This window comes from Syngnathoides biaculeatus, chromosome 9 (assembly GCF_019802595.1).
Source record: "Syngnathoides biaculeatus isolate LvHL_M chromosome 9, ASM1980259v1, whole genome shotgun sequence".
Taxonomy (NCBI): Eukaryota; Metazoa; Chordata; class Actinopteri; order Syngnathiformes; family Syngnathidae; genus Syngnathoides; species Syngnathoides biaculeatus.
This window is the reverse complement of record NC_084648.1, coordinates 24,198,080-24,318,792: the sequence shown is the minus strand read 5'-3', so window position 1 is coordinate 24,318,792 and position 120,713 is coordinate 24,198,080. Positions and strand designations below refer to the sequence as shown.

General features: G+C 41.7%; 1 protein-coding gene across 1 annotated transcript; it reads right to left on the bottom strand.

Annotated features, from left to right (window-relative positions):
• Window positions 1-4,514: 4,514 nt before the first annotated feature.
• Window positions 4,515-76,271, bottom strand: gpm6ab (glycoprotein M6Ab). Its single transcript, XM_061830827.1, has 7 exons — window positions 76,176-76,271; window positions 32,642-32,834; window positions 31,503-31,659; window positions 21,953-22,106; window positions 12,382-12,458; window positions 12,232-12,297; window positions 4,515-10,247 (listed from the first exon to the last, which is right to left on the bottom strand). Exons 1-7 carry the CDS (start codon window positions 76,210-76,212, stop codon window positions 10,095-10,097), a joined length of 837 nt encoding a protein of 278 aa, XP_061686811.1. The 5' UTR covers window positions 76,213-76,271; the 3' UTR covers window positions 4,515-10,094.
• Window positions 76,272-120,713: the final 44,442 nt, after the last annotated feature.

The window sequence follows — 120,713 nt, the reverse complement described above, 5'->3', positions numbered from 1 at the left end:
CATGCACCTACGATGAAAATTTCAGACCCCTCCAAGATTTCTAAGTGGGAGAACTTGCAATATAGCAGGGTGTTGAAAGCAGGGTGTTGAAATACTTATTTTCTTCACTTTATAATTTCAATTTGTATTGGATTTTTTTGAGGAGAATATCTGTGAAGAAACGGCTATGAAACTTTGTGTGTGTGTGTATATATATATATATATCCATTATCCATTATCCAGGCAGGCGTGTTGTACTTTGGTCACTATATTGTCATGTGTTTCCACCAATGAGTGGCATCTTCTGAGGAGACGTCCCCATGACCCACCATCGAGCTGGAACAAGCCAACAACGAGGGAAGGGCTGGAGTTAAACTATCAACAACCAGTAACACATATTGTGTTTCCTCCAATTGTAATAAATCTCATCATTGTACAAGGATTTTTGTCGTCTTGATTTCCCTGGCAAGACAACTTGGCACCCCAGATGGACCTCATCCTGGTTCCTAGGAGAAAACGGACGAGAATTGTACTGAGCAACTTTCTTCACACACACGAATATTTGAGAGGGAAGGATTCTGTCCACATTTCTAGAGGAGCTACTTCAAGGTCCCAAGGAACTCAAACCTTCATTTGAAACAGTAAATTTGATTTCAAAATTCATAATAAATAATGACGGGAATATTTCATAGAATTGGAGAAATTTATGACTTCTAACGTGATATGTGTAGCCTGCGGGACACTATGTGCGTTTTCATCGCAATTGCTTTACGTCATTGTTAGTAATTTGCAAGTCCTCAACACTTTCCATGATTAATATCACTCTTAATGTCACTGAGCCGCCAATGACACACCCACTATGGAGGTGCCGCGCTGCTCCTCCTGCCATTCTTACAGCAGTCTGCCGCAGCTCCCACAAATACCAAATTGGTCTCCAGTTTTGCATTTCCAAAAACACACTGACCAAATTTCTCATTCCATATTCGCCAATCCCTCTCCATACTGGTGAAGTCCAGGGAGACAGGTACTCCTCCTCTGAATGGTTTGTCACGGTTGGACATTAGGGCACCTCATGGTCAGCCACAGTGGCCTACACTGGCACCGATTGCTCACACTGTTGTTCCACCTCCGACTCCGGTACCTTGCTCAATGCTCTCAATGTCAAAAGCAAAATTCCCACAAAGATTGGGGATGGTCCTGACATTAGATCTGAGAAACCATTACCTCCATAGAGGGGCACCCCAAGGGTCAGGTTGCAAAGCACTTTCCTTTGGCCATATGTTCCGGGGTATCCATGCATACGTCTTACCATTCCCTCAGGGAGTCGGGGCACCTTCACCAAACACCATTTGCTCAGGGAGTCGGGACACCTTGACCAAATAACAATTACCGACCACCCCCATCCATTTCTTTGGTTTCTCCCAAAGTGGTAAACGTTACCCGCTCTGGTTCCCCACCCCACGGAGATTTTAACACTCTCCAATTCCTCATTCCACTGTCACATCAACATGCAGACTGGATGCCCGAATTACACACTGGCAATAAGGTTGGAAATTCCTGGCAGAACTTTGTTCCCGACATGGTGTCTAAGGCCGGTTTAAATGGTTCCTGTTATGCTTCCACCCTATTTCCCTGCTCGCCGTCTGATGCATTGCCGGTTAATCCTCGGCTATTGGACAATTCCTCTGTCCTGTGCATGCTGCACGCACTGACTTGGGCACATTTTGATAAAACAACCAGAAATGTCTGGCTTGTGGTCAACTCTCTTCCCGAACCCTGCACAAACCTGTCACCAGCGTCCACTTTTCCTCTCCAGTCCCCAATCTCATTTTCTTTTTCCGTCCTAATATACAAGACCGACGTTTTTGGGCCATTGTTCTTCTTTGTATTCACACCATCTTGGCCAGTCATTTCAATTCCACGGTGGTGGTGAATTCTATCCAGTATTTCCCAAACCTTGCCTCCCTTTCCATGATGTGGCCTTCTGCCATGGAAGCAGGTTCCCTGCGAAAATATGTCTGGATTTGTGGTAACGACATATTTCAGGTCCTGCCCCCACTTTGGTCTGGCACATGTGCTTTGGTAGATTTTACCCTGGCTAAACACAGTACCTTTGTGTTCTTTTCATTGCAAAAGCATTTCACATCCTTGATGGCTCCATCACCACGTTTTATTTTATGATTTAATTTAATACCTTTCGATGATGGTGAGATGTGTTCTTGGCCTGGGTCTTGTAATAGTAGCTCAAATCTATTTGTAAGTCTGATGTCATTGTTTTGCATTGACTCATGTTGTTTTTTTTCTGGCTCTTCGTTGTAATGACCGCTCACTCGTGGGTTGAGGAAACGTAGGTGGATTCCTTGGTGATCTGCTGGTGTTTTGTACTCTCTTTTAGATGTCCCACATATTTCAGTTGTGCTACCAGTAAATTCCAGGGAGAATTGCTGGAGGATCTGTTATTGTTTCCACAGTCCACATCTCTCCTCATTGTAGAGCTAATTGGCTGTCTCTTGGCACACTTCTGCTCAACATTATGAGACATCGGTACAGTGGTTTAATCCCCCGACTGACAATTAACATCCACATACACGTCAAAATGGTGGATTTTCGTTTCCAGGTATGACATTCTTTGCAGTATTCCTTGATAGTCATCCGTGGAAAAGAAAGGCATCTTGACGGCTGGTCTTGTTGCTAACACCAGGCTTGTGCTTAAATAGCAGGCCACGCTAAGGTAATTATGAAAGGGTATCCGAAAATATAGGCATATGGCAACAACTGACTATCCAAAAGTGCAGAGCCACAGATTGAAAAGTATCCAGGAGTCCCTATTGCTATTTTTTATTAGAAAAACAACCTTATCAGCAAGAAAAAAAAAATATATATAAACAGAGGCAAAGCAAACGGAGCAAGGGAGACTGCACGAGAGCAAGAAGGAAAGAGAGTTTGACAACAGTGGAGTCAATATTTGCCGCCTTTCAGGCAAGACTCAAATTTCAGCAATAAACCAAGTAGTTTTCTTTATTAAAAATTGAAAGCAAAGTCGCCTCAAACCCTTTGAGAAATTTGAAGGAAAATGAGTGACACCCACTGGCATATGGGAGTGGCTGCATCTGCATAATCACCTTACCCCAAATTAAAAGTTTTGTTTGATATTTTGCACAAATGCTGTTAGCTAATTTTACCACGCCAAAGACGCTGCTGATTTTTATCGGCCAAATTTAAATGTCTACAAGTTAAATATCTTTGTCTACCAAATGTGCTTGTCGTTACGTCAGAACAAACTAAAATGTTACACAAATGGACAGTGAATATTATTAGCCACCAAATAATGTTGAAAAACTGTTGGTTGGATAAACCATGATGTGTATGACAATGCATTTGCTGCGAATTAAGGGTATTTAATTGCACTGTTTTAAACCACCAATAATTCTAAAATGAAATCCAATTCTAGAGACATGGTAAATTTTTCCGCTTCTTGGTCTAAAGACAGCCTTTTTTCTTTTTCAAAAGGCTAGACCCTTTTATTCTTGTGGCTATTTCATCTCATTTCATTCTTTATACCGAATGCTACCTCTTATACGTACAATGTTCTCCCTAGATTCATAGCCCAGTGTCTAAAACCCAATCATATGACTCATTGTGTGTGATATATCGTGTGAAATGGAACAATAGAGGATAAACTAAACTTAAAAGGATAACCTTTGTTTTGTTAAAGGTAGCCCCTCACTGACATGAACACACACGCACAGACACATACAGATGCTCGCACGCACACAAACGTCCTATTTTATGACACAATGATATGCTGCTAATTCCAGAGAAGTTTAGGGTTCAAAATTAACAACCGGCCTCACCCTGCATTAAAACTATCATCCTAGAAAATTATCCCAATTTTTAATAAATATACCTATCATTTGATCCTGTTTTTTCCTCCTGTAACTGTATTGTAATACTGTTACCTTTTTTTCTATTCTGATGACCCAATCCCGTTACATGCATTCCGCTATGTATTCCCAAAGCATGGTTATATTTTATTTGATAAACTATAAAGGATGTGTTAATGCATAATGAGAAAGACTATAGTTAACATATATACACACAGCTCACCTTCATGTGAACATTCAGGTTTCTTTTTACACTAGCAGTGTTATATTGAAAACCCAGTGTGTGAACCCGTTTCCCATATTCCATGACCATATGAGTGAGTATTACTTTAAAGGAATGTTTCCATCTAAATGTTGAATAGGATATTATTTGACTTCTGTAATCATACAGGTGTTAGGCTTTGGAGGCTGTACCACTCCATATATATTGAACCAAAGAGTCATATTTACTGAGAGAGCTGCATCATTTGTTTGATGAGGAATTTGAACCCATTTATCAAAGCTCTGGTACTTCTGGTGATGGTTTAATTGAGCACTGGAGTGATAATATTGTACATTCTTGTTTTTTTCAGTATCCACATCATGTTGTTTTGAGAAATTAAGGCACAAATTCAATGGTTTCTTTCACAAGTACACAAGTGTAATATTTTATTTTATTTATATATGCAAGCAAGTTTATATCTTTACAAATAAAAAAGCCAGTGTCTGCCCAAGCAGGTGGCACAGATATGTAAAAAAAATTGGGTGTGAATCAAAGAAAGCCTGCTACTAAGCAATGAAAGTGGTGTACAAAATGTTTACTATGGAAACAAATAAAATAAAATTCCCTACGTCCAAAATGTCCAACGTAGATGTTTGTGTATATACTTGACAATCATGATCAATCAATCACTTGAGTTGCACACTCATATCAGTTTTTAACTTTGGAGTGCAGCTCATAACGGTCAAAATCTAAATTAATTCTAGAACAGAGCCAATTTTCGATGTTCATCCTGTAATTCAGAGTTGACGATTTGAGCTGCAGAACTCACACTGTAGCATTCCAGGTAGATAGTCAAAATAAAAATAAAACTTCACAGAATGACAGGGATCACGTTCTATGCTTTTGAAGATTTGTTTCATGCTGAAATCACAGACAACAAAAGCCAGGGAGAGAAGAGTAGTCAAATTAAGCACTGGACTGTGGATAGACAAGAAGGACGAGGAATTAACATGTGTCAATACAAACATTTTCACAAGGAGATTCAAACAAATGGAGCACAAGCAGCTCACATCCTCTTCCACTTTCCAACTCCAGTTGTGCCATTCTTGAGTCACACTGAAGATTTCCAGTTTAGGAAAAAATGTCATAGTTTTTTTTTAACCACGGAAGAACCAGTCATCACTGCCAAAAGCAATTTTCTCCCCTTTTTGACTATGACTGATTTAATGACAGCATGGTTTCATGAACCGAGATGAAGAAACTCGTCAAGATTTCAAGTTTGCCAAAAGTTAAGAGTTCATCAAAAACTTCATGTGCTAGAAAGAGGCAAAGGATGTGGGCTGCAGTGGGTTGGTGGATAATGGGCGTCCAGAGCAACAAATTGTATCATGACTGCAAATCTCTTGAAAAACAAATAAAAATATTAATCATACCACTTCAGACTTGCAGTTCTATCATACACTCGTTAGTCAAAACTTAAGGTTAAGGACTGATATTTAATTAATTTTGTTAAACTGGTACCATGTATTGCTCTGGTGGTAAACAACTAAATATGATAGCTAGCTTAGCAACACCATTAGCAACTAGGACTTCAATAATGAAAGCTAAAAAGAACAGAACAGAATATCATTAGTGGAAAATATTTTTGTACTGCTTAAGCATTAAAATTATGACCATTGAATGCATAACCATGCCACAAACAACAACTAGATTCACAGTCTTTTTTTAATTAACCTAGAATAGGTTTTTCTTAATTTTTCTGAATTATTCCATTTTCATCATCGTTACTTTTTCAGGTTATACTAATGCTGCAAGACTATACAAAGATCCCACAAAAGGAACTTCAATGCACATACATCAAGAATAAGAGCTCACCATGGTCAATAACTGCACAAAACACTTTTTTTTGTTTCTGAGGTTAAAAACAGTGACAAGACTTCCATTGTCAGGCAATGAAATTTTATGAAATGAATACTGTTAATGTAAAACCGGACCCTAAAAAATACTGACCATATTCAGCCAAGACACTGCAAAACATTGTAACTGTCTGGTGAACGCTCCCTATGGTGTCTCATGCAGGCAGCATTAACACATTGTCACGAACTTTCACTGCTTCGAAGTTAATTTAGTTTAGGTTTGACTACATTCAATCATATCACATTGGTTTTCTACAAGATGGTGTTTTTATGCTTATAAAGATTATTGGGAAAACAAATTACATCTGATTTTTGCTTTATTTTCAAACATAACACAAGTACAATGTTGAAAACATTACACCCAATTCACTACAATTTGTGGAAAATGGTAATGTTATTTTACCATATCACAATGTGTCAAAATAGGAACGGCATTTGTCTTACCCAGCTCAAGAGTTTAAAAATACTTGCACGCATGTGTGTGTGTTCGTGTATGTGTCTGTGCTGTAAATACAGTTCTAATGGTGAAAACCTGAACAAGGAGACTAACCTTCACCTTTCGGTAAATTGCTACCTATCAGAAATCATTTTCTAATCATACGTACTCTTTTTATGTATATATTATACAGAATACATGTAAATGGGGTGCATATTACTGCTTAGACAAGCAAAAGACATTAATTCAACTATATAAGTGCAATCCATTGACCATATTTAGACACCTTTTTGTAATTATAGGATTTGACAAAAATAGGATTAAAAGTTCCTAATAAAACAAAGAGATGCTAAAGTGAACAATAAAAGAGCACAGTTATGAATCAGAGTGATGCCAATGATGGGGTTGTGTGTATGTCTGTGTTTGTTGTGTGAGTGTATTTCTTGCTGGTTTTCACATCATCAATCCATTTATCCACAAGTGTTAAACTCATGGCCAGCGAAGGCAAATGATGTGCGTTGACTTCCTGTTTCTTTCCAAAATATCAAAATTGTAAATTGTCTTCTCTTGTAATATTGTTTAGATATTGGAAGTATTTTTTCAATCAATCACCCTTTTAAAAGAAATTTGCATGAGTTGAAAACATGCAGGCTTCTGATTTCAAAACTAGTTGTCCATCAATTTGTTGTGTGAAGACAAATATAGGAGGCAATGATTTATTTATATGGGTACACAGTCATAATGGCCCACAGAAGGAAGTCATGACTACAATGTGACCCATGACAAAAAAGAGTTTGACACCCTTGCAATCAATCAATCAATCAATCAATCAATCAATCAATCAATCAATCAATCAATCAATCAATCAATCAATCAATCAATCAATCAATCAATCAATCAATCAATCAATCAATCAATCAATCAATCAATCAATCAATCAATCAATCAATCAATCTGTCATCTTTATCTCTGTGATATCAATAGCTATTAATCTTTCATCCACCTCTACTGGCAGGTAAAAACTCTCATTCCCTTAGAGCATATTAGTAGCACACAAACATTTTACTAAACAGTTTGAACCACTTAATAGAAACAATACATGCCTTGTGATAGCAGTCAAATGAACCTGCAATATTGATCTTCTTCCATAAAAAGGTTCTGTGGCATACAATATAAAGGTACTGACATCATACGAAATGATTACTTTTTGAGCTAACAGCATTTTCCCTCTTGTGACTATTCTGTCCACCTCATGTCAAGTAAAGGCGCTCAAAATACTCTGTATGAGACTTGTGTCTCTAAAATTCTTTAACTACAAAAACATCCAGTTACAACTGAAAGCTACCTCAGCCCAAATAAACAAACTGAATTAAATAAACAAACAAACATGCTCAACCTGATCTAGAAGCCACTACTACTCAACCCGATACCAGCTGTCTCTTCATGATACCCAGAATGAGTTGTCTGTTCTAGTGAGAATCTGGATTTTCAAGACAAAAGAGCAATTTTGGTATAATTAGAGCCTGGTATAGAAATGAAAACCATAGAATCAAACTCTCACGATGACTGATATTAGCATTTTTTTTTTTTTTGTGTGTGTGTGCGTGTAGTTGTATGTGTAGAATCACATGAAATTGTGAATGTGATATCAACCCACACAAATACATTTGCCTTTTGCAGGTACCACAATATTAAAATGACATATGAATAATTCTGGTTAAAAAAAAGTGGTAAAAATTCCAAAAAGTCAGAAAAATGTCTTAACAATATGACAGTCACATGGCATTTTAAAAGACTTTGATCTGCTAAATTGTGCTGTTTCTGGAGGACAAATCACATGTTTACACAGACAGTTGTCTCAAATGACTAGCCGACTTCTTTACAAATTGTGAATTTAACAACTCAAACATTATGCACAGAGTATAAATAACAAAAATTGGACTTATCTCCCATCAATTATCTGGCATATATTGTCACCTTATGCCCAAAATATGTTTGGATTCATAAAATGAATTAACTGTAAAACATTCTTCAGCATGTTTAGATCAAATAAAAACAGAAGAAACCACAACCTATTATGCAAATTACCATTTTTGTTGTATACTTGTTTTTACTGAATCGGAAGCGTGAATATGCTATTGTATAAGAAACAGCGCATAAAATTGGGCACCAGATAAGTTAGGAAAAGATTTGGACAGGGATGAGAAGTGAGTCAAGTTACCCACTTATACTCATTTAAGTACAAACTTCCTCAGAACCATATTTACTTGCAATACCAGTCACCATAATGTGACTAAATGACATAGCACAGCATGACACCACTATACAACGTTGCCTGCACAACACTGACCATTCAGCCACATCTATATGTGTGAGTTTGTGTGTGTGTTTGTGTGATCGTATCTTGTGAATACCCACTCTCCATGAATAGATGATCTGAAAGACAATTAAATCTTTCTCCAGCTGATTGTTGCTTTAGTGTGTCATGCGTGCAGTGGATATTTGTGAAGTTGGTTTATTTGTACCGTAGTTAGTTTATGTAGAGTGCTTAACATTTTTATTGGACCACCACCTCATTGTAAGGACTCTGCTACATTAAAAAAAACATTAACAGTTAATACATGAGTCTGCTAAAGGCCTTAAACATTTTTGTTAAAGCTAAAGTACAATTATTATTGTGAACTGAATTTTCAAATTTAGCTTTAGAAGAAAAATCAATAACATCGTAAAGCACATTATAATTTGCTGATTAAGATGCCAACTGAATGTTATTAGTTAGAAGTATAGATATTTGAGAATAATTGTGTCCGTGGTTGTGTTAAAGTTATGGTTGATGAATTTCCGAGTTCTCAGAGAAACCCATTGGGCCGTTTCGAATTTGGGCATGAAAAGATTCATTCCGTTTGAAATTAGTCATTTATGTAAAAATACTAAATTGCAGAAAGCGCACTGCAATTAAAATTGTCTACATTTAAGCAGTTCATGATGCTGGAAGGAATTTTCTCACCATGATAACAGTTGGTCTTCTAAAAATGTTAAGCACTGCACATTCATACAGGATTACCAAAAAATATCAGTCAACTAACATGACCTACCAAGGAAAGGTCTTCATTCCTTGGGATTTGTTTTCTTTTTGGGCATATGATCTTTTGCCTTGAATTTTATATGTGTTTTTTCTTTCTGTGAATTATTTGGTTCTTTCTTTATTCTATTCCAAACTGGTTAGGTTATGCACTGTCACAATTTTTCTGTCCTTAAACAGCATTTGTATTTGTATTTACTAAATGTGACTGGATTGTTGAGGGTTTCCCATCTGAAGGTCTAATTTGATCACAAACTACTGCTGGTGAATTTAATGATAATCTCTAATCTCCCATGAGATGAGATGGAATTTTAGCCAAACCCAAGGTTAACTTTCACTTAATGTGGTCGATGTTTAGCGTATAAGCACACTGTAGATCATTAAGGCAAGATCAAGAAGATCAAAGGAAAGATATCAGTTTTGTTTTTTTCTTCACGATCTTTGTTGCCAACCATAGATCTGTATACGTGTTGTTAACTGGTGTGTAATATATAATATGTGATCATATCCTTCCATCCATGACTGTTTGCTGGAAGTTTGTGTGTGGGGGGAAAATCGTTTGACGTAAGTGAGTGCATTGTTTCCCATCTCATGTTTATGTGTAGGCATTGAGACGCTCTTTGGAACGTGTAGAGTGGATGTCATGCAGTTCCTGCTCCTCCTTCGACTTGATATCTTCATATTTCTGCATCCTATTGGCATCCTTCAGGTATCCCCAGTTCGCAGCCAGTGCCATCAGAAAATGGACCTAAAAGGGACCAGAAGAAAGAAGGAAGAATGCACATGCACTTTTTGTATTAATGCTGAGAGTACAGTGAAACCTCTTGTTTTCATATATTACATATATTTCTATGTTTTTTTTCCCCAGTTTTAATACATCTGGTGGGTTTTTAAATGCAATACATCTGCTTGTTATTATAGTGAACAAGTACAATCATCAGGTTAAATATCAGAAGACATTAGCAATATAATAAAATAATATTATATCTGAAACCACCCGGGAAAAATATTACCATGTCAGAATTTGGTACAGTTGACCAAAACAACGGAAAGAAAATGATTCACGAGCTGAAACAATCAACGAGCTGTGTTGACTGAAAACCATTAGACTTTTTCAAAGTTACTTTGATGTTTGTGCTAACTGATTTATAGCAAATAATGCTCAATCAGTTTGGCAGATTTCCAAAGTAGCTACATTAAGTTTTTGAAAAATGGATGCTTCCAATTTAGCAAAGTTTAGCCACATCTCAAATCATCCTTTCATAATGAAGATTGTTGGTTTGTGGTCTTTGAATAGGATGGCAGGATTCCTCCCACTTGTATTTTTATCCTTCGCCAGTTTATTTTTATCTGGTTATTGCCTATGGCACAAAACTGTGTTCTTAGTCACTAGTTTCAGACAATGCACTTGTGAGTTTTCTGTTATATCAATTAGATTAAGGTTGAAATAATATGCCTGCTAAAAGGCTAATGAAAAAATATCTCTGTTATTCAATGTTATGGATCAAAACTTGGCATGTGTGGTGTTAAAAGTTAATTGGCAGAATCTTCAATTAACCTACCAGTGTGCCCTGTGTTAGGGTTAGGGTTAGGAAGCTGCAGTAATTTATCCATCCATTTTCACTACCACTTGTCCTCACTCGGGTCATGGGCAGGGTAAAGCCTATGCCAGCTATCTTCAGGCAAGAGGCAGGGTACATCCTGAACTGGTCGCCAGTCAATCACAGGACACATATAAACAAACAACCATTTGTACTCGCAGTCACAGCTATGGGCAATTTAGAGTTCCCAATCAACCCACCTTCCATGTTTTTCGGCTGTGGGAGGAAAACGGATTACCTGGGGAAAACACCGGCATTGGGAGAACAACAATTACAACCTGGATCCACTGTGAGGCAGATGTTCTAGCCAGTTTTCCTACTGTGCCATTCCAGTGTGATTTGAACTCTCAAACTTTCTGAATGTTCCACAGATATAATAACCTATACACCAACAGGGGGCCTTTTTGAAATACTAGCAAATCTGTCTTATCTGAATCAAATAAGCAGAATCTTGAATTTCACAAGGCGGAAGAAAAAATACAGCATCTCCCAAATTGCATAGAAATGTATTTTATTCATCCATATTAGGTGACCTACAGTCCATATATGAGATGTAGCAGGAATTGTTAAACACTGAAAACTGGTGGTCTGAAATCAATGTGTGAGTGTGTGGAGGTTTCTCTGGTAGGAATGCCAACCTCCTATGAATCTAAGCAGAAATACACAGGTGTAGAAATAGAAGGAGTGTGGAGAAGTTTAGCTTTTTAGATGATGCCTGACAAAATATTAATTGAGAGGACTGATAGGATTAACAGCAATAAATTGAGTAGTTTGCCATCTGAATGTACATTATGAGAACAGTGGCATAAAGATGGATCTCTGAAAGGACAGAATCACACCATGAATCCTGATATTTGCAAACCTTGGTGACTCACTCACACTACAGAGTTCTTGCCAAGACCCCCTACATTCCTTCCACTTATGGTGGCTTCAAATGGAAGCTTGATTTAGTCATTTGAATAATTGCCCATATAATCTCCTCCAAGAAAAGAGTGAAACAAAATAGATAGGATAAATATTAATAAAGTGACTGTACTGCTGCACTAAAGTGACTCGCTTGGATTGGAGGTGACCTGGAGCATATCCCAGTTGACTTTAGTTGAGAGGTAGTGAACATGTCTTTGTGCTCACCATTGCAATCACAGCAGCACCTGCTCCAGCCAATGCACACACAAACAGATGGAAGGTCAAGTCCAGCTGCAAAGTCACAATGAAACTCAATATTAATGAATATTCTTCTCATGCATGTCATATTTTTTATTAAACCTTGCAGCAGCTTACTTCGTTAGATTCACACATCTTGAAAAACTTCTCAGATCCTGTGCAAACCTTCTTTTCCTCTGATATGGTCACAGCCCCTTGAAAAACAGAAAAATTAAATTGTGCTTTATGTGCATATCATTTATAGTTGAAGCCAGAAGTTTCCATACACTGTGAAAAAAAGACATTTAGGTTTTTTTTGTCTGAAGTGAAATCTAATGACCCTAACCCTAACCTCTCCTGTTTCAGGTCAGTCTGGACATCCAAAATTATTTCATTTTGTTAAAGGTCAAGTGTCATGAAATGGATGATTTTTAGTACAAAATTAATGAAAAAAAAACCGGCAGCCGGTATGGACCCATCCGTTTTTTCACCACAAAACATGATTTTGACGTATACGGCTTTTTGTAACTCCCAACATGAAAATCCTCTGAGGGATTTGTTTTCGAGAAGAAGCACGAAGTGACGTACAGGGCAGGAGCGCCCTCCAGCGGACTCGTTTGTTTCTATTAGTTTTACCTGCAGGAAGGTAGCTCGTTGTTCCTTCGTGTTAGCCAAAATGCCAGCTTGTTGCATTGCTGGATATTGCACGAACACTCAGGAGGATGGATTTTCCCTTCATAAATTTCCAAGAGACCCGGTTCATCGTGAAAAATGGATTGCACAGGTGCAAAGGACGAGAGCTTCGTGGGTCCCAAACAACAGGGTGGCGCGTATACAGCTACTAAAAAAAAATAACAGTTACCCACTTAATCCGTCTCTCATAACGTAATAAAAGGTCCGCGTATGTATGACAGGGGTGCTAAGTCTGTCAATGTGCGCGTCGGACGGCTGCCGCTCGGGCTCGCGGACGGGAAAGGCTGCCGCGTCAGGCCCGCAAACGGCAGCGGCAAAGAACAATGCTGCTGGCAGTGGCGCACTCAGCCGCGTGTGACAACAACGCCGTTAAGCGGCCCGGTTCGGTGGTGTTGTTCATCATGGATGGCAGCGGCTATGAACAACGCCGCGGACGGCGGCGGCTATGAACAACGTTGCCGGGGTGGCTCACTCCGTTATGAGGTGTTCTCTTCTTCGAAAAGAAATTCCATGTCAGAAGGGGCGTGTTCGTCTCACATAGAGGGTCCACCGCGTGTTTTCAATGGCGAATGTCCCAGTGTGACGTCACAGACAGGAGATGCAGCCAATATGGTGACCACTTGAATGTTGAATGACACTTCCGCAACTTTGCACATGGATGACGCACTCTCCGCCCATATTTATTTTTTCATACAGACAAAATGAATAATGTATTTTTCATTACAATATCTATTTTAGAATGTTTATAGGCATGTCACTTCAGCTTTAAAAGCCTTCAGATACAAAAATAAAAACATTAGAAAATAAAACGTACAATTTAAACAGCATTGACTGCAAGAAATATCACTGAAAGAGGAAGTACTCTAAAACACATGAGAAAAAAGAAGAGATTTAACTTGAATCAGGACATTCACACTTGAGGCTGCCATCACCTCAGTTGGCAACTTATTGCATTTTTTTGCAGCAAGACATCTGAATGCTGCTTCACCATGTTTGCTTTGGACTGTGCACTCCATTATTAGACCTGAGCACTCAATCTCAGAGCCCTACTGGGTTTGTATTTCATTATCATTTCTTTCATGTATTCAGGACCTAAACCATTTAGTGATTTATAGACCAGTAGCAGAACTTTGAAATGTATTCTAAAACTGAGTGGAAGCCAGTGTAAAGACTGTACAATGGAGTTATATGCTCTGACCACTTTGTTCTGGTCACAATCTGCACTGCAACATTCTGAATTAGCAACAGCTTTTTAATGTTTTATTTGGAGAACCCAGTCAGAAGACCATTACAATAGTTAAGTCTACTCGAGTTAAAAACATTAATGACCTTCTCCATGTCTGCTTGACACATGCAAGCCCTCACTCTAGATATGTTCTTCAGATGGTAAAAGTTTTAGTAATTGGTTTGATATGAGTTCAGGTTGGAGTCTATCACAACATCAAGGTTTCGGACTTGGTCTTTGCTTTTTAAAGATAGTGAGTCCAAGTCTTTACAAACAGCAAAACCAATTTTGCTCATCCAGTTATTTATCTGCTTTAGACTGTAGCACAACACCTCAATTGAACTGGAGTCATCTGTACACAGTGCTACATATACAGTACCTGTGTGTAATCCACATAGTTATGATCGTCAAAACTAAGGTTCTGAAAAATTTAACCGAACGATACCATATACAGGCTGAAAAGGAGGGAACCAAGAACTGACTCTTGAGGGACCCCATATGTCATTGCCATTTGTTGAGATTGAATACTTCTAATGGTAACAATGAAGCTCGTCTCCTCCAAGTAAGACCTGAAACATTTAAGGAATGTTCTATAAAGTCCAGCCACGTTTCCCACCTGTTTAGCACTATATTGTGATCTACATTATCAAAAGCCACACTGAGATCCAACAAGATCAAAATTGACAACTTTCCGGAATCAGTATTCAATCTTATATCATTTAGTACTTTGAAAAGAGCAGATTCTGAACTGTGATTAGTTCGGAAACCTGATTGAAATTTGTCAATTTAAAGTCAATTTAAATTAATAAATCCAATAAATTGCTGAGTTGATTAAAAAATATTAATTAATTATCAAATGTAATTATTATTTTCTTTGAAGTCAAAAGTTTACATACATTTCCTTAGTATCGAGTAGCATTTCCTTTGAACTACATGACTTGGGTCAAACGTTTTTGGGTAACCTTCCACAAGCTTCTGACAGTACTCTGCTGGAAACCTGGCCCATTCTCTCTGACAGAACTGGTGTAACTGAGTCAGGTTTGTCAATTGACTCGCTTGCACATGCCATTTCAGATCTGCCCTCAAATTTTCAATGGGGTATGCAGGTCTTATAAGGAATGCACGTCTTATAAGGAATAGTTCCTATAAACAGAAATCTCTTTTACTTTCTTCTTTTTGCTATGTTGTTCCTTGTTCTTTGTTCCTATTGTCGTACCAGGAAAGCACTGACTGCTGGATAAAAAAATCCTTGTGTGTTCTTACACACCTGGCCAATAAAGCTGATTCTGATTTAGATCAGGGCTTTGTGATGGCCACTCCAAGACATTGACTTTGTTTTCCTCAAGCCACTTTTGAACCATTTTGGCTGTATGCGTAAGGTCATTGTCCATTTGGAAGACCCGTTTGTCCCAAAGTTTTACCTTTGAATGTCTTGTGTGGGAACACCTCAAGAGTGTCACAGGTCCCCAGCTGAACCTACTACAGTTTGCCGATCGAGCTCAGAGGTCTGCGGATGATGCCGTCAACATGGGTCTGCACTTCATCCTTAAACATCTCGACAGCGAGGTAACCTATGTGAGGATCGTGTTTGTGGACTTCAGCTCTGCGTTTAACACCATCAACCCTGAACTTCTCTCCTCCAAGCTTCTCCAACTCGATGTCTTACCTGCCATCTGTCAGTGGATCCACAACTTCATGTTGTCCCTCAAGGCACCCAGTTGTCAAACTCCAGAAATTTGCAGGTGACACCACAGTCATCGGCCTCATCAAAGATGGCGACGATTCTGTGTATCAACAGGAAGTGGCTTGACTGGAGCTTTAGTGTAGCCAATGAAGTGTGTCTTCTGCTCATATCTAGTCATGACTGTATGACTCGTGTTTGAACCATGCCAACCAATCAGTTAACCTTAAGTGAATCTTGCTGAAATGTTTACTAGAGACCAGGACATAGGAATGTGCTAGTTATTAACAGATAGAATTGGTTCAGTCATTATGATGCAGATATTTTGTGATGCTCTTTATTTTACGATGCGATTCTCTTGTGATGCGCTTTAATTTCATTTCATACTTTTGTGATGCGGACCCTTCTGATAGTATAAGAATGCTGCAAGTCCTCTGTATCTTTGCACTTGTGATCTGCTACAGCCATTGTCTGTAACTCATTTGTGCCCGGAATATTCTGTAAGTAAATGCTTCGAAGAAACTGTTCATCGTCTCCAACCTGGATTTGGATAACCAACATTCTCACTACCCGAAATTAAATGAACACGCAGAGGAAAAAGCGTCCTCCAACAATTGGTGACCCCAACGTGATTTCGGAATGAGGTGTTGGTTGACAGACAGAAAATTGGCCGGCCAACAATTGACAAGGTGAGAGGACATTTATCCTCCAAAAGGGATGTGTTTGTTAACTGGTGTTGAGGTCCGTGTCAGGTGTCAATTATACTTTCTGGCTGGTTGAACAGTGGGGAAATTGTGGACACCCTTGCGTCCCACCAAAATGGTTGAAAAACCCTGGAGTGCGTGGGCGTACCACTCTAAAAAGGGTTTAGAAGTGCCCTGTGTTCGGAGGTTGTGCCGACACAAAAAGGTTGTAAATCCCATGACTGGCAGACAGACCAGTAGGTTGAAGCCAGTCCAAAACTTTCTGAACCAAGAGGTTGTCTCGTTCTTTTTGGAGAATCCTAGAGACTAGAATTCCTCATTCGAAATCAAAGGACAAAGTGTACACTATAAAAATAAATTAAGAAGAATAACCCAGATGAACAGTGAAATACGCAATTGCAATTTTATATTAGGAGATGCTGTTTAGTTCTTTCAAGAATCCTAGAAACTAGAATTCCTCAAATAAAATAAGATTTTAAGAGTACATTTAAAAAAAAAAGTTTGAGTGCTTTTGTTAAATTAAGGTTTGAGTACTTTAGTTTGAGTGGTATTGAGGACTTTTGAGAAAATAAAAGGTTTTAGCACTTTTGATAAAAGATGATCTAAATCAAAATGCAGGGAGAGCTTGATAGGGAAAGTGAATGGTTCGATTTACAGCAAATACCAAACCATTCTGAACAAGTGGTACTAAGTGAACAAGTGAGGAATGCATGGGATGTGTATTTGTGTTTTGTCATTAATTTGTGTAATATGAATTTAATGAGTATTTGTTTTCTTTTGTATATAGTTTTTATGGCTTATTTGGCATATGCGGCATATTTTGGCATCAAGCCATCGAAGCATGCCTGAAAAACAACGAGAGAATGAGAAAATAATTGAAAGGATGGATGAGGAAATACTGTGAGAATGGAAGGCTTCCTCTAATGGTTTCAACTGCATGTTTGGTGACATTAATGAGAGAAACGGAAAAAGCTTGAGCTAAAAAAGCGGCGGCTCTAAAACTGGAAGTAGAAAAACTAACAGGTCGTCTCCAAAAGGTAGAAAGGTTCGAGAGAGAATGCTAAGAAAGTTGTGTAAATGAAAGCGAGAGCAAGGATGATGCCGATGGGATGTGCATTAAAGTTGTCCCGTTTGGCTCTCAAGGAAGAGAGTGTTGGTCTGGTACAAACTGTTCATCGTCTCCAGCCTGTATTTGGATAACAAACTTTCTCACTACCCGAAATTAAACTGACACGTGGAGGAAAAATAGTCCTCCAACACCAACACACCCTGGCATTGAATACTCTAACAACTGTAGATAGGATTGTGGACTTTTGGAGGCATCCTTCACCACAGCTGCCACTCACGCTGTCCAACTGTCTTGAGTCAACCGTCGAGACCTTCAAGTTCTTAGGAATGACCTGAAATGGGAGACGAACATCAACTCCATCCTCAATAAAGCCCATGTACTTCTTGGGGCTTCTGAGGAAGCACAGCCTGTCACTAAAAGTGCTGAGACAGCTCTACACAGTGGTCATCGAATCAGTACTGTGTACCTCCCTCACAATCAGGTTTGCGGCTGCTACAAAAAACGATGAACTTCGACTGCAATGGACAATCAAAACCTCTGAATAGCTTGTTGGCAACACCCTGCCAACCCTTGAAGACTTACGCGCCACTCGAATTAGGACCAGAACAGGTAGCATTCTTTCAAGCTCTCCACAGCCTGGCCACCAGCTCTTCTCGGTCTTTCCGCCAGGGAGGAGGTGCTGATCAATGCAAAACAAAACTAGCAGGCATTCAAACAGTTTTTTCCCTCTTGCAATTACGTGATTAAAATTTTGAACGGCGAACCTACTATTTTCTGCCTTGCACTGTTGTTGGGACACACCCTCACACCCTTCTTGTCCGATCAGTATTAGTATTAGTAATATATATTGTAGACTATCGCATGATAAGTCACTTTAAACTGCACCCTTTGCACACTTGTCGTTGCACTGGTCTATAACGGTGAACCACAAACGGGTAAGGGCACACTTTATAAGCTTAACATAACCCCCATATGATCTTGAGATTATAAAGTTGAGGGGGGGTTGACGCACTCTAACTGTTCTAAATGCTGGAAGACTCCATCTTTGCTTAACTGTAATTCTTGTAAAAAAAAAAAAAGTTCCCTATTAATTGTATGTATTGTGTTCTTTGTTCTTATTAGTATGTTTTTCTACTCTGTACTCAACATGAATATCATACCAGGGCAGCAATGACTGCCGGAGACAAATTCCTTGTTACATACTGGGCCATTAAAGCTGATTCAGATTGTGATTCTTGCAAACTGTAATCTGTTTTTTTAAGGTTTCTTTAGGAGAAATGGCTTCATTGTTGGTGAGTGGCCTTTCAGCCCATTTTGATGCAGGACTGGTTTCACTGTGGATAATGACACTAGCTTCATTCAGTATCTTTACAAGGTGTTGAGCCTTTGTTCTGTGATTGATTTGCACATTTTGGACGAAAACACATTTATCTCTGGGACACAGAGCCTGTCTCCTTGGTGAGCAGTGTGATGAATGCACAATCTCATGATGGTTATATTTGTTTATAACAGATGAACATGGCACCTTCAAGCATCTAGAGATTCACGATCCACTGTACTTTCTGATTTCTTTTGATTTTCCCATGATTTCAAATAAGGAAGCAGTGTTTTAGGTCTGGCCTTAAATAAATCCCCCAAGTGCACTGTCAATTAACTCACATGTTGTAAGTTAACCTATCAGGATTTTCCAAAGCCATGACCACATCCTCTGGGCTTTCCCATGTTCTTTGAAGACAGAGTACTTTTTGTGTCTGTAAACTTTTGACCTTGAAGAAAGTAAAATGAAAATATCTCAGAAATTGTCTCATTATTGTGGAATTTAACAAAATGTAATAATTTTAGTGATCTTCACTAACCTGAAACAGGAGAGATTTAGTCTGATTCAACTTCAGACAGTGGGATGAAAAAAATGAAATGTTTATTTTTGCACAGTATATGTAAACGTCTGGCTTCAACTATATGGATACATAGAATGGAGCCTCCAACATCAATCACAGTCTGTTCTGTGCCACTGGTTGACTTCCATTCATCAGTCCATTCTATGTACTGCTTATCTGTACCTGGGTTTGTGGGTGTGTTGAAGTCTATCCCAGCTATATTTTTGGCTAGAGGTGGGATAACTGAACTTGCATAACACAACGTGGGATGTTGACAAATGTATCTCTTAGCTGTTCTAAATAAAGAAGACTTTACATCTTGCACATCTGTGACTCTCATCAGGAATAGTTCCTACAAACAGAAATGTGTCTTGTTCTTTGTTCTTGTTACTTTGTTGTTCTTTTTTCTGAATGTTGTACCAGGGGAGCACTGACTGCCGGAGAAAAATTCTTTGTGTTTTTACAAACTTGGTCAATAAAGCTGATTCCGATTCTGGTCACCAGTCAATCATGGAGGGCAGACAGACAAATAACCAGTCACTCTCATATTCATATCTATGTCTTCAATTAACCTACCGTGTATGTGTTTGAGAATCTGGGAGGAAATTTGAGTAACCAGACCGACACAGGCAAAGGGATAAGATAAACATTTTGCATAGAGAGTTCAAGTTTGAACCCCAGGACTTCAGAACTGTGAGGCGGATGGGATAAACCAGTTGTACACTGTGCAGCCCTGGTAAACTTCCATCTTTTTTCTAATTCCAAAACAATTTTAAACCATTCCCATGATAAAACCCTTATTAGTTATTTTAGGTAATATTTTATTACTCTGAACTGGAGGCTATTCCAGCTATCTTTGAGTGAGACGGGGGGGGGGGGGGGGTACAATGTGAACAGGTCAGCAGCCAAGCACAGGCCAATAACAAACATTGTAATAGGACATTATAAAAAATCTGCCAAGCTACCTACATCTTTGATGATGAGCGAAGAAGGTTATAAGGTTAGGTTTCGTGTTTACAATGTACAGTGAAGTAAATGAGTATTTGAACACATTCCAATATTGCAAGATCTCCCAGTTAGAAATCATGGAAGGGGTTTGAAATTTTCATCGTACAGTAGCCTTTGTTTGCAATTATAGAGGTCAAACGTTTCTTGTAGTTGTTCACCAGGTTTCCACACCCTGCAGGAGGGATTTTGGCCCACTCCTCCACACAGATCTTCTCAAGATCAAACAGGGTTCTAGGCTGTCGCTGAGAAACACACCTGAGTTTCAGCTCCCTCCAAAGATTTTTGATTGGGTTTAGTTCTGGAGAATAGCTAGGCCATGCCAGAACCTTGATATGGTTCTTACGGAGCCACTCCTTGTTTTTCATGGCTGTGTGCTTCTGGTCATTATCATGTTGAAAGACACAGCCACGACCCATCTTCAATGCTCTGACTGAGGGAAAGAGGTTGTTCCCCAAAATCTCACAATACATGGCCGCGGTCATCCTCTCCTTAATACATTACAGTCGTCCTGTCCCATGTTCAGAAAAACACCCCCAAAGCATGATGTTACCACCCCCATGCTTCACAGTAGGGATGGTGCTCTTGGGATGGAACTCATCATTTGTATTCTCCAAACATGGTTAGTGGAATTATGACCAAAAATGTTCATTTTGGTTTCATCTCACCACAAAACTTCCTCTCATGACTCCTCTGTACCATCCAAATGGTCATTGGCAAACTTAAGACATGTGCTGGTTTAAGCAGGAGAACCTTCCGTGCCATGCATGATTTCAAACCATGACGTCTTAGTGTATTGCCAACAGTCACCTTGGAAACGGTGGCCCCAGCTCTTTTCAGGTCATTGACCAAGTCCTGTCGTGTAGTCCTGGGCTGATTCCTCACCTTTCTCAGGTTCAGTGAGACCCCACGAGGTGATATCTTGCATGGGGCTCCCCTCCCATTGAGAGTGACCGTTATGTTTAGCTTCTCGTTTGGCTTACCGAAGACATGAACAGTGAGCAGGAAAACATTCGACAACAATATTACACAGCAGTGAAGATGCCCAGGTAATTCCTAGAAAAATAGCAAAGATCCCTGCAACAACATTGTTCCTCATAAAATACATGGTCAGGTTTTCATGAAATTCAAATTCCCACTTACAATACCAACTGATGCAATGTGTCTGTAACCCTAACCCCAACCACAAAAAAGAACTTGGTTAAATTCCAATTGGTTTAACCATTATGGGTTTTGACTTGAAGGTTATGATTGTATATAACGAGAATTTATGAATCGTATATAACTAGAACTTATGGATGGTCAAATTCGATTACTGTAAGGAATGCATGTTTCCTAGCAACCATCGGTGCCACATGTGAGCCTTCTCAGGATTAATTATCTGAGCCAGAACGAACCTTTGAGATATAAAGTATGCATTTTTCATTGACCCAACCACTTTCAAGTGTTACATACCAAATTGGCGCAGGTCCAGGCAGAGGTTGGCTCCCTCAACCAGGCTGGTGTTCTTGCACATGGACCAAACATTGAAGAACATGAAGACTGGCAGGCTGGTGAATGCTGTGACACCCAGCCACACCAGGAAAAACAAGTAGGCCAGGAACATCAGCTGAACAGAAAGAGGGCAATCAGTAACACAAAACTAAAATAATAAATTGTCTTTTCTTGCCTATAGGAGAAGATGATCAATATGAAAAGTCTTAAGTCAACACTATTGTTTAGGTTTGTTTTGTTTTAAAGGGTATTTATTTATTTATCCATTCATTTATTTATCTATCCAACTGCTCATCCATTTTCCTAGCTGCTTATCCTCACAAGGGTCGCAGGGAGTGCTGGAGCCTATCCCAGATGTCAATGGGCAGGAGCCAGAGTACACCCTGAACTGGTTGCCAGCCAATCGCAGGCAACATATGGACAACAGTCGCACTCACAATCACACCTAGGGGCAATTTAGAGTGTCCAATGAATGTTGCACATTTTGGGATGAGAGTGCCCGGAGAAAACCCACACAGGCACGGAAGAGCATGCAAATTTCACACAGGGAGGGCCGGGATTAAACCTGGGTCCTTTACACCTCCGTCACTGTGCCGCATGAGCTGTAGCCTATCGCAGCAAATATCATTAAGGTCCTATGGAGATTGAGTAAATTTGCCATTTGAATCCTGTAAGGTTGTATTTAATATTTTTTCTTTCCTGCATTAAATTTGATTTGCAAGCCATTTTATGCAGCCCTATGGAGGCACAAGCCAGTGAAATCTGTAGGCCGGTCCCAAGCCCGTATAAATAGGATAGAAGAAAGACACACACGAAGCTCTTCTTCAACAGCTCTCAGTCTCTCTCTGTTTTTAGTTTTTATAGCAGTTAGGCTTGAAAAGCTCAGGTCACACAGATATGTTGTGGAAAATGGGAGCAATGTCAGAACAGCTTTGTTGGCCAGAATGGGGAACTCCTTGGCAGCAGTCAACCAAAAACTGTCCAAAGGAAGATCAGCGAATCTTAGTTCCAAGGCTCTCCTCCTCCGCATTGAGGGGAGCCAGATGAGGTGGCTGGGGCATTTGATGCCTCCTGGGTGCCTCCCTGGTGAGGTGTTCCTGTTTCACCTGAAGTATACCACGGGGACATTCCAGGACAAATTGGAAAGACTATGTCTCTCGGCTGGCTTGTGAAAGCCTCAGGATCCCCCTGGAAGAGCTGGATGAATTGGCTGGGTAGAGGGAATTATGGGCACCCCTGCTAAAGGTACTGCTCCCTCAACCCGACCTCAGACAAGCGGTAGAAGATGGATGGATGAATGGATGGATGGATAGATGACAGTTGGTTTCTAAGTAGGTCGATCGGCTGTTTTGGATGTTCATCTTTGAGTTGTTTGATTTACATTCTCTAAATTGTTTTCTTGTTTTTTCTTGTAGGAAACGTCAGAAATCATTTTGACTGCAATTACAGCTTTCCGTTTCACAGGTTCTTTTTTTTTTTTCATCATTTTTTGTCATATCTGTTGAAACAAATCACTCTGACCAGACAGTTGTAAGTAAAATGATCTGTGAAAAAAAATGTATAAATTCATTAAAAATGAGTAAACATGCCCAAGAAATAATAATAATAATCGGTGTGCACTTGCGGACACACTTTCACAGCATCTGGCTGACCTGTTATCTTGGGTTTCAGGAGCTTTGCTGAAACCATAGAGGAATATCCACCTCTGGGAAGTAAAATCATGTCCATCCATTCTTGGCCAACAATTGGGCATAATTCTGGCAAACAGAAGCATAGCTAAATAATCTGTGCAGCTATTGAGGCTTCAGAAGTGACACAGAGGTTTTTCACCTCTTTTGTTGTCTTTTAATTGGTTTCATGTTCTAAAAAATAAAACTTTGAACTGCTAACATGTACTTATAGTCACACCACATTACCACTAAGTCATGCTCCCAAAGTCATCGCCAGGTTGCTTGTAGTGAAAATACTATCATTGTATTACAAACCCAATTCTAATGAGGTTTGGACGTGGTGTTAAACATGAAGAAAAACACAATACACTGATTGGCAAATCATGTTCTTCCATTATATAATTTAATACAGAAAGAAGGCAGTATAGTTAATGATCTAATTGGCCAATTTTATTGTTTTTAGAAAAAAAATAATTAAGTTAGAATTTTATGGCTGCAACATGTTCCAAAAAACCTGAAACAGGGGTACCTTTACCACTGTGTTGCATCCTTTTTTTTTTTTTTTTTTTTAACAACATTCAATTAGCGTTTGGGATCTGAGGACACTAATTGTTGAAGCTTTTTTAGGTGGAATTCGGTGGTATATGTATGTAGTATATGTTTCCCCAAAACCTGTACGCACCTTTCAGCATTAATGGTGCCTTCAAAAATGTAAAAATTACCCATGCCTTTGGCACTAACACAGCACCATACCACCACATTTGTTGGCTTTTGAACTTTGCATTCATAACAGATGGTTCTTTTTATCTTTGGCATGACATCCACAATTTCTCAAAACAATTTGAAATATGGACTCGTCAAACCACGGGACACTTCTCCTCCTTGCATCCTTGCGGCAAACTGTATTCACTGACAATGGTTTTCTGAAGTGTTCCTGAGCCCATGTGGAGATATCCTTTAAACACAGATGTCGGGTTTTGATGCAGTGCTTGAGGGATCAAAGGCCAGTGGCAATCACTGTTGGTTTTCGGCCTTGTCGGTTACATGCATTGATTTCTCATAATTCTCTGAACCTTTGGCATTATAAGAAAAAGATTATGAAATTCCTAAATTCCTTGTAATTCTATGTTGAGGAACATTGAAAATTGAACTCTTCAACTGTTTTATCACAAATTTATTTAAAAGAGGTTAACCTCGCCCCATCTTTGCTTGTGAATGACCGAACAATTCAGGGAAGCTCCTTTTACACCCAATGATGTCACTCACTGGTTCCCAATCAGTCTATTGACCTGTGGGTTGTTCCAAAAAGGTGTTTGATGAGCACTCTTCAACTTTCTCCATCTTTTTTTCCTAGATTTCCCAGCTTTATTGGAACGTGTTGCAGCCATAAATTCTGACTTAATGATTATTTGCAAAAAACAATGAAGTTTATCATTTTTAACATTAATAATCTTGTCTTTGTAGTGTATATGATAAAATATGGGTTGAACATGATTTGTAAATCAGTGTATTCTGTTTTTATTTAACACAGAGTCCCAAGTCAATCTCAGGAACTCATTGAATTCCAGTGAGGAATTTTGAAAGGATGGCACCTGTGGAACAACTCCAGTCATGAAATATCCTTGCTCCTAAATATTCCACAGTCGACCGTTGTTGCATTAAAGTTATGTGCAATCAATTGGGAACTATAGCAACCCAGCCATGTAGCTGAGGGCCACTTAAAGTGATATTGTGGGGTCAGGCGATGCTGAAGTTCATAGTGTGGTCACCATCTTTCTGCTGAGTCAATTGCTACAGACGTTCAAACTTTCCTGTGGCCTTCAGATTAGTCCAAGAACAGAACCATGCACAGAGAGCGCCATGAAATGGGTGTCCATGGCCAAGCAACTGCATCCAAGCCATACTAACATCACTAAATGCAGTGGAGACACATTCTTGAAAGTGACAAATCAACCTTTTCCATTTGGCAATGTGATGGATGAGTCAGGGTTGGGCCATTACCAGGAGACCAGTACTAGTGTGACTGCATTGTGCTTAGTTTGAGGTTTGGTGGAGTGGGTATTATGGTGTCGGGTTGTTTTAAAGGAGCTGGGCTTGGCTTCTTAGTTCCAGTGAAAGAAACTGAATGCTTTACTGTGCTGAGAGATCTTGGATAATTCCATGCTCCCAACTTTATGGGGGGAGTTTGGAGCTGGCCCCTTCCTCTTCCAATATGACTGCACCAATGCAAAAAGTAAGGTTTCATATAAACATGGATGACAAAGTCTGGTGTAAAAAAAACTCGACTGGCCTGCTTAGAGTCCTGACCTCAACCACATACAACGCCTTTAGGATGAATTACAGGGGCAATTGAGAGTCAGGCCTTCTCGTACAACATCATCTCACAAATGTGCTTCTGCAAGAATGGTCAAAAATTACCATCAACAGATTAACAAAACCTTCCCAGAATAGTTGAAACTGTAGATGGACCAGCATCATATTGAACCCCATGGACGAGGGATGGGATGTCACTTACGTTCATACTGTTAGTGAGTCAAGGTAGGTGAGCAAGTACTTTTGGCAATATAAATGGTAAATGGTCTGCACTTATATAGTGTTTTATATACACTATTGCAGTTCACAAAGAACCTTACAAAGTCTCACATTCTCCCATTCACACACCAATGGTGGTCTGCTGCCATTCAAGGTGCCGCCAAGTCCACTGAGAGCAAAGTTGGGTTCAGTAGCTTCCCCAAGGACACTTCAATGTGGAAAATCAGAGCTGAGATTCAACCCATTCGGTCACTGGACAACCTGCTCGATCTACCGAGTCAAAGCCACTCTTTATGTTCTCAATTATTCTATGAAACAGCTATGCAGTAATTCTGAAGTGACATTAAACAGCGCTTTTACAAAAAAGAGTTTGCATCCAATAGTGCTGCAATTATTAATCAAGTATCCCACTTAAAATTCTGTCAAATAATAAGCTTATGGATGAAATATATTTTAGTTTGTTAAAGCGCAAGAGCATTTCATTTAATAATGAAGAACCAATTGGTTTCCTCCTGTAGATACAGTGAAGAAAATAAATATTTCAACACCCTACTATATTGCAAGTTCTCCCACTTAGAAATCATGGAGGGGTCTGAAATTTTCATCATAGGTGTACAGTATGTCCACTGTGAGAGAGATAATCTAAAAATAAAAATTCAGCAATCACAATGTATGATTTTTAAACAATTTATTTGTGTGATACAGCAGAAAATAAGAATTTGAACCTCCGAGAAAACCACGATTAATATTTGGTAGAGTAGCCTTTGTTTGCAATTACAGAGGTCAAACGTTTCTATAGGTGTTCACCAGGTTTGCACACACTGCAGGAGGATTTTGGCCCACTCCTCCACACAGATTTTCTCTAGATCAGACAAGTTTCTAGGCTGGCGCTGAGAAACACGGAGTTTCAGCTCCCTCCAAAGATTTGCTTTTGGGTTTAGGTCTGGAGACTGGGTAGGCCACACCATAACCTTTATATGCTTCTTACGGAGCCACTCCTTAGTTTTCATGGCTCTGTGCTTTGTGTCATGTCATGTTGAAAGACCCAGGCACGACCCATCACCCATGCTCGGACTGAGGGAAAGAGGTTGTTCCCCAAAATCTCACAATACATGGCCGCGGTCATCCTCTCCTTAACACAGTACAGTCGTCCTGTCCCATGTGCAGAAAAACACCCCCAAAGCATGATGTTACCACCCCCATGCTTCACAGTAGGGATGGTGTTCTTGGGATGGAACTCATCATTCGTCTTCCTCCAAACACAGTTAGTGGAATTATGACCGAAAAGTTCAATTTTGGTCTCATTAGACCACAAAACTTTCTCCCATGACTCATCTGCATCATCCAAATGGATGTATCTTATTTGGTCATTGGCAAACTTAAGACGGGCCGTGACATGTGCTGGTTTAAGCAGGGGTACCTTCCGTGCTATGCATGATTTCAAACCATGACGTCTTAGTGTTTACCAACAGTTACCTTGGAAACAGTGGTCCCAGCTCTTTTCCGGTCATTGACCAAGTCCTGTCGTCTAGTCCTGGGCTGACCCAAACCCTAACCTTTTAAAGGATCATTGAGACCCCACGAAGTGATATCTTGCATGGGGCTCCACTCCAATTGAGATTGACCGTCATGTTTAGCTTCTTCCATTTTCCAATGTTTGCTCCAACAGTGGACCTTTTTTTACCAAGCTGCTTGGCAATTTACCCCTAGCCCTTTCCAGCCACGTTTGTCTCTGGTGTCTTTGGACAGCTTTTTGGTCTTGGCCATGTTACAAGTTTGAGACTTACTGATTGTATGGGATGGACAGGTGTCTTTATGTAGCGAACGATATCACACAGGTGTATCTAATGGCCCCATCACACCATGACGTTCTGGCCAGCGTCCTATAGCGTTTGAGGAAACGTTGGTAGTCGCCCATGGTCGCCGGGATAGCCCCAGAGTAGTGTTGTTTCCACGCCAGTGAACGTCAATGATCGCTGGGAATCGGCAGAGAACGCCGGTCCGGAAAAAAAGTTTCGAACATGCACAAAAGTTCTCACCGAGACCAGCGTTCATCAACGTTTAATTTTAAACGCTGCAGAACGTTCAAGAACATCCGTGGAACGTTTTACTAAGGTTCGCCGAGCGTTGCACGTGTTTGCCTATCGTTAGTCAGTCGTAACTATAGCTTTACTTGGTTGTTACTTAATCGTTTGCTTTGCAGTGAATGACTCACTGGCAACCTGTCAACGCCCATTGACCAATCCCCTAGCGCACACAGCGTGTAACCAAAGTGAAACAAACGTCGTTTGGTGTCCATTGAGCGTCATTCGAGCGTTTCCCAAACTTCCATGCATATGGGTATATAAATCGATGCTTTGTAAAAGCAAGGTCCATTTAATATTAAGCTACAGTAGAGAGCACCTACTATGGAAGATCCAGAAAGCAGCAGTTCATTTTCGTGGAAAAACTCCACCAGACTATCCTCAACAGCCCGGTCCAGGATCCTGCAATCCTTTCTCTGCTTCTTTTGTCTCTTTGTCGGACCGTCCTCATTGGGGTTTGCAAGGTGTTTAGAGTCCCCAGGAGGTGCGTGACTTCCCGGACGTGCTCTTCCTCCTGCTGTTGTTTTTCCTTCAAACACATTGCGCGCGATGAAAGAGGCTTAGCTTTCTTACTAGCAGCGCTAGTTACTGAAGTCCGCGCCCTAACTTTTTTTCTTCTCGGCGGCATGATGCTCACTGTTCTAACTCACGTATGTACTCATGTACCCTGCTGCCTGCCCGAAAATAGCAGGGATAGGCTCCAGCCCTCTCACGACCCTTGTGAGGATGTTGCACATACTTTTAAAAAAAAAAGAAATATGTACTTAAGAATGACCCATTGGTTAGTTCTTCTGCAAGAGCAGGGGTGCCCAAACCTTGTCACCCCAAGATCTACTTTTCAAGTAGCCAACCTCTTGTGATCCACCGACGGTACTGTGCTGACTCTATTGTTGCTAAGATGGGGGGCGCACGGATGTTTCGTCACCGCAACTGCCATGAAAAAGCAAAAAAATGTGCAGAAAATAGGAGGCCAACTCGCCAGCTTGCTAGAACGTACCTTTCTGTGCACTTGTGTAGTGACACATGTCACGAAAGGCCAAGATTGGTCAAACTGACTGTCAGTCAATTGACGTGAGCAACCAAAGTATTGGCCACACCTAAATCAAGTGACAAGATAGACGGATGATGGCTGATGTATTTTTTTTTTTGGGCTCACGGTAACGCGTTCGAACTGTTTATTAAAAACCCCTGCCCTAGAGCGTGTCGATCATGGTGGGACGTGTCTTAAGATTATAGGTAGCAACTCAACATTATCAAAAATAATGTGGGACACTTTGTTCTAATGCTGATCATTAAGACCAACAGCATTAGGTTGCCATCATTCAAAATTTTTTATAGAGAAGCAATCTGTGACATATGTAGCTGACGAAAGAGCAACAAAGTGTTTGTTTCTCAGTCCTTTGGTCAAAGTAGCAAGTAATTTCAAGTCAATGGGTTCAAGTCCAAGGGAATTTACTAGTCATTGCTTTCCAAGTCCAAGTCAAGTCTAAAGTCATCAAATTCATGACTCCGTTCCAATTCTTGACTTGAGTCCTCACCTCTGTTCATGATTATGGTAGTGATCTCGGCTCTCTCTATTTTATATCGTCATTTCATATGGAGAAATTACAGCACCTTTTGCAATAATGTTATCCTCTCACTGCTTGCTTTTTTTTGTCCTCTGGCTTATTCCAAAAGACATCAGAGACCTGTGTGGTTGCGGGTGTTATTTCCAAGGATGTACTGTACATTGGAAAGCCTTGACCCATTGCTTTGAAAATTGCAAATGCGAAGTCAAATGTCCTGTAATGTGGACAATAACTAAGGCTACAGCTAAAATTGCCTGCCATTACTGTACTGGACTTTATGTAAATCTCATTCAGAGTCCTGTTGGATTCCCCAAAGAAAACAACTTTGACAGGAGAATCTATCAATACATAAAAAAGTTCATGGAACCCTTTCTCAGCCTCTAAAAGTAATTTCATGTCAAATTTGAATATAGCTTTTTCAATGCAAGTACAGTGTTTCAGAAATATCCTTTTTTTTCTTTTTTTTTTTTTACCACGTTCATTCATGCGTCACTTGTTCCCTGCTGGACCTCTTGCTGTTTGCCTACCAAACAAATAGGTCTGTGGATGACGGAGTCAATATGGGGCTCACTTAATCCTAGAACATCTCAATGGCGTGGGAACCAACATGGGGATCCTGTTTGTGGACATTAGCTCTGCGTTCATCATAAACATCCCCAAACTGCTCTCCTCCAAGCTTCTCCAGCTCAGTATCTTGGCTGCCATTTACCAGTGGATTTACAACTTCCTAACGAGAAGGACAAAGCATGTGAGTCTGGGGGACACTACCTCTTCTACCAGCATCACCACCATCGCCATCACTAACACAGGAACACCCCAGGGTTTTGTGCTCTTGACACTCTTCTTTCTTCATGAAAAACTGCACCTCGACGCACCCGGCTATCAAACTCCTGAAGTTTGAAGACAATACCACAATCATCAGCCTCATCAAAGACAAGTCTGTATAGCAATAGGATGTGGAGAGGCTGGAGCTGTGGTGCAGCCAACATAACCTGAAGGTGAAGACGCTCAAGACTGTAGAGCTGATCATGAATTTTAGGAAGCATCCTTCACCACAGCTGCCCCTCATGCTGTCCAACTATGGTGTGATAACCATCAAGACCCTCAGGAACTTGGGAATTACAGTCTCTCAGGGCCTTAAGTGAAAGTTCAACATCAACTCCATCCTCAAAAAGCCCCAGCTGTGGCTTCTGAGCAATCACGGCCTGCCACAGCAGCCATTCAATCAGTATTGTGTTCCAATTGTGACCAATACTGGCTACTCATGTCCCTGAGTAGCATCTGCAACATTTGCACAATTGACATTGTCCCAGATTATCACACTACTCGTCACTTTAAACTGCACACAATTCCTGAGGTCTCTGCATCCGTTGTACAATGGTATTTACAACGACTTTTGTTGTATTAGTCATTTCAAACTGCTCTGCATCTTTTTGCTCGTTGTCAAAGAAAAAAAAAAAGACCATTACCCATCATTAACTGAATACTGGTAATTGGTCAGTGACTGTGTTTTTTATTTCTTTATGTCTCAAAAGTATTTTCTTTCAATTGTCTGTTGTCAGACTTGATACAGATGATTCTGATTCATAATAGAATACCATGAGGTAAAATTGTTGACTCCTGTTATGTCTCTTCAGCCACATCAAAGATTTCTTACAAATGCTGTCAGGCAGCGTCCACAAGCTGTAATCTTGAACTCTCCATACAGATCCCTAATTGCGCCAGTGGTGAAAAATGCCTCCACCAGCAACAGCACTCCAAAGACAAAGAATCCAGCTGCAAGCCCATAGATGATGTACTTCAGGATGTCAATGCTGTGGAGAAAATAAAGATCAGTTTTTTATTCTCAATCAAAGAAGAAATGCCATTTCAAGTGGAAGTGAAATCTTTATATTTTGATAAAAGGTGGAAATGTTTTCCAATCAAATTAGAATGGAGGTCTTATGTTTTCCATGTAAAGCAATAGAAATGTAAATGATACCTGGATTCTGACAAAGCAAATTTGGAGCATATCTAAAATGAATGTATTCATCATCAGTCAAACACAAATTAAGAGTTAAACTACAGTATTTGTCAAAAATCTGTTATATCCAGCATCTTGCAATGCTACACCTAAAGGATGGATGAAAGATTATTGCTTTAGTGCAGTACGCACACATTTTTTTTTAATTGTAGAATACATTATAACAATGTATTAGTATGGCATATAGAAGAACATTTTGCTTAATTTTATAGAAATTGTAAGCATCAGCAAAAGGACGGTGTTTATATTTGTATTTGATATAATTGTATTTTTTCCATCCCTACTGGCCATTACTGTATTTTCTGTTGTGGGAAGTCCATCTTAAGAGGTGAATGCAGCATTTTAAAATTTTGTAATCCTCCATTCCACCACTGATGTACCAAACATAACTTAACTTGACTTACATAACTTTACCTAAACATAACTTTTAAATCAGATGGTTTCTCTTAGTCTCTTACAAAGGAGTGTTACGACCACATAGTCTGTGTTTTTTTATTAAAGTATTATTCAAATAACCTATTATCCCATGTATGGCTTTGCCCATTCATCTCTGACTTCTACTGAAATTACTGTACTAGTCTTTATTAACTCATTCACCACAAGGTTAAAAATGACATTTATGATTCAAACTGTAGTGGAAATCTAGATCAATAATACTGGAACACTGAAAGAAAATATAATCAAATTGTTATTTATTTAATGTAAATTTAAATTATTTAGGTCCAATCTTGACCATATATCCAGGTATGGTTTGGGTTACAGTTGTCACTCACATGGTGAACACATCCAGTGTTTCTCCAGGGGCTCTGATGACCTCAAAGTAGTTCTGGAGGATGCTGTCAGTCCCACTCAATGCCTCATGGCCACATCCACAGAACAAGGCCACGCCCATATAGAGGAGGATGGTGGCAATGAGGGATGCCCAGGGCAAACTACCCACACATCGCTCACAACACTCCTTACAACCTGAACATACAGAAAAACATGCCCTGTAATATAATGATTCCTTTACATTTTCATGACAAAGAATTCTACAAGGATGACCTTTAATCAGCAAATTTTAATATGACCCAAAATGGGTAAGTACACTATATTTTCTTGAAATGAAAGTAAAATTATGGGATTCCTGTGTTGCTCTAATATAATTTAATTTTTTTTTAACATCCAATTTCGCATATCACAGCATGAAATAATAGTGTGCACCTCTTTATTTTGTGACTGCATCATTTACATTGTGACATGGCATATAAAAAGCAGTTATAATGGCTGGCAAATGTGTCTTTAGCACAACAGATCAACCTATCCAGTGCACTTATGAAACATAGGCCTATGTTGATCAAAGTCATTTTGGGGATCCATCCATCCATTTTCTGAGCCGCTTATCCTCACGAGTGTCACGGGAGTGCTGGAGCCTGTCACATTTATCATCAGGCAGGAGGCAGGGTACACCCTGAACTGGTAGCCAGCCAAATGAAGGACACATGGATGCAGACAAAACTCGCACTAACAATCTGTATCAATCACAATCACAAATTTAATGTCTTAAATGAATGCATGTATTTAGGATCTTGGAGGAAACCACAGTGCCCGGAGAAAACCCACAGAGACACAGGAAGTACATGCAAACTACACACAGGCGCAGGTGGGATTTGATAACCAGTCCTCAAAACTGTGAAGCCCATGCTCTACAGCTGCACCACCGTGGCACCCCTTTTGGGGATCTTGTTATATTAATATAAAATATAACCACTAATTTTACCACATGCAGTAGTGCAGGAGTCATTGATCAAGCAAAAAATACACATGTATTTTGAAAGAATTTATTCAGTTTAGAAGAGTTCTTTGAGAACATGCAGATAGTTATATACAGAAAGGCCAAGAGTTCTAGAGTTCAGTACTTAAAAGTACTGATACTTGTGCAAAACAAATAACTGATAAAATTCGAAAGCCACTCTTTTCAGTCAAAGTGCAAAATTGCAAACTCATAAATATACTGAAGTTAAAAGATAAAAAGTAAATTAACAATTTTTCAACCCAATAATAGAACACTTACATTGAAGAAAATAAGTACTTGAACGCCCTGCTATATTGCAAATTCTCCCACTTAGAAATCATGGAGGGGTCTGAAATTTCAGTCATAGGTGCATGTCCACTGTGAGAGAGATGATCTAAAAAGAAAAATCCAGAAATCACAATGTATGATTTTTTTAACAGTTTGCGTGACACAGCTCCAAAAACAGGTATTTGAACACCTCTCTATCAGCCGCCTTTAAAAGTCCACTTCCACTCCATTTATTATACTGAATCAGATGCACCTGTGTGAGGTCGTTAGCTGCATAAAGCCACCTGTCCACCACATACAATCAGTAAGACTCAAGCTTGTAACATGGCCAGGACCAAAGAGCTGTCCAAAGACACCAGAGACAAAATTGTACAATTCCACATGGCTGGAAAGGGCTTACGGAGAAATTGCCAAGCAGCTTGGTGAAAAAAGGTCCACTGTTGGAGCCATCATTAGAAAATGGAAGAAGCTAAACATAATGGTCAGTCTTAATTGGAGTGGAGCCCAATGCAAACTATCACCTCGTAGGGTCTCATTGATCCTTAGAAAGGTGAGGAATCAGCCCAGGACTACACGATAGGACTAGGTCAATGACCTGGAAAGAGCTGGGACCACCATTTCCAAGGTGCATATTGGTAATACAGTAAGACGTCATGGTTTGAAATCATGCATGGCACGGAAGGTTCCCCTGCTTAAATCAGGACATGTCATGGCGCTGAGCTGGGCCGCTTTACAGCGTTGTCGTCGGACGCGGCTGAGTGCGGCATTATCGGCAGCGTTGTTCAGACCACGATGGCTCATCTCCACCGTGGAAGTGGATTGGACAGTGAGGCAGTTTGGCCGTGATCGCATATCATCTGAATATGGCTCAAAACAATAGGGTAATATTGCCCTGGTAACTTCACTTGGTTGTGTGATGTTCTCTTCTTCGAAAAGAGCTTCCGTGTCATAAGGGGCATGTTCGTCTCCCATAGTAGGGGCCACCGTGTGTTTTCAATGGCGAATGTCCGGGGTGATGTCAAGGACAGGGGTTGCAGCCAATATGGTGACCACTTGGATGTCGTCGAATGACACTTCCGCAACTTTGCACATGGATGACGCGCTCTCCGCTCATATTTATTTTTTCGTATAGACATTGAAGTGAATAATGTAATGTGTATTTTTGCATTACAATATCTATTTTTATGTTTATAGGGATGACACTTGACCTTTAAGTTTTCCAGTGACAATTTGGATGATCCAGAGGAGTCATGGGAGAAGGTTTTGTGGTCAGATGAGACCAAAATGGAACACTTTGGTCATAATTCCACTAACTATGTTTGGAGGAAGATGAATGATGAGTTCTATCCCAAATACACCATAGGACTGACTTCACAATAGTTTTGAAAAGTCAGATGGTAATGAGTCGAGACAGCTCGTTGATGGTTTCAACTGCTGAACAGTTTTCTCGAAAGTTTGTTGGTCAACTGCATCAAATTTTTACAATTAAAAGAGTTTTCTCTGGGAGGCTTCTGGGTTGCTGTGGTTGACAAGCTTACCCCCCGCCCCCCAAATCAGATAGCTCCAGAAATTGTAAAAGCTGAAAAATACAGTGAGTTTTCGGGTTATTTAAAAAAAAAAAAAAAAACTCTCTGGGAGGCTTGAAATGTAAAATCATTTTATCTTTATGCTGATTTGTGCTGACCTTTGAGCTGATGAATTGTATTTTTTCACTAAAATAACGCGAAAACTCACTGTATTTTTCAGCTTTTACAATTTCTGGAGCTATCTGATTTGGGGGGGGGGTTAAGCTTGTCAACCACAGCAAACAGAGCACGAGTATTGTTGAGGTTCTTATTGATGATTTCAGAAAAGTGTTGCTGCCTAAGTCTTGGTTACAATTAAAGACAATGTCTGTAAAGGTCATAGTCACTTTGGAGTTTAGTTTTTCTCCACTTGCGTTCTGCTTTCCTACACCCTGAATTAGAGCTCTTGATCATCATTAAGCTCCTCCACGGTGTTCTCGGTCGCCTCAGGATGGTCTTAGTTTTAACAGGAGTGAAACCATTCATGGCATTTCTGATTTTCAAGGTGAAATTGTCCAAACGTTCATCAACTGTCTCAGCATTCACAGTCTGTGGCACAGCCACAGTCTCCATAAACTTAATGGCAGTACTCGCATTTGTGTACCTTTTCCTAATAGAGCTAGAGGTTATTTTAACTTTTGGAAGAATCTGCAATAAAAAAAAATACATAAAAATGGTCAGAAATAGCCATATCCTTAATGTCATTCGATAGAATTTCAATATCCTTAGAGATGATCAGGTCCAAGATGTGACCTCGAGTGTAAATTGGACTCTTAATATGGTGAGAGAGATCAAATGTGTCTTGAATTGCAGAAAGATCTTTGGATGTCCCCAGTTATGACAAAATAGTTGTACTCAATACAACTGACTAACAGCAGTTCTGAAAAATCCTCCATAAAGTTTCCGTTTTATCTTGGAGGTCTATAAATTATTAAAACGATAACCTTTGGGTCACCTTTTACGAAAAAAAAAAAACAGAGATTCAAAAGAGCTAAAATCACAGAGTATAATTTCTTTATATTGAAATAATGATTTGAATATAACAGCCATAACACCACCTTTTTTTCCCTGTTCGACACTTGTTCATAAAATTAAAATTTGCTGGTGTTGCTTCATTTAAAATGGTATTACAACTACGTTCTGTTCACCACATTTCATTTAATAACAAAAGGTCCATATCCTCAGTTGTAATGATGTCATTAATCGACATTGATTTGTTACCCATTATCCTCAAATTAAAAATAGCTAGTCTCACAGAGATAGCTGGAAGACAATGGTTCGATAGACTCACATTTTATCCTCAATAAGTTGGAGGTTCTATATTTTTTTGTGCCATACAGTGAAGAAAAGCTAGAAGAAAAGTATTTGAACACCCTACTTTATTGCAAGTTCTGCCACTTAGAAATTATGACGGGGTCTGAAATTTTCATCGTAGGTGCATGTCCAATGTGAGAGAGATAATCTAAAAACAAAAATCCAGAAATCACAATGTATGATTTATTTAACGATTTATTTGTGTGATACAGCTGCAAATAAGTATTTGAACACCTGTCCATTGGCTAGAACTGCGACCCTCAAAGACCTGTTAGTCTGCCTTTAAAAGTCCACCTCCACTCCATGTATTATCCTGAATCAGATGCACCTGTGTGAGTTCGTTAGTTGCATAAAGACACCTGTCCACCCCATATAATCAGTAAGACTCAAACTTGTAACATGACCAAGACTAAAGACACCAGAGACAAAATTCCCAGAAAGGGCTATGGAGAAATTGCCAAGCAGCTTGGTGAAAAAAGGGCCACTGTTGGAGCAATCATTAGAAAATGGAAGAAGCTAAACATGACAGTAAATCTCAATTAAAGTGGAGCTTCATGCAAGATATCACCTCGTGGTGTCTCACTGATCCTTAGAAAGGTGAGGAATCAGCCTAGTACTACATGACAGGACTTGGTCAATTACCTGAAAAGAGCTGGGACCACCATTTCCAAGATGACTGTTGGTAATACACTAAGATGTCATGGTTTGAAATCATGCATGACACGGAAGGTTGCCCTGCTTAAACCAGCGCATGTCAAGGCCCATCTTAAGTTTGCCAATCACCAGAGGATACAGAGGAGTCATGGGAGAAAGTTTTGTGGTCATATGAGACCAAAATTTAACTTTTTGGTCATAACTCACCGTGTTTGGACGAAGATGAAGGATGAGTTCCATCCCAATAACACCATCCCTGCTCTGAAGCATGGGGGTGGTAGCATCATGCTTTGGGAGTGTTTTTCTGCACATGGGACAGAATGACTGCACTGTATTAAGGAGAGGATAACCGCGGCCATGTATTGTGATATATTGGGGAACGACCAATGTCCCTCAGTCAGAGCAATGAAGATGGGTGGTGGCTGGGTCTTTCAACATGACAATGACCCAAAGCACACAGCCAGGAAAACAAATGAGTGGATCCGTAAGAATCATATAAAGTTTCTGGCGTGGCAAGCCAGTCTCCAGACCGAAACCCAATAGAAAATCTTTGGAGGGAAGTGAAACTCCGTGTTTCTCAACGACAGCCCAGAAACCTTTCTGATCTAAAGAAGATCATAATGGAGGAGTGGGCCAAAATCCCTCCTGCATTGTGTCCAACCCTGGTGAACAACTACAGGAAACGTTTGACCTCTGTAATTGAAAACAAAGGCTACTGTACCAAATATTAACATTGGTTTTCCAAGGTGTTCAAATACCTATTTTCAGCTGTATCACACAAATAAACCATTAAATATTCATACTTTGTGATTTCTGGATTTTTTTCTTTTTAGATTAGCTCTCTCACAGTGGACATGCACCTATGATGAAAAATTCAGACCCTTCCACGATTTCAAGTCAGAGAATTTGCAATATAGCACGGTGTTCAAATACTTATTTTCTTCACTGTATGATAAGATTTGTGTACCTCTGTGTGCTTTCTTTGGAGGCAACAATGGACAAAACAAAGAACAGTTAAAACTGCATTTGTGTGGTCAGTGTTTGTGTGGAAAACACAACTATTTATGCTCCAATGCATAGGCATGCACCACACCACATATGGAATCACTCTTTTGGAATGCTAAAAAGGGGGAGAACCATTAACAGTCTAGAATTGAAATTCCAATTTTCCATTTTACCGAGTAGTTGTGGAGTTTAACTGTGGAGTTTAACTCCACAACGACTTTACAACTGAATCTTCAATCCCATCACTCTTACAGACTCCTATTTGGGCTATGAGACAAATGAGTCACCTGGTACTAATGGTTCTTGCTGGCTAAGCAGAACACAATTTTGGTGGTTGCTGAGGCAAAAATTCAGAGGAGGAGTTTGGTGAGGCCTTGGAGAATGATTATGAAAGGCTGACAAGAAATTCTGGTCCACTATCTGGGATCTCTGGAGGAATGCACTCGCAATACGGTGTGTAGTAGGCATGGGTGCTGCTGACTTAAACTCACTAGGTTTTGAGTCTGGGCGAATACTTCTGCAATGATCTCAATTCTATCAACATGCCTTCCCATGAGGAACTAGAAGATGGAAAATCTGAGGTGGCACCTCCTATCTTTGGGATTGAGTTCACAGGATTGGTTAAAAATCCCGTCTTGCTCCTCAGGGGCAGGCTGGGATGAAATCTATCTGAAATTCCTAAAGGCTCTGGATATTGTGGGATTGTCCTGTTTGACACGTCCCTGCAACATTACATCAGAATCACAATCAGCTTTATTGGCCAGGTGTATAAAAACATACAAGTAATTTTTCTCCAGGAGTCGTTGCTGCCATGGTACGACATCTAGAAGAAAAACAACAAAATAACAAGAACAAAGAACAAGAGACATTTCTGTTTATAGGAACTATTCCTGATAAAAGTCACAGATGTGCAAGATGTAAAATCTTCATTTTGAACAGGTAGGCGATAAGAGTGTGTCAACATCCCACATTGTGTTAAACTTGTACCGTGCCTTTACTTGTTCATCTTTATAGTCTTTAGAGTGTTCAACACCAGGGTGTGTTGACCACACCAAAGCTCAAGTCTCGCCACTTCCTGTCAATATGCAGCCTTGTCACTGTCTTTGATGAGTTCATTGACCGTGGTGTTATCTGCGACTTTTTACACTCAGATGCCACGAGGTGCAGTTGTTTGTGTAGAGCGGGAAGAGCAGAGGGGAGAGGACACAACCATGGGGGGTCCCATCATGGGTCGACATGTACGTTAGAGTGGACATCTGAATAGGCACACCCGCATGCTGGTCACCTATTTAAAGAAGGGGGAACGAAGGATGTGTTCCAACTATGGGGAGCCAACTCTTTAGTTTCCCTGGTAAATTCTATTCAGGGTTTAGTTTCCCTGGTAAATTCTATTCAGGGGTTCTGAAAAGGAAGGTCCATCAGGAAGTCGAATCCCAGATTGTGTGATTGAGTGGTATAATTTTCGTCCTGGTCATAGAACAGTATATAAGGTCTTCACCCCGAGTAGGCTCCTTAAGGGTGCATGACAGTTACCCCAGTCTACATGCGTTTGATGATTTATTTATGATTCATTTCAAGTGAAAATTGGAGAAAGCCAAAGTTGCCATTCGTCACTGATTCTGTTCATAACCATTATGAACAGAATTTGTAGGCAGTATTACATCTCTGCTTTTTACAGATAAATTGGCATTGTTGGTTTCCTGAAGCTGCAATCTTAAATGCTCACTGGAGCGGTTTGCAGTTAAGTGTGATGTGGATGGGATGAGATTCAACACCTCCATATCTGAGACCATGATGCTCAGTCAGAAAAGGGTAGAGTGCCAACTCCAGGTCTGGTGTGTGTTCACTAGTGAGGGAAGAATGATACTGAAGATTGACAGGAAGATTGGTATAGCATCTGTAGTCATGCTTAGTCTGTGTTGGTTTTTCATGGTAATGAAGGAGCCGAGCGGGAAGACAAAGCTCTTCATTCACTGGTCGATCTGAGTTCCTCACCTATGGTCATGAGCTGTGGGTCGTGATTGTAATAACAAGATCCTGGATAGAACCGATTGAAATAAGTTTCCTCCTAAAGCCACTGTGCCCGTGACCCAACCTCAGATAAGCAGAAGGAGATGGATCGATAGGTACGAGTAGAATCCAAACACAATACACCAAATCACAGTAGTTATTAATGTTTTTTAATGGCCAATGTCACAGTTTGAGTGAAGCAGGAGAGTAATAATACAGTTTGATAAGTACGGACGAAAAGTCTGTACATATGGGAAATGTTCTTGGGGTTGGACATCTCTTCTTTTTCCTTTTGGCTTGTCCCGTTAGGGGTCGCCACAGTGTGTCATCTTTTTCCATCTGTTCAATAGATCTTTTTCCATCTTTTTCCATCCAAGCCTATCTCCTGCATCTTCCTCTCTAACACTAACTGCCGTACAAAAACATTTATAGGAACATCACTTGCTACTCTTTTATGTTGAATTCCCTGTGACCCCATCGACAAAAAAATGCCACGGTACGGTAAATTCCCCCTGGATTATTTTGTTCCTTCTTTTGGGAAGGGACAGCAAGATAGCGCAGCTGTACAGTGTTGGCCTCACAGTTCTGAGGTCCAGGTTTTGATCTCGGCCCCGCCTGTGTGAAGTTTGTATGTTCTCCTTGTGCTTGTGTCACCTTTACTTGCTGCACATCCTTCCCATCTCTATCGCTCTGTCTGGGCAACCCGTGGAGATCCTTTTCTCCTTCTCTCATATCCAACCTGGTGTACATGTCGTCATATGCCTGTTGTTTATCCTTCGCCACTTCTACCTTTGCCCTATGTCGCATCTCAATGTATTCCTTCCGCCTCTCCTCAGTCCTCTCCATGTCCTACTTATTTTTCACTAATCTCTTACCTTGGATGGCTTCCTGTATTTTGGGGCTCCACCACCAAGTGTCCTTCTCCCCTTTTCTACCCAGAAGGCACCCCAAGTTCTCTCCTGCCTGCCTCTCTGAGTACCTTGGCAGTAGTATTCCAGTATTCCATTTCAGTGGAGTGAAGTACATGCTCTTCAGTATTAACATTATGAAATAAATCCATCAATGCATCCATTTTCACACACATCCACATCCAGAGTCGCTTATCCTCACGAGGGGTGCAGGAGTGTTGGAGTCAATCGCGGCTGTCATCGGGCAGAAGGCAGGGTAGACCATGAACTGGTTGTCTGCCAAATCCTGGCATGTGTAGACAGACAACAATCACACTGACAATCATACCTTGGGGGAATTTAGAGTCTCTAATTAAAGCATGTTTTGGGTTTTGGGAGGAAACCAGAGTCCCGAGAGAAAAGCCACGCAGGCACGGGGGGAACATGCAAACTCCACACATGCGATGCTAGGATTTGAACCTCGGTCCTCAAAACTATGATGCCAATGCTCTTCAGATGCCCCACAGTTCCACCTTAGGGAATACATTAAAAAAAATAAAATAATTTAGATGACTGCATTTACATTTACTTTGTAATTATTAATCATGCTCTTGGATTTGTAAACCATGAGCACAGTCACTATCTGGGTAAGTTCAAAAAGTGCTCAATACATCTAAATTTCCATACAAATTAACATTGTCACTAATTGGATAATTATCCTCCTCTTAGTACTGTGGTTAATGTCTAGTAAAGTTGAGTTCCAAAACATTTTGTTGATTCTGATTATTAAGTACCGTTGGCCGCAAAATCATTTATTTTCATAATTCTTTTCTTCTCTTCTTTCTTCTTGTTTTCTTAGACAATTGGATCTACAATGAAAACAACACTAAATACAACTTAAAGTAAAGTTTTCTGGACCATATTTCACAGAAGACCTATTAGAAGCCCAAAAAGAGAGACTAAATTAGGATCACTTCCAAGATGGAGGAAGGAGACTACTTGAATGCTGTAGTAATTCACATGTTTGTAATTTCAGGTGAATATAGCTTCAATGAGTTTGACTAAATGTAGTTTGAAAGATTGTACAATGGCGCAACTGTAGAGCGTTGACCTCACAGTTCTGAGGACTGGGCTTCAAATCCTGGCCCCTTGAGTGGGTTTTCTCCGGGCACGCCAGTGTCCTCCCGCATCCCCGAAGCATGCATAAATTGGAAACTCTAAATTACCCAAAGGTGTAATTGTGAGTACGACTGTTGTGTGTCTCTCTGTCCTCTATGATTGACTGTCAACCAGTTTAGGTGTACCCTGCATCCTTCCAAATGACAGATGGGATAGGCTCCAGCACTCCACCGACCCTCCTGAGGATCAGTGGCTCAGAAAACGGATGGATGGATGAATGGTGTGAGAAAGTTAAAAAGGACAGTCAATCTGTGTGATTTCTTTCCGACAGTCCTGTTAAGTTAGATGCAGATGAAATCATGTCATAAAGTGACACCTATTGACAGGTAACTGTTCCCAGAGGCCTCACAAAATTAAAGGTCCACTGTCATAAAATGCATGATTTTTAGTATGTTGTTAATGAAAAAACGGCAGCCGGTATGGACCCATCCGTTTTTTCACCACAAGACATGATTTTGACATTTATGGGTTTTTGTAACTCCCACTATGAAAATCCTCTCGAGTGATTTGTTTTCTAGAAGAAGCAGCAAGTGACGTACAGAGCAGTAGAACATTCAAGCGGTCTCGTATGTTTATACTAGTTTTACCTGCTGGAAGGTAGCTCATTGTTCGTTCGTGTTAGCAAAAATGCTGAGTTGTTGCATTGCTGGATATTGCTCGAACACTCGAGAGGATGGATTTGCTCTTCATACTTTTCCAAAAGACTCAGTTCGTCGTGAATTTTTTTTTGAAAAAAACAGGTGCAAAGGACAAAAGCTTTGTGGGTTCCAAATGACAGGTAGGTTTGTATACAGCTACCAAAAAAAAAAAAAATAGTTGGGGGGGGGTGAAATCCATAAGTCAGGGGTGCCAAATGTAACGATGTGCGCATCTGAAGGCTTCCGTGCAGCAGCTGCTGAAGGACGGCCTCTGCAGGCCTTGTGGATCACCACCGGCCTTGTCAACAAGTCCAAGCCGGCCTTGTGGATCGCCGCTGACCTTGTCGACAAGGCCGACCCAGCCTTGTGAATCGCCGCCGGACTTGTCAACACGGCTTCGGCCAGGTTGGCTCGTCTCCGCCACGGAGGTGGATCGGGCGGGGAGGTGGTTTGGCCGAATGCGGTTTGGCCATGATCCGCATATCATCTAAATATGGCTCGAAATTATGGGGTAATATTGCCCTGGTCACTTCACTCGATTTTAAGATGTTCTCTTCTTCGAAAAGAGCTTCCGTGTCAGAAGGGGCACGTTTGTCTCCCATAGTAGGTGGCACAACGTGTTTTCAATGGCGAATGTCCCAGTGTGACGTCATGGACAGAAGATGCAGCCAATCTGGCTACCACTTGAATGTAGAATGAGACTTCCGCAACTTTGCGCATGGAGGACCCGCTCTTTGCTCATATTTATTTTTTCATATGGACATCGAAGTGAATAATGTTATATGTAATTTTCATTCCAATATCTATTTTAGAATGATGATAGGCATGACACTTGGGTTTTAAGAATTAGCAGTTTTTAAAAAAATAATGGTAATAATGCCTCCACTTGTGACATTTTTTTTGACCATATTATATTGCTGTAAATACATTTATGTTTTTCCTCACTCATTCCAAATTCTATTTTGTCTTTTTCACTCCGTCAAGTCAGCGAGTACGAACTTCAGATTCCCTGTAAACATGAAGAATATCACCATTGGAACCTTTTCATTATCACTATTTTCACAAATGTACTGGGTCTTTCAACTCTGATTGTCCAAACACTCCTTTTATTCTTTGAATGTGGGATCAGGGATTTATTATTGCACTCTCTATTAAGGCCTCCTGCCTGAAGATAGTTGGGATAGGTTCCAGCGCTCCCATGACCGTTATAAGGATAAGTGGCTCAGAAAATTAATGGATGCATGAATGGAAATGAAAGAAGTGGCAAATTGTGGTAAAATTTTGCTCATTTTCCTTTGAATTCTTCAGGTTGTGACAATTGACCCCTCCGTGGATGTTGCGCAATCCGCGTCACTGACCAATCAGAGGCCAGAGATCTGCATAATCTCGGACTCAAATCTCAGACAATGCTGGCTGGATGGTCCAGTATAGCTTCTGTTGGCGTTTTATCGCGTCTTTGGGTTCTTTAACAATAGATATAGTTAAGAGGTGTAGTCACGGACTTTATAATAGTCACGACAGGTATCCTGAAAGGCTAGTTGGTGGAGTTCAATTCGTACCCTTTCCAAAACCGAAGACCCAGTACGAAAAATGTCTTTGATGGATCAAACTTTGTGTAAGACCCCATCATCAACTGAATCCATCTAAAATCAACCGGAACAGAAGACTGAGTACGAAAAATGTCTTTGATGGATAAAACTTTGAGGAAGACCGCATGATCAACTGAATCCATCAACCGGAACAGATATGTTTGCACGAAGGTAAACCCTAAATTTGATTTTCAATACATGTCTCATATAAATGAATTAGCAGTTCTTCACTTGCATTACATAGATAAGTGTGAATGATTGACACAATTGATCTGTGTTGAGCGATATTTTGCGATGATTTGACTGCACAAACGTGTCTCTGTTCGGCGCTCCCGAGCGAAGCTAAACCGGACTTTGTTTTTTAGCACGAAGGTATGCCCTATATTTGATTTTCAATACATGTCTCATATAAATGAATTAGCAGTTCTTCGCTTGCATAATATAGCTACGTGTGAATGATTGTCACACTTGATCTGTGTTGAGCGATATTTTGCGATGATCTGACTGCACAAACATGTCCCATTGTTCGCGGCTAATTAGCTAAGCTAAACCGGACTAATAGTCCTAAAAGCCTTCGACGTGCACCGAGACACCAAGACTGAAGGAAGGATGTTTGAGGACACTAAAGTAGTGATTGTCGTACTCGGTCGGGACTTGTGTAGGTTCGGCACTAATTCAAGAGTAATTATTGAGGGGAGCGCGTGACGTTACACAAAGAAAACGAGAGAAACTACTCGTAAATCAAGCCTCGCCTTCTTTTCCTTCATACGGTGGTTCACAAACGGCTATACAGATACACATACAGATTCTGCACACAAGTGTGATAGGTAACACGAAAATAGGAAACTGTCAATGACGAATTCGTCTTTGGGTTATAATATATTATATTATGTGGCTTCTTGGTCTTCCTCTGACTCTGGAAAGATCTCGCGCTAATATCAATGGTTTCTCCGTCGATATGCATGTAAATACCATTGAAATACCCCTCGCTGAAATACTTTAACCCTGCTGTATGCTTTTCAACGATATTTCACTGTTAGCTAAGAATGCGAGTGAGAAATCAGCCGGTAAATCGGACAGTTTTGCTCTATTCCTTTCTTGCTGCGTCGATATTTTTCCTAATTGTTTGTCTGACGTCAGCGCACGTGGCGTGACGTCACTTCAGGAGGCGTGGTTAAGTGCCCAGTACGGAGGGGTCAATTCATAGGCCTAATGTAGGTGGATGTGGCCATGACATCCATTTTCTTAACTGAGTGTGAATGATGGTGTGGTTATCTGTCTATGATTCACAATATGGTGGCTTGTCTTGATGAGTGTTATTTGTTATATATAGCAAACTTTATTTAATTTTATAGTGAGCCAGGATTGGGGTCACTAAGTTTATTCTAGTGGCAACTACAGCTTCTGAATTCACAGCTTTTAAAATAGCTGTGGATGGGTTTAAAGGTCTGGTTCCTCATTCCACAATCTTTTTCTGTAATGTCTTTTATTTAATAATAAATAATAACAGGCTTATTCATTTCAACTGATGTTTTTTTTTTATTTTTTGTGATGTAATGTTGATGTAAATTACATATTGAAAATCAAGACCTTCCAAAACCTGAAAGTATTTTTTATTTTGACTGATTGACAAGACAGATGTTTGACAGACAACTGCAGTGGTTGCTCAATACTCATTCTGCCCCACAACCACCCATTCATTATACTTCAATAATACCCATCCACCAACCCATCCATACATCCATCTTTTTTCTTTTGGTTATCTGAGGTTAGGTCATGAGAGCAGTAGCTTTAGCTGGGAGGCCCAGACTTCCCTTTCCACAGGAACATCATACAACTGCTTCAGACTCGGCTGTGAACCTCTCTAGTTGGAATTGAAGATCACAGATTGATGAAGTCAACAGAACCACATCATCTGAGATGAAATACTGAGGTCATCAACCCGGATCCCATCTACATCTCAACTGTGCCGAGAAATTCTGTGCACAAAAAACTGAGTCAGTGACAAAAGGCAGCTTCCATGGAATCCAACCTTCACCAGAAAAACCCCCACTTACTACCAGTAATGCAGACCAAACTTTGACACTGGTCATACCTATATAATAGCCTGTATCAGGGGTTCGGTACCCCATACTACTGAAGGACTCCAACAGGAATTGCCCTAAGACATACTTGAACAATTTCTCCAACTCCGCAAAACATGTTTTGGATGAACTCCCATGACTGCTTGAGGACTCTGTCGAGGATATAGAGCTGGTCCACTGTTCCACAGCCAGAATGAAAACCAGAATGCTCCTCTTGAATCTGAGATTTGGCTTCTTGAAGGACCCTCCTCTCCAGGAACCCTGAATCGACTTTAATGGGGGCGTGTGATCCCCCTGTACTTGAAACACACCATCCTTCTCAAGTTTGGGGACCACCACACGAGTCTGCCAATCCAGAAGCATTGTCCCTGATATCCACATACTGTTTCACAGGTCTGTCAACCAGAACAGCCCGACAACGTCCATAGCTCTTAGTAACTCTGGGTGAATCTCATCCCAACCCCCAAGGGCTTGTGATCGAGGTCCTTTGAACCATTTCAGCGACATCAACCCTAGTGATAGGAGCACCTGCCTCAGCAACGTCAGACTCTGCTTCCTCATGGGAAAGCATGTTGGTGGAATTGAGGAGGTCTTCAAAGTATTCTCCCCAATGGCTCACAATGTCCCAAGTATAGGTCAGCAGTGCCCCATCCTCAGTATACACAGTGTTAATTGTGCATTTGTTCCTCTTCTTGAAACGCCAGATGGTAGACCAGAATTTTCTATGAAGTCATCCAGAAACCATTCTCCATGGCCTCACTGAAATTCTCCTATGACAGAAATTTTGCTTCAGCGACCACCAAAACCTGCCCAGCCGGCACCCATCAGCTGCCTGAGGAGTCCCATAGCCCAAAAGGAGTAATAGGACTCCTTCAGGTAGAAAGCATCCCTCACCGCTGATGCCCAACAACGGGTTTGGGGATTGCCACCACAACAAACACCAACTACTTAATGATACAGTTCCGGTTACCATCTCAACAACAGAGGTGTGGCACGTGGGCCATTCAGACGTCGGTGAAGTTCTGCTACCCTCACAATGTGTTTAGGCCTGCCAGGTTGGGCTGGCATCTTTGCCCACCATCCGAGCAAATTCAACACATAGTGGTCATCAGTTGACAGCTCCGTCCTTCTCTTCACCCGCAAGACATTAGGCCGCAAGTCAGATGGCACGACCACAAAGTCACTCAACAAACTGAGACTTCGGGTGTCCTAATGTCAAGTGCACATATGTACACCCTTATGCTTGATCATTGTGTTCACAATGGGTTTGTTTCAATAGGTGCAGGCCTGTCCATCAGGTGCTCACCTTCAAGCCCCACCTCCAGGCCTGGAACCAGAAGGTGGCCCCGATGACCCGCATCAGGGCAAGGGAAACGCATGTCTATTTATTGTATTCACAGAAAGGGGGTTTTGGAGTCATGCTTTGTCTGATCCCTCACCTAGGACCTGTTTCCCATGGGTGAACCTACCAGTGTCATGAAGCCCCATACAACTTTGCTTCGGAGAATATATACACAAATTCTTCCACTACAACAAGGTGATGGCTCATGGAGAGGTCTTCACAAATTGTAGTTTCAAATTGTAAAGCTAAAGAACCACGCCTGCAAATGCAGTTAAACAACATACATACTTATATGGAAAACCTAAATATAATGGAAACAAAATGAACATTTGCTTCTTTCTTAGAAAAGAGATGTGTTTTCATTTGTGTGAGTAATCCTGCTCATGTTTAATTGAGCTGCCTTGTTGTCATGCAAGCAGGGGTGTGGCAGGAGGCTGCTGACCCACTTTGCCTCTAGCGTCATGGCAACAGTACAGCTCATCAAGCATTGCAGCAATGCAATACTGATATACATTTTCCTGCACAGACTCACAGGCACAAATCATGTCACTTTCCTTCATGGTGTATTTTGGAGATATCAATTGACAATGTTTCATGTCAAAATAAGAGCCATTGAGGTGGAAGCATTGTATGTAAACAATTTGTATTGAATGGCTGGATATAAGATGTCAGTTACAATTGAGCATATTTACAAAAACATATTAGCATAAAATCCATTCAGCCATTTTTAGTAAAGGCTATGACATTTGTTGTCTCGTAAGTGATGCAGTTCAGAAGCAGATGGAGGCGACATAAGACAGTATGCTATAAATGTGTTATGGAGGTATGTGGAGGAGAATTTTTTTTTTTGTGGCATCTTTCTATTGTCTACAGATGTCCGTAACCAGATATATCCATGTATATTAATGTTGTTGTAATAAACATAGTGTGTGTACGGAGGTGGTTGTTATTGCATGTTCTATAGCTCAGCTATGTTACAATCCTTCTTGTATTTTCATGTTTGGTTTTGATAAGCAGGCAAGACCCATTGACCTGATGAAAACTGGGGCATACTAAGCATAAATGTCCATATACAATCCATAAAAATGAGGGTGTTTCTTTGTTTTTGAGGAGGTACAGCATCGATAGTGGAATAGATTTTCATCATTATTGGTGACCCTATGTCAATTATTTACACAAGATAAAACCTGCTATACATATGTCAGTGTACTTCATACCTTTGGTTTTTTTGCCATTTTTTATAAATACTGTACACCGAGCGCTTGAGAAATATTGTAATAACAGGGTGAGCTGCTGTACTTTGTGGACCCTGTTGTGGACCCTGTTGTGGACAATACAGATGAGAGAAGCATGCTAACATGTTGATAAAGCTTCAGACTCTGCTTCCTAGCTTTCACCTGACTATTCTAGGCTTCTTAGCCAAAAAAATGCCTTTTGTTAATTTGTTTTCTGAAATGTAATTGTGTTTTGGCTTTCATTAATTAGTTTTCTGAAATGCAAAAATGTTTTCTATTTTGTTGTTCTCTGAAATGTTAAAGGGTTTTAGTGTGTGTTAATTTGTTTACTGATTTATAAAAGTGTTTCACAATTTGTTATATTGTTTTGCACTTCAAGGCACCGTTCTGACTTCACTGTGGTTGATGGTAAATTTAATGTTTTGCATATTCATTTGTATATTTCTCTGACGGACAACTCTGAGCAATAAAATCCACCTGATGCTGTAGAACAGGGGTCACCAGCGCAGTGCCCGCTGGCGAATGGTAGCCCACGAGGACCATATAAAGCGCCCATGAGGTATGTTATAAAAATACCATAGGCCACAAATTGTTACCATTATTTTTGTTTTAAATTCTGAATCTGACTTGCTTACATGAATTAAAATTTTAAAATACCTGTAATGTCATTTACTACAATACATTAAAACAAACATATTTTATGTATGTGTAATGAACTGAGTCTGAAATTTGATCGGTGCTCAGCCTCAAAAAGGTTGCTGAGCCCTGCTGTAAAAGCTTTCTGCAGACCATGGCTAGACTGTAAGATGTGAGTACAAAACAGTCGGGAAACTTATGCAACTAAATTTCCTGTATTTATTTTTACTGATACTCTCTAAAATATTTAGTTTTTTCCAATTGACTTCTATAGGTCACAAAGTTAAAAAAAGATTTTAAATGATGGATGATTTTTTTTTTCTTTTGAACACAGGTATGTCCATTTTTTTTTTTTTTTATCCATTAGAGCATACTGTAAACATAGTTGATTTACTTGTGGACAGAAGATGTTCAATAGGTCATTATTGTCATTATTATCATTTACTTTGAGGCATCTGATTTGAATAACCCTGGGCACCTCCTTGATGAGGTGTTTTATGGAGCCTTGGGGGCAACCAAGGACATGATAGAGAGACTACATCTCCATACTGCCCTTGTTAGCATTTGTGATCCCCCATTGAAGAGCCGGACAAAGTGGATGTGGAGAAGGAAGTTTGGGGTTTCTTGTTTAGCTGCTTCCTCCACCTCATGACTCTGGATAAGTGGGAGAAAATGGTTGGATGGGTTAATGAACTACCACTGTAAATTTACTAAAATTATGCAGTATCCTCACAAGAGTCACGGGATTGCTGGAGCCTATCCCAGCTAACTTCGGACAAAAGATGGACTACACCCTGAATTGGTTGACAGTCAGCCACAAGGCACAAATAAACACGATAACCCAAGTGGGACTCAAATCCACACTGGCAACACCAAAGTCAGGCGTGTGCACCACTACACCAGAGACAGCTAACCAGTCAGAGATCAAGAGCCACATTTCTTACTGTGTTACGGAAAAAATCCACAACATACACAAGAACATCATTCCCTCCTCACACAAATACATTTGCTCAGACAGATTTATTGTAAATGTCAAAGACCAACATGTTGAGAAAAATCAACTTCTGCCAAGTACCAAGGCCAGAGGCCAGTAATTAAAAAAAAATATATATAATTTCAAATTGCATTCACAATTACCATAATGAACACAAGAAAAGCACACACGAAAACAAGAATTTTGATATATTTTTGTGCTGTTAACCTTTCTTGCTTCAAATCCCGGCCTGCATGTTCTCCCCTTGCTTGTGTGGGCTTTCTCCGGGCACTCTGGCTTCCTCCCACATCCCCAAAATCATGCATTCATTGGAGACTCTAAATTTCTCACAAGGGTAGTGGAAGTGCTGGAGCCAATCCCAGCTATGATCAGGCAGGAGGCAGTGTGCACCTTTAACTGGTTGTGACACAATCACAGGGCAAATAGAGACAGAGACCAGTCGCAGTCACAATTACACCTAAGGGGAATTTAGTGTCTCCAATGGCCAGGATTTGAACCCCAGTCTTCAGGACTCTGAGGCCAACGCTCCAACAAGTTGTGCCACTGTGCCGCCGCCATTTATTCAAAGTTTTATTCATTGAAGCTTTTCATTGAGGGTTGAGTGGATTACACTCTATCTGGATTTTGAGAATATTTTAATGGTTAAGGGTTAGTGATTGTTAGAGGTATGCATGCCTGACTATGATGCAGGCAGTGTGGGATTGATTGTGCTCAGAGATGGTGCTGATATATACCCTCCGACTGATTGGCGACCAGTTTAGGGTGTATTCTGCCTTTTTCTCAAAGTTAGCACAGATAGGCACTGTCTCTGCTGCGCCCCTTGTGAGGAGAAGCTGTTTTTACAATGGACATGGACATGAATATTTATGGTTGTCTCACAAAAATCAGAAGTAATGTGGACATAAAGATTGACTATGGAATTGCATTGAAATATGTATGAATATTCCTGGAACTTGTCGATGTAGTTAAATGTGAGGGTTTTGTTTGTTGGTTTGTTGGAATATGTTGGAACATATTGAATACTAGATTTAATAAAATGTAACTATCCATCCATCTTCAACCTCATTTCTGAGGTCGGTCGTGGCGGCGGTAGCTTTAGCAGGGACGCCAATACATTCCTTTCCCCAAGTACTTCATCCAGCTCTTCCGGCATGACCTAGTCTCTCCAGCGTGCTTTGGGATGTTTCCTAGGCCTCCTTCTGATGAGACATGCCCAAAATACCTCACAAGGGAGGTATCCAGGAGGCATTCGAATCACATGCCCCACCCACTTTATATGGCTCCTTGCAATGCAGAGGAGCAGCAACTTCTTACCTTATCTCAAAGGGAGTGCCCAGGCACTGCAAAAGAAACTCATTTCGGCTGCTTGTACTTGGGATTTTTTTCTTTCAGTTATGCCCCACTGCCAGTAACCCTGGGTAAGGGTAGGAACGTAGATCGACCGGTAAATTGAGAGCTTCGCCTTTCAACTTAGCTCCTTCTTTTCCACAATGGGCCGTACAAAGTCCTTATCATTGCAGATGCTGTACCAATCTGCTTGTCGATCTTGTGTTCCATTCTTTCTTTACTCGTGAAGAAGACCCTAAGATACTTGAACTCCTTCTCGTATGTTAGGAACTCATCCCCAACTAGAGAGGGCGCACCACCCATTTCCGACTGAAGACCACGGTCTCAGATTTGTCGGTGCTGATTCTCACTCAGCTGCAAATGGCTCCAGTGAGAGTTGGAGATCATAACTTGATGAAGCCAACAGAACCAAATCAACCTAGAAAAGCAGAAATGCAATTTTTTTTTGTGTGTGCATCTTGTTCGGCTGTTAGGTCAAATAGAATGAGAATCTGCATCCCCTTTATGCCGTAAGAGTTTTACTGTGTCACAGTGGAATTTTTGAGCTTCCTCTGTGATCTCTTCATATTTTAATTTAAGTTTTATTGAGAATCTGAGTCAATCATTCTAACAGAACAGAGTTTCTCGAGAGCTGAGAGAGATAGTGTATTTTAGCTTTGCATTAGATAAAACCCAAGTAATGAGAATTCTGCTCTGAGCTTAGAAAGTAAGAAAGACAATTTCCTTGAGTATTTCTACTTTAAAGAAACTTTAAATTCTACCACAAAGGAACTCTATGGCCATTTGGGGCTTTTACAATAAACCACCTCATGGTTGGAAACTGTGGTTATTACCAGGGATCCTGGTTACAAATCTGAATGTATTAGTTTATTGCACCCAAATAGTTAATGCCCACAGACTTCCTGGGGCCACAAAGTGGGGGACGTGCCATAGGTGAGGAGAAGCAGGGAGCATTCCTGTTGGAAAGATGAGAGGGGCACCTCCTGTCCACGCCCAAAGGAGAAGGAGAATTTTTAAGCAGAGAACAAAGGTTGAGGGGGGATCTCTTCTTTTTTGCCAGAACTCCAACGCAAGACATGATCGAACCTGTAGCTTGCAGCTGTGACACCTCTTAAAAGAATAAAAAAAAAAAAAAAAGTAGCCCAAAATGTAAGTCTCCGAGTTTTTAGTGAATGTTTGTAGTAGTCTTGACAACAGACTGACCAATTGTGGTTAACCCTAGATTGGCTAACCCTAGATTGGAGGCTCAAGGTTATTGTGGAGTTTTTATACAACAAATACGGACAGAGGACAATATACATGTTCATGTATAAGACCAAGGTCAACTAATAGAGGAGACCTCATTGAATGGTTGAATCTAGATTACAAAACGTATATAATTGACCTGATGGCAGACAAAAATCGAAAACAGAGCTCCTCCACAGGAAAACCAGATAAAGCACATGTAGCATCCACCAAAGATAATAAACAACATAGGGCTCCCTCAAATTTGAATGTCAAAAGGACAACAACCCATTTGACAAGTCATTGTGAGAAATTAGCTGGCATACCACGAAAGAATTGGTATAACAGTGAGGAGACAGATGGCCGGCCCAAGTTGGCCCCTTAAAAGGGGTAAAAAAGTAACTTAGAGGATTTAAAGAAATGCCAAACTACAGTAATCTCTCATTTTTCACGGTTCATAGGTACCAGAACCACCCGCGAAAAGTGAAAACCCGTATGTTTATGTAGGTACCAGAATAATTAAAATATGTAAAGTTTTTGTACTTTGCATATTTGAGACAAAAGACAAAAAAATCAAGACAAAAAGAGGTATTTAGTTAAATCTTTAATTAGAAAACCCTTATAAATGTAAAATATACAGTATTATAAATGTATAGTATAATTTACATGATAAAACACTTACTGTATTAGATCACTGTATATTTATCATTCATCACTCAAAGACTTCTGCTGGAGCTGCAGTGTGGGTACCAGAATGTTTAATCAACAGTAAAACATTTATACTTTGCCCACTTGAGACAAAAATTACATAACAAGTGTCTAGTTAAACAATAAAAATAAAATAAAAATATTATAGCAGTACAGAAAGTCACAAACAAAGCAAATGCGTGATATTCTCGTGAACCACCAAATGCCCACAACACTTTGTTTTGACATCTGCCGCTGTGACATCTTTCCGTTCTGCTGAGGCTGCCGTGTGGGTGCCAGAATCTTTAATCAACAGTACAGCATTTATACATTGCCCACTTGATTCAAAAATTACAATGCTACAACTCTCTAGTTAAACAATAACAATAAAATAACTTTTATTGCAGGACAAAAAAGTCAAAAACAAAGCAAACGCGTAATCTTCTCAAGGAGCACTAACGATGGCTGTCCCTCTAATAAGCTCATTTCTATTCCTATCCATCCTGCTCACTCCTAGAGAGAACCTCAACATTTTCATTTCTGCTACCTCCACCTCTGCTTCCTGTTGTTTCTTCATTGCTACTGGCTCTAATCTGTATATCATGGCTGGCCTCACCACTGTTTTATAAACTTTGCCCTTAATCCTAGAGGAGACTCTTCTTTCACATAACACACCAGACACCTTCTAGCAGCTGTTCCAACCTGGAAGGACCCTTTTCTTCACTTCCTTACCAAATTCACCATTGCTCTGGATTGCTGACCCAAAGTATTTGAAGTCATCCACCCTTGCCATCACTTCTCCCTGGAGCATCACTCTTTCCCCTCCACCCCTCTCATTCACGCACATACAGTGAAGAAAATGAGTATTTGAAAACCCTGCTATATCGCAGGTTTTCCCTCTTAAAAATCATAGGGGGTTCTGACATTTTCATCATTGGTCCATGTCCACTGTAAAAAAGATCATCTAAAAAGAATAATCCAGGAATCACAATGTATGATTTTTGTAATGATTTATTTGTGTGATACAGCTGCAAATAAGTATTTGAACACCTGTCTATCAGCGAGAATTCTGACCCTCAAAGACCTATTAGTACGGCTTTAAATGTCCACTTCCACTCCATGTATTATCCTGAATCAGATGCACCAGTGTGAGGTCGTTAGCTGCATAAAGACACCGATCCACCCCATACATTCAGTCAGACTCAAACTTCTCAATGGTCCTTAGAAAGGTGAGGAATCAGCCCAGGACTACACGACAGGATTTGGTCAATGACCTGGAAACAGTTGGGACCACCGTTTCCAAAGTAATACACTAAGACGTCATGGTTTGAAATCATGCATGGCACGGAAGGTACCCCTGTTTAAACCAGCACATGTCAAGGCCCGTCTTAAGTTTGCCAATGATCATTTGAATGATAAAGAGGAGTCATGGGAGAACATTTTGTGGTCAGATGAGACCAAAATGGAACTTTTTGGTCATAACTCCACTAACCGTGTTTGGAGGAAGACAAATGATGAGTTCCATCCCAAGAACACCACCCATACTTTGAAGCATGGGGGTTGTAACATCATGCTTTGGGGTGTTTTTCTGCACATAGGAAAGGACGACTGCACTGTTTTAAGGAGAGGATGACCATGGCCATGTATTGTGATATTTTGGGGAACAACCTCTATCCATCAGTCAGAGCATTGAAGATGGGTGGTGGCTGGATCTTTCAACATGAAAATGACCGAACCACACAGCCAGGTAAACCAAGGAGTGGCTTTGTAAGAAGCACATCAAGGTTCTGGCCTGGCCTACCCAGTCTCCAGACCTAAACCCAATAGCAAATCTTTGGAGGCAGCTGAAAGTCCGTGTTTCTCAGCGACAGCCCAGAAACCTGTCTGATCTAGAGAGGATATGTATAGAGGAGTCAGCCAAAATCCCTCTTGCAGTGTGTGCAAACGTGGTGAACAACTACAGGAAATGTTTGGCCTCTGTAATTCAAACAAAGGCTACTGTACTAAATATTAACATTGGTTTTCTCAGGTGTTGAAATATTTATTTGCAGTTGTATTACACAAATGAATCATTAAAAAAAATCACAAATGTGGTTTCTGGATTTTTCATTTCAGATTATCTCGCTCACAATGGACATACACCTACAATGAAAATTTCAGACCCCTCCATGATTTGTAAGTGGGAGAACCTGCAAAATAACATGGTGTTCAAATACTAATTTTCTTCATTGTATATTCTGTTTTACTTCAGATAATCTTCATTCCTCTCCTTTCCAGTGAATTCCTCCATCTTTCTAATTTTTCCTTCACCTGCTCCCTGCTTTAACTGCATATCACAATGCAGGAAACCTAACCCTAACCCTATCATCTACAAACATTATGGTCCAAGGGGATTCCAGTCTAACCTCATCTGTCAGCCTATCCATTACCACAGCAAACAAAAAGGGGCTCACAGCTGATCCCTAATGCAGTCCCACCTCCACCTTAAAGTCTTCTGTCACACCTACAGCACACCTCACCACTGTTCTGCTGCCATCATACATGTCCTGTTCTATTTTAACATATTTCTCTGCCACACCAGACTTACACATGCAGTTCCACAGTTCCTCTCTTGGTACTCTGTCAAAGGCGCTTTCGAGAACCACAAAGACATAATGTAGCTCCTTCCGACCTTTTCTGTACTTTTCCACTAGCATCCTCAAGGCAAATAATGCATCTGTGCATCTTTCTAGGCAATAAACCATACTGTTGCTTGCAAAAATAGTGGCACAGCTGAAAATTCGTAATTGTCGATAAAAATCTTCTCAAAACACTATTAAATGAGAGAGGATTTAACACCAGATTGTCAAGATTACATATTACATGGCCTATTGGATACATTGTTCCTCCAAACCACCAGAATTTTCCTTTAAAGGGATGTATGTTGTGTCTTTTAGCTTTGCATTAGATAAAACCTGAGGAAGGAGAATTAAGGTCTGAGTTTAGAATGTAAGATGGAAAAACTCCCTGTGTAATTCCATTTCAAAGGAACTGTAAGGTGTACTTCAAAAGAATTCTATGCAATTTGGGGCTTTTACAGTTAGCCAATTTACGGGTGACCACCCGGGGTTATTACCAGGGTCCTGGTTATAAATCTGCCATAGGTGAGGAGCAGAAGGGAGAGTCCCCGGAGGAAAGATGAGAGGGGGACTTCCAGACCTCGCCCAGGGGAGAAGTAAGATTTTACATCAGAGAACAAAGGTTGAGGGGTGCTGTCTTCTTTTTTGCTGGCGTCAGAGTTAAGTTTAAATCTCAACTATCCCCTGTAATCTCCTGTTCTTATGACTCCCTGGCTGTCATTGGCCTTACCCCATCAAACAGTGCCCCCATCTTACCACCAAGTGGTGTTGTGCAGTTAAAATCTGGAAGGCCAGAGAGCCGGGAGGGGGAAAGGCAGGACTGCCAGGCACTACTGCTATGGAGCCTAACCCCTCCACCCATGACCCACTTTCCCACAGAAATGGGTGTATGTGGTACATTGAAAAGAAAATGGGCATGAATGTGTGTAGTGAGTTTAAAATATGAGGGGACAGACAGAGCCAAGGGGCAGGGATCAGAAAACAGCACAAACCTCCTGGAACCAGATCCTATGCCCGTAGCCTCCCCGACCCCGTGTCATCCCCCAGGACCCTTTTGACATTATTATGTGCCCAGGTGTGATAAGTGAAAAAACATGTAAAGTGAATAGCGTGTATGTGTGCTAAGTGTGTGATTAAGAGGCACAGCTCCTGCAGGTCAGCCCCATGAATCTGGATAATCACTGAAGAATCATCACCATCCCCAAGACACGACCGCCGGCACCTATTACCTGCCCCTGAGTGTGGAAGGTGCCTCCACCCACCCTCAAACCAGACCAGGCAGGGACAAATCAGGTCCCACAGCCTACAGGGGACCACCAACAGTTAATCATGTGTCCCAAAAACATTATTGTTGAATTGTTGTTGTATTGTTTTGTATTTGTTCAATTTTATGTTGTTCGTAGTTACTAAAATAAAGGGGTATATATTATTAATGTCAAAATCTGGATTATGACAGATTGGTAGTACGTACTTGGAGTTTACTGAGATCCTGTAGATTCTAGACTTTGCCACCAAGCCATTAAGGTGAATGTGATTATTGCATTCTTAAAGGATTTATGGCATTTAAGATTAGTGGAAATACAGTGATGGGAGTTTCAAGAGTTTAATATTGTTTCAGTCTATTTGCTCCAATTCTAGCGAAGGACCCCACTCCTCATTGTGATGCAAACATTTGATAGATATTTTATTTGGTTAGCTAAATAATGACGTTTAAAGTTGGGAGCATTAAGGCCTCCCTCCTGTTTGCTTTTCTGAAGAGTGAATTGCCTGATTCTTATATTTTGAATGAAGGTTGATTACAGCAGAGTCCAAGGTTTGAAACCATTTAATTGTGTTCTTAAATGGAATAATTGCAAATAAATTTATTTATTTATTTTATTTGAGGTAAAATTTTCATTTTTATTGTAGCTATTCTAGCCAGTAATGATATAGGCAAGTTATTCCAGTCTCTTAAGTCAGCTCATATTTTTTTCACCAGCGGTATGTAACGGACAGAAAATAATGGCTAGGTTCCTGTTAATAAAGAAGAATGTAATTTGCATATGGATTGATTTTATGTTCCGTCACTTGTGAGGAAATACATGTAATATTAACACTCTGACGAACAGCTACAATAAGAACAGAGAAGTTGATGAATGAAGAAAATGAGAGAGAAGGAAGAGTAGAAGAAGCAAGTGTGAAGGACAAGGAAGTGGCAATGATTAGCAAGGGGAAGTTCGAAAGGCCCTACAAAGGATGGAAATGGAAAGGCAGTTAGTCCTGATGAAATACCGGTGGAGGTATGGAAGCAATTTGGAGAGGTGGCTGTGGAGTTTTTCACCAACTTATTCAACAGAATACTACCGGGTGAGAAGATGCCTGAAGAATGGAAGAAAAGTGTACTAGTTCCAATTTTTAAGAACAAAGGGGAGTAAGTATCTGCGAGCAACAGTATGGTTTCATGCCTAGAAAGTGTACCAGAGATGCATTATTTGCCTTGAGATGAATTGATTGCCCCTCTAGTCACTTGAGTGTCCAAGGCATGGGGCCACAAGGCCGATGACATGACCACAAAGTCGATCATCAAACTATGACCTAGGGTGTCTTTGTGCCAAGAGCAGCATTGGACACCCTTTACGCTTGAACATGGTGTTCGTCATGGACAATCTGTGATGACAGATAACAGAACACTGCTTGGATTATGATTGGGGGCGGGGGCGTTCCTCCAATCACGCTCTTCCAGGTCTCACTCTCATTTCCCACATGAGCATTGAAGTCCACCAGCTGAGCTATGGAGTCGGCATTGGGAAAGCTCTCTAGCACCCTGTCTAAGGATTCCAAAAAGGGTGAATATGATGAACTGCTATTTGGTGCATAGGCAACCAAGACAATCTTCAGGACCCGCCCCCGCAACCGAAGGCGAAGGGAGACTACCCACTCGTCCATTGGGGTGAACCCCAATGTACAAGGGCTGAACCAGGTGTCGGTAAGTATACCCCCACCTGCTCGGTCCCTCTCACTGTGGGCAACTCCCGAGTGGAACACAGTCCAAACCCTCTCAAGAGGACTGATACCAGAGCCCATGCGGAGTGTAGAGGCACATCAGACTATGTCGCCTCACACACCAGCTCGGGCTCCTTCCATGACACAGAGGTGACTTTCCACAACCCTACAGCTAGCTTCTGTAGCTAGGGATCAGATTGCCAAGGTCCTTGCCTTCGGCCATTGCCCAGCTCACACTGCACCTAACCCCTATGGCCCCTCCCACAGGTGGTGAGCCCAGCGGAAGAGGGACCCATTTTCCCTTTCAGGCTGTGCCCAGCTGGGCCCTATGGGTGCAGGTGTGCCCTGCCACCAGGCGCTTGCCTTCGAGCCCAGCCTCCAGTCCAGGTTACAAAGACGGGGCCCCACTGACTCAGATCCAGCAAAGGAAACTTCACTCCTTTTTTATTTGTCATCTTTGGGATTTTTTTTGTCGCGCTTTGTCTGGTCCCTCACCAAGGGCATGTTTGTCATGGGTAACCCTAGAAGAGGTGTGAAGCCCCTGAAAATTTACATCCTCAGCTCATTGGGACACACAAAACCCTCTTACACAATGAGATGATGGCTTCCACGTGGGGATAAAATTACCATTTCAAAAAATGTACATTTACATTTTTTTATTGGTTGTTTATTTTGATCCCAGAATGAAAACAAACATTTCTCAGTTTTAAACATTGGGTAACATGGATTACACCACACAGGAACCAGATGATGCAGAGATAAAGTAGCATTAAGAAGTATTTACCCCCTTCCTGATTTTTTTTTTTTTTTTGCATATGTATCACACAAAAAGGTTTCAAATTATCAAACCAATTTTAATATCACTCAGAGACTTCTTCTTTTCCTTTTGGCTTGTCCCTTTATGTGTAGCCACAGCGTGTCATCTTTTTCATCTAAGATTATCACTCGCATCTTCTTCTTGAACACCAACTAACCTCATGTCTCCCCTCACAACATCCATCAACCTTCTCTTTGGTCTTCCTCTCCCTTCTACCAATAAACTCACTCTCTCGCCTCTGGACATCGAAGTCTTCTCTCTCGAACCTTGTCTCGAAAACATCCAACTTTGGCTGTCCCTCTAAGGAGCTCATTTCTAATCCTATCCAAACTGCGAATTTAACCTACTGCATATCCTTCTCATCTCTACCCCTCTGTCTGGCCAACCTGTAGAGATCATTTTCTCCTTCTTTCGTGTCCAACCTGGTGTACATTTCATTATATGCCTCTGGTTTAGCCTTGGCCACCTCTAACCTTTGCTCTACGTTGCATCTCCATATATTCCTTTCGCCTCTCCTCAGTCCTCTCAGTGTCCCACTTCTTTTTTGCTCATCTCTTTCCTTTTATGATTTCCTGTATTTTGGGGTTCCACCACTAAGTCTCCTTCTCCCCTTTCCTACCAGAAGACACACCAAGTACTTTCCTGCCTGCCACTCCTTGGGTGTCATAGTCCAGTCATCGGGGAGCTCCTCCGGTCCATCAAAAGCCACTCTCAGTTCTTTCCAAAACATTCTTCCTTCCTCAGTTTCCACCACATGGTTCTCTGGTCAAAGTTGATCTTCTTTGTCTTCCTACCTACCACCAGAGTCATGCTATACACCATTATCCTCTGCTGTCGAGCTACACTCTCCCGTACCATTACTTTACAGTCAGTAACCTCTTTCAGATTATATCGTCTGCACAGAACATAATCCACCTTTGTGCTTCTACCTCTGCTATTGTAGGCCACTCTATTTTCCTGCCTCTTCTGGGAAAGACTGTTCACTCCTGCCATTTCCATCCTTTTTGCAAAGTCCAGCACCATTTGTCCCCTCAAAGTTCTTTTCCTGGATTCCGTACTTACCCATCACTTCTTCATCACCCCTGTTTGCTTCACCAACACGTCCATTACAATCTGCACCAATGACAAGTCTCTCTCTGTCTGGGATGCTCAGCACTACTTCATCTAGTTTCTTCCAAAATTTCTCTTTCAACTCAGCCTCATCACTCGATCTGATATTCTTTTCACCTCCAAGACATTTTTAGCTAGCTCTTCTTTTAAAATAACCCCTACTCAATTTCTCTTGCATCTATTCAATGGTAAAGTAATTTAAACCCTGCTCGTAAACTTTAGCCTTATTAACTTTCCACCTGGTGTCTTGGATGCACAATATAGCAACCTTTGTCCTGATCATTATGTCAATTAATGCCTTAGCATTTCCTGTCATAGTCCCAACATTCAAAGTCCCTACACACAGTTGGAGGCCCTGTGCATTCCTCTTCTTCTTCTGCTGACGAATCCACTTTCCTCCTCTGCTTTGTCTTTGACACACAGTATTTGAATTTCCACAGATGCCCTGCAAGTTAGTGGTGACGGGGGTGTGCGTTGTTAACCTGGGCCACGACCGATCTCGTATGGTATTCTTTAGATCAGTGGCCCTAACCACCGGGGCGTGGATCGGTAAAGGTCCATGGATCAATTGGTACCGGACAGCTGAAGTAATAATTAATTAGTTCCGTTGTATTCATTATCCGAGTATGAAAAATCTTTTATTTTGAAAAATGACTGGATTCTCTGGGTTACATCTCGGTCACTTGAGCGCCAAATTTACCTCCCCCCAAGATAGAAAATACAAGTCTTTGGAAAATTTCTTTCAATTGGGAAAACGCCCAGTGAAGAGATCGAAGAAGAGCCTACAACGAGCTTGCGCCTTTTTGAGGAGTTTTGTGTACAGTTCAGTCGTCCCAATCTTAATCTGGTCCTTTTTCTGTTCAATCAGGAACATTTTGTACTACTAAAACAAATTGACAAACTAAATGCACTACACAAGGAATGGACACCACCACACACATCATTACAACAGGAGTGGAAAAGTTTGGGACAGTCAGTCTTGTTCCTGTCACCAAGACTGATATACCATCTGAGTACAGATAATCATGATTTTGTCTGGTGTGGGCTGTTATAAGTTTATCTTATACTACATTGTCACATGCAATGACTCACTTCCTACGTCATTTTGTGATTGTTCAATCACGTCTTGAGCCGTTTGCAGCAAGAAATCTCTTGTTCTTGTGGGAGGTTTGTTTGGAATATGTAAGGTGTAATAATAGAGCGCTGGATTCCTATTTTGTAAGATATTTAACTGTCCTCCCAGTAATTCCTTTTTTTTCTTTGTACTTCTATTTTTCCTGTCAGAGAAGGAATTAAGCGCAGTCCTAGTTTCAGCAAGCCATCTCTTCCCAAAAAACTTATGGGACAAATTAAAAAGTTGCATTTTGGGAGCATTAGTTGTGACATTTTTGATGGGGAGATGGCTGCTCTCTCCCTCATCTGCGGCCACAATTATTAAATGTTTCGCATAAAGCTCCATAAATTTCTCCTTTCTCTGTCAGAAAGGTGTCAATTTTCTTTTTCTTATTTTGTAGCACTCTTTCTCCATGTAGTGCTTGGTTAACGTATTGTTACAGGCTACCAGTCGGTATGTCAACACAATGTTTTTCAATCAATTTATAGGATTATTTGAATTCACATGAAGAGGATTTCTTTTAATTGCCCTTGATACGCACTCCTTGGCGTGTGATCTTCAGGAATGCCATTGTTTGCTTTAAAACATGCATTTATTCCAATTCTATATTCTTCAAATGATTCATTGTTGTTTTAGTTTGCTCTTCCAATGGCAGAAAAAATTGCTTTTTTTTAAAGTCTGGCAGAAATGCGCAATATTAACCCTTGAACTCCCTGCTGCTGTGAGAAAGTACTTTTCTGTCATCCAAATTTGTTGTACTTCCACACCATTTAAGTGCTAAGATTTTCTTCCGTTCCCTGGACGAATTGTTACATCAACTTTATGAGATATGATACCTTTAATGGCAACTTTCACATCATCTTGAGTCCAGCTTTTTTTTTTTGTTGTTGTCATTTTTTTGGGTGTGTGTGTGTTTCTCCTTTTTTATCCTGCAGGTTAACTATATATTTTTTTGTGTGTATGTTGAGCTGGCCAGCAAAGTCATATTGTGTTATCCACAAATTTAGATGTTTTGTTTTAGTAGGACATTTGCTTTCTACAAACTTCTAGTCCTTACACATCATTATTATTATTATTTTTTTCAGATGTTGTGTTTCAACTATTTTGCTATTTGTTTTTCCCCTGTTGGAGTCAGTGGTTCACCTAGGGTGACTATACTGACTTCCCCCTGAACAGGGTAACAATTAAGTTCCGTTTGAGGTAATTCTCAAGCTTCTACCACAAGTGGCGGAGAATTCTTAGCTCTGCATCCTCAGTTGTCATTCAATTTCCTGTTCAAATGAGGTAGCGAACCTCCACTAACACTTTTACACATGCACACGTTTCACGGAGCTCACGTACAGGACACACCTTGCCCTTTTCTCAGTTTTATAGACTAATTAGTCTACTCGATCTTCTTCTTTTCCTTTCGGCTTGTCCCGTTAGGGGTCGCCACAGCGTGTCAACTTTTGCCATCTTCGCCTATCTCCTGGTACTCTTTCTAGGCATGAAACCATACTGTTGCTCGCAGATACTTACTTCTGTCCTGAGTCTAGCCTCCACTACTCTTTCCCATAACTTCATTGTGTGGCTCATCAACTTTATTCCTCTATAGTTCCCACAGCTCTGAACATCCCCTTTGTTCTTAAAAATGGGAACTAGAACACTTTTCCTCCATTCTTTAGGCATCTTTTCGACCGCTAGCATTCTGTTGAATAAGTTGGTCAAAAACTCCACAGCCATCTCTCCAAATTGCTTCCATACCTCCACTGGTATGTCATCAGGACCAACTGGCTTTCCATTTTTCATCCTTTGTCGTGCCTTTCTGACTTCCCCCTTAGTAATCATTTCCACTTCCTGGTCCTTCATCTTGCCTCTTCAACTCTTCCTTCTCTCTCATTTTCTTTATTCATCAACTTCTCAAAGTATTCTTTCCATCTATTTAGCACACTACCGGCACCAGTCAACACATTTCCATCTCTATCCTTAATCACCCTAACCTTCTGCACATCCTTCCCATCTCTATCCCTCTGCATTCCTCTTTTTCTTCTGACGCTGGATCCGGTTTCCTCCTCTTCTTTGTCTTCGACCCACAGTAACTGAATTTCCACCGACGCCCTGCAGGTTAGCAGTGCCGGGGGCGGGCATTGTTAACCCGGGCCACGACCGATCCGGTATGGGATTCTTTAGATGAACGCTCATATTTGTTTGGCACAGTTTTTACGCCGGATGCCCTTCCTGACGCAACCCTCTGCATTTATCCAGGCTTGGGACCGGCCTACAGATTGCACTGGTTTGTGCCCCCATAGGGCTGCATTTTAGTCTACTCGATAGTGACCAGTATTCTCGAGGTTTGGTTCTGCCGCAGTCACCCAGACGCGCATTCACTCATTCCTCATGACTGTGGGAGTTTCCTACTCACCAGAGATGTCTTCACTTCCTTCGGCTTCTCGTCAACCCTCAGCCTCCAGGCGCAAAGTCGAGGCCCAGTCCCGGAAAGGGTCTCAAATGCCGTGGCCACGGTCTTTGCCTGGACGTCGACTCGGCCCCTGGAAACCTCAGGTATCTGGAGATCCGGCTCGAAGGACCAAGTCAATGTCAGGTTCACCAATCAGACATTCATTAAACAGGACAAAAAAGGAATCAAAGACACCAGTTCAAGTCTCGTGAGGAGAGAGGAGAGCAGCTGTCTCGTACAATTCACCACTGCACTCTCTGTTTATCCTCTCCTCAGCACCTCTATTTATTTAGTTTTAAGACGCCCCTTATTTACATGGATGTTACAAAAAGGAGACGACAAGCAAAACAGTTTGAAACAAGCTGTACATGCTTGTTCATGTGCGTGTGCATGTGTGGAAGATTGCTGAATACATGTGTAGTCATCATTTCTTTAACAGGCAGCAGTTCTAACAGTTCTGATGATTAGATGTTTTTTTTTCTTGCTATCTCCTGCTAGGAGGCTGCCACGTTATCTAGGGCAGAGCAAAGCATTTCTTTATTGGAAGCAAATGTATGATAATTATGATCACAATTATTCCTACAAGATGGATGCAGATGCATCTCTTATACATGGAAATAAGATGGTTATCCAGAGGGAAACGCTCACAAGAGTGTTCAAATTACAAGAGCCGCTGCAAAGATTTCTCTCATTTCCGACTTATCTGTGAACAGGGGTTTTCTGGAGCGACAGCAACCAAAACAAAACAACGTAATGGATATAAACAACACACTTCGGGTGTCATTGTCTCCCATTACCCCCTGATAGGACCATCTCGTTGCACAGAAAGAAGCCCAGGGCTCCCTTTGACTTTGCGTTATGGTGAGTTGAAATTTGCATGCATTTTCACGTTCAAACTGACAAATTTATTTCAGCTGTTGAAAAATAACATTCATGGAGTGTTTAATAATCAAAAAAAGTTTAACTGAACGGTATATTTAGACAAAAGAGAAAGAAAGTTAGAGTGGCTGGTTCATGTTCTTGTGTATTTTTCACGTTTATTTAATTTATTTCATTGTTATATTCTTATTTTATTATTCATTATTTTCTATATTGTATTCGATACTCAATACAAACAATCTACTATTAAATGTTCTGCCATTTTTATGCCAGCTGTTGGGGCCACACACTTTTCAAAAAGTTTTATTTTTGACTCATCAGTCCACACAATCATTCGCCATCTTTTGAGAATCATCAAGAAGGGATTTTTTTTGGCAAATGCGAGACAAGCTTTGTATTCTTTGTTGACAGCAATGGTTTGCGCCTGGGAACTCTCCCATGGATGCCCTTTTTGGCCAGTCTTTGTTATGGTGGAGTCATATAACTTTTACTGAGGCCAACGAGGCCTGCAGGTCTTTTGATATGTTCAAAGTTTAATTTTGACCTCCTGGATGAGTCGTTGTGACACTCTTGGAGTAATTTTAGCTGGTTGTCCACTCCTGGGAAGGTTTGTCACTGTTCCCAGTTTTCTCCATTTGTGGTTAATGGCTCTGATAATTGTTTGCTGGAGCCCAACAACCTTCGAGAGGATTTACAACCTTTTCCAGACATATGGATTTCAGTCACTTTTTTGTCCTTTCTTCTTGAATTTCTTTGGATCGTGGCGCGATGCCTTGGTTCTCGAGATCTTGTAGCCTATTTCACATCCTCTGACAGATTCTATTTAAGTGAATCTTTATTCAACAAGTATGGTAGTAATCAGGTTTGGGTGTGTCTTGTGAAATTAAACTCGCCTTTCTCAAATTTGTTGTCAGTCACAGGGACTTTGTGAGGTGGCAATTAGATTTTCACAGAGGGTCAGAAAGGTTTGATTTTTTGTGTGTGTCTTAATAAATTCAATTGTCATTTTAAAAATGCATTTTGTATTTCCTTGGGTTGTCTCTAAGTCAGTGGTCCCCAAGCTTTTTATAACTGCGGACCGATCAATTGTAGGCTCTTCTTTGATCTCTTCACTGGGCCTTTTCCCAATCGAAAAGAAATGTTCTAAAGACATGGTTTTTCTAGCTTGTGTTGATAAATTTGGCACTCAAGTGACCGAGATGTAACCCAGAGAATCTGGTAATTTTTCAAAATAAAAGATTTTTCAGACTTGGATATTGAATACAACGGAACTAATTAAGTATTACTTCAGCAGCCCGGTACCAGATGATCCACGGACTGGTACCAGTTCGCGGCCCAGTGGTTGGGGACCACTGCTCTTCGTGTTATAAATTAGTTTGGTGATGTGAAACCTTTGTGTGTTCTAAATATGGGGAAAAAACACAAGAAATCAGGAGGGGGCCGAATACTTTTTCACAGCACTGTAAGGAGATACATCAACGTGAGTAAAGTTTGATGCTGTTTTCAGGCTCTCTCTCGCAACTCCTTCTAGTTTTTTTTTTTTTTTTTTTGTCTGACAAATGATACCCACAGTGACCGACTCCTGCCCAATGACAGCTGGGATTGGCTAGAGTCCTCCCATGACCCTCATGAGGATAAACCATCTCAAAATCACTGTCACTCCCTCAGGAGTCCGACATTTGGGTCCAACCCCATCTCCCATGCTTGTGACATTTTTCACTCTTTATTTGAGGAAAATAAAATCACATTCGGAGACACAAAGAGGGAAACTGCTATTTGTTTGTCTTCTGTGCTGTTTCCCACTCTCACCCCACCCTGCCAACACTCACTCAATGTGAGTGTGCTAAATCGATTTATATTGACTACATCTTCTCTCCATTAAGTTATTCACTGATAGTGGTCAAAATAATGAAATGGGTATGTGGATTATACACAAGGTAATTTTTCTTTTGTAAATCTGGTCAGCTTGTTTACACATTTAACTGAGTACTCATGCAAACTGGTCAAAGAATCAGTTTATTGTAAGTGAAATTATTCCCTGTTGAGAAGAGAAGACTTTCTGGCACCATCATAGAGAACAACTCATCCTTAGTTGTCCTGGAAAACTTTTTTCATGGTGATTTTAGGTGCTGAAAGTTTTTCACATTTGTTTTTCCAGCTGCATGAGATGTCTGGAGTGTCTTGAGTTCTCTGACTGATTGATTTATATTTCAGGTGAGTGGGAAATTTCAAGTCTCTTCCCTATGAATTACAATCCTTCCAATGCATTTTCATGAACAAAGATTATATGCAAAGCTGTGGGAACTATAGAGGAATAAAGTTGAAGACTAGAATACTACTGCCAATGTACTCAGAAAGGCAGGTAGGAGAGTACTTGGAGTGCCTTCTGGTAGAAAAGGGGAGAAGGAGACTTGGAAAATACAAGAAATCATTCAAGGAAAGAGATTAGCGAAGAAGAAGTGGGACATGGAGAGGACTGAGGAGAGGTGGAAGGAATACATTGAGATGCGATGTGGGGCAAAGGTAGAAGTGGCGAAGGCTAAACAAGAGGCATATAACGACATGTACACAAAGTTGGATACGAAAGAGGGAGAAAATGTTCTCTACAGGTTGGCCAGACAGAGGGATAGAGATGGGAAGCATGTGCAGCAAGTAAAGGTGATTAAGGATAGCGATGGAAATATGTTGAATGGTGCAAGTAGTGCACTGAGTAAATGGAAAGAGAAGTTAATGAATGAAGAGAATGGGAGAGAAGGTAGAGTTGAAGAGGCAAGCGTGAATGACCAGGAAGTGGCAATGATTAGTAAGGGGGGAAGTTAAAAAGGCACTGAACAAAATGAAAAATGAAAAACAGTTGGTCCTGATGACATACCAGTGGAGGTATGGAAGCAATTTGGAAAGGTGGCTGTGGAGGTTTTGACCAACTTATTCAATAGAATACTAGCAGGAGAGAAGATGCCAGAAGAATACCTGAAAAGTGTGCTAGTCCCCATTTTTAAGAACAAAGGCAATGCTCAGAGTTGTGGAAACTATAGAGAAATAAAGTTGAAGAGCCACACAATTAGGTTATAGAAAAGAGTTATGGAGTCTAGACTCAGGATAGTAGTATTTGTGAGCAACAGTATGGTTTCATGCCTAGAAAGAGTACCACAGAAGTATTACTTGCCTTGAGGATATTAATGGTACAGACAATGAGCTACATTGTGTCTTTGTGGGTATAGAGAAAGCCTATGACAGAGTACCAAGAGAAGAACTGTGGTACTGCATGTGGAAGTTTGGAGTGGCCGAGAAGTATGTTAAAATAGTATAGGACATGTATGAGAGCAGTGTACAGTGATGAGATGTGCCGCAGGTGTGACAGAAGAATTTAAAGTGGAGGTGGGACTGAATCAAGGATCAGTTTTGAGCCCCTTGCTGTTTGCAGTGGCAATTTATAAGGTGACAGATAAGGTTAGACTGGAATCCCCTTGGACCACGCTGTTCGCAGATGACATTGTAATCTGCAGTGAAAGCAGGGGACAGGTGAAAAAACAGTTAGAAAGGTGGAGCCATGCACTGGAAAGGAGAGGAATGAATAAAATACAAATAAACTGGTATGTCTAAATATGTTGATTGTGCCTTATATTAAAGACCAGGGGTAGCTACCAGTCAGCGATGAGGAGCTATTTTTATACAGATTAACGGCAAAGAGCCACATCATAAACATCACAGAGCCAAAGAACCATATCATAAACATGAGAAGAACACACATACCTTTGCTCTGCTAGATTTATTGTAAATGTCACACACCAACGTGATAAGAAAAACTGATTCCAACAGAGTACCAAGATCACAGACCAGTTATTTAAAAAGAATAAAATTTTGTGCGCTATCACACAGACAAACTACCAATTCAACCAAGTCTGGTTTTGTATGGCACAATTCTCATGTAATGCAACACTAAAATACTCACGATTGGAGGCCTGGTGCAACTGTGAATCAGTCGACATGCAAATGTCCGATATTCTCTGTTGAACTGTCCGCCGGGACAGTTGAAGGCTTGGTACCACTTGTTTAAAGGTCAAGGGTTGGCAAACGGATGATTTTTGGTATATTATTAATGAAAAACCCACAGCCAATATGGTCCCATGTTTTTTTCACCACAAAACCTGATTTTGAATTATACAGCTTTTTGTAACTCCCGCCATGAAAATGCTCTCAGGGATTTGTTTTTGGGAACAAGCAGGAAGTGACATAAAGGACAGCGGCGCTCCCTTGTGGACTCGTTTGTTTCCTTTATTTTTACCTCCGGGAAGGTAGCTCGTTGTTCCTTTGTGTTAGCCAAAATGCCGGCTCATTGCATTTCTGGACATTGCTTGAACACTTGGAAGAATGGAATTACACTTCATAAGTTTGAAAGAGACCTTGTTCATTGTGAAAAATGGATTGCACGGTTTCAGAGGTCGAGAGCTTCGTGGGTTTCAAATAACAGGTAGGTGTGTATACATCTACTATAAAAAAATAATAGTTTGGGGCGGTCCACGTAAATGGATCTCTCTCATAACATAGCAAAAGATCTGCGTATGAAATGTGTTGATGTGCGCATCGCCCAGCCAACAATGTCTCAGCCTTGACTCAATAGTGTTCATCGCGTACTGCGGCGACTTTGAACATACCCCCTAAAAGTATCATAACTCGGCTCCACCTCCTCCTTATATGCCACCACGGGCTACGAAACTCAGCCACACCGGCTGAGGCACAGCGTTCGGCGGTCACAGCTTCTGCGAAGGCTGCGCGTCGGGCTTTGCGACAGGGGCGGCTCTGAAGAACCCAGCCGAGAATGCATAAAGGGCTCGACTGTGAACACGCCCCTAAAGCAGCACCGCTCGGCTCTGTCATAAGCCACACCAGCCGGTTGTGATTAGCCGCAATGGCTCATCTCCACCACGGAAGTGGATCGGACCGGATGCGGTTTGGCCGTGATTGGATATCATCTGAATATGGCTCGAAACAATAGTGTAATATCACCCTGAGGGGTCGAAACAATAGTGTAATATTGCCCCGGTAACTTCACTCGATTATGTGGTGTTGTCCTTTTCGAAAAGCGCTTCGGTGTCAGAAGGGGTGTTGGAAAAATCCGAATATCTCTGTTGTTCGGCTTCCATAGTACTAGGCACTGCGCGTTTTCAACGGCGGAAGTGACGATGACGTCAAGGACAGAGGACGCGACTAATATGCCGACCACTTGGATGTTGAGGGACACTCGATTGCGCAACTTTGTGCATGGATGATGCGTTCTCCGCTCACTTTTTTTTTTCGTATAGACATTGTAGTGAATACTGTTATATGTATTTTTCATCACAATATCTATTTTAGAATGTTTATAGGGATGACAGTCCCACTTTTAGGTTTTTGTTTTCAGGACCCAAGAGTTCAGTCACTGAGGCATTTTTTTCATAAATTACTCTTCAAATTATGACTTTTTGACCCTTGCAATGTTCCAAGCTACTTGATATGATGCAAGCATTCGTTTCATGATGGTTCATTATTTTTTTTAAAAACTGCATCTGCTTTTCTCTGTGATTTTTCAAACTGAGAAACTTGACTAACTCAGACAACACAGAGGCACAAAAACGCCAGACTAAAGACAGTATCAAAAAACATGAAACGAGGTCCAATGACTATGGAACAAAATAAGAAACTTGACAAGACTTGGAAAAACTAAAAGGGCACAGACTCACTATGACAATGATAGCGCTACACTAGACTAACACTCAATAGTGGAGAATCCAACATGCAATAAATGCTACACAACGAACTGGCAAATGCCAGTGACAAAACCTCAGTTTAATTGCTTGGTCTAATTACAGTCGAATGACAGCAGCTGTGTGACAGCTGTCAGAGGTGGGGACGCCCAGAGCAGTGGCCCAGCCACGCCCCTCACAGCAATCCCCAGGCCACGCCCATGACAATGAACTCTTTCGCTCTGGTTAAAACATCCTGTGTTCATCCACATATTTCCGTTTAGCTGTGCATTTTTCCCTGGCATCCCTGCTGCGATCACGTGATCATGGTCAGGAAACATCTTCTCATCCTGCTCAGGGCTAACTCTTGTTCCACAGCTGAGCTGGGTGGCAGAAACATTACAGGAACTCTTCCCCGAACGCGATTGCACTTTTTTGTACTTCTCAACCTCCCGCTGCACACACTGCAGGGTCCGGTCTCACTTATCCATCAATGCACACGCGCACACACACTGAGCTTGTTGTCCCAAAACCTGTGACAACCGCAATAAACTCACGCAAATACCATAATAAACATAAGCAATGCTCGCTCGCAACTACTGTAGTGAATTCAAGGAAAGCACGTGCGTGCATGCGTATACAGATAAACATAATTTGAATATGCTTTCGTACCTTCACGAGAGCCTCATAAAAGGAGGCAAAGAGCCGCATCCGGCACGAGAGTTGCAGGTTTTCCACCTCTGCTATTGACAATATAACTAATATAGTCAATCTGGAGAAGCATGTCCAGCAGCTGTAGAGCTTTGGCCCCGCAGTTCTGAGGACCGGGGTTCAAATCCCGTCTGTGTCTGTGTGGAGTTTGCATGTTCTCACCGTGCCTGCATAGTTTTTCTCTGGGCACTAGGGTTTCCTCCCACATTACAAAAAGATATGAATTAACTGTATTTGGAAACTCTAAATCGCCCCTAAGTGTGACTGTGATTGCAAATATTGTCTGTCTCCATATGCCTTGGGTTGCAACCAGTGCATCGTCTACCCGGCCTCCTGCCCGATGACAGCTTGGATTGGCTCCAGTACTCCCCCTTGTGAGAATAAGCAGCTCAGAATATAGATGGATGGTTCAATCATGCTAATTTAACAAGAACTGCAAATCCTATATACAGTATACATAGGTTTGTGGTAGAGACGTTAGGAGTAGCAAGGTACACGGTTGAGTGTTTTGGAAAGTGTAATACATTATAGACATTTCTCAACAGTGAATCAGAATAATCTGTTGGGTAATGTATACAGTCCAGCAAGGGAAAGTTGAGCACTTACTTAGAGTGCAGTTTGTGCATGACCTTAATTTCTTTGTCTTTCTTCTTCTTTCTTAATTCAAATTTCGGGTCTCTCCAGAGATGCTTGAATTGGGCTTAAGCCATTGCTCGGGCTGGGCCATTCAATCTGTATTGAAGGTAACATTTCAGCCTTGTCTCAGGTTCTGAGAGCAGGTTTTCATCCAGGATATCCCCGTACTTGAACCTTCTCTCATCTCCCGACTGCATCTCTGGAGCTCAGCTACAGTATACTTTGCACTCTTTGATTTGCACTTTTGATGCTGTATGTTGATGAGATGGTTTTCGTCAGAATAACTTGCTGTTCTCTGCCAGTCTGTTTTTTAAAAAAATTCACATTTGATTGTTCAACACCAGAAGTGGTGCAACAGGCGTTACAGTGAAGAAAATAAGTATTTGAACAACCTGCTATAATATATGACTCCAATTGAGATTCACTGTCATGTTTAGCTTCTTCCATTTTCTAATGATTGCTCCAAAAGTGGACCTTTTTCACCAAGCTGCTTGGCAATTTCTCCATAGCCCTTTCCAGTCATGTGGAGTTGTACAATTTTGTCTCTGGTGTCTTTGGACAGCTCTTTGGTCTTGTCCTTGTTACACGTTTGAGTCTTACTGATTGTATGGGGTGGACAGGAGTCTTCATGGAGCTAACGACCTCACACAGGTGCATCTGATTAAAGATAATACATGGAGTGGCGCTGGACTTTTAAAGGCAGACTAACAGGTCTTTCAGGGTCAGAATTCTCGCTGATGGACAGGTGTTCAAATACTTATTGGCAGCTGTATCACACAAATGATTTAAAAAAATCGTCCACTGTGTTTTCTGGATATTTCTTCTTAGATTATCTCTCTCACAGTGGACATGCAGCTACGAGACCCTGCCAAGATTTCTAAGTGGGAGAAGTTACAATATAGAAGGGTGTTTAAATACTCATTTTCTTCACTGTATTTAGGTCTGCCCTCTCTGCATTCATGGACATGTTAACATGTATAAATTATGTGATAATAGCACACAATTTGTAATTCCCCCATATTGTTTGTCATTCTCTGTACAAGCATATCATGGTAATAATAATAATCACGAATCAAGGGGCCATTTTTCTTGTGTTTATAAGAAATCCATGGGAGACAGATTATAGTGAGTCTATGGACAGTCAAATTACGGGATACTACAATAACAGACAGAAGGTGAAAACAATACTATTCAACGGAGCATTCAAACTTGTCATTTGGCCAATGCCAGATGGGCTGGGGAAAAGTCTGCTATCCGCACTCCACTTGAAGTTAGAACAGTCCAAAAAAATGAGGGTAGAGAGTTTACATATAAAAAATGACTGGCTCCTGTATATTGTTGTAGGAGATGCAGTAGCACTGACTGCATTTCACTTCTCCTTCTCCATCTTGGATTTCAATACACAAGGATAAGAAAGAGTGAAGACGAAATGAAAACGGCAAACAGGTAGAGCATAAAATGTGAGAGGTAAAAAAATAATGATGCTGGTGACACAAATAACTTACAGTCTCATTAAATCATAATTACTACCAAATAATTTTGTGACAAAATGATTCTGATGCTTTTTAAAATTCTGTTTGCCTGTAGTTAACATGCAGTTGAACATGATGCAGTCTATCGAACTGGGAAAGGAAGGGGATCTCATGTGGACGGAGGCTAGGCAAAATGTATACTGTATTGCTAGTGTTAAATTATGTTCCTAGTTCGACAGAAATGAACAATAGCAAAAGCTTTTACAATGAAAAACAAATTCCTTCCAGAAAAACAATAAATCCAGAAATCCAAACAATCAAACAATAAGTGTTTCTCTGGAATTAGTTGTATTCACTTCAATGCAATGATAAATGTAGCTCAAATAATACAAATTCAAACCAAAAATGATTTTAATCATTGGTTTAATCTGCGTGATCTGAAACTGTTCATTGTCAAGCTCTCTATGTTAGAAAGAAAACAGACACGCCCATTTTGACACACAATCAGATGGAATAATAATGAACTAAATAAGCCCTGTGATTTAAAAAACAAAAAAGGTTAAAATAATGAAACAAAATGTATGTTATGTGGTTGAGATGGGAAAAAAAAATATGATTCAGAGCAGTCAGACTGGAAAATACGAAGTGAAAACAGAGACCTGGAGCAACATACTGTCGGGATAGAGAGATAAAACCCAGAAAACTAATTTGAAAACTGATAAACAGTCCTAGTGCTCATGTAAACCAGTGAGGGGCTTTAGACACAGAAAATGGAGGGAAGGCAGGGGAGAGGGAGACAGACAGCCAAAAACGGGAGACATGTAGAGAGGGGAGGAAAAGACGGTCAGACAAGCGTGAAGCACCAACAATAGAGGTTAACAATGAAAACCCCAATTGAGTCCTTATTACCGCCTCCACTTTGTTTTTACCTTTTTCCCTTCACTTTCCACATCTACTTCCTTCATCTCCCCTTCCATTTATCCAACAATGGATGGATCTAAAGAAACGCCCATCCAGCCTTCCTAAGCCATTTCATCTCAGCCTCAATCTGCTTCATTATCCGTTCATCAAAAGACAAGGCAGAATATGGCTGCATGTTCTGCAGAATAATCAAGAGCAGTAACTCAATGATTACGGTCCCAAGTAAATAATGAGAAACTGTTTCAGAGTAAAATTATTATTAACACAACACCTTTTTGACTTTGAGAATAAATATATACAGTACATATGTTTGTCTCTAAATGCAGTACATGTTGTTTCCAAAACCAAAAAAAGCCACTTGGAAAGATGGATGAACAGCACAATGAAAGCATGGCACACAGGTAAGATATAATTTATACATTTCATGCTTCCTACCTTTCTGGCTTTGTGATTCATCCATGTTTTCCTCCATTGTCGTGGGGTTAGCGTCACTTTGTCTTATTATCGAGTGAAACGGTTTAAAGCTCCTTGCTAGCGTTCACCACCCCGCGCTTGTGCGTGTGTGGGGGAGTCTGTGTGTGCACGCGCGAATGTGTTTTCCCCTTCCTTCAGATGATGGAGGATCAGAGTCCTTCTTTCAGCACTGTCTCTCCTCATCTTACATTCTACTATGTTTGGACCTATCGCCACTAGCTCCTCTTTATATACAGCGGTCGTGTATATAGTGCGTATTATATTGAGTATTCTAATAAATATCAATATTTTGATTTTAGCCCTGTGATTGGCTGGCAACCAATTCAGGGTGTACCCTGCCTTTTCCTCGATGACAAGTGGGATTGGCTAGAGCACTCCCGTGACCCTCGTGAGGATAAGCGGCTCAGAAAATGGATGGATGGATATTTTTATTTTAACATTTTTTTGATTGTAATTTTCCATGTAATATCAAATATGTGAGAAATGATAAGCTTGTGGATTCCTCTTCTGTTCCTTTCGGCTTGTCCCGTTAGGAGTCGCCACATCTATTTCATCTATTTCGATTTTAGCCTATCTCGTGCATCCTCCTCTCTAACCCTAACTGCCCTCATGTCTTCCCTCACAACACCATCAACCTTCTCTTTGGTCTTCCTCTCGCTCTTTTGCCCGGTAGCTCCATCCTCAGCACCCTTCTACCAATATACTCACTCCCTCGCCTCTGAACATGTCCAAACCATCGAAGTCTGCTCTCTCGAACCTTGTCTCCAAAACATCCAACTTTGGCTGTCCCTCGAATCAGCTCATTTCTAATCCTATCCAACCTGCCCACGCCGAGCGAGAACCTCAAAATCTTCATTTCTGCTACCTCCAGTTTTGGTTCCTGTTTTTTCTTCAGTGCTTCTTCTTCTTCTTCTTCTTTTCCTTTCGGCTTGTCCCGTTAGGGGTCGCCACAGCGTGTCATCTTTTGCCATCTTAGCCTATCTCCTGCATCTTCCTCTCTAACACCAACTGCCCTCATGTCTTCCCTCACCACATCCATAAACCTTCTCTTTGGTCTTCCTCTTGCTCTTTTGCCTGGGAGCTCCATCCTCAGCATCCTTCTACCAATATACTCACTCTCTCGCCTCTGAACATGTCCAAACCATCGAAGTCTGCTCTCTCGAATCTTGTCTCCAAAACATCCAACTTTGGCTGTCCCTCGAATGAGCTCATTTCTAATCCTATCCAACCTGCTCACTCCGAGCGAGAACCTCAACATCTTCATTTCTGCTACCTCCAGTTCTGCTTCGTGTTGTTTCTTCAGTGCCACCGTTTCTAATCCGTACATCATGGCTGGCCTCACCACTGTTTTGTAAACTTTGCCCTTCATCCTAGCAGACACTCTTCTGTCACATAACACACCAGACACCTTTCGCCAGCTGTTCCAACCTGCTTGGACCCGTTTCTTCACTTCCTGACCACACTCTCCATTGCTCTGTATTGTTGACCCCAAGTATTTGAAGTCGTCCACCCTCGCTATCTCTTCTCCCTGTAGCCTCACTCTCCCCCCTCTACTTTTCTCATTCACGCACATATATTCTGTTTTACTCCGGCTAATCTTCATTCCTCTCCTTTCCAGTGCATGTCTCCATCTTTCCAATTGTTCCTCTGCATGCTCCCTACTTTCACTGCATATGACAATATCATCTGCGAACATCATGGTCCAAGGGGATTCCAGTCTAACCTCATCTGTCAGCCTATCCATTACCACTGCAAACAGGAAGGGGCTCAGAGCTGATCCCTGATGCAGTCCCACCTCCACCTTAAATTCCTCTGTCACACCTAAGGCACACCTCACCATTGTTCTGCTGCCATCATACATGTCCTGTACTATTTTAACATACTTCTCTGCCACACCAGACTTACGCGTGCAGTACCACAGTTCCTCTCTTGGTACTCCGTCATAGGCTTTCTCTAGATCCACAAAGACACAATGTAGCTCCTTCTGACCTTCTCTGTACCTTTCCACGAGCATCCTCAAGGCAAATAATGCATCTGTGGTACTCTTTCTAGGCATGAAACCATACTGTTGCTCGCAGATACTTACTTCTGTCCTGAGTCTAGCCTCCACTACTCTTTCCCATAACTTCATTGTGTGGCTCATCAACTTTATTCCTCTATAGTTCCCACAGCTCTGAACATCCCCTTTGTTCTTAAAAATGGGAACTAGAACACTTTTCCTCCATTCTTCAGGCATCTTTTCGCCCGCTAGTATTCTGTTGAATAAGTTGGTCAAAAAACTCCACAGCCATCTCTCCAAATTGCTTCCATACCTCTACCGGTATGTCATCAGGACCAACTGCCTTTCCATTTTTCATCCTTTGTAGTGCCTTTCTGACTTCCCCCTTAGTAATCATTTCCACTTCCTGGTCCTTCACTCTTGCCTCTTCAACTCTTCCTTCTCTCTCATTTTCTTCATTCATCAACTTCTCAAAGTTTTCTTTCCATCTATTTAGCACACTACCGGCACCAGTCAAAACATTTCCATCTCTATCCTTAATCACCCTGACCTGCTGCACATCCTTCCCATCTCTATCCCTCTGTCTGGCCAACCTGTAGAGATCCTTTTCTCCTTCTTTCGTGTCCAACCTGGTGTACATGTCTTCATATGCCTCTTGTTTAGCCTTTGCCACCTCTACCTTTGCCCTACGTCGCATCTCGATGTACTCCTTTCGCCTCTCCTCAGTCCTCTCAGTATCCCACTTCTTCTTCGCTAATCTCTTTCCTTGTATGACTCCCTGTATTTTGGGGTTCCACCACCAAGTCTCCTTCTCCCCTTTCCTACCAGATGACACACCAAGTACTCTCTTGCCTGTCTCTCTGATCACCTTGGCTGTCGTCGTCCAGTCTTCCGGGAGCTTCGGTTGTCCATCGAGAGCCTGTCTCACCTCTTTCCGGAAGGCCACACAACATTCTTCCTTTCTCAGCTTCCACCACATGGTTCTCTGCTCTACCTTTGTCTTCTTAATCTTCCTACCCACCACCAGAATCATCCTACATACTACCATCCTATGCTGTCGAGCTACACTCTCCCCTACCACTACTTTACAGTCAGTAACCTCCTTCAGATTACATCGTCTGCACAAAATATAATCTACCTGCGTGGTTCTACCTCCGCTCTTGTAGGTCACTATATGTTCCTCCCTCTTCTGGAAATAAGTGTTCACTACAGCCATCTCCATCCTTTTTGCAAAGTCCACCACCATCTGCCCTTCAAAGTTCCTTTCCTGGATGCCGTACTTTCCCATCACTTCTTCATCGCCCCTGTTTCCTTTACCAATATGTCCATTACAATCTGCACCAATCACAACTCTCTCGCTGTCTGGGATGCTCAGAACTACTTCATCTAGTTCCTTCCAGAATTTCTCTTTCAACTCTAGGTCACATCCTACCTGTGGTGCATAGCCGCTAACCACATTATACATAACACCCTCAATTTCAAATTTTAGTCTCATCACTCGATCTGATACTCTTTTCAGCTCCAAGACATTTTTAGCCAGCTCTTCCTTTAAAATAACCCCTACTCCATTTCTCTTCCCATCTACTCCGTGGTAGAATAATTTAAACCCTGCTCCCAAACTTTGAGCCTTACTACCTTTCCACCTGCTCTCTTGGATGCACAGAATATCAACCTTTCTCCTAATCATCATGTCAACCAACTCCTGTGCTTTTCCTGTCATAGTCCCAACATTCAAAGTCCCTACACTCAGTTGTAGGCTCTGTGCATTCCTGTTTCTTCAGTGCCACCGTCTCTAATCTGTACATCATGGCCGGCCTCACCACAGTTTTTTTTAACTTTGGCCTTCTCCTTAGCGGATACTCTTCTATCACACAGAACACCAGACACCCTCCGCCAACTGCTCCACCCCGCCTGGACCCGCCTCCTCAGTTCCTTACCACACTCTCCATTACTCTGTATTGTTGACCCCAAGTATTTGAAGTCGTCCACCCTCGCTATCTTTTCTCCCTGTAGCTTCACTCTTCCCCCTCGACCCCTCTCATTCACGCACATATATTCTGTTTTACTTCAGCTAATTTTCATTCCTCTCCTTTCCAGTGCATGTCTCCATCTTTCTAATTTTTTCTCCGCCTGCTCCCTGCTTTCACTACAGATCACATCACAATATCATCTCTGAACATCATGGTCCAAGGGGATTCCAGTCGAACCTCGTCTGTCAGCCTATCCATTACCACTGCAAACAGGAAGGGGCTCAGAGCTGATCCCTGATGCAGTCCCACCTCTATCTTGAATTCTTCTGTCACACCTAAGGCACACCTCACCATTGTTGTGCTGGCATCATACATGTCCTGTACTATTATAACATATTTCTCTCGCGCACCAGACTTACGCATGCAGTACTACAGTTCCTCTCTTGGTACTCTGTCATAGGCTTTCTCTAGATCCACAAAGACACAATGTAGCTTCTTCTGACCTTCTCTGTACTTTTCCACTCGCATCCTCAAGGCAAATAATGCATCTGTAGTACTCTTTCTTTGCATGAAACCATACTGTTGCTCGCAGATACTTACTTCTCTCCTGAGTCTCGCTTCCACTACTCTTTCCCATAACTTCATTGTGTGGCATCCTCCATTGTTCAGGCATCTTTTCGCTCGCTAGTATTCTGTTGAATAAGTTGGTCACACCCATCTCTCCAAAGTGTTTCCATACCTCCACCGGGATGTCATCAGGACCAACTGCCTTTCCCTTTTTCATCCTTTGTAATACCTTTCGAACTTCCTCCTGCTAATCATTGCCAATTTCTGGTCCTTCACACTTGCCTTTTCTACTCTTCCTTCTCTCTCATTTTCTTCATTCATCAACTTCTCGAAGTATTCTTTCCATCTATTTAGCACTCTACTGGCGCCAGTCAACAGATTTCCATCTTGATCCTTAATCACCCTTACCTGCTGCACATCCTTCCCATCTCTATACCTCTGTCTGGCCAACCTGTAGGGTTCCTTTTCACCTTCTTTCGTATCCAACATGGTGTACATGTCGTCATATGTCTCTTGTTTAGCGTCGGCCACCTCTACCTTTGCCCTACGTCGCATCTCAATGTACTCCTTTCGCCTCTCCTCAGTCCTCTCAGTGTCCCACTTCCTCTTCACTAATCTCTTTCCTTGTATGACTTCCTGTATTTTGGGGTTCCACCACCAAGTCTCCTTCTTCCCTTTCCTACCAGAAGACACACCAAGTACTCTCCTGCCTGTCTCTCTGATCACCTTGGCTGTAGAAGCCCAGTCTTCCGGGAGCTTCTGCTGTCCATCGAGAGCCTGTCTCACTTCTTTCCAAAAGGCCGCACAACATTCTTCCTTTCTCAGCTTCCACCACTTGGTTCTCTGCTGTACCTTTGTCTTCTTAATCTTCCTACCCATCACCAGAGTCATCCTACACACCACCATCCTATGCTGTCGAGCGACACTCTCCCCTACCACTACTTTAGAGTCAGTAACCTCCTTCAGATTACATCGTCTGCACAAAATATAATCCACCTCTCGTGCTTCTACCTCCGCTCTTGTCGGTCACTCTATGTTCCTCCCTCTTCTGGAAATAAGTGTTCACGACAACCATCTCCATCCTTTTTGCAAAGTCCACCACCATCTGTCCATCAAAGTTCCTTTTATGGATGCCGTACTTACCCATCACTTCTTCATCGCCCCTGTTTCCTTTACCAATATGTCCATTACAATCTGCACCAATCACAACTCTCTCGCTGTCTGGGATGCTCAGAACTACTTCGTCTAGTTCCTTCCAGAATTTCTCTTTCAACTCTAGGTCACATCCTACCTGTGGGGCATGACCACCAGCCACATGATACATAACACCCTCAATTTCAAATTTTTGTCTCATCATCGATCTGATACTCTTTTCACCTCCAAGACATTCTTAGCCAGCTCTTCCTTTAAAATAACCACTACTCCATTTCTCTTCCCATCTAATCCATGGTAGAATAATTTAAACCCTGCTCCCAAACTTCTAGCGTTACTAATTTTACACCTGCTCTCTTGGATGCACAATATATCAACCTTTCTCCTGATCATCATGTCAACCAACTCCTGACCTTTTCCTGTCATACTCCTAACATTCAAAGTCCCGATACTCAGTTGTAGACTCTGTACATTCCTCTTTTTCTTCTGACGACAAATCCGGTTTCCTCCTCTTCTTTTTCTTTGACCCACAGCAGCTGAATTTCGACCAACACCCTGCAGGTTAGCAGTGCCGGGGTGGGCGTTGTTAACCCGGGCCACAACTGTTCCGGCATGGGATTCTTTAGATGAACCCTGATATTTGTTTGGCACAGTTTTTACGTCGGATACCCTTCCTGACGCAACCCTCTGCATTTATCCGGTCTTGGGACTGGCCTACAGATTGCACTGTTTTGTGCCCCCCATAGGGCTGCATTAAGATTGTGGAAGTCTTGTGAAATATTCAACATGACATTTGCACTATAATATATAAAGAAAACAGGTCTCAAGTATCCTCAGTAACACATGGCTTTTACAACGCTACTACATGAAAAATGCTAAACATTTGTGATATTCTATGCATTGCTTCTAACATCAAATTCTCCAGGAAATTTGTGATCTTGTGGCTCGCAGATTTGCTATGTTCATTGTTTATTCAACCACACTTAATCAGCATCGGTTGCATGGTTTGAGTGAAGCGTAGGAGTCACACAATTACCCAAAAACTTGATGAGCAAATATTTGTGGAAAATGGGCACACACAGCAATTAAGAAATATTTTATTTTGGTTCAAATTTGCAATAATGTGGCAAGCGGAATTTTTTTTCCCTTTTTCATATTTTATTCAAAATTAAATGAGCGAAACAATCCAGCTCTGCCCCAGAATGAAAATTATTTATGCTTTGTCAGCAAGATATATAGAGTTCTCTCTCATGATATCACAGTTTCACAATGCATTGCTGATGGTTTTTGATTGTTAAAAATTAGGTTGGAATCAATCAGAGTACCAAGGTTTCAGACTTGGTCTTTGGTTTTTCATGATAGGGATTCCAGGTGTTTATTACCAGCAATTCTCACTTTTGTTGAGACTTAGTTGAAGACAATTTTGGCTCTTCCTGTTATTTATCTGATTCAGACAGTGGCACAGTACCTCAATTGAACTGTAGTCATCTGGAGACATTGCTTAATATCAATGTGTGTCATCTGCATAGCTATGATAGTCAAAATAAAAATTAGAATTTTTCCCAAGGGTCGCATATACAGTCTGAACAGGAGAGATCCAAGAACTGACCCTGGAGGGACCCATTAGGTTATTGCCATTTCTTGAGAGTGAGCACTTCCAATGGTCACAAAGTAGCTCCTTTCCTCCATGTAGAACCTAAACCATTTAAGGACCGTTCCATTTAGTCCTACCCAAGTTTCCAACCTGCTCAGAAGTATACTATGGTCTACTGTATCAAAAGCCACACTGAGATCCATCAAGACCAAAACTGGCACCTTTCCTGAGTCAGTATTTAAACTGATATCATTGAGCACTTTGATAAGAGTAGATTCTGTACTGTGATGAGTTCGGAAACCTGATTGAAATTAGTCAAAAAAGTCAATTTAAATTCAAGAAATTGCTGAGTTCATTAAAAATAACTTACTCAAGAATTTTGGCTATGAACGGGAGATTTGAGATGGGTCTATAGCTTGCAAACATAGAATTATACAGTGCTGTTTTTTAGAAGAGGCTTTACAGCAGCTACTTTAAAGCTCAAGTGTCATAAAATGGATGATTTTTAGTATATTATTAATGGAAAAACCCAGAGCCAATATGATCCCATGTGTTTTTTCACCACAAAACATGATTTTGACGTATACAGCTTTTTGTAACTCCCGCCATGAAAATCTTCTCAGGGATTTGTTGCCAAGAAGAAGCAGGAAGTGACGTAAAGAACAGTGGCGCCCTTCGTGGACTCGTTTGTTTCCATTAGTTTTACCTCCCGCAAGGTAACTTGTTGTTCCTTCGTGTTAGCCAAAATGCCGGCTCATTGCATTGCTGGACATTGCTTGAACACTCGGGAGAATGGAATTACCCTTCATAAGTTTGACAGAGACCCTGTTCGTTGTGAAAAATGGATTGCACGGGTGCAGAGGACGAGATATTTGTGGGTTCCAAATAACAGGTAGGTGTGTATACAGCTACTAAAAAAAGAAATAGTTTGGGGCGGACCACGCAATCGGTCTCTCTCATAACGTAGCAAAAGATCCGCGTGTAAAATGTGTTGATGTGCGCGTCGCCCAGCCAACAATGTCTCATATATATATATATATATATATATATATATATATATATATATATAGCAGGGCAGGACAATGTTCAGCCACACCGGCTGAGGCGCCGCGTTCGGCGGTCACATCTTCCGCAAAGGCTGCGCGTCGGGCTTTGCGATGGGGTGGCTCTGAAGAACCCAGCCGAGAATGCGTTACTCAGTTGTGTGCGACCATGAAGCGCGCCGGCTCGACTGTGAACACAAAGCAGCACCGCTCGGCTCCGTCATAAGCCACACCGGCCGGCTGCGATGAGCCGCGATGGCTGTTATATGTATTTTTCATTACAATATCTATTTTAGAATATTTATAGGGATGTCACCCCCACTTTTAGGGCTTTGGGAAACTCGCCAGACTGAAGTGAGCAATTCATTATTTGCTGCAAATCAGGTAGCACTGACTTCACAATAGTTTTGAAAAGTCAGATGGTAATGAGTCGAGACAGCTCGTTGATGGTTTCAACTGCTGAACAGTTTTCTCGAAAGTTTGTTGGTCAACTGCATCAAATTTTTACAATTAAAATAGTTTTCTCTGGGAGGCTTCAGATGTAAAATCGTTTTATCTTTATGCTGATTTGTGCTGACCTTTGAGCTGGTGAATTGTATTTTTTCACTAAAATAACGCAAAAACTCAATGTATTTTTCAGCTTTTACAATTTCTGGAGCTATCTGATTTGGGGGGTGGGGGGGTGTAAGCTTGTCAACCACAGCAAACCGAGCACGAGTATTGAGGTTCTTACTGATGATTGCAGAAAAGTGTTGCTGCCTAAGTCTTGGTTACAATTAAAGACAATGTCTGTAAAGGTCATAGTCACTTTGGAGTTTAGTTTTTCTCCACTTGCGTTCTGCTTTCCGACACCCTGAATTAGAGCTCTTGATCATCATTAAGCTCCTCTGCGGTGTTCTAGGTCGCCTCAGGATGGTCTTAGTTTTGGCAGTACTCTCATTTATGTTCCTCTTCCTAATAGAGCTAGAGGTTATTTTAACTTTTGGAAGAATCTGCAATTAAAAAAATACTTAAAATGGTCAGAAATAGCCATATCCTTAATGTCAATCGGTAGAATTTCAATATCCTTAGAGATGATCAGGTCCAAGTTGTGACCTCGAGTGTAAGTTGGACTCTTAATATGGTGAGAGAGATCAAATGTGTCTAGTATTGCAGAGAGACGAAAATTTAACTTGGTCATAACTCACCGTGTTTGGACGAAGATGAAGGATGAGTTCCATCCCAATAACACCATCCCAACTCTGAATCATGGGGGTGGTAGCATAATACTTTGGGGGGGGGGGGGTTCTGAAAAGGGTCAACTGCACTGTATTAAGGAGAGGATGACCGGGGCCATGTATTGTGAGATTTTGGGGAACAACCTCTTTCCCTCATTCAGAGCATTGAAGATGGGTCGTGGCTGGGTCTTCAACATGACAATGACCCAAAGCACACAGCCAGGAAAACAAAGGAGTGGCCCCGCAAGAAGTATATCAAGGTTCTGGCGTGGCCTAGCCAGTCTCCAGACCTCAACCCAATAGAAAATATTTGAAGGGAGCTGAAACTCCGTGTTTCTCAGTGATAGCCCAGAAAGTCTGATCTAGAGAAGATCTCTGGGTCAAAATCCCTCCTGCAGTGTGTGGAAACCTGGTGAACAACTACAGGAAACGTTTGATGTCCGAAAACAAAGGCTACTGTACCAAATATTAACATTGGTTCTCTCAGGTGTTCAAATATCTATTTGCAGCTGTATCACACAAATAAATCGTTAAAAAAGATCTTACATTGTGATATCTGGATTTTTCTTGTTAGATTAACTCTCTCACAGTGGACATACACCTACGATGAAAATTTCAGACCCCCCCCATGAATTCTAAATGGGAAAACTTGCAATATAGCAGGTTGTTCAAATACTTATTTTCTACACTGTAACTCTTTGGCCAACTTTCTGTCCCTTGTAATTTCAGGGATGAAAAATGCCTGATCTCAATAGGGGTCTGAGTTGTTCTGGAAAAGACCCGGTAAATATCAGTCAGATTTACAGATAGTCTTCATGGGTGGAGGAGGGCCCTTTCGCATCTTAGTGGATGATGGTTCCAGTCAAGGGAGGATGGGAGGAATATCTCGGCGTTTTATGCACTGGACTCCATCATTGACAATGGTCTTCATCTCATCCATCAGACCCAACATTGCATTCAGGCTGTGAGAGGGGGAGCCAACATCTACTGCAGATTTTTTGGATGTCGTAGTCATAGAGGTTAAATTCTGAGGTGTGGATGTCTCCAATGGGGCAGGAAGATGTGTGGGAGATTTAAACTGCTGGCATCATTTGCTCATCTGATTGTTTGGATGACCCAAATGAATCTGTGTCCACCTTGCCTCTCTTTATCTCTTAATCCTACGATTATTGGGAATAACTGGATTCTTTTGTCCTTGATTTTTGGAAACATTTTCTTTACAGGGTGGTGAATGACGCACACAGTACAAAATGTTGGCAGCCAATAACTTAACCCCTTGTCTATTTAAGCAGAAACCATCTGCTTTGTAAAGATTTTTACACTACCAAAAAAGGCAGAACTTGTTGATTAAACTCTCGGATAGTGCAGTGCACACCTTGCTTAACCACCTATTCAATTGACAGAGCCTCGAGAAACGATTATCTCCAGATCGTACAAGTGGGAGAGGTCCGCTTATAAAAACCTCAGCATCCAGCCCTTGCACTTTTGTTGGGAGATCAATGAAATCTCGCCTCAGTACCTCTGATTGCTGCTTGAGAACATCCAGAGCCTCTGTGTGTATACTAATCGATTTCACAGTTGGGTGCTGATCAGTGATCTCCAGGATTTTTTGAGAGATATCAGACTACGTGTCATTTGTAAAACATAGTACTTTGGTGTTCTTCTCACTGCAAAAGCTTTTCACATCCTTGATCCTAGTTTGATTCCTGGCAGAGGAAAAGCACAAGTGGCAAAAGGCAAGTTCCAAAATCATGAGAACAAGCGTTGGCCTCACAGTTCTGAGGTCCCGGGTTCGATTCCAGATTCGTCTGTGAGGAGTTTGCATGTTCTCTTCATGCCTGCATGGGTTTCCCCTGGCCACTCCAGTTTCTTCCCACATCCCAAAAACATGCAACATTAATTGGACACTCTAAATTGCCCCTAGGTGGGATTGTGAGTGCGGCTGTTTGTCTTTATGTGCCCTGCAATTGGCTGGCAACCAGTTCAGGGTGTACCCTGCCTCCTGCGCGTTGACAACTTTGATAGGCTCCAGCATGCCCTGCGACCTTTGTGAGGATAAGCGGCAAAGAAAATGGATGGATGGATAATTAGAGCCAATGAGGGGCAGGTGAGGAACTGCTGCCGAAGTCAGCCGCACATGGGGAAGCCACTTCTTCTGTGACAATCACAGACAAATGCCTTTTTTTAAACCATTCCTGGTCTTTTACGCCTGACAATTGAGGTTTAGCATTAATATTTAATGTCAGTAATCGTTAAGCAAATTGGATGGTTCTTATCTTATATTTAAATATGGAAACACTTTGCTCTGTTCTCGGTTCTTGGTGATATCACGACTTCTTGTGGTTTGTGGTGCTCAAGCGATTATATCGAGATTGTGTTTGCAATTATTAGGAAACACAGTTCACCAATGTTTGGAGTATTAGCCCACTAATGGGGACCATGAGGGGAAAGGGGATGTGGGTGAAAATTAAAAGCGAGGTGGATATTTTTAGTCAATGCTTGTCATTGGCTTCCATTCATTTGAATTGAACCTGCACATAATGATCATTGATAATAAATGCAAGCTTCACTATTTGATCTACAGTAACAGCATCCATCGATTTTCTGTTCCGCGTATCCACACGAGGGTCACGGCAGCGCTGGAGCCAATCCCATCTGTCATCGGGCCAGAAGCAGGGTACACCCTAAACTGGTTGCCAGCAAATCGCTGGGCACATGAAGCCAGACAACAGTCCCACTCACACCTAGGGGCAATTTAGAGTATCCAATTAATGAGATATTTTGGGATGTGGGAGGAAACGGGCACATGGAAAACATGCAAACTCTAGGCATGGGCAACCGAGATTTAAACCCCAGTCTTCAAAACTGTGAAGCCGACACTCTACAGATATGCAACCATATCATCTGACAGTTACATTAAAAATTAAAAGTACAGCAGTTCCTCTACTTATGAAATTAATCCATTATGGAAGTTGTTTCATAACGTGAAACGTGTAATGTAAATAGTGTTGTCCATTCCAAACCCCCCTTCGCTGCCAAAAATATGCATTCAAAGTGTACATCATGTAAAGAATTATTAAAAATGATGTTTGTTTGGTCCACTGTTCCACGGCCAGGACGAAAACCACATTACTCCTCCTGAATCTGAGATTCGACTCTAACTTACCCTCCTCTCCAGCACCCCTGAATAGACCTCACCAGGGAGCCTGAGGAGTGTCAACCCCCTGGAGTTGGAATACACCCTTCGGTCCCCCTTCTTCAAAAGGGGGACCACCACTCCAGTCTGCCAATACAGAGGCACTATCCCTGATGTCCATGTGATGTTGCAGAGCCATGCCAACCATGACAGCCCCACAACATCCAGAACCATTAGGAATTCTGGGCGAATCTGATTTAAACCCTGGACCCTGCCACCAAGGAGGTTTTCATCACCTCAGTGACTACAACCCCTGAGATAGAAGAGCCGCCTCAGAGAAACCAGACTCAACTTCCTCATGTGTTGGTGGAATTGAGTAGGTCTTTGAATCATTCTCCTGACTGACTCCCAACATCTCGGGTTGAGCTCAGCAGTGCCCCATTCCCACTATTCACACTGTTGACGGTGCACTGCTTCCCCCTCCTGAGATACCAGATGGTGGACCAAAAATTTCCTCAAAGCCGTCTGGAAGTCATTCTCCATGGCCTTACAGAACTCCTCCTATGCCCAGGTTTTTACCTCAGTGACCACCGAAGCTGCATTCTGCTTGGCCAGCCAGTACCTATTAGCTGCCGAGGGAGTCCTCACTGTTGTTGTCCGCCAATGTTTTTGGGGTTGCCGCCACTACAGGCACCGACCACCTTACGGTCACAGCTCCGGTCGGCCACCTCAGCAACATCTTCCATTCGGACTCAATCTCCCCCGCCTCCTCTGGAACATGGCCAAAGTTCTTTCAGAGGTGGGAGTTGAACTTCCTTCTGACAGGGGAATCTGCCAGCCATTGCCAGCAGACCCTCAGAATATGCTTGGGCCTGCCACGTTGGACAACAAATGTCAGACGTCATCAAAAAGATAAAATGATTTTACATCATAGGTCACCGAGGGAAAACTCTATTACATTGTCAGAATTTGATACAGTTGACCAAAAAACTGTTGAGAAAAGAGTTCAGCAATTAAAACCATCAACAAGCTGTCTCAACTCAATGCTATCAGATTTTTTTCATAACTATTGTGAAGCCAGTGTTATCTGATTTGCAGCAAATAAGAAATTATTGTTTTTTTGTCAGGGGCATGGCCGGGCCAGTCCCCGGTGCACGTCTGCCTCCGGCAGCATCTCCTCACTTGTGCCTTATTGCCTCTAATTATGCCATATATTTAAGCCTTGTGTGTTGATCTGGTCATTTATGTCCATTTGGTCAAGCAGACAGTTTTTTTTTTTTTTTTACAAATAAGAGAGATGTGAAAAATTGGCAGCATATTGCAATAAAATTGTTTATTATTTAAGAAGTTAATGGGAAGCATGAAGAGGCTGTTTGAATGTCTGCTGGTTTTAGTTTGCAATGCTTGATTATGCCTATCTGAGGGAAGGTACTAGAATAGGTGAAGACCAGGATGTGGAGGGCCCAAGAGGATTTTGCATACTCGTAAATTGGTCCTGGAAGTGTGCAAATCCTCAAGAGTGTTTAGGTGGGTACTGATATTTTTTTTTGAAAGTTTTTCAAATGTTTTGTGAATAGCATATCCCTTCATTTAAAAAAAAAAAAAAGTACCTCTCGTGTAAATGGGTAGAGAAATAAGTAAAACATTCTTTTGTTTTCAATAAACATTGCCTTTGATGGACCATTGGTTTATGTACCATAATTTCTCAAAAATAATGCACAATTTTTTCCCCAAAAAATTTTCAAAAAGTCAAGAGTGCATTATATTTAGATATGGATGAAAAATTAAAAAATACAATCACATTTTATAGTCGTATACAGGTACATAAGGTTAGGGTTACATATACATATACATTTTGATATGATATTTGATGTCTGATGTTACACATTTTTATAAATTATAATAATGTGCGCCACCAACCTGAACCATGACATCCTCGGGGTGAGGGGGTGCGAGCATTTTACAATCGTTAACGTAGCATATTTGTTGCTGCTGCACCAAATATCAGAAACGACAGCCAGTTTGCTTTAACTTAAACGAAGACAAAAAATGTCAACTACAAGGGCTAGTTGTGCAGCCACTTTAAGACAAATGTTACCTCACTCTGGCCAATGACGCGCCCAAACCCGAAGCAAAACAACATGAGCTAACTGCTAACACTTAACTAATAAAACTACGGAGTAATGGGCACATATAAAAACAAAACAGGAGAGCACACAAAATTAAAATGCTTGCTTCTTTTAAGGGTCTATTATGCTAATTTCTACATAGTTTGAGGTCTCGTTTTGATTGCGACCTGACACTATGAAGAGCTGCGACAGATTGTAGTTATGAGCACACTTGATCTTCCCCTGAAAGTGTGACAATAATTAGGAATAAAGGGAACCCAGACTCAAAAAATGTTTCCTAACAAACTCCATGGATGGTACAGAGGATGACATGTTGTGGGAGCAAGATGGGATCAATGTTCATGAATGCAGGAGGCAGCAGAACTGGACCAAGTCATCAATGATGAGTTTGACAGCGATGCACCAAAGATAGCTATGATGGATATTTTTTAGATTGGAGATGAGTCAGATGCTTATTTTGAAGTCTTGGCCAAGGATTTGTATGGTTGTGTATAAATTGCACTATGTACTAACATTTTATGCACAAATATTTAATGCAAAAAATGTTGAAAGTGTTAAATATTTTAGTTTATTTATTTAAGACTGTAATACGTGTTATCAACAGTATTAATAAAATTTCATGCCATTGTTAAACATTTATTTTAGTTGGTTTAGGGATTCTGTTCTGACAATTGCAGGGCCACGACAAGCGTGTCCTGTGGCCTGTCCTGAGATATATATTACCGCTGCATCAGTACATGCACAAAGATGATTATTAATTAGCACTTTTTGAAAAACAATACAAGTACAAACATTAAAAATACAAACCCATCAAAATAGACATAGATAATTCCCAATATTTGGAGAAAACGTTGTACATTGGTAGAATGTTTTTCCTGATATTTTAGGTCAACTTTGGGGATGCGCATTATACTTCAGGACACATTATTTTACACATTATTTTATATATATATATAATATATATATATATATATATATATATATATTTGTATATTATATTATAGTATATTATTATATTTTATATATATTTATATATAACATATATATTTATAATTTCATTAATATATTATATTTACATTATTATACATACACATTATTGTTCCCATTATTAAAGGTCACATATTTTACTAAATGTATTTCTCCGAATACAGCACAGTGTAGCAGTCACTGATGGTGTAGTAGTACACACACCTGCCTTTGGTGCAGGCAGCGTGGGATCGATTCCCACTCAGTAATGGTGTCGATAGCTGCCCTGCGACTGACTGGCAACCAGTTCACGGTGTAGTCCGCCTGTTGCCCGCAGTTAGTTCGGGGATCCTCTGGCTTTCCTGTGACCCTTGTGAGGATAATAGATGGATGAATAGCACAGAGTTCTCCTCTCTCAGCCAACAAGCTGTCTACAGCGATTCCGCCTTGGAATGTCATCAGTGACATAGCAGATAACTGTTCATGCATACCTTCAAACCCTCTCTGTGTCCAATTGCGTAATTTTTTGTACGTTGCAATGAATGCAGTGGATTCTGTCTAGGTTTTTGTTGGTTGTACACCACCAACAGACGAAGGACTTAAGTCCTGCTGCCATTTGATCAGCCAATTTATACTCACTTGGAATACCATGAGGTGCATCATTGGCGTCGCTGTATGTTGAATCACTTTGTCTACTTCATTCAGGTGGTGTTGGTCTATGCCAGTGTTTGGATAAAACTGTGATAGATTTTAATTCATAACCAGACATGGGGTGACTAGACAATGGCAAAATTAATGTTATCAAAGCACAATAACCTGTTTTATCTTTTTTGGGAAATTTGTCAAAAAGCCCGTTATCTCGGCACCAACACCAGATGTCACTATGTGACAATGTTTTAAATGAATTAATGATCAATCGCAAACATTTTTCCAATTTGTTTCCGGTTCCTGTCAATTTGACACATGTGAAATTACTCAATGTTACGTCATTAGAAAACAATGTTTTTTGTTTTTCAAAGGAAGTTAATGGATAATGGTTCGTGGTTAAAGGGCCACAGTCATCAAGTGGATGATTTTTAGTATGTTATTAATGAAAAAACAGCAGCCAATATGGCCCCATGCATTTTTTCACCACAAAACATGATTTTCACGTATACAGCTTTTTGTAACTCCCGCCATGAAAATCCTCTTGAGGGATTTGTTTTTGAGAAGAAGCAGGAAGTGACGTGAAGGACAGAAGCGCCCCCAATGGTCCTGTATTTGGCTCCATTCATCTTCCCTTCAGTTTGAATCATCTTCGCTGTTCCTGCTGAAGAAAAGCAGGCCATAACCATGAGTTTGCCACCACCATGTTTGACAGTGGGGATGGTGTGTTCAGAGTGATGAACTGTGTTGCTTTTACACTAAACATATCGTTTTGCATTGTGACCAAAAAGTTCGATTTTGGTGTCATCTGACCAGAGCACTTTCTACCACATGTTTGGCATATCTACCAGGTTGCTTGTGGCAAACTTTAAACGAGACTTTTTATGGATATCTTTGAGAAATGGCTTTCTTCTTGCCACTCTTCCATAAAAGCCAGATTTGTGCAATGTACAACTGATTGTTGTCCTATGGACAGACTCTCCCACCTCAGCTGTAGACCTCTGCAGTTCATCCAGAATGATCATGGGCCTCTTGGCTGCATCTCTGATCAGTCTTCTCCTTGTTCAAGGTGAACGTCTAGAGCAGGGGTGTCAAACTCAAATTCACAGAGGGCAAAAATTTTAAATTGAACAAAGCTGCAGGGCAAGGTTGAACAAATGAACCTTTTAATATGGAACCAAACAAGTGTGTAATACTTGTAATACCGGCGGGCCAGCTCTCATATTAATTTGAAATTGCCTTGCGGGCCAAATATAATTACACCGCGGGCCAGAGTTTGACACTTATGGTCTCGAAGGGGCGGCTAGGTCTTGGTTTATTTGCAGTGGTCTGATACTCCTTCCACTTCAATATAATTGCTTGTACTCTGCTCCTTGGGAAAACCTTTTGTATCCAAATCGGGCTTTAAACTACTCCACAAGAGCATCTCTGACCTTACGTGTGTGTTCCTTGGTCTTCATGATGCTCTCTTCACTTTAAATAGAACCCTGAGACTACCACAGACCAGGTGAAATTTACAGTGCCTTGTGAATGTATTCGGCGCCCTTGAACTTTTCAATCTTTCGCCACATTTTAGGCTTCAAACAAAGATACAAAAAAAGAGTCAAAAATCAACAACAAGTGGGACACAATTGCGAATTGGAACGAAATTTATTCAATATTTTATACTTTTTTGAACAAATAAAAAACTGAAAATTGGGGCGTGCAATATTATTCAGCCCCTTTACTTTCAGTGAGGCAAACTCACTCCAGAAGTGAATGATCAAATGTTGACAGATGATGATAAATACAATCCGTGTGTAATCAAGTCTCCGAAGAATGAATTCTCTTGTGTACCAGAAAATATTGAAGGAGAATGTCCCGCCATCAGTTCAAGCCCTCAAACACAAGGCTCTTATCTTATTATTATTGCTGCCAAGGGTGGCACAACCCGTTATTCGGTTTGGGGGGGAAACTTTGAGAAGTTGAATGAATGAAGGAAATGAGAGAAAAGGAAGAGTAGAAGAGGAAAGTGTGATGGACCACGAAGTGGCAATGATGATGAGTAGTAAGAGAGAAGTTAGAAAGGCACTAAAGAGGATGAAAAATAAAAAAGGCAGTGATGACATACCTGTGGATGTATGGAAGCAATTTGAAGAAGTTGCTGTGGAGTTTTTGACCAACTACTACGGGTGGGCGAGAAGATGCCTGAACAATGGAGGTGTGCTAGTTCCCATTTTTAAGAACAAAGGTGATTTGCAGAGCTGTGGGAACTATACAGGAATAAATTATATGGGGCACACAATTAAGTTAAGGGAAAGTGTCTAGACTCATAACAGAAGTATTTATCTACGAGCAACAATATCAGTTCATGCCTAAAAAGAGTAGCACAGATGGATTATTTGCCTTGAGGATGCTCGTGGAAAGTACAGAAGGTCTGAAGGAGCCACATTGAGTCTTTGTGGATCTAGAGAAAGCCTATGACAGAGTACCAAGAGAGGAATTGTGGTACTGCATGTGTAAGTCTGGTGTGGCAAAAAAACATGTCACAGTAGTACAAGATTCAGATTTTCCACCCAATGGGTTTGACATAGATTCAAACAATGGGCAAAAAAGGTCTCATCATACACAGTGATCTTCATGAAGAGGGTGCACTTTGACAATTCCAGGAACTCAAGAATCAGTTTAGATTTACCAATCAAGACTTTTGATGATTTTTGCAACTGAGACATTACCTTGAGAAAATAATGAAAAAAAAGAAACAAACTACAAACATACTAATCCAAGTATGGCTAAGATATTCCTTATTGCTTATAAAGCAGACCCAGGGGATAGAAACATAGCTAAAATTTATAGAATACTACAGGAGTAGACATGATTACATACATATTAGATACAGTCAAGAAAAGTATTTGAACATCCTGCTATATTGCAAGTTCTCCAACTTAGAAATCATGGAGGGGTCTGAAAGAGAGAGAGAGAGAGAGAGAGAGAGAGAGAGCGAGAGATAGACAGAGAGAGAGAGAGACAGACAGAAAGAGAGAGAGAGAGAGAAAGACAGAAAGAGAGATAGAAAGAGAATTTAAAAGGAAAAATCCAGAAATCACAATGTATGATTTTTTCAACGATTTATTTGTGTGATACATCTACAAATAGTGTAAGTATTTGAACACCTTAGAAAAATGTTAATATTGATGCAGAAGCCTGATTGAGATTGACCGTCATTTTTAGCTTCTTCCATTTTGTAATGATTGCTCCAACAGTGGACCTTTTTTCACCAAGCTGCTTGGCAATTTCTTCGTAAGCCCTTTCCAGCCATGTGGAATTGGACAATTTTGTCTCTGGTGTCTTTGGACAGCTCTTTGGTCCTGGCCTTGTTACAAGTTTGCGTCTTAATGATTGTATAGGGTGGACAGGTGTCTTTATCCAGCTAACAACCTCACACAAGTGTAGCTGATTCATGATAATACATGGAATGGAGGTGGACCTTTATAGGCGGACTAACAGGTCTTTGAGGGTCAGCATTCTAGCTAATAGACAGGTGTTCAAATACTTCTTTCCAGCTGTATCACACAAATCGTGAAAAGAAAATCATACATTGGGATTTCTGGATTTTTCTTTTTAGATTATCTCTCACAGTGGACATGCACCCACACTGAAAATTTCAGAACCCTCCATGATTTCTAAGTGGAAGGACTTGCAATATAGAAGGGTGTTCAAATATTGATTTTCTTCACTGTAAAAGAGAAATGGGAAAAGGAAAGTAACGTTAAACTGCAAGTGGAAACTTTGAAAAAGATAATCTTCAATCAGTGGAAAAGTACTTCTGCTCTATACTAGAGAGAATATTGTGTGAAAAAAATGGAGTTAAATTTTTTTAAAGATCCAGCTCAGAGGATCTCGCTGAATGCAAGTACCTCCTGCTGGAGAGATTGTGGAGAGAATAAGGCGACATATTTTCATGTGTTCTGGGACTGTCCAATTATTTTAAAATTCTGGAAAGACAAACAAAATACCTCCGGGAAGGTAGCTCGTTGTTCCTTCGTGTTAGCCAAAATGCCGGCTTGTTGCATTGCTGGACATTGCTTTAACACTCAGGAGAATGGATTTACTCTTCATAAGTTGGCAACAGACCCGGTTCATTGTGAAAAATGGATTGCACGGGTGCAGAGGACGAGAGCTTTGGTTCCAAATGACAGGTAGGTGTGAATACAGCGACTAAAAAAAATAATAGTTTGGGGCAGAGCACGTAATCGGTCTCCCATAACGTAACAAAAGATCCGCATATGAAATGTGTCGATGTGCGCGTCGGATGGCGTCAGGCTAATGCGTCGCTTCGCCAGTGAAGGCTGCGCTTCGGGCTCGCGGACGGCTGCGGCTCTGAAGAACAGGCACCAATGCCTCACTCAGCTGCGTTCGACATCAACAAAGTAAAGCGCCCCGGTTCCACCATTAGGGGGTTGTTCATTGCTGCAGTATGCGATGAACAACCCCCTAAAGCAGCACAGCTCGCCTCCATTATAAGCCACCATGGCGCCAAAAATTAGCCACATCGGCTGAGGCGTCACGTTCGCCGGTCACGGCTTCGGCAAAGGCTGAGCGTCAGGCTTGCGGACAGCGGCGGCTGTGAAGAACGCAGCCGACAATTGTTTACTCAGCCGCGTGCGGCAACAACGCAGTAAAAGCACCTTGGCTCGACGGTGTTGTTCATCGCATACTGTGGCGGCTATGAACAACCCCCTAAAGCAGCACAGCTCGACTCTGCAACACTCAGCCGCGTGCAACGACAACGCAGTAAAGCGCCCCGGCATGACGGTGTTGTTCATTGCGTACTGCGGCTTTGAACAACCTCCTAAAGCAAAATGGTTCGGCTCCGTGATAAGCCACCTCGGCGCCGAAAATGAGCCATACCAGCCGGCTGCCATGAGCTGCGATGGCTCATCTCCACTCCGGAAGTGGATCGGATGGGGAGGGGGTTTGGCTGTGATCGCATATAATCTGAATATGGCTTGAAACAATAGTGTAATATTGCCCCGGTAACTTCACTCGGTTGTGTGGTGTTCTCCTTTTCGAAAAGAGCTTCTGTGTCAGAAGGGGAGTGGTCGTCTCCCATAGTAGGGTTCAACGCGTGCTTTCATTGGCGAATGTCCGGGTGACGTCATGGACAGAGGATGCAGCTAATAAGCCGACCACTTGGATGTCATAGAATGACACTTCTGCAACTTTGCACATGGATGACGCGCTCTCCACTCACATTTATTTTTTCGTATAGACATTGAAGTGAATAATCTTATATGTATTTTTCATTACAATATCTATTTTAGAATGTTTATAGGGATGACACTTGACCTTTAATGTTCCACTCATAAATTCCAAGGTACAACTATCTGGTAATAGTGTCGGTATAATCTGTAAAAGTGGTCTGGGACCCATGCAAACAATACAATCTTTTGAGGAACCTTTTACTGCTTGTCCCAACGTTAGTAGCCCATCATTATTATGTCCTGAAATCCATGTAGTTACTTGAAACCAGACATCAGCGTCCAGCCTTTGGATTATTCTTACTTCATTTCATTTTGATTTGGGGAAGGGGTACTAGTAGTTACCTCTGCGGCATCAAGGCTATTTTTGCGTTCGGAAAGAAGCAAAGTAAAGTGTGAGTTACCAGAGGCAGAGGTATGGAGAAAAAGCCCCAACATATATTTACTCCTTCATAAGAAGGGGATTTCAAAGGTACAGTGAAGAAAATCTGTATTTGAACACACGGCTATACTGCAAGTTCTCCCTCTTCGGAATCATCGAGGGGTCTCAAATTTTCATCGTTAGTGCATATCATCTAAAAGACAAATCCATAAATCCCATTGTATGATTTTTTTAACAATTTATTTGTGTGATACAGCTGCAAAAAAGTATTTGAACACCCCTCTATCAGCGAGAATTGTGATCCTCAAAGACCTGTTAGTCCGCCTTTAAAAGTCCACCTCCACTCCATGTATTATCCTGAATCAGATGGACTTGTGTGAAGTTGGTAGCTAGATAAAGACACCTGTCTACCCCATACAATCAGTAAGACTCAAACTTGAAACATGGCCAAGACCAAAGAGCTGTCCAAATACACCAGTGACAAAAGTGACAACTCCACAGGGCCAGAAAGGCCTTCAGAAAAATTGCCAAGCAGCTTGATGAATAAAGGTCCACTGTTTCAGCAATCATTAGAAAATGGAAGAAGCGAAACATGACGGTCAATCTCAATCAGAGTGGAGCCCCATGCAAGATATCACATTGCGGAGTCTCAGTGATCCTTAGAAAGGCGAGGAATCAGCCCAGGACTACACGACAGGATTTGGTCAATGACCTAAAATAAAAAGAGCTCGGATTGAAATCACGCATTGCACGGAAGGTTCTCCCTCTTAAACCACCACATGTCAAGGCCCATTTTAAGTTTGCCAATGACCATTTGGATGATACAAGGGGTCATGGGAGAAGGTTTTGAGATCAGATGAGACCAAAATGGAACTTTTTGGTCATAATCCCACAAACCGTGTTTGAAGGAAGATGAATTATGAGTTCATCCCAAGAACATCATCCCCACTCTGAAGCATGGGGTTGGTAGCATCATGCTTTGCGGGTGTTTTTCTGCACATGGGACAGGACAGCTGCACTGTATTAAGGAGAGGATGACCGCAGCCATGTCTCGTGAGATTTTGGGGAACAACCTCTATCCATCAGTCAGCGCATTGAAGAAGGGACGTGGCTGGGTCTTGCAACATGACAATGACCCGAAACACACAGCCCGGAAACCCGAGGAGGGGCTCCGCAAGAAGCACATCAAGGTTCTAGCATGGCCTAGCCAGTGTTCAGACCTAAACCCAATAGAAAATCTTTGAAGGGAGCTGAAACTCCGGGTTTCTCAGCGACAGCCCCAAAACCCGTCTGCTCTAGAGAAGATTTGTGTGGAGGAGTGGGCCAATATCCCTCCTGCAGTGTGTGCAAACCTGGTGAAGAACCACAGGAAAAATTTGACCTCTGTAATTGCAAACAAAGGCTACGGTACCAAATATTAACATTGGTTCTCTCAGGTGTTCAAATATCTATTTGCAGCTGTATCACACAAATAAATTGTTTAAAAAAAAATCATTCATTGTGATTTCTGGATTTTTCTTTTTAGATTATCTCTCTCACAGTGGACATGCACCTATGGTGAAAATTTCAGACCCCTCCAAGATTTCTAAATGGGAGAACTTGCAATATAGGAGGCTGTTCAAATACTTATTTTCCACCGTATGGTTTCCATGCCTAGAAACAGTACCACAGATCCACTATTTCCCTTGAGGAGGCTTGTGGAAAAGTACAGAGAAGGTTAGAAGGAGCTCCATTGTATCTTTGTAGAGCTAGGGAAAGCCTATGACAGAGTACCAAGAGAGTAACTGTGGTAATGCATGCCCAAGTCTGCTGTGGCGGAGAAATATGTTAGTATAGTACAGGGCATGTTTGAGGGCAGCATAACAGTGGAGAGGTGTACTTTAGGTGTGACAGAAGAATTTTAAGATGGAGGTGGGACTGCATCAGGTATCAGGTCTGAGCCCTTTCCTGTTTTCAGTGGTAATGAATAGGCTGACAGACGAGGTTAGACTGGATTCCCCTTGGACTATGATGGTCGCAGATGAGAATGTAATCTGCAGTGAAAGCAGGGAACAGGCGGAGGAACAGTTAGAAAGATGGAGGTACACACTGGAAAGGACAGGAATGAAGATTAGCTGAAGTAAAACAGAATATATGTGTGTGAATTAGAAAGGCGGAGTAGGAAGAGTGAACCTCCAGGGAGAAGAGATAGCGAAGATGGACGACTTCAAATACTTCTGGTCAACAATACAGAGCAATGGAGAGTGTCGTAAGGAAGTGAAGAAATGGGTCCAAGTGGGGTGGAACAGTTGGCAGAATGTGTGTGGTGTTCTATGTGACAGAAGAGTATCCTCCAGGATGAAGAGCAAAGTTTATAAAAGAGAGGTGAGGCCGGCCATGATGTACAGATTAGAGACGGTGGCTCTGAAGATACAACAGGAAGCAGAACTTGAGGTAGCAGAAATGAAGATGCTGAGGTTCTCGCTTGGTGTGAACAGGTTGGATAGGATTAGAAATGAGCTCATTAGAGGGACAGCCAAAGTTGGATGTTTTGGAGACAAGGCCCGAGATAGTAGAAGGGTGCTGAGGATGGACCGGCCAGGCAAAAGAGCGAGAGGAAGACTAAAGGAAAAGGTTGATGGATGTTGTGAGGGAGGACATGAGGACAGTGGGTGTTAGAGAGGAGGATGGACAAGATAGGCTTAGATGGAAAAAGATGACACACTGTGGCAACCCCTAACCGGACAAGCCAAAAGAAAAAGAAGTTGAAATACTTATTTTCTTCACTGTACTTTGGTGGTGTTCAAAATAATTTGGAAGCTTTTGCTCATTTTGTACAGCTGTAAAATCTGTTGCTGATGTCATACTAATTCAGATGTGCCAAAAATAGGCATCCATTCATCATTTTCATCAACCACCAAAGTCTGCCATCCAGTATATATCAGATCATTTGTCAGATACCATTTATTTTGTCTCTAAGTACTGTGTCTCGTTCCATCATCAGTCAGGCTTGACCACAACACAACTATAGTACTAACTGAGTTTACTGGAACACACAATTGTAAGCTAAATCTAAAAATTGATTCACACACATAAGAACTCACCTGTGGCGCATTTCGTTTTGGAAGTGTCTAAGGTTTTTCATTGAAGGACAACATTCCGAGGCCCCACAGATGTCTCATAAGCAGGAAGAATGTTATGATTGTCACAATTCCACATCCTTCCACCCCGGAACCCAAAAACATTAGGTGAGGAATTTTGTCTAGGTGTCCCTATAGGTTTGGAGTCTTCATGTTCTTCACTGGCCTTCAGCTATTTTCCAGATACTATAAATCTGGACCCAGCATGTACCGAGACTTTTGCTCACCTCCCCAACGGACCCAAGGCTGAAATGACCTTTTTACAATGTGTCAAATTAATGCAATCCTCTTTGGTCTTCCTCTAGCTCTTTTGCCTGGCAGCTCCATCCTCAGCACCCTTCCACCAATATACTCACTCTCTCGCCTCTGAACATGTCCAAACCATCGAAGTCTGCTCTCTCGATCTTATCTCCAAAACATCCAACTTTGCCTGTCCCTCTCATGAGCTCATTTCTAATCCTATCCAACCTGCTCACTCTGAGCGAGAACCTCAACGTCTTCATTTCTTCTACCTCCAGTTCTGCTTCCTGTGGTTTCTTCAGTGCCACCGTCTCTAATCCGTACATCATGGCCGGCCTCACCACTGTTTTGTAAACTTTGCCCTTCGTCCTACCAGAGACTCTTCTATCACATAACACACCAGACACCTTCCGCCAGCTGTTCCAACCTGCTTGGATCCGTTTCTTCACTTCCTTACCACACTCACCATTGCTCTGGATTGTTGACCCTAAATATTTGAAGTCCTCCACTTTCACGATCTCTTCTCCCTGTAGCCTCACTCTTCCCCCTCCACCTCTCTCATTCACACACATATATTCTGTTTTACTTCGGCTAATCTTCATTCCTTTCCTTTCCTTTCCAGTGCATGTCTCCATCTTTGTAATTGTTTCTCCACCTGCTGCCTGCTTTCACTGCAGATCACAATATCATCTGCGAACATCATGGTCCAAGGGGATTCCAGTCTAACCTCATCTATCAGCCTATTCATTACCACTGCAAACAGGAAGGGGCTCAGAGCTGATCCCTGATGCAGTCCCACCTCCACCTTAAATTCTTCTGTCACACCAAAGGCACACCTCACCATTGTTCTGCTGCCATCATACATGTCCTGTACTATTTTAATGTACTTCTCTGCCACGCCAGATTTACACATGCAGTACCACAGTTCCTCTCTTGGTACTCTGTCACAGGCTTTCTCTAGATCCACAAAGACACAATGTAGCTCCTTCTGACCTTCTCTGTACTTTTCCACAAGCCTCCTCAAGGCAAATAATGCATCTGTGGTACTCTTTCTCGGCATGAAACCATACTGTTGCTCGCAGCCTCCACTACTCTTTCCCATAACTTCATTGTGTGGCTCATTAACTTTATTCCTCTATGACTCCCACAGCTCTGAATATCGCCTTTGTTCATAAAAATGGGAACTAGAACACTTTTCCTCCATTCTTCAGGCATCTTTTTTCCCGCTAGTATTCTGTTGAATAAGTTGGTCAAAAACTCCACAGCCATCTCTCCAAATTGCTTCCATACCTCTACCGGTATGTCATCAGGACCAACTGCCTTTCCGTTTTTCATCCTTTGTAGTGCTGTAGGAATAATTGTGATCATAATTATCAAACATTTGCTTCCAATAAAGAAATGCTTTGCTCTGCCCTAGATAACGTGGCAGCCTCCAAGCAGGAGATAGCAAGAACAAAAACATCTAATCATCAGAACTGTTAGAACTGCTGCCTGTTAAAGAAATGATGACCACACATGTATTCAGCAATCTTCCACACATGCACACGCACATGAACAAACATGTACACCTTGTTTCAAACTGATTTGCTTGTCGTCTCCTTTTTGTAACATCCGTGTAAATAAGGGGTGTCTTAAAACTAAATAAATAGAGGTGCTGAGGAGAGGATAATCAGAGAGTGCAGTGGTGAATTGTACGAGACAGTTCCTCTCCTCTCTCCTCGCGAGACTTGAACTGGTGCCTTTGCTTCCTTTTTTGTCTACTTTAATGAATGTCTGATTGGTGAACCTGACAAGTGCCTTTCTGACTTCCCTTACTAACCATTGGCACTTCCTGGTCCTTCACACTTGGCTCTTCAACTCTTCCTTCTCTCTCATTTTCTTCATTCATCAACTTCTCAAAGTATTCTTTCCATCTATTGAGCACACTACTGGCACCAGTCAACACAATTCCATCTCTATCCTTAATCACCCTTACCTGCTGCACATCCTTCCCATCTCTATTCCTCTGTCTGGCCAACCTGTAGAGATCCTTTTCTCCTTCTTTCATGTCCAACCTGGTGTACATGTCTTCATATGCCTCTTGTTTAGCCTTTGCTACCTCTACCTTTGCCCTACGTCGCAGCTCAATGTACTCCTTTCGCCTCTCCTCAGTCCTCTCAGTGTCCCACTTCTTCTTCGCTAATCTCTTTCCTTGTATGACTCCCTGTATTTTGGGGTTCCACCACCAAGTCTCCTTCTCCCCTTTTCTACCAGAAGAAAGACCAAGTACTCTCCTGCCTGTGTCTCTGATTACCTTGGCTGTCGTAGTCCAGTCTTCCGGGAGCTTCTGCTGTCCATCGAGAGCCTGTCTCACCTCTTTCCGAAAGGCCGCACAACATTCTTCCTTTCTCAACTTCCACCACATGGTTCTCTGCTCTACCTTTGTCTTCTTAATCTTCCTACCCACCACCAGAGTCATCCTACACACCACCATCCTATGCTGTTGAGCTACACTCTCCCCTCCCACTACTTGGACTTGATGACATACCTGTGGAGGTATGGAAGCAATTTGGAGAGGTGGCTGTGGCGTTTTTGACCATCTTATTCAACAGAATTCTAGTGGGTGAGAAGATGAATGAAGAATGGAGGAAAATGGCTACTTTCCATTTTAAAGAAAAAAGGCTTTTTGCAGAGCTGTGGGAACTATAGAGGAATAAAGTTGATGAACCACAAAATGAAGCTATGGGAAATTGTACTGAAGGCTAGACTCAGGACAGAAGTATTTGTGTGCAACAGTATGGTTTCATGCCGAGAAAAAAGTACCACAGATGCATTATTTGCCCTGAGGATGCAAGCAGAAAAGTACAGAGAACATCAGAACGCTCCATTGTTTCTTTTTGGATTTCGTGAAAGCTTATGACAGAATACCAAGAGAGGACTGTAGGTCCTGCAGGCAAGTCTGGTGTGACAGAAAAATGTGTTAGAATAGTACAGGACATGTAATCGGTGGAACTGCATCAGGGATCAGCTCTGAGCCCCTTCCTGTTTGCTGTGGTTATGGGTAGGCTGACAGATGAGGTTAGACTGGAATCAACTTGGACCATGATGTTCACGCGTGACATTGTGATCTGCAGTGAAAGTTAAGAGCAGGTGGAGGAACAATTACAAAGATGGAGGGATGCACTGGAAAGGAGAGGGATGTTATTAACCGAAGTTAGACAGAATATATGTGCATGAATGAGAGAGATGGAGGAGGAAGAGTGAGACTCCAGGGAGAAGAGATAGCAAGGGCGGATGATTTCAATTACTTTTGGTCACCAATCCAGAGCACTGGTGAGTTTTGTAAGGTTGTGAAGAAACAGATCCAAGCACACACACACACACGGTCCAATGCAGGGATGTAATTGGAGATACTTTTTGCTAGCCAGAAGGTGGCACTACTCTGTTGCACCACACAAACCAAGAGACAGGATGTGCATCATGTCTAAAGATTGATATCTCTCTTAACAATGTGATGCCAGGAAAATTTTCCGGGGTGGCCAATGTGAGAGCACCTCTGTCGTGTTGCTTTCACACCAAGATACAGTACAGGATGTTTACGTTTGGTTGAATCCAGCGCCATTTTTTTTCCTTTCATGTCCTGAATTTCTTTCATAACTCGAGACACATATTTTCCAGGGAGGCTTTCCGTAACCTGAATCTTTCGTTAGTAGAGACTTTCATAAGTTGAGATACTACTGCATTGTTGACTTATTTTAAATGCTCTGGTACCTACAAAAACATTAATCCCCCACATCTTTGCAGGCTATCACTTTTCTTGGGTGGTTCTGGTCCCAATTAACTGTGAAAAATGAGGGATTACTGTACCATCCTTTGAATCATTTAATCTGACTTTATTTATTTTCTTGCTTCTTCTTCTTTTCCTTTCGGCTTGTCCCGTTAGGGGTCGCCACAGCGTGTCATCTTTTGCCATCTTAGCCTATCTCCTGCATCTTCCTCTCTAACCCCAACTGCCCTCATGTCTTCCCTCACCACATCCATAAACCTTCTCTTTGGTCTTCCTCTCGTTCTTTTGCCTGGGAGCTCCATCCTCAGCATCCTTCTACCAATATACTCACTCTCTCGCCTCTGAACATGTCCAAACCATCGAAGTCTGCTCTCTCGAATCTTGTCTCCAAAACATCCAGCTTTGGCTGTCCCTCTAATGAGCTCATTTCTAATCCTATCCAACCTGGTCACTCCGAGCGAGAACCTCAACATCTTCATTTCTGCCACCTCCAGTTCAGATTCCTGTTGTTTCTTCAGTGCCACTGTCTCTAATCCGTACATCATGGCCGGCCTCACCACTGTTTTGTAAACTTTGCCCTTCATCCTAGCAGACACTCTTCTGTCACATAACACACCAGACACCTTTCGCCAGCTGTTCCAACCTGCTTGGACCCGTTTCTTCACTTCCTGACCACACTCTCCATTGCTCTGTATTGTTGACCCCAAGTATTTGAAGTCGTCGACCCTCGCTATCTCTTCTCCCTGTAGCCTCACTCTTCCCCCTCCACTTTTCTCATTCACGCACATATATTCTGTTTTACTTCGGCTAATCTTCATTCCTCTCCTTTCCAGTGCATGTCTCCATCTTTCCAATTGTTCCTCTGCATGCTCCCTGCTTTCACTGCATATGACAATATCATCTGCGAACATCATGGTCCAAGGGGATTCCAGTCTAACCTCATCTGTCAGCCTATCCATTACCACTGCAAACAGGAAGGGGCTCAGAGCTGATCCCTGATGCAGTCCCACCTCCACCTTAAATTCCTCTGTCACACCTAAGGCACACCTCACCATTGTTCTGCTGCCATCATACATGTCCTGTACTATTTTAACATACTTCTCTGCCACACCAGACTTACGCATGCAGTACCACAGTTCCTCTCTTGGTACTCTGTCATAGGCTTTCTCTAGATCCACAAAGACGCAATGTAGCTCCTTCTGACCTTCTCGGTACTTTTCCACGAGCATCCTCAAGGCAAATAATGCATCTGTGGTACTCTTTCTAGGCATGAAACCATACTGTTGCTCGCAGATACTTACTTCTGTCCTGAGTCTAGCCTCCACTACTCTTTCCCATAACTTCATTGTGTGGCTCATCAACTTTATTCCTCTATAGTTCCCACAGCTCTGAACATCCCCTTTGTTCTTAAAAATGGGAACTAGAACACTTTTCCTCCATTCTTCAGGCATCTTTTCGCCCGCTAGTATTCTGTTGAATAAGTTGGTCAAAAACTCCACAGCCATCTCTCCAAATTGCTTCCATACCTCTACCGGTATGTCATCAGGACCAACTGCCTTTCCAGTTTTCATCCTTTGTAGTGCCTTTCTGACTTCCCCCTTAGTAATCATTTCCACTTCCTGGTCCTTCACTCTTGCCTCTTCAACTCTTCCTTCTCTCTCATTTTCTTCATTCATCAACTTCTCAAAGTATTCTTTCCATCTATTTAGTACACTACCGGCACCAGTCAACACATTTCCATCTCTATCCTTAATCACCCTGACCTGCTGCACATCTTTCCCATCTCTATCCCTCTGTCTGGCCAACCTGTAGAGATCCTTTTCTCCTTCTTTCGTGTCCAACCTGGTGTACATGTCTTCATATGCCTCTTGTTTAGCCTTTGCCACCTCTACCTTTGCCCTACGTCGCATCTCGATGTACTCCTTTCGCCTCTCCTCAGTCCTCTCAGTATCCCACTTCTTCTTCGCTAATCTCTTTCCTTGTATGACTCCCTGTATTTTGGGGTTCCACCACCAAGTCTCCTTCTCCCCTTTCCTACCAGATGACACACCAAGTACTCTCCTGCCTGTCTCTCTGATCACCTTGGCTGTCGTCGTCCAGTCTTCCGGGAGCTTCGGTTGTCCATCGAGAGCCTGTCTCACCTCTTTCCGGAAGGCTGCACAACATTCTTCCTTTTTCAGCTTCCACCACATGGTTCTCTGCTCTACCTTTGTCTTCTTAATCTTCCTACCCACCACCAGAATCATCCTACATACTACCATCCTATGCTGTCGAGCTACACTCTCCCCTACCACTACTTTACAGTCAGTAACCTCCTTCAGATTACATCGTCTGCACAAAATATAATCTACCTGCGTGGTTCTACCTCCGCTCTTGTAGGTCACTATATGTTCCTCCCTCTTCTGGAAATAAGTGTTCACTACAGCCATCTCCATCCTTTTTGCAAAGTCCACCACCATCTGCCCTTCAAAGTTCCTTTCCTGGATGCCGTACTTACCCATCACTTCTTCATCGCCCCTGTTTCCTTTACCAATATGTCCATTACAATCTGCACCAATCACAACTCTCTCGCTGTCTGGGATGCTCAGAACTACTTCATCTAGTTCCTTCCAGAATTTCTCTTTCAACTCTAGGTCACATCCTACCTCTGGTGCATAGCCGCTAACTACATTATACATAACACCCTCAATTTCAAATTTTAGTCTCATCACTCGATCTGATACTCTTTTCACCTCCAAGACATTCTTAGCCAGCTCTTCCTTTAAAATAACCCCTACTCCATTTCTCTTCCCATCTACTCTGTGGTAGAATAATTTAAACCCTGCACCCAAACTTCTAGCCTTACTACCTTTCCACCTGCTCTCTTGGATGCACAGAATATCAACCTTTCTCCTAATCATCATGTCAACCAACTCCTGTGCTTTTCCTGTCATAGTCCCAACATTCAAAGTCCCTACACTCAGTTGTAGGCTCTGTGCATTCCTCTTTTTCTTCTGACGCTGGATCCGGTTTCCTCCTCTTCTTTGTCTTATTTATTTTCTTGCAAAAACTGGAAAGCAAAGAAAGTTAGTCTTTCATTGTAATCAAATGTTTGGAATACTTGATTTATTCCATCCATCAGTTTTTTGAGCTGCAAATCCTAAAAAGGGTCACAGGAGTGCCGGAGCCCACAGAGCGCATGCACATGACATCAACATTTTCACAACACCATATTGTCAGTCAAACAGAGCTGCTCGACATTGTGGGAGACATTGAACCGTCAGAGAATATTTACAATACCAGAGACCTGTTGTGCTGTTGGTTGTCACAACAGATGAGACAAATATACAAAGACATCATTCTATGGAATACCACCTGAAAAGACAAGAAAATATTGATGGATTTCGTCAATGAAACATGATGTATGGTGCCCAAACAAATACACATGACTGTGTAGCGATAACTTCATTTCAGGGAGGAATTATTCCCCTCAATCTCAAATTACCAAAAAGTATTTATAATGCCAAGTTGGCTCATTTGAGAACAATGCATGTTAAAAAAAAAAAGAAAAAAAAAACATCTGTCGCAGAGGTTTTCAGAGGTTAAGTGTGACCGTAATCGCTCTATGTACGTTCCATGGAGATGACTCCATCTTCTTTATTTGTTTTTCATAGTTAATGAATGAGAGTATGTGTAAAACCAGGGGTCATTTATTTAAATGTTGGTATTTGTATTGAATACTAGCTAAAAAGAGCGATGGATTCCAGCAAAGGTTAACGTGTCGCCGAACAAACGTCTGCGTTCACAAGCCGTCAAAACCGTGACTATGTGGGATTTATTCCTGATGAGAACAGCTCCAGAAACAAAGTATTTGTGTGCGTCCAGACTTATATACACTTTCAAAATTTCCGTGTAAATCTTGACTACTTACTCACCAGATCTATGTGTTGATCCAGTTGTCCAAGACAAGCAGAAGCGAATTAATGGTCCAACTTCTTATCGACAAAACATCGATTTCGGCATTAAATACGGGTCCTCTATGCCGAGTTCATCTAATTTTTCCACATACCTTTGTCTATTTTCACCTTCTAAATGTCTGAAGGTATCGGACAAGACTCTGAGCTTCGTGCTACAAGACATATTTCCGTGTCGTCTCCAATCGACTTAGCATTGAGCAATGCTTAGCTTGACCGGCAATATGCCAACGTAAACAAAAGTCATGTGATTTTATGACGTAGGTGCTCGAGGTCTATCCCAGCTATCATTGGGCAGGAGGCAGGGTACACCCTGAACTGAAATTGGGGAATATGGAATTCTGATGAAAGATATACTGCAAGGTTACAAGGACACAAACACAGTTGACGAAGTGTCTACAATGGTCTATCCCAGCTATCATTGGGCAGGAGGCAGGGTACACCCTGAACTGGTTACCAGCCAATTGCAGGGCACATGGAGACGGACAACAGTCGCACTCACAATCACACTTAATGGCAATTTAGACTACAATTAATGCATGTTTATGCGATGTGGGAGGAAACCGGAGTGCCTTGAGAAAACCCATGCAAGCACGGGTAGAACATGCAAACTCCACACAGGTGGTCCGGGATTTGAACCCCGGCTATGAGAACTGTGAGGACAATGCTCTCGCCAGTTCCAGCACCATCCAACTTAAACATGAATCGATACTTGAAATTGTTTAAATTGTGGGACCTGAACCTTTAAGGCTTGTGGAAGAGCGCATGTACAACTAAATGTGAACATTCTCAACAAATACAAGGCTGTATGTTCGAAGGTAAGTGAGGGAGAAGTATCTACTCTGAGTTTGACTGAATTATTATCAGTGCTTTATACATTGCAGGAGAACAACTTTCACTTTGTTAGTGTATCACTGACATGCTAAATGAAGTGTGTCATCTTGTATGCCGAAGAGTCATCATTGGGATTAGTAAATGCGCGATGTCATCCAAGAGAAATGTATATTTGCCCATTTGTATCAATTTAGACTTTTAAGACAGAGCACTGGGTTTGATTACAAGCCAAGTCAAATGAATACACCCACTCACTTATAAATACTACAATGATATTACTTGTGATCTTTCCAAGTAAAATGTACTCACCCGGCTTTACATGCGCAGTACGATTCCACAATTTTATCCTCTTGGATTTCAATATGAAGTTTTTGAGGCATCAATTTTTTTTGCATCGATCGCAAACATTTCACTGTTACTGACATTGCATCCTGCTCTGTCCAAAATCTTGATTACATGTACATATCCTTACGTGAAATAGTTGAGACCTCTCTGTAGAACTTTCTTGGACTAGTCTGATTCATTGAGCAATAAACATACCCCAATATTATCTGCAACACGCAATAGAGAATCGACTCCAAACATGTTCTGTTCAATTGCCATTTTGAAAGCTTGTGGAACATAGCTAAGGGGGCGGAGCTTAAGATCGCCATCGGAAAGGTCCATTCAAACCCTGCTCCTAAACTTCTTGAATTACTACCTTTCCACCTGGTCTCTTGGATGCACAATATATCAACCTTTCTCCGAATCATCATGTCAACCAACTCCTGATCTTTTCCTGTCATAGTCCCAACATTTAAAGTCCCTACATTCAGTTGTAGGGATTGTGCAGGGCTCTTCTTCTTCTGCCAACTAAGCCACTTTCCTCCTCTTCTTTGTCTCACAGTAGCTGAATTTCCACCGACGCTCTCCAGGTTGATGGTGCCGGGCGGGGCCATTGTTCACCGGTATGGGTTTCTACCCCCACTCTTGTAGGTCACTATATGTTCCTGCCTATTCTGGATAAATGGGTTCACTACTGGCATTTCTGGTATGGGATTCGTATGATGAACGCTCATTTGTGTTTGGCACAGTTTTACGCCGGATGCCCTTCAAGATGCAACCTTCTGCATTTATCTGGGTTTGGACCGCGATGTGAAGAGTCCTTTACAATGTTAGTAGCGCTGCTGTGATAGCAGGAGTTGGCAATATCCTCTCGGGATGGCAGACAGCAGCCAGTGATCTTCTGGGCACTGTTGATCACTAATTGCAGAGCTTTCCTGTCCGCTGCTGTACATCCAGCATACCACACTGTGATGCAGTATGTAAGGATGCTCTCCACGGCGGTTCTGTAGAAAGCCAACAGTAGCTTAGCTTCCAAGTTGTTCTTCCCGAGCACTCTCAGGAAGTGGAGTTGCTACTGGGCCTCTTTCACCACCGCCGTGGTATTTACAGTCCAAGTGAGTTTGTCTGTGATGTAAACGCCCAGAAATCTGAATGAGTGGACCCTTTCCACACACTCCCCATTGATAAGCAGTGGGACCGGGTCCATGCCGCACTTCCAGTCCAGGATGATTTCCCTCATCTTTCTGGTGCTCAGTGTGAGATTGTTTGCAGAACACCAGCTCGACAATTTTCCAATCTCGTCTCTGTACGCAGACTCATCTCCTTTTGAGATGAGCCCGACCACGGTGGCATCATCAGCAAACATGATGATGTAGTTGCTCGGATGGGCTGGTATGCAATCATATGTGTACAGAGAGTATAGCAGAGGGCTCAGTCCTCAATCTTGGGGGGGACCCAGTGCTCAGGGTGATTGAGGAAGAGGGATGTGGGCCAAGACTGACAGACTGTGGATGGTTTGTGAGAAAGTCTTTAATCCAGCAACAGATGGAAGGAGATAGTCCAAGGAGGGAGAATTTTTCAACAAAATGCCTGGGATGATGGAATTAAAGGCTGAGTTGAAGTCTATGAAATGCATCCTGACATTCAGTTCCAGGTGGCTCTGTGCAGTGTGGAGAGCTTTTGGGATAGCATCGTCAGTGGACCGGTTTCCTCTTTAGGCAAATGGGTAGGGGACGAGTGAGGGAGGGAGTGAGGCCCTTATGTGGTGTGGAACCAGCCTCTCAAAGCACTTCATGATCACAGGTGTGAGTGCAACGGGCATGTAATCATTTTGACTGTCAATGGCTAATTTTGGGGGGATGGGAATGATTATTGCAGATTTCAGGCAGGACGGAATGGTTGATTGTTGTCGGGAGCTGTTGAAGATTTTTGTGAAAACATTGGTCATCTGATAAGCACAGGATTTTAGTACCTTCCCCGGCAGTCCGTCTGGCCCAGCAGCTTCCCTGGTGTTTACAGTCCCGAGCACACCTATCACTTCGAGTTCTTGAAGCGTCAGTGTGCTGCTGATGGGGGGTGGTTGTGATGAGCCTGAATTTGATCTGTCCGTCTCAAAACGGGCAAAGCAATGGTTTAGTTTCACTGCCAGCGAGGCGTCTATATGTCCGCCATACATGTTGTTATTTCTGTTGTTGTTTGTGATGTGCTGTAATCCTTCCAAAATCTTTTTTTTTATTGTTTTCTGTGAAGCACTCCTCAATATTTGTTTTGTAGGCCCCGTTGGCCACTCTGATGTCTCTCTTTAAATCGGCTTTGGCAGTGCTGAACTGTGCCTCGAGTGTTCCTCAACATCCAAGTAGCCACCATATTAGTCGCGTCCTCTGTCCTTGATGTCATCGTCACTTCCGCCGTTGAAAACGCGCAGTGCCTGCTACTATGGAAGCCAAACAACAGAGATATTCGCATTTTTCCGACGCCCCTTCTGACACGAAGCTCTTTTCGAAAAGGACAACACCACACAACCGAGTAAAGTTACCGGGGCAATATTACGCTATTGTTTCGAGCCCTCAGGGCAATATTACACTATTGTTTCAAGCCATATTCAATCCCGTCCGATCTACTCCCGCAGCGGAGATGACCCATCGCGGCTCATCGCAGCCGGCTGGTGTGGCTTACGACAGAGCCGAGCGGTGCTGCTTTAGTCACAGTCGAGCCAGGGTGCTTTATGCGCGCACACGACTGAGTAACGCATTCTCGGCTGGGTTCTTCAGAGCCGCTCCCGTCGCAAACCCCTACACGCAGCCTTCGCAGAAGCTGTGACCGCAGAACCCGGCGCCTCAGCTGGTGTGGCTGAGTTTCGGTGTCCGTGGTGGCATATAAGGAGGAGGTGGAGACTAGCTATGTTGCTTTTAGGGGTATGTTCAAAGTCGCCACAGTACTCGATGAACACTATCGAGACATTGTTGGCTGGGCGAAGCGCACATCGACACATTTCATACGGGGATCTTTTGTTACGTTATGAGAGAGACCGATTACGTGGTCAGCCCCAAACTATTATTTTTTTTAGTAGCTGTATGTGCATATCAACACATTTCATACGCGGATCTTTTGCTACATTATAAGAGACCGATCATGTGGTCCGCCCCAAACATTTTTTTTTTGGGAGCTGTATACACACCTACCTGTTATTTGGACGAAGCTCTCGTCCTCTGCACCCGTGCAATCCATTTTTCACAATGAACAAGGTCTCTTTCAAACTTATGAAGGGTAATTCCATTCTCCCGAGTGTTCAAGCAATGTCCACCAATGCAATGAGCCAGCATTTTGGCTAAAACGAAGGAACAACGAGCTACCTTCCCGGAGGTAAAACTAATGGAAACAAACGAGTCCACTAGGGGGCGCCTCTGTCCTGTACGTCACTTCCTGCTTCTTCTCGAAAACAAATCCCTCGAGAGGATTTTCATGGTGGGAGTTACAAAAAGCTGTATACGTCAAAATCATGTTTTGTGGTGAAAAAACACATGGGACCATATTGGCTGTGGGTTTTTCATTAATAATATACTAAAAAAGCATTCGTTTGATGACACTTGACCTTTTATATACGTCCAGGGTTTTATCTCCTCTGGTGAGACACGTCAAATATTGGACGAACATCCTTGCTTTTTTTACACTGCCTCCGCCTTCTCCATTGCTTGCTGAGAGCGGCTATTCACGTAGATCACGGTGGTCTCGCGATGTCCTCCAGAATATTGTTTTCCTTTTGATATTCCTTAATTATTGATAGGTTTTCCTTCAGTCCCAGATCAATCTGGTCCTGGACCTGGATATGTGACCGAAACTTTGCATGGATCCACAAGTAATGCAGAAATAATAAAAAAGAAAAATAACCAAGCTGAAGAGCTCAGAGCCGCTGCATCCATGCGCGTCGCCATGTTTCTCAAAATTGGAAAATCCAAACAAAATCTGTAGGCTGCTTCATCTCCCTTTGAGATCAGCCTGACGACTGTTATGTCATTGGCAAATTTGAGGAGGATGATATTATTGTAGACTGGGTTCCAGTCAAATGTATAGAGACAGTACCCGAGGGGGCTGAGGACAAAACGATGTGCGAACTGGTGGGAGTCGAAGTTGGGGGTAAGACCAGATTTCCAGTGTTACATCACAGTCTCTCAAGTTTGCCACACCTCCTGAAGTCTGTTGCTGGCAGGTTGGGACTCTACTCCTGTTGTCTGTCTTGGCATTTTAATGACTTTTTTCACTTCATCTTAAGCCATGCTGTAAAGAGCTCTATCAACTGGCCTTGACGGCAGTGTCATGGGCCCTGAGGAGTGAGTGGACCTGGCTGATCATCGAGGGTTTTTGGTTTGGAAAAATCCCAATTCTTGTCTCCATGCACAGTTTACATACATAATATGGTCCAGTACACCCCTGTGTGTGTTTCCATGTCCTGGTGTTCAAATGGGTCCCAGTCTGCGTGTTGGATGCAAACGTGATGTTCACTGAGTGCAGTCTCTGGCCAGGTTGTTACAGTTTTTGTGGTGAGCCTGGATCAGTGTTTCAGGGCTGTTTTTGTCGGGATGAGCAGCAGGAAGATGTGGTCTGACTCCCCAACGTGGGGGAGGGGTGTGGTTCTGTAGTCCTGTTTAATGTTGAAGTAAACAAGGTCTGAAGTGTTTCCACCTCTTGTTCGCATTTGCCATGCTTGTGGAAGTATGGACGTGTAGTTTTTAGACTGGTCTTTTGATTGATATTTGAGACAGTTATAAAATAATATTTGGCAATAAAACATTTTCTGAAACAGTTACAAAGTGTCTTTCAATAATCATTTTGTTCTTGCACAAATAATCATTCATGTATACAAAGAGCCCATTTTTCTTGTGTGTGTGTGTGTCTGTCCGTGTTTGCATGTGCATGTGTCCGTGCGTGTGTGTAACAATTCAGAAATGTGTCTAAATGGACTGGACAGCAACACAGAGAATGGACACCAAAGCAGAGTGAAGCAGAGGGAGTAGATAAAATTTATTCAGTAGCAGATGGATGGATTTTGTTTATATTCTGTTTTAAAAAGTATTCCCAATTGAGTCACATGGGATTTTTTTTTCACTATAGTAACTAGGTCCATGCTTGAAACTTAAGAATTGAGACTTACTTGCAGATTGCCAAAAGAGTATTTCACCTACTTCCACATTTGCCAGATTGCATTCAGTAAAATTTCATTTTGCACAGCTGTCAACACATGCCAGTTATGTTATTGACAAACCCAGCAGAGGGGAGCAGAGAACTAAAAACAGGAATAGGTGGCGCAAGATGAATGGCCTGTTATTACCTCCCTATTCGACTTAAATACTTACTGCTGAAATGAGGGACATTCCGGGAAATCGTTAGGTGAAAACCCGAAGAAAGCCCACAAGGCTGTATTTTAGGTCTAGCTTGGAATAATCAAGAATCACTGCAGTGGTCGATTTTACAGTCAAAAAATTATAGTGGTGAGTGTATCATGCCACCAAGAATAAACCAAAATAAAAAACAAAATTTAATTTTTCTGTTAAAATTCAACATGTTTCACCATTTCATTTCAGGTCATTTCAGTGGCTTGTGTGTTTGGGAGTAAAATAAGCTCCATCTGCTGTGTGTAACTTAATCTTGAAAAGTGTTCATTGTAGTTACAGCCCCCCCGCACACACACCAGGTCCTCCGAACTATGAGGCCAACGCTTTACAGCTGCACGACCGTGATGCCTTATCTAAATACAACTTAGTTTTCTATGCAACAACAACTTCCATACAGTGAAGACCAGCTCAACTGGAGATATAATAGGCACTATCTGCACTCTGAACCCTGCACGTCATCTTTCTCATTTTCTACCTCCTCACCTTGGTGTGGTATTGGCCAACCTCCTCCAATCCCTGGTCGGTCACCATTAGCTTGTATATCAGCAGATTTCTTTGACCCTTCTCTCTCTCCTTCCACCTCACTTTTTCCATCACACTTAGGTGTTCATTTTCTATATCTCTTTGGTGAGAAAAATCTCCAAATCTTCTTCTTCTTCTTCTTTTCCTTTCGGCTTGTCCCGTTAGGGGTCGCCACAGCGTGTCATCTTTTGCCATCTTAGCCTATCTCCTGCATCTTCCTCTCTAACCCCAACTGCCCTCATGTCTTCCCTCACCACATCCATAAACCTTCTCTTTGGTCTTCCTCTCGCTCTTTTGCCTGGGAGCTCCATCCTCAGCATCCTTCTACCAATATACTCACTCTCTCGCCTCTGAACATGTCCAAACCATCGAAGTCTGCTCTCTCGAATCTTGTCTCCAAAACATCCAGCTTTGGCTGTCCCTCTAATGAGCTCATTTCTAATCCTATCCAACCTGGTCACTCCGAGCGAGAACCTCAACATCTTCATTTCTGCCACCTCCAGTTCAGATTCCTGTTGTTTCTTCAGTGCCACCGTCTCTAAAACGTACATCATGGCCGGCCTCACCACTGTTTTGTAAACTTTGCCCTTCATCCTAGCAGACACTCTTCTGTCACATAACACACCAGACACCTTTCGCCAGCTGTTCCAACCTGCTTGGACCCGTTTCTTCACTTCCTGACCACACTCTCCATTGCTCTGTATTGTTGACCCCAAGTATTTGAAGTCGTCCACCCTCGCTATCTCTTCTCCCTGTAGCCTCACTCTTCCCCCTCTACTTTTCTCATTCACGCACATATATTCTGTTTTACTCCGGCTAATCTTCATTCCTCTCCTTTCCAGTGCATGTCTCCATCTTTCCAATTGTTCCTCTGCATGCTCCCTGCTTTCACTGCATATGACAATATCATCTGCGAACATCATGGTCCAAGGGGATTCCAGTCTAACCTCATCTGTCAGCCTATCCATTACCACTGCAAACAGGAAGGGGCTCAGAGCTGATCCCTGATGCAGTCCCACCTCCACCTTAAATTCCTCTGTCACACCTAAGGCACACCTCACCATTGTTCTGCTGCCATCATACATGTCCTGTACTATTTTAACATACTTCTCTGCCACACCAGACTTACGCGTGCAGTACCACAGTTCCTCTCTTGGTACTCTGTCATAGGCTTTCTCTAGATCCACAAAGACACAATGTAGCTCCTTCTGACCTTCTCTGTACCTTTCCACGAGCATCCTCAAGGCAAATAATGCATCTGTGGTACTCTTTCTAGGCATGAAACCATACTGTTGCTCGCAGATACTTACTTCTGTCCTGAGTCTAGCCTCCACTACTCTTTCCCATAACTTCATTGTGTGGCTCATCAACTTTATTCCTCTATAGTTCCCACAGCTCTGAACATCCCCTTTGTTCTTAAAAATGGGAACTAGAACACTTTTCCTCCATTCTTCAGGCATCTTTTCGCCCGCTAGTATTCTGTTGAATAAGTTGGTCAAAAACTCCACAGCCATCTCTCCAAATTGCTTCCATACCTCTACCGGTATGTCATCAGGACCAACTGCCTTCCCATTTTTCATCCTTTGTAGTGCCTTTCTGACTTCCCCCTTAGTAATCATTTCCACTTCCTGGTCCTTCACTCTTGCCTCTTCAACTCTTCCTTCTCTCTCATTTTCTTCATTCATCAACTTCTCAAAGTATTCTTTCCATCTATTTAGCACACTACCGGCACCAGTCAACACATTTCCATCTCTATCCTTAATCACCCTAACCTTCTGCACATCCTTCCCATCTCTATCCCTCTGTCTGGCCAACCTGTAGAGATCCTTTTCTCCTTCTTTCGTGTCCAACCTGGTGTACATGTCTTCATATGCCTCTTGTTTAGCCTTTGCCACCTCTACCTTTGCCCTACGTCGCATCTCGATGTACTCCTCTCGCCTCTCCTCAGTCCTCTCAGTATCCCACTTCTTCTTCGCTAATCTCTTTCCTTGTATGACTCCCTGTATTATGGGGTTCCACCACCAAGTCTCCTTCTCCCCTTTCCTACCAGATGACACACCAAGTACTCTCCTGCCTGTCTCTCTGATCACCTTGGCTGTCGTCGTCCAGTCTTCCGGGAGCTTCGGTTGTCCATCGAGAGCCTGTCTCACCTCTTTCCGGAAGGCCGCACAACATTCTTCCTTTCTCAGCTTCCACCACATAGTTCTCTGCTCTACCTTTGTCTTCTTAATCTTCCTACCCACCACCAGAATCATCCTACATACTACCATCCTATGCTGTCGAGCTACACTCTCCCCTACCACTACTTTACAGTCAGTAACTTCCTTCAGATTACATCGTCTGCACAAAATATAATCTAACTGCGTGGTTCTACCGCCGCTCTTGTAGGTCACTATATGTTCCTCCCTCTTTTGGAAATAAGTGTTCACTACAGCCATCTCCATCCTTTTTGCAAAGTCCACCACCATCTGCCCTTCAACGTTCCTTTCCTGGATGCCGTACTTACCCATCACTTCTTCATCGCCCCTGTTTCCTTTACCAATATGTCCATTACAATCTGCACCAATCACAACTCTCTCGCTGTCTGGGATGCTCAGAACTACTTCGTCTAGTTCCTTCCAGAATTTCTCTTTCAACTCTAGGTCACATCCTACCTGTGGTGCATAGCCGCTAACCACATTATACATAACACCCTCAATTTCAAATTTTAGTCTCATCACTCGATCTGATACTCTTTTCACCTCCAAGACATTCTTAGCCAGCTCTTCCTTTAAAATAACCCCTACTCCATTTCTCTTCCCATCTACTCCGTGGTAGAATAATTTAACCCTGCTCCCAAACTTCTAGCCTTACTACCTTTCCACCTGCTCTCTTGGATGCACAGAATATCAACCTTTCTCTTAATCATCATGTCAACCAACTCCTGAGCTTTTCCTGTCATAGTCCCAACATTCAAAGTCCCTACACTCAGTTGTAGGCTCTGTGCATTCCTCTTTTTCTTCTGACGCTGGATCCGGTTTCCTCCTCTTCTTTGTCTTCGACCCACAGTAGCTGAATTTCCACCGACGCCCTGCAGGTTACCAGTGCCGGGGGCGGGCGTTGTTAACCCGGGCCACGACCGATCCGGTATGGGATTCTTTAGATGAACGCTCATATTTGTTTGGCACAGTTTTTACGCCGGATGCCCTTCCTGACGCAACCCTCTGCATTTATCCGGGCTTGGGACCGGCCGACAGATTGCACTGGTTTGTGCCCCCATAGGGCTGCATTAAGAAAAATCTCCAAATACTATTTTTAATCTTCATGTCTGTAAGATTCAAAATAATTTCACAGCATTTCACACTTGGTAAATCAGCATTAGCCTTTCCACAGATATCATAAGACCCAGTTAATATTACATGTATGGTTAGCAAAACAGCTCTTCACCCTGAATTATATTTTCTCAAAATGAGCACTGCAACTATACTAACACTATGCTTTCATGTTAATTACATTTCTTGTTAGATAGACATATAGATAGTTGCTCAATTTTTCTGTCTTTGCACCTGTGTCTTTTTTTCCTCCTTATTCCAGAGTCATCGCTCAATGACTTTTTCAAATCGGTGTCTTACTGTGCCGCCGCTAAAGCCACTCACTCCCGGGGTGTCATTATCTCATGCTGCATTCACTGTGGTCAGACATTGAAGTTTCTTGATGATAAATGTCAAATTTGTTGCTGAAAATTGAGGCAGCAGAAGTGGTGGGAAGACTTTCTTTAAAAGCAAAGCAAAGCAAATTTATTTATATGGCACATTTCACACACAAGGTATCACAATGTGCTTTACAAGGATTTGAATACAGCTCTTTCTTTCGGCTTGTCCCGTTAGGGGTCGCCACAGCCTGCCATCTCAGATGAACGGTAATATTTGTTTGGCACAGTTTTTACGCCGTATGCCCTTCCTAACTCAACCCTCTGCATCCGGGTTTGGGACTGGCCTACAGATTGCACTGGTTTGTGCCTCCATAGAGCTGCATTGGAAATACTCTAAAATACATGAGAAAAAAAAAAACAAGTTTTACACATTTAGGGCTGACGTCATCTCTGTTGGAAACTTATTCCATTTGTGTGCAGCATAATAGCTAAATGCTACTTCACCATGTTTGCCTTGGACTCTGCGCTCCACTATTTGACCTGAGTATGTTGATCTCAGAGCTCTACTGGGTTTGTATTCTGGAAGCAAGTAAGTATTCTCGACCGCATCCATATAGTGATTTATAGACCAGAAGCAGAGCTTTAAAATCTATTCTAAAAGTGAGTGGAAGCCAGTGGAA

Coding starts and splice junctions, on each gene's coding strand:
- gpm6ab (XM_061830827.1), bottom strand. CDS start 76,212: ATGGAGGAAAACATGGATGAATCACAAAGCCAGAAAG. Junction 32,835..76,175: donor TGAATCACAAAGCCAGAAAG/GTAGGAAGCATG, acceptor CTGTATGTTCAG/GTTGTAAGGAGTGTTGTGAG. Junction 31,660..32,641: donor ACACTGGATGTGTTCACCAT/GTGAGTGACAAC, acceptor TTTTCTCCACAG/CATTGACATCCTGAAGTACA.